The 138,390-nt window shown below is 49.3% G+C and overlaps 7 protein-coding genes across 22 annotated transcripts in view; 6 read left to right on the top strand and 1 right to left on the bottom strand.

The window, feature by feature from the left end:
• The window catches only part of IPO13 (importin 13), a 19,827-nt gene extending 7,835 nt beyond the window's left edge, over window positions 1–11,992 (top strand). The window contains exons 3-20 of the mRNA XM_029230844.1: window positions 642–782; window positions 873–1,014; window positions 1,107–1,273; window positions 1,478–1,598; window positions 1,685–1,832; window positions 2,273–2,454; window positions 2,540–2,566; window positions 2,739–2,873; window positions 3,055–3,198; window positions 4,521–4,601; window positions 5,144–5,281; window positions 5,473–5,569; window positions 8,490–8,542; window positions 10,800–10,866; window positions 10,955–11,013; window positions 11,166–11,255; window positions 11,548–11,729; window positions 11,820–11,992. Coding sequence (XP_029086677.1) covers window positions 642–782; window positions 873–1,014; window positions 1,107–1,273; window positions 1,478–1,598; window positions 1,685–1,832; window positions 2,273–2,454; window positions 2,540–2,566; window positions 2,739–2,873; window positions 3,055–3,198; window positions 4,521–4,601; window positions 5,144–5,281; window positions 5,473–5,569; window positions 8,490–8,542; window positions 10,800–10,866; window positions 10,955–11,013; window positions 11,166–11,255; window positions 11,548–11,729; window positions 11,820–11,916 — 2,071 coding nt within the window. The 3' untranslated portion in view covers window positions 11,917–11,992. The remainder of the gene's footprint in view (window positions 1–641; window positions 783–872; window positions 1,015–1,106; window positions 1,274–1,477; window positions 1,599–1,684; window positions 1,833–2,272; window positions 2,455–2,539; window positions 2,567–2,738; window positions 2,874–3,054; window positions 3,199–4,520; window positions 4,602–5,143; window positions 5,282–5,472; window positions 5,570–8,489; window positions 8,543–10,799; window positions 10,867–10,954; window positions 11,014–11,165; window positions 11,256–11,547; window positions 11,730–11,819) is intronic.
• A 2,181-nt stretch (window positions 11,993–14,173) lies between these two features.
• Window positions 14,174–17,595, top strand: DPH2 (diphthamide biosynthesis 2). Of its 2 annotated transcripts, XM_029229408.1 has the most exons (6): window positions 14,174–14,408; window positions 14,582–14,694; window positions 14,956–15,179; window positions 15,378–16,061; window positions 16,155–16,331; window positions 16,413–16,762. In XM_029229408.1, the coding sequence occupies exons 1-6, from the start codon at window positions 14,262–14,264 to the stop codon at window positions 16,535–16,537; spliced, it is 1,470 nt and encodes a 489-aa protein (XP_029085241.1). In that variant the 5' UTR covers window positions 14,174–14,261; the 3' UTR covers window positions 16,538–16,762. The 2 variants fall into 2 exon arrangements, with proteins under 2 accessions (XP_029085241.1, XP_029085242.1); XM_029229409.1 differs by lacking the exon at window positions 14,956–15,179 and having other exon boundaries at window positions 14,232–14,408; window positions 16,413–17,595.
• A 1,354-nt stretch (window positions 17,596–18,949) lies between these two features.
• ATP6V0B (ATPase H+ transporting V0 subunit b) lies at window positions 18,950–22,232 on the top strand. 2 transcript variants are annotated; one of them, XM_029229049.1, is made up of 8 exons: window positions 18,950–19,110; window positions 19,859–19,907; window positions 20,123–20,206; window positions 20,334–20,411; window positions 20,625–20,694; window positions 20,814–20,865; window positions 21,086–21,276; window positions 21,943–22,232. In XM_029229049.1, the coding sequence occupies exons 1-8, from the start codon at window positions 19,044–19,046 to the stop codon at window positions 21,967–21,969; spliced, it is 618 nt and encodes a 205-aa protein (XP_029084882.1). In that variant the 5' UTR covers window positions 18,950–19,043; the 3' UTR covers window positions 21,970–22,232. The 2 variants fall into 2 exon arrangements, with proteins under 2 accessions (XP_029084882.1, XP_029084881.1); XM_029229048.1 differs by lacking the exon at window positions 21,943–22,232 and having other exon boundaries at window positions 21,086–21,934.
• Window positions 22,233–23,227: 995 nt separating this feature from the next.
• Window positions 23,228–33,279, top strand: B4GALT2 (beta-1,4-galactosyltransferase 2). Of its 5 annotated transcripts, none has more exons than XM_029230810.1 (7): window positions 23,228–23,534; window positions 25,036–25,391; window positions 25,595–25,830; window positions 29,160–29,350; window positions 29,494–29,616; window positions 29,737–29,841; window positions 32,409–33,279. In XM_029230810.1, exons 2-7 carry the CDS (start codon window positions 25,088–25,090, stop codon window positions 32,557–32,559), a joined length of 1,110 nt encoding a protein of 369 aa, XP_029086643.1. In that variant the 5' UTR covers window positions 23,228–23,534; window positions 25,036–25,087; the 3' UTR covers window positions 32,560–33,279. The 5 variants fall into 5 exon arrangements, 3 of the variants coding, with proteins under 3 accessions (XP_029086643.1, XP_029086641.1, XP_029086642.1); XM_029230808.1 differs by lacking the exon at window positions 23,228–23,534 and adding an exon at window positions 23,812–24,557; XR_003794644.1 differs by lacking the exon at window positions 23,228–23,534 and adding an exon at window positions 31,942–32,150 and having other exon boundaries at window positions 24,047–25,391.
• A 716-nt stretch (window positions 33,280–33,995) lies between these two features.
• Window positions 33,996–37,676, top strand: CCDC24 (coiled-coil domain containing 24). Of its 5 annotated transcripts, XR_003794549.1 has the most exons (9): window positions 33,996–34,170; window positions 34,405–34,580; window positions 34,721–34,837; window positions 35,526–35,603; window positions 36,197–36,251; window positions 36,742–36,811; window positions 36,923–37,001; window positions 37,085–37,414; window positions 37,543–37,676. XR_003794549.1 is itself a non-coding variant. In XM_029229907.1 (8 exons), exons 1-8 carry the CDS (start codon window positions 34,045–34,047, stop codon window positions 37,320–37,322), a joined length of 936 nt encoding a protein of 311 aa, XP_029085740.1. In that variant the 5' UTR covers window positions 33,996–34,044; the 3' UTR covers window positions 37,323–37,676. The 5 variants fall into 5 exon arrangements, 4 of the variants coding, with proteins under 4 accessions (XP_029085740.1, XP_029085742.1, XP_029085738.1 ...); XM_029229907.1 differs by having other exon boundaries at window positions 35,529–35,603; window positions 37,085–37,676; XM_029229909.1 differs by having other exon boundaries at window positions 36,923–37,000; window positions 37,088–37,676.
• Window positions 37,632–70,071, bottom strand: SLC6A9 (solute carrier family 6 member 9). 6 transcript variants are annotated; one of them, XM_029229900.1, is made up of 15 exons: window positions 69,772–70,001; window positions 67,579–67,675; window positions 64,083–64,198; window positions 51,095–51,251; window positions 50,380–50,511; window positions 49,729–49,999; window positions 43,898–44,030; window positions 43,568–43,702; window positions 43,368–43,471; window positions 42,725–42,962; window positions 42,500–42,634; window positions 42,294–42,393; window positions 42,104–42,204; window positions 39,036–39,206; window positions 37,632–38,914 (listed from the first exon to the last, which is right to left on the bottom strand). In XM_029229900.1, the coding sequence occupies exons 3-15, from the start codon at window positions 64,110–64,112 to the stop codon at window positions 38,720–38,722; spliced, it is 1,902 nt and encodes a 633-aa protein (XP_029085733.1). In that variant the 5' UTR covers window positions 64,113–64,198; window positions 67,579–67,675; window positions 69,772–70,001; the 3' UTR covers window positions 37,632–38,719. The 6 variants fall into 6 exon arrangements, with proteins under 6 accessions (XP_029085733.1, XP_029085734.1, XP_029085732.1 ...); XM_029229901.1 differs by lacking the exon at window positions 69,772–70,001 and adding an exon at window positions 68,115–68,154; XM_029229899.1 differs by lacking the exon at window positions 67,579–67,675 and having other exon boundaries at window positions 69,772–70,071.
• LOC114897992 (protein TonB-like) lies at window positions 69,309–137,391 on the top strand. The gene is made up of 2 exons (XM_029227018.1): window positions 69,309–69,580; window positions 137,124–137,391. Exons 1-2 carry the CDS (start codon window positions 69,309–69,311, stop codon window positions 137,389–137,391), a joined length of 540 nt encoding a protein of 179 aa, XP_029082851.1.
• The last annotated feature ends 999 nt before the right edge of the window (window positions 137,392–138,390 follow it).

The following is a 138,390-nucleotide window of genomic DNA, read 5'->3' as shown; positions in this document are numbered from 1 at the left end:
TGCTTTGCTGGCAATCTTTGGTGTTCTGCTCGGCTTGCAGCTGCATAATTCCAGCCTCTTCCTTTATCATCATATGTCATTCTCCCTATACGTCTCTGTCTTCACATGAATGTCTTTTAAGAACACCAGTCATATTGTATTAGGGCCACCCCCTACTCTGTGTTCTAATCTACAATGACCCTATTTCCAAATCAGGTCACATTCTGAGGTACTGGAGGTTAGGGCTTTAACACATCTTTCTGGGGGGGACACAGTTCAATTCATAACAGTCTGTTCTCTGGTCCCCCCAAATTTATGTCCTTCCTGCATGCAAAATGCATTCACCTCATCCCAACATCCCCAAAAGTCTTAACCCATTTCAGCATCAACTCTGAGTCTAACTGGAGGACACAAGTCCACCCATAACACTTACCTTCTCGTACTTCCTTCCCAGAATTCTTCTGGAAGTCTCTGACCTAAGGTTCTTCTCAAATTGGGCAGCATCAAACCTGCCGTGTAGGCCCTGACCTCTTTTTCACTTTGGGTTTGATGTGGGAAGGAAGGGGGGCTTTGATGGATGACAGGGAAATTGTGCCTTTCTCTTAAAGCTGGTGGGGGATGGGCAGACAGCTATGATGGGTCTCCTCACCTTATGCCTCCAGGTATGTGAACACACTCCTGAAACTCATCCCACTGGTACTGGGACTGCAGGATCAACTGCGACAGGCAGTGCAGAATGGGGACATGGAGACCTCCCACGGCATCTGTCGCATTGCTGTGGCCCTGGGCGAGAACCACTCCCGGTGAGGAGAGGGGCAGCTGGGGGTGGGATAGTAGGGCCCTCTAAGAAGTGGGGGAGGCGGAATGACCTCCCTATGTCTCCTCCCTCCCAGGGCCTTGCTGGACCAAGTGGAGCACTGGCAGAGCTTTCTGGCCCTTGTCAACATGATCATGTTCTGCACGGGCATCCCTGGCCACTTCCCTGTCAATGAGACCACCAGTTCCCTGACCCTCACCTTCTGGTACACGCTGCAGGTGTGTCATGTGACCTTCAGTAGGACTGGGCCATGATGGAAGAAGGTGGATCAGGGGCTTCTCTGGCTAACTCTCCTCCCTGGCTCTCTCAGGATGACATTCTGTCCTTTGAGGCAGAGAAGCAGGCTGTGTACCAGCAGGTATACCGGCCGGTCTACTTCCAGCTGGTAGATGTGCTTCTGCACAAGGCCCAGTTCCCTTCTGATGAAGAATATGGATTCTGGTCCTCAGATGAGAAGGAGCAGTTCCGAATTTACAGGTGATGGTAGCAGGCCAATCCTAGCTCTAAAGGGAGTCCTGAAATAATGAAGGCAATGAGGGGAGGGGCCCAAGGCCAGGCTCCCTGAATCCTGGGCCTCCTTTCTCTATAGGCACTTTGGCAGGGCTCTGAGGGAACTGGGGTGGGCTCCTGGGCTTGGGGGAAGCAGCCAGGCGGTGTATAAGACCTTTATCTGCTTCTCAGGGTGGACATCTCAGATACACTCATGTATGTCTATGAGATGCTGGGGGCCGAGCTGCTCAGCAACCTCTATGACAAGCTGGGCCGTTTGCTTACCAGCTCAGAGGAGCCCTACTCCTGGCAGGTACCTCCCCCGCCTGATTCCCTCAGCCCTGCCAGACCTGTCGCACCCTCCTCCTGAGCCAAGCCAGTGGCATCCTCTTTTCCCAGCACACAGAGGCCCTGCTCTATGGCTTCCAATCCATCGCGGAGACCATCGATGTCAACTATTCTGATGTGGTGCCCGGGCTTATTGGCCTCATCCCACGGATCAGCATCAGCAATGTGCAGCTGGCGGACACTGTCATGTTCACCATTGGTGAGACCTGGCACACACCCATGAGCACGTTCCTAGAGCCAAGGCACACATCCCCAGCCACAGCCAGCCTGCTGGGTCCTATCCAAAGTGGGAGACATACATGCCCACACACACAATCAGAACTGTAGCCAACTGACTGTCCTGGCATGTCTAGGGGTCCTTTCTACAGTGCACTGAGCTGCAGTTCAGTGAGGCTAGTTCACTGTCACTGAAATAGCAGCACTGGGCCTCTACTGCATAACTCCTTCCTGCTTCTCAGGTGTAAGGCTCATGTTTGAGCATGTGCGTGCGTGTTTGCCCATTCAGCCCTCTGAATGAGCAGCGCTCCATACAGGGGCTGCAACTCCACCCTGCCAGGAGCTCTGCCTGCCTCACAGGGACATGGTACACAGCCAGCCTGGCCTGCCTCAGATGTCTTGCCTTCTCCCTTCTTCCCCCAGGAGCTCTGTCTGAATGGCTGGCTGACCACCCCGTCATGATCAACAGCGTTCTACCCTTAGTACTGCATGCCCTAGGCAATCCCGAGCTCTCTATCTCTTCTGTGTCCACCCTCAAGAAGATCTGCCGAGAATGCAAGTATGACCTGCCGCCCTATGCTGCCAACATCGTGGCTGTCTCCCAGGTACGCGGGGACCCTGGGTGTGTAGCTGGGCCTCAGGGCACACTCTGCCCTGTGCTGACACCATATTCCTTCTTTTTTTCCCCAGGATGTGCTGATGAAACAGATCCATAAGGTGAGTTCAAAAGTTTCTAAGGGGATCCTTGGGGTATTGTGGGGAGCTGTAGAAATCCCATCTTCTGCCTTTGCGCCTTATTCTCTGTTCTCAGAACCTTCCCCAAGAGGTTCATTCTTCCCACCCACAACCAGGTGTGTCTGGGACTGACCCTCGATGTTCTGCCCCACAGACGAGCCAGTGCATGTGGCTGATGCAGGCACTGGGCTTCCTGCTGTCGGCCCTGCAAGTGGAGGAGATCCTTAAAAACCTGCACTCGCTCATCTCACCGTATATCCAGCAGCTGGAGAAGCTGGCAGAGGAGATAGTGAGTGAGCTGGTGTGCGCGCGTGTGCGTGTGCATGCGTGTGTGTGTGCGTGTGTGTGACTGGGGAGCAGCAGTGGGACTATGGGACTTCCCTTCGTGTTGGCTGTGACTGCTGAGGGGTGGGGCTTGAGCTGGCAGTCAGGGCTGGGAGACCCAGAGCTTGGTTCCCTTCTCCCTGTAGCCTAATCCCTCCAACAAGCTGGCCATTGTCCACATCTTGGGGCTTCTCTCCAACCTCTTCACCACGCTGGACGTCAGTCATCATGAAGATGATCATGAAGGCTCTGAGCTCCGGAAGCTGCCAGTGCCGCAGGGACCCAACCCTGTGGGTGATGTTGTCATTGCTATTGCCCCCCCCAACCCTGTGATAATGTCATAGTCACCCCTGAACTCTACGGGTAATATTGTCATTGTGTCCCTGGCCCCATGGGGCATGATGCATTTGGTCCTCTGACCCTGTGAATGACCCTACCATTGCCCCTTACTCTGTAGGGAGTGATGTCATTGTCTCAGTCCTGTGGGTGATGTTGTCTTTGTCCTCCCCACCTGGAGTGGTGGTATAGTGTTTCCTTCTCCCCATGGGGGACACCGACGTTATCCTACAACCCCAAAGTGATGTAATTTTGGACCCCTGTTTAACCTCCAACTCTGTGAGGCCTTCTACTTCAGCATTCGCTGTCCCCTATGGGCACTCCACATGTAATAGTTCTTGCCTTTGAATTGCTCCTAGTCTAGAAGAAATACATGTAAACAGATTGTCACAGAGCAGTGTGATAAGTACTGCAGTAGGCTCGGGCACAAAAGGGATTGGGATGACCACTTACAAGCTGTTTGGTCTGGGGCAAGCCTCAGCTTCCCATTCAAAACTATGAACATCAAGATATCTGGTGCTAAAAAAAAAAAAAGATATCTGGTGCTCATCTCATAGAACTGTGCTGAACAGCCGGGGTGGTCTTGATTGAAAGTACTTTGCATACCATAAAGCTCTGTACAGATGTGAGGGACTGCCTTGGTCATTGTTCCAAGTATCCCCTCCAGGGTTTCTCCTGGAGAAAAGGAAGCCACAGTATCCTGGTCTCTGTACTCAACTCCCCACCCCAGTTTCAGTTACCCTTTTGGCTCCAGACCAAACCGAGGCCACTGTCCTCCCACAGAGCCCCTTCTCCTATGGTAGTCATCATCCTGCCTTCCCTCACCTCCCAGGACCTCAGGCTGCTCTCTGCTCCACCATAAGTTGCCCATATCTGCGCATCCCCTGGGGCTCTCTACCCTAAGCCTATCTGGGTGAGACAGCATCTCTGCTTCTTCAGGGGCTAGCCCATAAGCATTTGGCACTAAAATACTTTTACTGAGCAGAAGTAGATAAGGAGTGACTTTTTTAAAAGGTTATCTTTTGAAGCACTTGTAATATGCCCGCTTTGCAGTTTGAGGCTTCCTCTAAGGTGATCCCCAGAATTCAGGGTATCCTCTTTCATTCATGGGGATTCAGCAAAGCATTCCTGCCCCCAGGGTCCCTTGCACTGAGTCCTCAATGGGCAGTCTGGGGCAATAGATTCGAACTCCTGGCCTACTTCCAGCTACTGAGTAGTCCTTCTTGGGTGGGTAAGAGAGGTAGTGGGGGCACCTCACTTCTTCCTTTGTCTTCAGGTGGTGGTGGTACTGCAACAGGTCTTCCAGCTTATCCAGAAGGTGCTGAGCAAATGGCTGAATGATGCCCAGGTGGTGGAGGTGAGTCCTGACCCTTGCCATCAGCCCCTGTGGTGACTTCTCAGAGGTGGAGCAGGAAGAAGGTGTTGCCGCCCCACCTCGGCTTGAGATGACCTGGAGGAAGTAAAGGAGATGAATCCTGCCCCATAGACACAGGGATTCTCTGGGGAAGACATTCAGAGCTTCCCAGCATCACAAGAAGCGCTCGACCCCAGGACTGTGACGCTGGGGCTGAGTGACAGGGATCCATTTTAGCGTCAGACACCTGCTTTTGTTCTGTTCATTTCAGAAGTTTCTCACCACTGTTGCTCTCTGAAAGGCAATGGTGAGGATGTAAGTAGCAAGAGTTAAGTTACAAATTTCCATCCTCAGCCCCTCTGAGAAGGGTCTTTTAGCCTCCTGCCTTCCAGGGTGAGGGTCAGACTAGCCTACCTTCCTTGGTTCGCAGAGCCAGGCAGGGCTTGTAGGTAAGGGCCCATTTTTAGGCCTCCTCTGTGCAGGGCCTCAGTTCTGCTCCAGCCAATGGTGACCTGCTGACCAAGGCCCCTTTGCTTTCTTCCCAGGCGGTGTGCGCTATCTTCGAGAAGTCAGTTAAGACGCTGCTGGACGACTTTGCCCCTATGGTGCCACAGCTGTGTGAGATGCTGGGTCGGATGTACAGCACCATCCCTCAGGCCTCCGCTCTTGACCTCACTCGACAGGTGGGCCTTCTGGTGGATGCAGCAGTGTTTGGGATGTCATCCCAGGCAGAGATCTGACGCAGGGGTTGGGCGGGTGGGTAGAGTGGGGTGGATGGCTTCTCTGGCAGGGGTTCTCACCTGCATCCCAGGGATGTTGGCCTGTCCTGGTGGGCCAGGGCCTCAGCTGACCGGCATTCCCTGCTTTGTTGTAGCTGGTCCACATCTTTGCTCATGAGCCTGCCCACTTTCCCCCAATCGAGGCCCTCTTCCTGCTCGTCACCTCCGTCACACTCACCCTCTTCCAGCAAGGTAGGTCCTGACCAGGGTCTCTGCTGCTGCCGCCACTGCCACTGCCTCTGCTTCCCCACCTGGGGAGCCAAAGCTGCCCACTCTGTTCTCCTCTCTCCCCTGAGTTGCACCTGGGACTTGATGGGAAACTAACGGGATCAAGCACAGCACAATTGTCACCTTACAGATAGTGGACAAGAGAGTGAATGATGTCTTCTACTGGCCTGCTGGACTCAGGGCCAGTCTGGATGTGGGGGAAGATGGGGCTGGAAGCTCTGAGGGACTTGGGGCACCAGGCTGACTCCATTTCCTTTGGGATAGAATGAAAAGCGGAGAGAGCGTGGCTTCGAAGTCAGATAGACCTAGATTCTAAGCTCATCACCACCAACTAGTTGTGTGACCTTGGGCAAGTCACTTACCTTTTCAGAGCCTTCATTCCCATATCTGTGAAATGGAGATTTTCAGATACTCGATAGGATTGTTACAGGTATTAAAGTAGCATCTTTTGGGCCCTTGGCTTGGGGTTTTTGCACACGATGTACTCAGTGATTGCTGGTTCCTTTCCCTACATTGAGACTTATTCCTTTCTAGGCCAAAATCCTTTGGCTGTGGTCCCAGTGCCCCATTCACTGCGGCCCTCTGCCTGAGAGAAGTTGGGAGCAGGGGGCTCCAGGCTTCTCCTGCTGCCTAACCCAGGCTTCTCACTCAGAAAGGAAACAGTGTTGTTCCTCCAGCCTCCTGAGTTTTGCCTGGATTTGTGGTCACAGGTTTGAGGCTCACCAGGAGTCTCAGCTGGAGCTAGAGCACTCTCTGCTTCTGTCCTCGGTGTCTGGTCCCATGATGCTGGCCTCTGCTCTGGTGGGCCATGGGTAGTTTCCAAAGTGGGGAGAAACCTGAGCCAGAAACCCAGATGTGGTCATCCTCAGCGCCACCTCTCCCCCTCCTCATATCCAGCTGGGGACAGGTCGTGGTGGTCCTTCAGCCTGCCCACTTCTCCGCACCCTCTACGGCCACTGCTCCAGTGTACGGTGCCATCTGGATCAGCTCAGCAATCTTCTAACTGGTTTCCCTGACATCTGCCCTTCTCCAATTCATTCTGCACCATGCAGCTGTAATATTTTTTATAAGACACAAATCTGAGCATTTTCCCTCCCTGGCTTAAAGCCCTTCTGTTGCTCCCCATCACTGTGGGGTCATCGTCCCACTGCCCTCCACATGATATAGCTCCTGCCTACTTCTCAATGTCCATTCCTGAATGGCTCCAGCAGTTCAGCCATCCTGATTTTTCCTCACTGTGTCCCGTTTGATCCCTATGCCTTGCTCCTCTGCCTGGATTGCCCTGTGCCCTTTACTGGGTGAGCTCTCGCCCCTCCCTGCCTTACCCATGCATCAGTCCTCGGAAGCTCCTCTGAGGCAGAGCTGGGTGCTTCTGACCTTGTGCCAAGACTGCATCGGGCATGCACTGCTGATACAGCACTGATCACACTCAGTAAGCAGCTCCCATGTCTCTCTCCCTTCCTGGACTAAGCCCCTCAAGGGCAGGCTTGGCTCTCTTCCCTCTGCGTCCGTCAGAACAAGGCCAGCATAGAGTAGGCACCAGACGCTGTTGAAGAAAGGAGGACGAGGGCTCCTTGCCCTTGGAGCCTTTCTTCCTCACTGTCCGGCCCACCTCTAGCAGGGTGGCTGCTGAACGCCAGACCTGCCGTCTGCAGGGCGACCCAGGCATGGGGCACACCGGGCTTCGTTTTCCAAGACTTGAGTAACTTGGGGCGCAAATGTGGAAGGGATGTGCTTTATCAGTGGCTCCTCACAGCCCGAAGGAAGCAGGGGAGAGATTATTATCAACTTGACAGTCGGGGAAACCGAGCGTCTGTGGCTTGCGCAAGATCACACAGCTGCTTAGTGGTGTCTCAGGCAGGGGTTCCCGCAGCACCTCCTCCTGAGAGTGGAGCGGCGGGCAGGACCTCCAGGTGCACGCCTCGTCCGTGCCGCAGGTGTCCTCAGAACTGGAAGCAGAGTAGTGTCCAACATCCTGTCTGTTGGGCTTGTTGGTTGTCTTACAGGACAGGATGGTCCCCTCACCTGCTATGCTGTCCCAGCCTTGCCGTACTTTCCTCGGGCTCTGCCCTCCCACCACACCGTGGGGTGACTGGTTTCCCTCTTTCCTCGTGCGTCCAGATGGTGGGAGCTGGTGGTCAGCCCTGAGCCTGGCTCTCTGCTGGGTCTGTGTCCATGTGGAGGGGCTTTGTGGGTGGGGTTCTCATTTTTGGCCTCATGATGCAGTTCCCTCCCCTAGGCCTTGCAGTGGCTTGCCTGGCCATCCCCACAGCATATGGGGCACTGCAGTACCCAAGAAGGAGTCTTCTGGTTTAAGAGAACCCAACAGATTCCTTTCTTTGGCTAAACCAAGAGCCCTAAGGCCGTGGAAGGGAGGGGGCGCCTGCTCAGACCATGATACACAGCCCTTTCCAGGGCCTTCAGCCAGGCCTCCAAAGGCGGTACCAAGGACCGACCTCCCACCAGCCCTGCCCTCCTCTTTGATGGCTAGTGATGGGGAGGTATGTGCTAGGAAGCAGTGTAGGGCCACTGCAGCGTGCCAGAGGCCACAGCAAGAGTCTGGGGGCTGTTTGTCCAGCTACATGGTGGCCAGCGTTGCTCGAGCATCGCAGGGTCACTTGGGGACTGACCTGAGGAGGAGCGGGGAGTAGGTGGAAGGCCCCTCGGGAGGGAGCTGGGGCAGACCGTCCTTCACTTTGCCGTCTCTTTCTGTTGGGCTTCTCCCAGTTCATGGTTTTTGTATGTTTTGTTTCTTTATCTTGCTTCCTGCTGCTCATGTGCCCCCACGCTGTCTCCCTGCAGGCTCTCAGTCCCACATAACTATATGAGGTTGAGTTGCTGTTTGTATAATTTTTTCTTAAGTTCCATCTTTATTATATTTTAGGGCCCAGGGATCATCCTGATATTGTTGATTCATTTATGCAACTCCTGGCACAGGTGTGTTTTAGTTTTATTCATTCACGTTCTGTTCTCTCTCTTTCTCTTTCTCTTATGTTGAAATTCAATTTAAGCCTATTTTTAGCTTTCTGTTGACAAATTTTTTTTTTCTGTTCAGTTGAATAGAGTTTCTTCATCTGTTTCCGTGGAAGTTGACAACCCAACATCCTCCTTTAGTGCCCCTTTGCCTCAACTAGCTCAGTCCTCCACAGAGACCAGGGAGAGGCTGATCCCAAAGGGAGGGAGCTGGGCTGGCCTGGCGGGTGGGGAAGGGAGGGGGTGGTAACTGTGCCCAGCAGCTCCTGTGGGGCTGGGGTGGCCGAGGAGTTCAGGGGCAGGACCGGAGTTGAAGGGCCTGGGGTTCATTGTCCCCGTGCTCCTGCCGGGAACTGCCTGCCTCAGTGCCCCCAGCCTGCTCTCGAGAGGTAGGCTGGGAGGAGCTCCGAGGGAGGGGCCGAGCTGAATGTGCTGCGGTGGAGCCCAGAGCTTGGCTGTCGCTGGGCTGTCAGACAGATCCTGCTGCTGCTGGGAGGTGGGGTGCTGGCTTCATTGTGAGATGCATCTGGTGTGTAAGTGTGTCAGACCTTACTTGTATGTTTTGAGTTTGGTTTGGGAAGGGAGCAGAAATCACGTGGCTGCCGTAAGTAGTACGTGTATTGTGTTGAGTGTCGGGATAACTGTGTAGTTGAAGTGTGGGCCTGGGCATTGTTGCGTGTTGTGTGTTGATGTGCGTTAGGCATTGATGGAGTTTGAATATTGATGCGTGTTGGAGGCGTGTGTGTTGGGCTGTGGGAGTGCGTGTTATGGAGGGTAGGCGTAAGTACGGTAGTGGTGTGTCTGTATTAGGGGTTGTATGTTTGAGAAGATATATGTGTCGGGCTGTGGGAATGTGGGGTTAGTATGATGGGGGGTTCTATGTGTCAGAAAGTTCCTGTGAGTTGGGGGTTCCCATGGGTTGTGGTAAATGATGTGTTTCTTTGCTTAATCACTACACAAATATTTTTTGAGTGTTTAATACGTGCTTGGTAGTCTGCTAGGTGCTGAGAATATAATGGTGAGCAAAAGCAGCCACAGTTCTTACTCTCTTAGAACTTACAGTCAGGTGGAGGGGGCACAGGAGGAGTGGGAATGGGCGGTGTGTCCTGGGCCTGGGTGGACGTGTGTGAGGGTATCCATGAGGGTGCATCTTTGGGGTGAGGGCATTTGAGTACGTATTTGTGCCTGTGCGTGGGGAGAGTGCACGTGCTGGGAAACCGGGTGGAACGAGGGTGTGGGCGTGTGGACATGGTTTGGGGACGTGGGGGGGGTGGGATGTGAATATGTAGTGAGGGTGTGTAGCAAATGTGGGAGAGTGGTGTGTACAAGGGATGTGATAGAGGTGTGTGATAGAGGGTCAGTAGGGCGTTTCAAGTGAGGGTGCATGTGGGGCTGTGTGCACAAGAGTAAACATGGGGGAGTGGAAGGTATGTGAGGACTGAAGGGTTAGGGGTCGATGTGGTACGCATTGGGGGGCTACTGGGGAACAGCAGTGCTTGATGACTGTGGGAGCTGTGCAGAGCATCTCCTGTGACCTGAGGATGTACCAGTCATGCCCTGGTACCACTTGGGGTGGGCTCTCGGCCCCTATACTCTGTCCACTCCCCCTGACATGGCAGCCCTGGCTCCTGGGCTGGGTATAGAGGAGAAGGGCCTGGACACAGGGTATCCTGGGTGAAAGGTGGGGCTGTGGCTCCCAGGCTCCTGCCCTGCTTTTCCTCTTCCTAAGCTGGAGAGTGTCTGAGGAATGCAGGCAGGACGTAGGAGGGGGGCTATTAGACTGGGCTCCATGTCCAGCTGCCATCTCTTCTTCCTGCTGCCCTGTTAACAAATCCAGGGGGCCTCAACTGCCTCTGTGAATCAGAGTGAAGTCACTGCTGGCAACCTGGAGCCTGCAGGAGGTCTGGCCCTGATGGTGGGAGGTGGGGAGTGAGGTGTTTGATTAGGGGTGACTTGGGACCCAAACTTTTGCATTATGACTCCCAACCTCTCTCATATACCTGTGCGTTCATGTACACATACATGTACGTAGCATCCCTTGGCTGCTCCCCTCCTGACCTACTGAGCTCTGGAGTGGTCTGGGTACCCCCAGAGACGGCTGGGTGGCTGGTGTTGACAGCCTCTACTTGCGGTGTGTGAACTTGGGGTCTGGGTGGCAGGTGAGTGGGGGGATGGTTCTTGGAGTTGGCTGGGCTGGGCTTACCAGCTCCACCTCCTGCAGGCTCTGAAGCGGAAGCCAGATTTGTTCCTGTGTGAACGATTGGATGTCAAAGCTGTGTTCCAGTGTGGTAAGTGGGGCCAGGTGGACAGGTGGGCCTGGGGCCCCTTCGGGAGGATCCTTGACACCCATCTGATCTGCCTCTGCCTTTCCCACAGCTGTGCTGGCCCTCAAGTTCCCCGAAGCACCTACTGTCAAGGCCTCCTGTGGCTTCTTTGTGAGTCCCATGCTGACCCCTAACCCCCCACCACCCCTATGCCTAGCACACCCTGCCCAGGACTCTAGAGGGTAGGGGTGTGGTGTGCAGGTCTTGTCTCCAGGGGGACAGGAGAAAGAGCTGGGGCTGACGGGCCTCTCCATCCTCTGTAGACAGAGCTGCTGCCTCGGTGTGGGGAAGTAGGACCTGTGGGAAAGGTGGTACAGGAGGATGGCTGTATGCTGCTCATAGCAGTGCTGGAGGTGAGATGGAGCCAGGTGTGGGGGGGTTGATGGGGGTTGGGTGGCCCTCACTGTTGGGGCAGCTGCCTTCCTGGGGAGCTTGAGCCTTGGTTCCCTAAGCTCTTGTTTCTCTGTCAAGTCAGTGGCTGGAAGTTGTTGGGTTTCTGTGAGGATCAGCTGGCTCTTGAAAAGCAGCGCTCACCTGTCATATGCACTTTGGCTGAGGAACTGTCCGGGAGTGGGTGGGTGTGGCTAGGCACCCTTGCTGCAGAAGGGGCAAGGCCCTGGTGTGCTGAGAACCCGTCTCCCTCAGGCCATTGGGGGCCAGGCCTCCCGCAGCCTCATGGACTGCTTTGCCGACATCCTATTTGCTCTGAACAAACACTGCTTCAGCCTCCTGAGCGTGTGGATCAAGGAGGCACTTCAGTCACCTGGTTTTCCCTCTGCCCGCCTCAGCCCTGAACAGAAGGACACCTTCAGCCAACAGATCCTTCGGTGAGCAGAGCTGGCAGGGCCTGGGCTCGGGTCAGGGGGCAGAGGAGGCATGGTGGATGGTGCTAACTTGCTCTCTCTTCTCTTCTTCAGCGAGCGAGTAAACAAGAGGCGGGTGAAGGAGATGGTGAAGGAGTTCACACTGCTGTGCCGGGGGCTACATGGCACAGATTACACAGCTGACTACTGAGGGGCGCCCCCGTCCCACCCACACCTCCTCCTCACCCCTTCCTATCCCCAAAGAGTAAACTTGAACCTTCACTGCACTGCTGTGTCTGCTTCCTTTCCACTGCCACCACCACCTAACTGGGCGACCTCAGAAGACCTGGGGGAAGGATGGGAGGATGCTTGGACCCAGGCCTTGGTAGGGTGTGGTGGGGCCAACCTCTCGCTCCTGGGGTGGAAGGGGCACTGCTATAGCCAAGCCGCCTAGGCTGGAGCCATTCCAGATACTGCGGATGCCCTTGGGGTAGGTGGGGACTGCAGTAGTGTCAGCAACCCCCCCCGATTAAATTAGTCCCAACGTTTATGCATGCATACATTTACTTAATCAGCAGTGCTGAGTACTAGGCCCCTAATGCTGCCATGCCTTGTTCTGTCTGAACGAAAGCTGATCTAGTCCATAGCTACCATGCTAACTAAGCTGGGAGAATGGGACCAGTGAGGAAGGCTGCATGAAGGAAGTTTCATTTCTGAAGGGAACGGGAGGCTTCCTAGGTAGAGGACTTGGGGCCTTGGGCTGGCAGTGAGGTGAGGCTGGGCTCATTTGGGAGGGAAGAAATGGAGAGTGGCTTTGAATTCCAGGGTGTGTTTCTTGTGTGGGGTTATTGAGGCACCCAGACTTGCACTTGGTTGAGAAGAGGTATAGAAAGCGGGGCTGAGTATGTGGGGGAGGAGATATGGTGGACCCCAGAGGAAGAGGAAGGCAGGCCCTAGTGTTGTCTGCAAACCCATAGCTCCCCAACTCTATGGTACCTGACCAGCACGTGATGGTCAGGGTTTGGTCAGGACCAAGGATAGCTCCCGGCCTGCTGTTGCTCTCCTCCCTTAGCAGGGTTCCCTCCCTTTCTGTCTCAGCCATAGTTCCACCCTGGCTGCGTCTCAGGCACCCCAGCCATCTCCTCAGTAAGATCGCAAGAGCAGGATTGGGTTCTCCTGACTCCCAGCCCTGAGCCATGCGTCTCCTTGGAAGTGTTAGGAGAACTGGTTACTCCCATTGTCTCACTTTTTCTCCTGTTCTTTTCCCAACCTCTGCGCAAATTCTGTGTCCTCCATTCTTCATCCTCATTCAATCTCTTCCCACACCAGCCAGCGTCAGCCCCCCTTTCATGTCATCCCCTGAGATCACTCTGTCCCCTTTCCTTTACCCCTCCTCCATCCCATTCTCACCTTACTCTTGATTTTTCACTTCTGGAGTATGTAGAGATGTTTCACATACCTTCTGTCCTTTTCTCCTACGACATAGCACCCAAGTGTCTTCCTCCCTGCTGCCATGATCAAATGTAGCATATATAACCTGGGAAAATGAGGGGTCTAAGGAACAGCTTCTGAAATCAGACCTGGGTACAGATGGTGCCACTGATTTGCTGTATCTTATTAGCAGTTAGCCTCTTTGAGCCTCCGTTTCCTCATCTGCAAAATGCGACAGCTCTTACTCCAAAGACTGAACTCTGTAGTACCTGGTGAACAATTAGTGCTCAGTGTTTGCTTGATTGAGACGGCCGTGAGGATAGTAGTGGATTCTTCCAGTACATGTGCTATGCAAAGGACTACTTTATGAAGTTTTATATCTAAATTAATTTGCCCCAGCAATCCTATTAGAAGTACTATTGTTACAAGCCCCATTCTGCAGATGAGGAAACAGCCATTAAAGACGTTGAGTAACTAAGAGCCTCAGTAATTAGTAAGGGGCAGAGCGCAATATTGAAACCCAGGCAGTTTGGTACCTAATTTAAAAATTACGCAATGCCTAATGCTCTATCACCTCCCAGCTGAGAGTGCAGGGGAAGTGCTTAACAGTGTAGGCGGATAGGAACTGCTCAAACTGGAGTAGTTATTTTCAGGGAGTCGGTGTCTCTGAGGGCGCTTGGCGGCTGAACCGGAAGACCAGCGCCCGGAGAGGTGGGCCAGGAGAACTGCAACACCCACAAGGCTCCGCGCCTTCCTCTGAGCCACTTCCGATTGGCTTCGGGCTGGGAGGCCGACTATTGGTTCTGTGTGGACTGGAGGGCGGGAGCCGTGCTGATTTTTAGGTGGGTGAAGTTGCCATCAGCCCCGCCTCAAGCACCCGGAAGTAATCTCCCTGGGAGGCCCACGTGTAGCGGAGAAACGGGAGTTTGGATGAGTCGGGTCCTGGCCCAACGGCTGCGGGCTGACTGACTCCCCCCCACCACCACCACCACTCCCTCCTCCCCCCCACTCCCTCCCCCCACCCCCTCCCCCGCCCGCCCACCAAGCGACTCCGACACTATGAGGGCCGTTTTTGAGAAGGCGGGGCCTGAAGCTAATTGAGGGAGGTCCCCGCTGCCTCCCGCTATGGAGTCTACATTCAGCAGCCCCGCGGAGGCGGCGCTGCAGCTGGAGGCGGGCGCTGCCGGGCTGCGCACTCCTCTTGGGGACCTGGACCGAGTGTATGAGCTGGAGCGAGTCGTTGGATTTGTCCGCGACCTGGGGTGTCAACGGGTGAGGAGCGGATGGGTCGCCCAGAGGATCGGGATCTTGGGTGATTTTGTGAGGATGGGAATGAGGGAAGATGCTTCTCTGGGAGGAGGGACTTTGAAGGTTAGGTAGGGACTCCCGGAAGGTTTCCCTTGAAGAGGAGAGGCTGTTCCTGACTCCATGGTTTACGCTTACAGGTGGCCTTGCAGTTCCCTGATCAGCTATTGGGAGATGCTGGGGCCGTGGCTGCACGACTGGAGGAGGCCACAGGGTCGAAGGTGTTCATTCTGGGAGACACAGCCTATGGCAGGTGTGAACTTGGAGCTTGCCGATAGAGGGTGGGGTAGGTCTAGGGATCCAGGGCTCATGGCATTTCCCCTCTATGACAGTGTCTGACCCCGATGGTTGTGTTTCTCCCTGATGGTGATGTTTCCTCTCCTGATACTAGCTCTTCTCAGTGACGGTGTCTTCTTTTCATAACGTCATATTCTTCATTGACCACATTTTCCATTGATGACGGCAATGCTTTTCTCGATGAGAACCCCTCTCACTAATGGTGTCTCCTCTGCAGCTGCTGTGTGGATGTACTGGGTGCTGAGCAAGCTGGAGCTCAGGCCCTTGTACATTTTGGCCCTGCCTGCTTAAGCCCTCCTGCCCGCCCACTGCCCATTGCCTTCGTCCTTGGTCAGCGATCTGTGGCCTTGGAGCTCTGCGCTAAGGCCTTCGAGGCCCAGAACCCAGACCCCACAGCGCCTGTGGTGCTGCTGAGTGAGCCGGCCTGTGCCCACGCCCTGGGTGAGGGTTTTGCCTTTGCATGCAGGAAGGGTGGGCTGACCAGTTTGTGCCTTAATTTCCCCATGTCAGTACACTCCCATGGAGTTCTTAATATGGGTTTGACCCCAGCCTCTGCTTTTGGTTCCCATTCAGTCTCCTGGGGATGAGGGGGATCCTGCTTTACCAGACCCCAACCCTGACACCACCTCCTTCTTCCAGAGGCCTTGGCCACCCTTCTGCGCCCATGGTACCTGGACCTGCTTGTCTCCAGCCCAGCTCTTCCCCTGCCAGTGGGCTCCCTCAACCCAGATCCTGAGCCCCTGGAGCGTTTTGGGCGCCGCTTCCCCCTGGCTCCAGGGAGGTGTTTGGAAGAGTATGGTGCCTTCTATGTGGGGGGCTCTGAGGCCATCTCTGACCCTGACCTTGACCCAGACCTGAGCCGACTGCTCTTGGGCTGGGCACCAGGGCGGCCCTTCTCCTCCTGCTGCCCAGACACAGGGCGGACTCAGGATGAAGGTGCCCGGGCTTGGCGGCTAAGAGCACGTAGACGCTATCTGGTAGAGAGGGCCAGAGATGCCCGTGTGGTGGGGCTGCTGGCGGGCACGTTGGGTGTGGCCCGACACCGTGAGGCACTGGCACACTTGCGGAACCTGACACAGGCTGCTGGCAAGCGTAGCTACGTGTTGGCCCTGGGGCGACCCACGCCTGCCAAGCTTGCCAACTTCCCTGAGGTGGATGTCTTTGTGCTGTTGGCCTGTCCTCTGGGTGCCCTAGCCACCCAGCCTTCTGGAAGCTTCTTCCGGCCTGTATTGGCACCGTGTGAGCTGGAGGCTGCCTGCAACCCTGCATGGCCACCTCCAGGCCTGGCTCCCCACCTCACACATTACGCGGACTTACTGCCTGGTGAGTGGTGGGGGCACTGCCTAGGCTAAAAATGCTTGGGGCATGGAGTTGGGGGGCCAGTATGGATCCGCTTTCTCCCTCCCTCCCTTCCAGGCTCTCCTTTCCACGTGCCCCTCCCTCCACCTGACTCGGAGCTGTGGGACACCCCAGATGTGTCACTCATTACTGGCGACCTCCGACCCCCGCCTGCCTGGAAGCCATCAACTGATCCTGGATGCTCAGCCCTAACCCCGAGGCCCCAGCTGGAGCTGGCTGAGAGCAGCCCTGCAGGTGAGTGTGGCAAATCTCCACTCGCATCTGAATTCTTCCCCTATGTTCAGGCCACTCAGCCTCAATCCCCTCCCTCTGCAGCCTCATTCCTTAGTTCCCGGAGCTGGCAGGGACTGCAGCCCTGCCTGGGTCAGACGCCGGTGACGGCAGCCGTGACCGGAAGACGAGGGATTGCCATCGCCTACGAGGATGAGGGAAGCAGCTGATACCATGTGGGGCCAGAGCCACAGGTGGACTTGAAGACCTTTAGTGCTCCCTGCACCAACCCCACTCTTCTGCCAGGATCCTTGAAGGAGCCTGTCACTGAGGCAGCCCCTCACTGGGGATAGGATTCAGCTCTTCCTGTCCTGTCCTGGCGCTGGCACAACCTTAGCACATATTGGCTTGGTAAATATCTGTTGTTTGACTGATGCGGAAACGCTTTGGGTCTTCCCTGAAGCCTTCTGGGCCATCTGTTCTCCTGGGAACAACAGCACAAGACAATTGAGGGTCTGCCTTTGTTAAAGGCAGGTGCTAAATGGTTTAGACCATGGTTTCTCAATCTTGGCACTATTGACACTTTGGGCCAGATAATTATTTGTTGTGAGGGGCTGTCCTGGGCATTGTAGGATATTTAGCATCATCTCTGGTTTCTGCCCAGTAGGTTCCGGTAGCACGCCCCTCCCCAGTTGTGATGACCAGAAATGTCTCCAGATGTTGGCAAATGTCCCCTATGGGGGCAAAAGCGTCCCCAGTTGAGAACCACTCGTCTGCACCTATGCTGTCCAATACAGTGGCCACATGTGGCTGTTCAAACATAAATTTGAATTAAGTAAGATTAAAAACTCAGTTTCTCAATCACACTAATCACATTTCAGTGCTCAGACAGCCACATGAGAGGACAGTGCAGCTATAAGACATTTCCATCATTGCAAAAAGTTCTGTCGGGCAGTGCTGGTCTACACTGACTCCAATTAGTTTCTCAGGGAGATCACAGAAATTTAAATAAACCAGATAATTTTTCTCCTTGTTTCTTTCTATTCATCAAATATCGCAGGTCCTGCACAGGTCCTGTGGGTTGAGATCTGAATTGTATTTGACTGGATTCCTGTCCTCACAGTGTGGCTGGGAAGAGAGGCAGTTAAACAGGCAATTGCCACATGGTGAAGCAATATTCTTTATGAGTAGGGAAGCCCCCAGGGGCAGCTGGAGCCCAGAAGAGGCTTCTCAGAGGGAGTGTTACCTAAGCTGGATCGCTTGGAGGGGGAAAAAATAAAAATCAGAAGTGAGGTGAAAAAGACATTTGGGCAAAGGGTTACACCATGCTAAAACAGGCGTAAACCAGCACTGTGGGTGCTTCAAGCAAAGTGGAGTTGCTGGACCCTAAAGGTTCAGAGGGGTGAAATGAAATGACTCACCTCTTAATTCCCCACATTTGCCGAGGATCTTGGCATATTATGGTTGTCCAGCGTGTTGAAGAAGCAGGTGAACAGGGAGATGTGATTTCTGCCCTCAGGGATTGCCCAGTCTGCTAGTAGAGGCAGTTCTGTAAACCGACCGTGGTAACTGGGACAAGGTGGGCACCAATCATGTATTTTACAGATATGTATTGAGCACCCTCTGTGTGCCAGGCACTGGAGATCCAGCAGTGAGCTCAGGAATCCTTTCACGGTGCTTACATTCTCGTGGTGGGGGCGATAGACACAGAACACTTAGTATGCAGAATGGTGATAAGGGCTATGGTAAAGCTGGGAAGGAGTGCAAGAGAAGGGGCTGCAGTATTAAACAGGATGGTCAGAGAAGGCCTTCTGAAGGTGAGCGAAGGCTGAAAGAAGTTAGGAATGAACCACGCGGATAATTTGGAGAAGCAGAGGGAACAAGTGCAAGTGCAACGCGTTGAGGGTGTGACGGGTGTGTTCAAGGAACAGCCAGGAGGCCAGTGCAGTCAGAGGAGGGAGTTAGTGGGGAAGTATTAGGAGATGAAGTCGGGTAAGAGGCATGGGGAGGCGCAACAGTAGAGGCCTAGTAGGCCATTTTAAGGACTATGGCTTTTATTCCGAGGGAAATGGGGGCCTCCGAGGTATTTCAAAGAGAGTGACATGCTCTTGCTTAAGTTTCATAATGATCGCCAGGGCGGCGGGAGAGCCCAGAGCGGGCGCACTCCCCTGCCTCTGGTTAGGGAACCCTTCCTGGGGGAATGGTATCCCAAGACCAGTAGGTGTTGGCTGGGCCATGGGGTGAGCACGAAGAAGCGTGCTTCAGGCAAAGGAAACAGCATGAGCTCAGTGAGGGACGGAGCGGACACCCTCGCGGAACTGGGTGGGACGGTCGTGGGGAGGCCTGCGAGATCAGCACTGGCTTGGAGACTAAGCTAGGGCGGCGGCGATCAGGAAAGCAGGGCTGGTGGCCGGAGCAGGACGGAGTGTCGGGGCGCAGAGGGAGCGAGCTTGGTCGGACGCGAGACTGACCGGCCAGGTAAGTAAGAGTGGGCATCCGAGGCCCTCAGGGGTGCGAGACTACAACCACCACAATCCTCTGCGTCCGCACTTCCGGCATCACCAAGTTCTAGAACGGCGGCGCTGGGGCGCCAGGCCTGGCGTGTGGTCACGTGGCGCCGGCGCGTCACGTGGGCGAGTCAGGTGACACTGCGGGGCGGACGGCGGACGCCGGGACGAGGTTTGAGCTCCGGCCCCCCACCCCGCCCCCGACCCGAGACCCGCCGTCGTTGCCGCCATGACTGGGCTAGTGCTGCTCTACTCCGGGGTCTTCGTGGCCTTCTGGGCCTGCCTGCTCGTTGTGGGTGAGGCCGGGCCCTGGCGGGCGGGGCCGGCATCGGGCCGAGCTAGCCCGGCTGGAGCCCAGCGGGGAAGCGGAGGCTTGGGAATACTGGGCCCCGGCGCGGGCTTTGCACCCCGGGCTCCTGGACTTGCCTCGCGTCTGTCCGGGCCTCTGACCCCGACAGAGGAGACCCGTATCTCCAGCTGCTTGGGGAGGGGCGCGGGCGGGGCTCGCTGGGGACCGCGAGCGCAGCCCTTGTCCGTTTCTGTCACTGCCGCCCCCTTCCCTCGCTCCCTGCTGTCGTCCCTCTCTTGCTCTTGACCGGCCTGCTTGGGTCACGAGCCGGCTACTCCAGTTCCTCTTTTCCCAGTAGTCTTGCTCTCCCCCCACACGCACAGCGTGTTGGGTAAACAGCGGCTCGGACTGGGCTGGCTGCATCTGGTGGGGCCTGGCCAGAGCTCTTGCTCCCTCCCCTCCTCCAGGGTATTTAGGCCTGCCGGTGGCTCCTCTTGACGGGTCTGGGTCAGGGAGGTGGTGTCACAGAGGGGATATGTTCCTGAAGGAGTGGCAGAAAACGGAGGTCTGAATAGAGGAATTTGTATAGGCAGCTGTGCTTTTACGTGGGGCCAGCCAGAGGACTCTCCCTTGACTTAGGTGTAGGCAGACCTTTTGGGAAGGTGACCCATCAGCTGGGCAGTAGCTTCTTGCCTAAGTTGTGGCGCTTCTCTCTAGAGAGCAGTCCCTAACCCCCGTTTTTCTCACTGCTGCAGGAATCTGCTACACCATTTTTGACTTGGGCTTCCGCTTTGATGTGGCATGGTAAGGGAGAGGTTTGCCCTAGGAGCTTCTTTGCAGCCTGCCCTCTCTGATCTGATCCCTACCCCACCCCACCCCCCAGCTGTCTGGGATGGGGACCTTTGGGAAACATGAAGTGTTTTGTCTCAGCATCGAGGACTAGGGGTGTTGGGGAGGGAGTGGATTTTGTGCGCACTTCTCCACCACGGCTGAATTGTCTTCCCCCGTCTGCACACCAGGTTCCTGACGGAGACTTCCCCCTTCATGTGGTCAAACCTGGGCATTGGCCTAGCTATCTCTCTGTCTGTGGTTGGGGCAGCATGGTAAGTGTTGGGGTCATGGGTCAGGGGAGGGGCTGAATCATAGCAAGTGGTGTCACTGGGTTCTTAGTCATCTTGGGGGCAATGACAGGATTGGGCTCTGCTCATTGGTTTCTTATCCGTCCACCAGGGGCATCTATATCACTGGCTCTTCCATCATTGGGGGAGGGGTGAAGGCCCCCAGGATTAAGACCAAGAACCTGGTCAGGTAAGTGTAGGACCCTTGTAAGGTTGTCAGAACCAGCTGCATTGGTAGCTGCCTGTGTGTTTGACCTGCCTGACGTGCTGCTCCTGACGAGCCTCCTGTTGGGGTCGGATGTCAGTGGGGGAGAGGTGGCTGGAGACTCTTCAGGGAGGAAGGTTGGTTTCTTTCTCAACTCTTTCTCCTCTCCACCCCCTAATCCCCTGCTACCACTACCAGCATCATCTTCTGTGAGGCTGTGGCCATCTACGGCATCATCATGGCGATTGTCATTAGCAACATGGCTGAGGTATGGAGGACTAGGTGGGGTGGGCATCTATTCCAGTGTGTTTATATATTGCTTAGTGATGGTGGAGGAGGGGGAGTGGAGTAGGGGGTGATTTCTGATTATTTCTCTGCTTCCCTCAGCCTTTCAGTGCTACTGACCCCAAGGCCATTGGCCATCGAAACTACCATGCAGGTAGGTGGGTATGTGAAGGCAAAAAGTTGGGGCTTCACAGCTGCTTCCCCCTCCAGTGCGCACCCCAGCTTAGATTCTTCATTTTGATATTCTCTCACCTACTTTGGGCTGCTTTGTAGAGTTGGGGTGGTGGCTGGCCCCATTAGTCCATGTTGAATCCCTTGCCCTCATCTCTCCTTGTGTCTGGCTTGGCCTCAGTGTTGCCCTTCCATCCCTCCAGGTTACTCCATGTTTGGGGCTGGCCTCACAGTGGGCCTGTCTAACCTCTTCTGTGGAGTGTGCGTGGGCATCGTGGGCAGTGGTGCCGCCTTGGCTGACGCACAGAACCCCAGCCTCTTTGTAAAGATTCTCATTGTGGAGATCTTTGGCAGTGCCATCGGCCTCTTTGGGGTCATCGTTGCGATCCTTCAGGTGCTGAATCCCCCTGGGAAGCCTCTATTCTTGTCCCCAATCCAGCCTCACCCTTCTTCTGGAGGAGCCACAGTGCTCCCGTCTACACCTGTAACCATAAAAACCTCTTAAATAGTTTCCACCACCTAGTTCCCATCTTTTGGTTTTCCCCTTTTGAAGTTCTCCGTTTATTTCTGTCTTCAGTGTGGTATCACTGACAACTGTCTTTTTTTGTCTGTTGTGTCTATATACAAAAGATTTAGCTTCTCTTTCCTGTTGTGTTATTTTGTCTCTTCCTCGCTGTCTTTGTAGTCTAGACCAGGTTGGGATGCGTCTGTCTCAGTCCGTCTTGGTGTGTTTGTGATGTCAGTAGGACAGCACATCGGAGGTGTGTGTGATTAAGGATCAGCCTGAGTGTCTGAGTGTGACTGTGGGTGCCTGACTGGGTTGACTTGGTGACTGGCACTGTCCATATGCCACTTCTCTCTGTCTTGTCTGTCCCACAGTTGAACTCTGTAGTTGTCTCTGTGTCCCTGTTCACTGTGTTTGTCACAACATGTGCATTCTGGTCTAGTCATCCATCTGTTGTGGTCTGTCCATCCTGCCATGGGTCTGATCATCTGTCATTTGTCATTGTCTAATCTGTTTCTCTGTCCCTGACTGATTTCTCCTGTTCTTCTTTTGCAGACCTCCAGAGTGAAGATGGGTGATTAGATGATCTGCGTGGACGGGGCCGTGCCCCACTCTTATTTATTTGTGGTTTTCCCGGGACAGCTGGAGCTGTGCCCCTTAGGCTTTCAGGGGGCTTGGTGTTCAGGGCCCTCCCTGCACTCACTTCTGAGGCACTGCCTGGCTGGATCCGCAGTGTGGGGAGTGGGCTGCTGTTGACTGTGTGCAGCTTGGCACCCGTGTCCCACCTCCACCTCCAACCCATCTTCCCAGTGTTTGTGAAATAAACATGGTATTTGTCTGGGTCAGTGCTGCTTCTCTTGCCTTTCTTCGCCACCTCCTTTCACAGAGGAAGGGTAAACTGGCCTGTAGTTCTCAACTTCATGCCAGCTTCTTGCCAACTTTCCGACTCATATACACTGTCTCTGCTGTGGACAACGATGGCTCCTGGGTTGGAAGGAAAGTGTGCTGGGCTGAGGACTCTGTAGCTCTGAACATCTTTATTGAAGGGAAGGGGGGAGTCTAGGTATATGGGCCCATGTGTTTGTGTGGGGAAGGGAGGTGTCCTAGTTCCATGCCTTCAGGGCTCTGGTCAGCCCAGCCCCAGTTAGCCACATCTGCTTACCTGGCTCTACCCTCAGGCATCCATCATCTCTACACCTGGGGCCTTGGAACCCATTCATTTGCCTCTGCCCGTCCCTGCAGCATACCCTGCCAGTAACTAGTTTGATCCCTTGGGGCCATGTCCAGCTCCTCCCACTCCTGTCCAACCTCCTGTTCCCTAGAAGCCCCTGCCACACACTTCTGTCTACGCCTTTCAGTGTCCTGCCCAGTTTTAACTAGCAGCCCCCTCCTCTGGCGGACCCTTAGTCATGCTCCCATCGATGAGCTGACAAATCCCTGACCTCCCTGCACGAGTTGGCCTAACTTCCAGGTGCCCTTCTTTGCCTGAGTTTGCGCTCCAACCCAGACCAGACCCCATTCCTCCGTAATGGGTTTTACCCATCCACACCCTCTCCGGTTCGGACCTCGAATCCATCCCGTTGGATGAGTCTGATTAATTTCTCCCGCCCCTCCCTGGTCCTCCGTCCCCTCGCTCCGTCGCGCTTAGCCGCCGGCAGAGGCGGGCGTCGGAGGCGCGCGGCGGGTACGGGCGCGCTGGAGGCGGGGGGCTGCGGGGGCGCGCGCGCGGGCGCGCGGGCCGGGCCTGCCCCTCCGAGGCGCCGTAGCGCGGGAGGGAGGTGGCGGCGCTGTGGTCTCTCGGTCGGCGGGTCCGTGGGGTCTGCCCGGCCGCCCGGCCCCGCCCTGCCCCCCGGGGTGGCTCGGCTCCATGGCCCGCGGCGGCGGCGGGAGGCGGTCCGGGGGCCGCTGGGGCCGCTGACCGGGGAGGCGGAAGGCGGCGGGGCCGGGCCATGGGGGACGGAGCCATTCGCAGCCGCCGGAGCCCGGAATCCAGCCGGAGCCGGAGCGGCGCCGGCGCCCCCTGCTGAGCCCCGAGAGCCGGGTGAGAGGGGGTCGCGCGCGGCCCCCAGTCCGGGGCCCCGAGATTCTAGACCCGGCCCCGCGAGGGGTGCCCCGAGCGCGGCCCCGAGATCCCCGCCCAGGACCCGGTGAGAGTCTCTAGCGGCCGGACCCCGGCCTGGCGTCACCCCACCCTACCCCCATCCCTCGAGTCTCCTCGCCCCCCTCGGGCTCCTCTGCCCGCTCCCAGCCAGCCTCCCTTATTGTGCTCGCTCACCCTGGCCTCGTGGCGTGGGGAGGCGCTCCTCGCTCCCTTTCCTCGGCCCCTACCCCACATCCTCTCCTCCAAGCCCCCTCCCCGCCAGGCTCCACACCCACCCTATCTTCGCTGCCTCCAGGTCTCGGGGTGCCACGTGTTCAGGCCACTCAGCCTTACAGCCCCGCCCAAACGCACCTCGCAGCCTGGCAGCCTGACCCAGAACTCCTGCCCCGGAGGGAGGGGTGGGAGTATTTGCACGTGGGTCCGGGTGTTGTGAACTGCCCGGGAGCCCGTCTGTGTGACTCTGTAAGTCCAGGAGCAGCGGCTTTGTTTGTGAGTGCGTGACTCGTTGTGTTGCTGTTACTGTCACCCAGGCGTGTCTGTGACTCTGTATGTAGTTCTGTGTGTATCTGAGTGCAGGTGACTGTAGCTGGGACTGCGGGTGTCTGTGTGGTTGTGTGATGCTGTGTATCTGAGTGAGACTCACTCTGCTCTCTGAAGCACTGCCAGGAGTGCCCCCCAGAAGTGTTGCTGCTGTGTCGGACCCACAGTTAGAGCCATGGCCCAGGCAAGACCCTCTCCTAACATGCTGTCTCCAGGGCCCAAGCGTTCCCCTTTCTGGGAATCAGAACCAGCAGTGCTGGGCAGGCCCCAGAGAGTTCATCCCAATCCTTGAGGTCTTATGGGAGGTGTGTCTGATGCCCCACTCTGTATTTTGACCTCTTGCTCCAGAGGGAAGGGATCCCATAAACATCTTGTTCAAATTTGGGCCACCTGGATGCTGAGGGCCACTTCGCAGCCTGGTCCCAGATGGCCTGGCTTGCTTGCCACTGGAACCTGTCCAACCAAACCACTGTCCCCCATGTTCCCCAGAGGACTAAATGAAGTCTTGAGTACAAAGTGCTCTTGCATGGTAAGTACTCAGTAAATGGTCTCTCTCCCCCAGACCAGGAGTCCTGGGTTGAGGATGCTGGCCTGTGGGGCGTTTGTTCTCTGGGGCACAGAGAACACATGTGGGTCTATACGTAAACGTGTTTCCTTGTTCAGGTATGAGCCAGCGTGAACTAGAGGTCACATGTCCACGTTCTTGGGAATCCATAGGGTGTGTGTGAAGTCGGGCAATAAGGGCACGTACCTGAGTGTGAGGGTGGGTGAGGCTGTGCTTATGAGTGTCAATGAGGATGAGGAAGGAAGGCATTGTGTGAAGATGTGGTGGGAGTAGTGAGTTGCCAGGGACTGTGTGTATTTGCAGGTAGAATGTAAGTTGAAGGGTGTGAGCAGGTAAGTGTGAGGATGCGGGTCTAAGAATGTGAGCGGTGCGCAGGAGGGTGGGTGGCCTAGCCCCTCCGGCCCTGACCTCCTGGGTCTGTTTCTCTCCTACCCCTGCTCAGGCCAGCAGCCGGATGCCCGGGCCCATTGGGCGGGCCGGTGGCCGCCTGCGGGATGAGCAGACTGCTCGGGGGGACGCTGGAGCGCGTCTGCAAGGCCGTGCTCCTACTCTGCCTGTTACACTTTCTCGTGGCCGTCATCCTCTACTTTGACGTCTACGCCCAGCACTTGGCCTTCTTCAGCCGCTTCAGTGCACGAGGCCCCGCCCGTGCCCTCCACCCAGCTGCCAGCAGCAGCACCAACTGCTCTCGGCCCAACGCCACTGCCCCCAGCTCCGGGCTCCCCGAGGCTCCCAGCGCCCGGCCAGGCCCCACGGCTCCTGTCCTGCCACCCTGTCCTGACTCGCCGCCTGGTCTTGGTGAGCCTACAGGGTGGGGCTTGTCTCTAGGGGTGGGCAGGGGACTGGGGGAGTGGAGTATTGACCCACGGGGGTGCCAAGGGTCTGGGTGTGTTGTCAGAGGGCTGTTCCTGGGGTTCCCTTGCCCACCCCAGGCGGAGGGAGAGGGCTGGTGTTCCGGGGTTCTGATGAAGACCTGATTCCTGCCACCGTCCTGCCTGCAGTGGGCCGACTGCTGATTGAGTTCACCTCACCCATGCCCCTGGAGCGGGTGCAGAGGGAAAACCCAGGCGTGCTCCTGGGCGGCCGCTATACACCGCCCGACTGCACGCCAGCCCAGACGGTGGCGGTCATCATCCCCTTCCGACACCGGGAGCACCACCTACGCTACTGGCTCCACTACCTGCACCCCATCCTTAGGCGACAGCGGCTGCGCTATGGCATCTATGTCGTCAACCAGGTGTGTCTCCTGCGGCCCCCAGGCTGGCCACCAGCCACCAGGGAACCTAGGAGCACCCGTGGGTGAGGGGCCCACATGCCTGCTGGTGCAGCCACAGTGTTGGGGGCATTCGTGGCTGCTTGTCTGCCAGTGGTTGTGCGGACACGTGTACGTACATGTGGGGGCACGTGTATGTCATTGCGTGTGTAGGCAGGTTTGTATGTGCATTCAGGGGGGTGCACATGTGTTAATGGTGGTGTGCACACTGCCAGGTGTGTGCGTGGCCTCGATAGGGGGTGAGCGCCATTGTCTACCCGTGATAGGCCCCATCCATGGGGGTGGTGGCTTAGGGTATGCTGGTTATGAGATATGGAGGGCCCCGAGCAGAGGGAGAGTTAGACCTGAAAGAGGCATCAAGTCTGCCTTAGGGCCAAGTGCTGAGCACAGCTGAGATCCAGGAATTCAGCTCAGGCTCTGAGCCCTGCCACGGGCCTGGCTGGGGCTGGCTGCCGGAACCTGGAGAGGATCTGATAGAGGCCCTCCTCCCCACAGAGAATTCCCAGACCTGAACTTGGATCCCTTTAGACTCCAGGACAGTGGTGTGGGACTGGAGTTGGAGCAGCAGACAGTGGGGCCACCAAAGGGCCTGGTCCGGCCCTGGGGCGGGAAAGCGACGATTGAGATGGGTCTTGAGGGACGATCAGGCATCCGCTGGCGGAGGGACCGGAGGAGGCAAGCATTTTATGTAGAGGGACCTGGAGGCCCCAGGCCCCAACGAGAGAACTGGTCTCATGTGTTCGGGAACTGTCCACTGCGGGGTGGGGTCCAACGTGTAGGGTGAGTAACAGAGATGAGGTTGGAAGAGCTAGTGGAGGCCAAATCCAGAAGGGTCTTAGGAGGCATCTTAAACAGTTGGATTCTAGTCTGAAAGTGATGGGGCACCATTATGAGGTTTTAATGAGGGAGTAATGTGTATGTGTGCTTATTAAAAAGATTGCTCTGATTGCTTGTGGACAGTGGGATGGAAGGGGAGCCTGGAGGCAGGGGGTCCGGTTGGGAAGACGCTACGATGTTCAGGAAGGAGGTGGTGAACGTGCATACGAGTCGGGCAGGAGTCGTGCGGGTGAGGGGAGAGATGTGACACAAGTAGCAGAGAGTATGGAAAGGGAGGCCGGGACATCTCGAGGGTCTCTGTCTTGACTGTTGGCAGTGTGGATGCCTGCGCCTCTGAATGAGATGGGAACATAGGATCTAGGCCAGGTCTGGGGGAGAGTGCGACTCTGAATCCTATTTTGCATGTGATGAATTTAAGCGCCTGGGGGAAGTATAAGAGGACTGTTCAGCAGGCAGTTGGACAAATGAATCGACCTGGGAGTGAGGTCTGAGGTGGAGAGGGATCCGTGAGCCACCAGTACACAGAGGATGGTCCCTAAAACCAGCAATGTCAGCCTGCCCAGGGGGCCTGGGAGCTGAGAGGAGAAAGCCAGAACATAAGGGAATGGGTGGAGAAAGAGAGAACACACAGGCCACGCGGGTTGGCCGGAAAGGTTTGAGGAGACCCAGGAGAGCTTGGTGTCCCAGGAGCCCAGGAATAAGCGCCAAGAAGGGAGCGTGGGGCTTCCTGGTGGCGCAGTGGTTGAGAGTCTGCCTGCCGATGCCGGGGGTTATGTGTTCGTGCCCTGGTCCGGGAAGATCCCACATGCCACGGAGCGGCTGGGCCCGTGAGCCACGGCCGCTGAGCCTGCACGTCCGGAGCCTGTGCTCCGCAACGGGAGAGGCCGCAACAGTGAGAGGCCCTGCGTACCACAAAAAAAAAAAAAAAAAAAAAAAAAGAAGGGAGCGTGGCAGCTGCATGAGCGCTGCTGGGGGAGTAAGGAAGGATGTAGACCAAGAAGCGTCCAGTGGATTTAGCAACAAGGTGGGCCCAGCGAGAGCCATTTCAGGGGCCTGGTGGGGGCGGAAGCAGATTGCAGTGGGTTGCAGAAGGAATCAGATTTGACAAAATGCAAGTAGCCAATTGGAGACAACTCTCGATCAAAAAAAAAACCCCTTTGCTGAGAAGGGAAGGCAAAAGGTAGGGTGGTGGCTAGAGGGAGGGCTTTCTTTGGATGGGAGAGAAATGAGCATGTTTATGAGCCCTGTGGGAGAAACCTAGGGCTCTGGGGTGGTGAGTGAGGTTAGAAAGGAGTGCCAATGAGCCAGGAGAAAATGGACAGTTGCTCCAAGGGCTGGTGGGAAGGTTCAGGGCAAGGAGAAAAGAGAGCAGGTGGGGCTGGGCCGTTCAGGGTCCAGGGGAGCAGCTCCCACCCCCTCGGGCCCAGGCTGGCTGGTGAAGAGGAGGGGCTACTCCTCCTCTCCTTCCAGAAGGTCCCACTTGGAGACCAGGAGCCTCTCTGGCTCCAGCCTGGAGATCATGGGTTAGATCAGGGGGCTCAGGGGCCAGCCAGCTCCTTCCATGGAACCCTCCTTGCTCTGGCCAGAATTTGGAACTTGGGGCTACATGGCCAGGAGGCTGGCCTCAAGGAGACCTCGTCCCGCAGCTCATTTCTCGGGGGATCCCAGGCTCACTGTGCTTATCATTTTGTTGGGGAGACAAGTGAATTGAGCCTGGTCCCGTCCTGGTCCCAGAGGCTGCCTAGGGAGTTAGATGAGGATCTACATGAGCCAGAGGGGACAGGTGGCTGAGGCTCAGTGGCTCAGTCCTCGTGGTCCCTGCATCTTAGATGCTGGTCATTTGGGGGCATTTTTTGTTCATCTCACTCTGTGACGTGCTCAGTAGGGAAACTGTGTTCAGGGCCAGTCATCTCTAGGATCTGCACCAGCAGAGAGAAGACGCCTGGCACCAAGGACAGGGCCACGTGGCATGTTTGAAGGAATGAATGAAAGGAGAGCTCTAAATTCTAACAGTTGGAATGGACCCTGGCATAAGTGAAGCGCACAGGAGGAAATGAGTAATTATACTGGGGCGGGGAGGCTTGGTGACAGAGGCCTTTCCAGACATGAGTTTGATAAGCAGAGAAGGAGAGCATTCCAGGCAGAGGGAACTGCTAACACCGAGGCCTGGAGGCAAGAAAGAGTCTGGCATGTTCTGGGGTCGTGGAGGAATGTAGTACAGCTGGGCCTCAGCATCTGAGGGCAGTGGCCAGAGAGCAGGTGGAGTCAATTCCTGAAAGGCCTTGCAAGGCCAGGTCCAGGGTAAAGAGCTGGCCTTGATCCCTACAGTCTGAGGGCCCCAGTGGGGGCAGGTGGGGTAGTACTAGGCCCACAGGGACCACTCTGGACGGTGGTAAGGTGGCAGGTGTCTCCAAGTCTCAGGCCCAGAGCTGACCTGTCCCCTCCGCCAACCCCAGCATGGTGAGGACACCTTCAACCGGGCCAAGCTGCTCAATGTGGGTTTCCTAGAGGCGCTGAAGGAGGACGCCACCTACAACTGCTTCATCTTCAGTGACGTGGACCTGGTGCCCATGGACGACCGCAACCTGTACCGCTGTGGCGACCAGCCTCGCCACTTCGCCATTGCCATGGACAAGTTCGGCTTTCGGTGAGGGCTCCCTTCTCAGGTGGACCCTAGGCCTCCCCACCCCACTCAGGCCATCGTTCCCAGCCCCAGTGGCCCCCTAGCTGCCGGGCCTCCGTCTGGAATCCCCGGGGGCCCCTCACTGATGCCTGCCTTCCGTGCCCTAGGCTGCCCTATGCCGGCTACTTTGGAGGTGTGTCGGGCCTGAATAAATCCCAGTTCCTGAGAATCAATGGCTTCCCCAACGAGTACTGGGGTTGGGGTGGTGAGGATGACGACATCTTCAACCGGTGAGTGGGGACAGGGTGGGGAGTAGACTGGGTGCTTGAGGTTGGGGGGGTGGGCGCAGACCGGGCGGGGCTCTTCGCCCTTCCTGGCGCTTGCTCCAGCCCGGCTGTGTCCGTCCCCAGGATCTCCCTGGCTGGGATGAAGATCTCGCGCCCAGACATCCGCATAGGCCGCTACCGCATGATCAAGCACGACCGGGACAAGCATAATGAGCCCAACCCTCAAAGGTGACCCCCAGCGCCCTCGACCCCAACCGCCCCGGCCCCTTCCTCTGTAGAAGTGACGTCCCAGTGCCACTGATCCCCAGAGGTGATCCCAAGGTCCCCGACCCTTGACTTCTAGAGATGACTCCCACCACCCCGATCCCTGTTCCCCAGTCCCCAGCTCAGCCTCTCCCCATCTGGCTCTCGCCCCTGGCCTGATTCCTAGAAGTGACTGAAGTTTAAAGGCAGGGCTCAGATCGTCACTGAGTAGCTCGCATTCCTCTCGGTGCCCTCGCAGACCTCACTTGTGCCAGAACAGATAGGACGAGAGATAGCGGGCCCAGGGTACAGCTCCAGGGCCTGCGGACCTAACAGAGGTGGCCCGAGCAATGTGGGGTGGTAGTGGAAATCATTGCTGAGCCCTCTGAGATTGGAGTAGGCGGCTGGTCTCTGAGGAGGAAGCAACATTGGTGTCTGATGCTGGGTGGGAGAAGTGCCTGAGGGCATGTGAAATGTAGGGGCGGGGGCGAGAGGGTGCAGAGCAGTCAGACCCAGTCCCAGCTGGATGGCCCGTGTTAGGTTCTTTCTAGGCAGGGAGGCCGGCAGAGGCAGCACAGGGCGATCAGGGCAAGGTGCTGTCCTGGCAGAAGAGGGAGTGATGGTGGGAGGCTTCCTGGAGGAGGTGATGGTAAACTGGAGTTTGAAAAGAGTTATTCATTCTACAAATATGTGTCACACACCTACCCTAGGCACAGTGCTATATTCACCAGGCTGATGGAGGAGGCCAGTCTGGATAAAAGGAATAATATGTGTAGGAGTCTGGAATGTGAACGTCCATTGTATACGCTGAGAGTCTGAAACTCTTCAGTCTGAAGGCTGGGAGTGACAGGAGAGGAGGTCTGCTGATCCCAGGTTGGGAGTTTCACTTTTGTCCCAGAGGCACTGGCGAGTCATGGAAGGGTTTCCAGCGGGGAGGCGGCAGGACCAGATTTGGGTTTGGAAGGATCACCCTTTGAGTTTGAAGAAGGTGAAGGGCTGGCAGAGCTGCCGGGTGGAGCAGGAGGAAGCAGACTAGGCCCAAAGGAGTTGACGGAGCCCCGGGTGCATGTGGTGTGACACTGCCGTGCCCACACGGGACCAGTAGGGATGTTCTGCTCTGAAGCCAGTGTGTCAGAGTGGGGAGGGAGGCGGCAGCACTGATGGAGGGTTGATCTTTGGCAGAAGCGTGACGCACCAGGCGTCCAGGGAGCTGATGAAAAAGCAGTTCAGATAAAAACCATGGTGAGCAGGGAAAGGACGAGAGGCTGGGAGAAGAGGTGCTTTGGGGCATCTGAGGGAGAGCACTCAGTGTTGGGATGGCTCTGGAGAGCTCAGAAGGACTGGGAGGATCAAAACAGTTGGGATGAGGGTGGGAGGAGCTCTGGAAGCACATGCCAGGGGCCATGGTCCTGTTTCAGGAATAGCGTGTCTAGGTGCCATCCTCAGTTGTGATGTCTGCCTTGGGGGGGGAGTGGCATGATAGCGAGATGTTTCTGGCTTAAGGAACTCTGTGAATGCTGGTTTCATCTACCTAGTTGCTTTTGCCTCAGATCTAGGAGTTCTGGATTCTTCTTTCCCTCACCCTACATGTCCGGACCATCAGCCGGTCACATCAGTGCAACCCCCCAAACATATCTGAGCTGGTCCACTTTTCCCTTTACCTCTGCCCTAGTGAGGCCTCCATCCTCTTGCCCGGCCGGTTTTCTGTCTTCCCTCTTCTAGAGTTCATGTTCCCTGGCCCTCCCTCCCCCAAACTGGGCGAAAAATCCCTCAGTGTCTTCTCACCCACAGAATAAAAAACTGCTTCCTCTGACTTACAGAGGCCTGCCCGTACATGCTCTAACCTCCCAGCTAATCTTACTCTGGTTTTTCCCCTTGGCCCATTAAGCTCGAGCCACTTAGCTGTGCAAATTCCCATTTCCAGTGTAGGGTCAGCACGTGCTGTTACCTCTGCCTGGAATGCTCTTCCTCTGCTGTCAGCTTGATGGCCCGCACGCACCCCTTCCACGGCAGTCATCCTGGTCTCCCTCTCCTGTCTCCCTTAGCGCACTGATGTCTTCCTTGTCTGTTACTTGTCTCCCTCAGTGGAATAGACTTGCCACGAGAGGAAGGACCTTGCTGTCCTGTTCATGGCTGTGACCCTGGTGCTTAGAGCGCGCCTAGCACACGGGGACTGCTCAATAAATAGATGGTGAAGGAGTGACTAAAGGATGAGGAACAGAGAAGATGGCACAGAGATGCTGGGTGTGAGGAGTAAAGATGATGCATACAATACAGGACACGTTGCATTTGAGGTACCTGTGGGGTGCCCTGTGTCTAGGTCTGAGATGAGAGAAAGATTTGTGAGGGTGTTGTGATTCTGGACTCAAGGGGGTGAGATCTCTTTTTTGAGGGTAGTTCCAAGAGCCAAAGGGCTCCAGGCAGGTGGAGGGGGCGACGAAGAGAACCGAGTCACCCCAGGAAGAAGCCAGGATGGCGTGCCCCTTGGCCCCAGTGATCTCTGTTGGGTTTGGTGGTGAGCCCTGATCTGGACCCACTTCCATCCTATCTAGGTTTACCAAGATTCAAAACACGAAGCTGACCATGAAGCGGGACGGCATCGGGTCAGTGCGGTACCAGGTCTTGGAAGTGTCTCGGCAACCGCTCTTCACTAATATCACAGTGGACATTGGGCGGCCCCCATCATGGCCCCCTCGGGGCTGACACCAATGGACAAAGGCTACCAGTGCCAAGGATTGCCTGCCAGAGGACTGACCTACAGCCTGGCTGGTGGCTGCTCTGTGACAGATCCCCCAGGACAGAGACTGTGGGCTCTGTTTTCTGAGGGTCTTCAGTAGGCCCCCCAGCTGCACCTGGAAGTTTCAGAACTTACTTCGGGGAGCTTCTGTCCTGGGCAGACCCCTCAAGTGTGGCCCTCTCTGGGGTCAACCCTTCTTCCTGCTCCTCCCTCCCCAGTTCAGCCCACCTCACTGTCAGGGTTGGGCCAGCCCCTGCACTGCCTCGCCGAGTGGCCTGGGCCAGGTCACTCCACCTCTCTGTGCCTCAGTTTCCCCCCCTTGAGTCCCCTAGGGCCTGGAAGAGTGGGAGGTATGACTAGGGGGCAATGTCACTTCCAGGAGGAATTCTCAGACCTGGGGATCCCCCATGCTCCCAGGGGAGGGGAAACCTTTTTCACTCAACATTGTAGGGGGCAAACTCCGGTGCACCCCCTGCTGAGGAGCAGCGCCAGGAGGGGACCAGAGGGGGTGCTGTGTCGCTGCCTGGGATCTTGGGGTTGGGCTTTGCATGGGGGCGGATGGGGCTCGGATCAGTTGGGTTCCTGCCCCGCCCCCCTCAGAGAGAAGGCAGTAGCCCCAGGGCCGGCTCGTGTTTGTACATTGCACAGAAACTTGTGTGGGTGCTTTAGTAAAAAACGTGAATGGAGGAGCCCCTTTGTCTGTTTGGGGATGGGGATCTGGATCCCTAAACCCAGACCCGGTGTGTGTTATGGGACGGCCAGGGGGAACCAGGACAGCCTATCGGCCTGGCCCAGGCTGTCCTGGTTCCCCAGGCCCCTCGAAACGCAGTGGTTCGCTAGACTTCCGCCGGCTGGAAGGAGAAATGTTTACCCTGCCGCTGCCTCCCGGCCAGAAGAGACAAAGAAGTAATAAACCCATTGGGCTCAGATTTCTCCGTTCTTTCACCTGCCCTGAAGCCGAAAGGTGCTTGGAATCAGGGCGGGGTGGATGGTTCGCACTCCAAAACCACCTACCACGGCTGTGGGTTGGGCTTCGCGAGCCGGCACCGCCCTGGAATGGGCGGGGCGGGGCCTTATGGGGGCGGGGCTTGGGGTAGCGGGCCCCGTTTCCCGGGTGACGGTCGCGCGGAAGAGGCGGGGCTAGGGTCCCAGTCCCGCGGCCTGGCTCCTGGGTACCCGGCCACGGAGAGTCGGCCAGTAGAAGAGAAGGCGCCAGAGATCGGCGGCTCTGGACCGGGCAGCTCTAGTCGTAGGGACGGGCGGCAGAACGGGTGGGGCTGGGGAGAGGATGGCCCGAGCGACAGGCTGGGGGCGTGGCATGTGAGACCAGGAAGGGGTGGGGCGTGTGTGGGCGTGCCCGGCCCTGGGAGACCCGCTGTCTCCCAGTAACCCAGCTCTCCGACCTGCTGTCCGGCAGTCCGCCCGTTGTGGGGTGGCGGTGCGGGCAGGCCATGCCTGGGGACTCTCCGCCGCTGTGGGAGCTGGTGGAAGAGCACGTTCCGCTCCTGGAGCGGCCCGAAGTGAAGAGGATTCTAGGGGAGACGACGGTGGACCTGAGCCTGGAGCTGCGGGCAGAGGTGGGGCGTGGGAATGTGGGCCCCACTCCAGGCCTATCCCACGACTTGGGTGATTTCCTCACCTCCTCCGGGTCCCTGGCTCTGCCCGGTAACTTTCGAGCTCTTGTCGGATCTCACTGTCCGCCCAGCCCTCTGGCTACCAGTTTAACTCTGCACTGCCCCTCACTCCCCTAGCTCCCCTTCCTCCCCTTACTTCTCCCCCGCAGTCGCAAGGGGTCCCAGCTCTCCTTGCAGGTGGTGGTGTTACGATCACTGCTCCGAGAGGCTCGATCCTTCCAAGCCCCTGGTTCGCGCCCCACCTCTGACCTCTCCTCCCTTCTGGCACCACCGCCCCACCTAAGAGACCTCGTGCGCCAGGAACTGCGGCAGCTGCTCCAAGGTCTCCGTGGGAAGGCCATCTGTGAGGGCAGGTTGGAGCCTCAGACCTGGGGCAGGGCCCTGTCTCCAGAACTCAGATGGGCTAGCCCTGAAATTGACAAGGGGCCAGGGTCGCCTTTCCTGTGGTTCCCTGGAAGGAGCCCCTGAGTGTCCCCGTGTGCACCTTCTGCAGGGACCAGACCCAGGCTTGGGTCCAGTATAGCCCCGGGGTCCTGCGCTTTGCCTTGGAGGAGCCCAGGCGTGATTTGCCAGAGCAGGGGATATTCCGCCTGAGAGCTGGTGAGCCCAGGTATAGTGGTAGGAAAGGAGGGGTCTGTTCCCGCTTGGCAGAGACCCCAGCCAACTGGCGGGTCCCACCTGCCGGTATGGAGGAGCTCCTGGTCTGGGACTGGATTCTTCTACAGCCACTTGTTGTAGGGATCAGCACATGAGGGCAGCAGGCCCAGGAGACATGTACCAAGCCTGGAAGCTTGGTTTGATCTGGGTCTTAGAGCATGAGGAACAGACTTCCAGACAGATGAAAAGAGAAGAGCTTTGCAGGAAGCGGGAGCACTACACGCAGACATGGGTGGAAGGAAAGGCTTCATCCAGTGGTCAGTTGTTCCTCTGACCTGGAGAACAGCTGCAAGGGCTGAGCTAGAGAGGGCTGGGGACTGCACGAGATAAATGAGCAGCAGCGTGTTCATCACTGAATGGCAGCACTTATTTGTCACACATCCTTAGGAAGTGGGTGATGTCCCCATTTTGCAGATGAGGAAACTAAAGCTCAGAACAAATTATTGATTTGCCCAAGCTCACACACAGTGAAGGGTGGCAGAGCCCATTTGCAAACCCAGGCTCCAGAACTCCTCCTCTTAGTACCATCTTATGTTGCCTTTGTGAGAAAACACACAAAATTGTCTAGGAGAAATGGCATTTGTGTCCTGAAGGCCTGGGGTGAAGCAACATGGGAGAGTGATGTTGACTTCATCTGCCAGCAGCTGTCACAGGGACCTCAGCATCATCAAGGACCAACTGAACGTGTCCCACGTTGACCAGGTTGCCAGATACCTGCGGTGAGGCCCCTGAGTGTGTGCAGTGGGGGTCGAGACAAGGAGGGTGGGACGGGGGATGGATCCTAACGTACTGGGACTATGAGGAAGGAGGAGGGAGGCAGCATACCTGATGGGGAGACCCAGGAGAGTAGGGCTGAGAGGTGGAAGGGGCAGGGTGCTGGTGAGGTTGCTGCCAGGAAGTAGCCAAGTAGGGATGCCAGCAGGGGCCTTGGCCTGAGGACTTTTATCCTGGGGTGTGGGAGAGAGATGGACCACAGAAGAGTCTTTTAAACAGGGGAAGGGCTGTGATCTGGGGGAGAATGGAGGCAGGAGGACTTGCAGGCCCAATACTGTCGTGAAGAAGAGAGAATGGGGCCCCCCAGCGTGGGCGCTGGGAGGCGGGCAAGGAGAGGACACGTCCTGCCCAGGAAGAGGCCGGCGGGGCTGCAAGGCCATGCTGGGATTGCACTTGGGCAGCAGAGGGAGAGGTGGGCTGAGAAAGGAGGGCCTAGAGGGAACTCCTGGTAAGGCTGGAGGCTGGGTCTGTGTGGCGGGCTCTGCTGTGACCCGGGCCTGCAGCACTGCTGCCGGTGCCGCACTCCCCCATGTCCCAGGGCCCTCCTGGAGGAGGAGTGTCGCAAGTTGAAGAGGGAGATTGCCATCCTGCAGGTGAGCGGCAGCCCTGGGCCTCCCCACCCCCAGAGCCTTTCTGCTGAACCTAGACACACCCGTCTCTCACCTGGTGTGTGAGATCCACATACGTGTGTGTGTGTGTGTGTGTGTGTGTATGTGTGTGCAAAGATTGTGTGATTCCTCTGTCCATTTCTCCTGTATGCACACTTCCCGTACGTGTGAATCCAGATTCTGGTTGAGTCCCTAAGTCCAAGGTCGGCACTTTTAGATTAACCTGCTGGATTTGCCCCTGGTCTTTTGCCTCCTTCTCTTCCCCATGTCTGAGTTCGGGCCTGCCACTACCTTGCCAAGCTCAGCTTTTCAGGGAGGCTGGTGTTCCTCTCAGGAGTGTCCTCAGGTGGCTGGGATAAGGAGGCTGCATGGGGTGGTTCCTGGGCCCCACCATGGATATCTTGGCCTCTGCATCCTGCCCCGCCCCACCCTGCCCCTGCCGTAAGGCTGGGCACTGAGCCAGCTCTCCCTGCAGCGCCGCCTGGAAGAGGAGTATACAGGGGCCCCTTTGCCCACTGAGGCAACCCTAGAGCCCACCCTGGCAGGTGAGGACCCTGAGCAGGCCCCAGAGCACCCAGCCTCCTGTCCCTGTCCCGCTCTTGTACACACACCCTGGAATTGCCGAGTGCTGCGTCTCAGCTAGACCTCTCCTCCAGAGCTACAGGAACAGAAGGCAGCCATGCAACAGGAGCTGCAGGCACCTCTGAGGCCTTCCTGTGTCTCCCCCGGTCACAGGTAAACCAGAGCAGGTGGACAGCTGGACGGGGTGGGCTAAGCGTCAGGCCATGGCCCCCTCACAGCTACTCCCTCCTGTTCAGGCTGCGGCCCTTGGAGTCCTCCAGCCAGGGCCTCGGACCACTGCCTTGCTTCCGTGGGGCTGCTGGAGTTTGGGCCAGGCCTCTCCAGTGCCACCTGCCCTCTCCTCCTCTGGAGCGCTGCCCCAAACCTCAAGGCCTGGCCACCACCTGCCGCTGGGGACGGAAGCTTCAGTGCAGCCCCAGAAAAAGGCCAGCTTCCACTCGGATGTCCAGTGTGGCGCCCCAGGCCCCAACCTGAAGGGCTGGGCAGGAAGGAGACTTCCACTTCTGCTGGAACTCGCCCTGTCTGCTGCTGACACCTCTCAGCTGCCATGGCCCAGCCCACTTTAGGTCTAGTCTTGGATGAGCCCTCACCGGGATTCCAAGGCTGCCTGTCTGTCTGGTCCTCACCCTACCACCTCGCCTGGTCCTTGGTGTCTGGTCCTGACCATCACAGCCTCTGGCCTTTCTCTTCCCAGGCATCCCTCAAAGGCCTGGCAGGAAGAGGTCTCATCCCAGCCCTGACTCTCGTCCCCATGGGGGACCCAGACAAAGCACAGCAGCGGCTCAGAGACAGGAATAGAAATTTCATTAAAATCTATGGACTTTAAAATCCTAGTGGTGCACGGATGGGCAGGGGTGGGCGGCGCACCGTTATTGCTACAGAGGATTAGAGGCGGCTCTTCCGGGGTTGTCACTGCACAGAGGGGTACAGAGGATGGACAAACGGATACTGCAGGGCTTGGGGGAAGGAGCTCTGGCTCCAGAGAGGGGGTGGGGCACGCCGGCTGGGGCCATTTGGCACGTGAACAAGGGCAGCCCATTTTGGGAAGACTGGGCCTTTAGCCTGGCAGAGGGAGGGCAAGGGGGTGTCACGTAGGGTCCCCTTCTCCAGGGCTCTGGGCTCAAGCCTCCTGCTGAACATCACCCTACCCCTTTCCCCAGAAACGAGTTCTTTGGGCAGGCTGTTGGGTCATGGGCCTCTGCTGGCTGGCCCTACAGCCAGTGCTGGGAGGCGGCGCAGAGACCCCAGAGCAGCTGAGTGAGGTGCAGGCAGGCCTGGAAGACAGATTGGGCCCGAGGCCAAGGGCAAGGGGGTGGCAACCACAGATAATACAATTTTTACAAAAATAATTACACAGACAAACAGGGCTGGGGTTACAGCCTGACATGTAACACTGCACAGCCCCCTAGCCCCTTACCCTGCTTCCAGGTAGGAAGATCCAAACCTGCCTGGGCAGAGGCTGGGGTCTGCTCCTGGGGGCAGGAACACTGGTCAGGAGGCTGAAGGCTCAGAGAGGGGGACAGGTAGGGGGCCCACCCGGAACCTTAGCTCAGGGCAACGTGTGGGGGCATCAGAGGCCACATAATGTCCAGCTGCCTCCGGGGACCTGGCCTGAGACCCCTCCAAAGTGCTTTGGGCCCCCCAGCAACCCTCCCATCACTCACGCCCCCCAGCTGCCATCTTGGCATCCAAAGGACCTGTAAACACTAGGGACACGAGCACGAATGACCACGCTAGCAGTGGTGGCCAAGGTGACAGGAGCCGCCCTGGTCCGGGCGTGGAGGGGCAGGCGGTGACACCTGTCCACCGCCTCCCCAGTCTCTGTGGCGGGAGCACGGGGCGGGGGCGGGGCACTCCCCCGGCAGTTGTGCTCATATCCGGGAGTCCTGCAGACGGCTGGAGCCATTACTGCCCACCGTGGGGATCTGGGCCTTGTCTGGGTGCAGCGGCTGGACCTCAAGCCCGTCTTCAGGAGAGGGTGGAATGGTGCGGGCATAGCGCCCCGTTCGGTGCTCCAGGAGGGCGGGCCCCCAGTCTCTGCTTGGCTTGGTTGCATTTTTCAGACGCTGCAGGAGAGGTAGGCATGGTTGGGGGCGGGGTGGGCACGGTCATCAGAAGGGAGCCCTGAAGCCCCATACATCCACCCCCTCCTGTTTCACCTGGCTGCCCCCTGCCCCCACCCCTCACCTGGAGGAGGGTATCCCCATCTGTGCGGCAGAGCTGGTACAGGGCGTAGAGTGGAATGCAAATGACAGAGGACAGAGCCATGAGGAAGCCGATGGCCACAGCCCAGCCTGGATACTGGTAGTGGTTGTAGGTAATTGGCTGGTACTGGATCACCGTGAAGATGAGAATGAACTGCAGAGAGTGGGGGACGGGAGTGGGCGTGAGTCCTGCCCAGCCCCACCCAGGCCTCAGGCCTCCTATCTGCACCCCCTCCCTCCCTCTCCAGTTTCCCAAACTAGAAAGAGGCATTTTGGGGAGGGCGGGGGTGACGTCAACGTTTGGGTAGTGGAAGAAGCTGATGGAACCAGGGGTCCAGGGTATGATGGGCAGGTGGCCACGGTGGAAGGGGAGAGGTCTGTCTTCTGCATAATCCTGAACCAGCCAGGGAGCCACTCAGCTGCCGTGGCCCTTGGAAGTCAGTTCTGCTCAAAGACTCGCAATGGCCCTGCATTGCCTGCTGAAGCAAGGCCAAATCCCTGGCCTTTAGGGCCTTCTCCGCCTCACATCAAGACCTCGGCTTATCTTTCTGGACTTACTGTCTCAGTGTCTCTGCTACACCCAGCGTTTCCCACCCTTCTTACTGTGGAGGATCCTCTTTTGCATCTTCCTCTGTCAAACCCTATGCAAATGCCACCTCCTTCAAGAAGCCTCCACTGATTTCCAGCCTTCTCTTCCTGAAAGGGCTTTAGTGGCATTTTCCATCTACTAAGCATTTTATGGGTGTTTCCCCCAGACCTGGGAGCTCCTGGGATTGCATCAGCTCTGGGTCTCCAGTGCCCAGCACAGTGCCTGGCACAATCTCATGTGCTGATCTGAACTGACTTATGCAAGGAGGTGGGAGTAATGGGGGAGAGGAAAGGGCAAAGTCCTGCCAGTCTGTGGCTGTGGAGACAGTGACAGACAGCCTGGGGAGGCTCCAAAGGCTAGAAATCATGAGTGTCAGGCTGGGGATGCTCTCGGGAACCGCTTTGGAAAGAGATGAGGGACATGGGAAATAAAGCCTGGGGTTCCAGTAACGAAAAAACTAAAGTTAGCAGAAAGATGGGCAGGTGGCTCATGGGCCACCCAGAGGAGCCGGGGCAGTGGATGCCACTTGCCAGGAGGGCTCAGCATCCACCCTGAGCCCTCAGTTGTGTCCTGGAGCTCAGGCCCCTCCAGCCTTCTGGGTGACCAAATTCTAGAAGGCAAGACCCATATCCATTCAGGGGTGGGTGGGCCATCCTAGGACGCTGCACACAGAGGAGCTTAGAGCAAGTTTTCTGAATGGAATTAGATCCTGATCTAAGGTGTGGATAAATTCTTTAAAAAAAATTTTTTTTTAGGTTTTTGGCCACACCCCACAGCATGTGGGATCTTAGTTCCCCGACCAGGGATCAAACCCACGCCTCCTGCATTGGAAGGCAGAGTCTTAACCACTGGACCGCTGGGGAAGTCCCGATAAATTCTTTATTTGAGCTGATAGAAGGATGGAGTTTGTCAAAAAAAGACCTTTTCAGCAATATAAAGAAGTAAAGCCCCCAAAGAAAACCAACAGCTCAGAAACACGTGTCCACAGAGCCTGGCATCCTCACCTGAAGGTGACTCCAGCCTGGCTTTCTGGGCACAGAGAGGGCGCTGCCGGCTTTGACTCAATCTCGTGGAGACACTGGACCCAGGGCCCTTCCTGCCTCCTGCCCTGCCTGGGCGGTGCCCTGGGTCTCCGAGTAGGGCAGCAGCCTCCCGGGAGCCGTGGAGGATGAGCTCCCCTGGGGCAGGCCCTGGGCCAAAGCCACAACCCTCAAGGGCACGACGCTTGGCTGGCATCTACCCTCCCCTCCTCCCACCCCTTACAGGAGACTTCCGTTGCTCCTGTTTCAAAGCTGGGCCGGTGGCCAGAGCTGGTGCCTGCGCCAGGCTCGGGAAGATCCCACACACCATGTGACGGAGGCCTCAGCCCTCAGGGGCCTTTTATTCAGAAACATGAGCCAAAGTGGAAATCCGGTGCTGACCTCTGTGGCACACAGGAACTGGCATGATGGGGGCATGACTCCGGACCCTGCCCTGGCCACTTGGCTGACCCCTCCGTCACTCAGAGATGGCTCTGCCTCTTCTCTGTGGAGGGACCATTACACTAGCAAATCCCTTTTGCCCCCCATTTCTCACCCTGAGCATAAAGGAGCAAAATCAGAGGGTTTTTAGTCCATAGACCACCCCTCCTCCTGCACTTGTTTCTAGTGTAGCACGGGCCCAGCACACAGGCTCCAGATCAGACTACCTGCTTTGCATGAGGGCTCTGCCTCTTAGAAGCTGTGTAGCCTTGGATCAATTACTTAACATTTCGGTGCCTCAGTTTCCTCATCTGTAAAGTGGAGATCATAACGATACCTTGGAGAGTTGTATCACATGACTTACTATATGGTTCCCGGCCACGGTGGGAGTTCCCTCCACCATTTCAGCTCCCTGATGGGAGTTTCCCAGGTGTTGAATACTGGTGGAAACCCAGAATTCCCCCTCCCAAGCCGGCCCACTCCAGTGCCTGGAAGGCTTACGAGGGTGTCCCGGATCCTGAGCTGACATCTGACTTGTACAACCTGCTTCTGCAACATGCATTCACACCACATACCCTGAGTACTCTGAGCACCTCGGCTATCAGGGACTGGAGACAGGAGCTCAGCGAGGCTGACGACACCACTGTCAATCATGGTTCCCGAGGCTCCTCTGGGAATGCCAGGCGGGAACACCAGGGAGGGAGGGCCGGCTCTCAGCTGCTGCCAGCCTGCTTAACCCTTCCAAAGCTGGGCACTGTCTTCAAATAAACGGCCCTGTACTCCCTTCCTAAGCCAAGGCCAGGGCCTGGGTGGTTCTGAGTCTCCACACACCTGTCTGACTCTACGCAACCTTGCTCGGACCCCCAGTGGTCAGATTTGTGGGTGTGGAGCCTCCATGGGGAGCTCTGGCCAGATGGATGGGCTCTTGCTCTCCCTTTGCCGGTTCCCAAGAGAAGGACGCTTGCCACAGGGCAGCAGGGGAGGGACCACTGAGGAACTTACAAAGATGATAGCTGGAGAGACGAAGCGCCAGCAGATCTGGAAGAAGAGGGGCGGTGGGAATCCCAGCATCATCTGGATGTCCTGGAAGTAGTTGTGGTGCCCTGGAGAGAGGGAGGTCAGCAGGCCCGCAGGACAGCGTGGGCAGGCCAAGGGCCGGGACACGGGAGGCCACGTAAGCTTGGGCACTTACCGTAAATGTACATGATGGACACACACATGATGCAGGAGATGACGACCAAAGAGAAGCTGGCCGCGTAGTTGTCCATCAGCAGCAACCAGTAGATGCCTGCCTGCGGGCCAGTGGGCAGCTGAGTCCAGGGTGCCCGATGCTACGCTCCCCCCTTGTTAAGCCCCATACCCTGGCAACTCTGGCCTAGCCTTTCCCTCGGTTCTTACCTGGCTGGTGAGGGGGATGCCCAGCAGGAAGCCAGCCACAGCCACGCCCAAGGTCACATAAGTCTTTTTCTGCAGGATCCACTCATTCCCTACCTCATCCACAATGGCCGTGACCAGCGTCTCTAGGAGGCAGAACTGCAGGATACAGCCATCAGAGCAGGGGCCCGACCTCCGCCCCTGCCTCCTCCCTCCCCAAGCCACAGGCCCATGTCCTGCACCTCGTACCTGAGTGCCCAGCCCCAGCAAGATGAGCATGAAGAAGAAGAGCAGGGACCAGAGCGGGGAGATGGGTAGCAGGGTGAGGGCCTCAGGGTATGCTACGAAGGCCAGGCCAGGGCCGTGGTCTGCCACGCGCGACACGTCCACGCCCAGGTGACTGGCCATGAAGCCCAGGATGGAGAAGATGACAAAGCCGGCGTAGACGCTGGTGGCACAGTTAGTGATGGTGATGATGACGCTGTCCCTGATGGGGGGGAACCAGGCAGAGTCAGGACACGCAGCTTAGTTCCCCCTGCCCCCTTTGGGCCAAGAGACTTGGAGACAGAGAAAGTTCTAGGAACAAAGGTGCCCCCGATCTCTTTTCTGGTCTGCTCTGGGCCTCTTTAAGTGGGCCTGAGGCTCCTGAGTCCTCACAGAGCCCTGGGGCATCACCGCCTTCACCTCTCCTCTCTTCTGCCAAAGCTCTCTCCGTTCTGCAATGACTGGACCCGGACCCCGCGTTGCCAGGCTCTCAAGGCCGTGAGTGGAAGGGAGGGCCCTGGTGGGCCAGGAGGCTGCACTGGACCTGGTGGGTCTGGGGGAGCCGGGGTCAGGCTGCAGAGAGGGTAGGAACTGGGGGCAGCCCCAGGGCTGGAAGGGAGAGTCTCACCGGTAACAGTTGTTGTGGAACTTGTTGTAGGAAGCCATGGTGATGAGGCCGCCCCACGCGCAGCCCAGCGAGTAGAAGATCTGGGAGGCGGCATCCCCCCAGACCTGCGGGAGGGATGGGCCGGTGAGGAGCTGTGGTCAGAGGCTGGCACCTCCCTGCCTCTCCCCGGCCCTCTAGGTCCCCCTCCGTCCACAGCCCACCTTGGCCTCCAGGATCTTGTCCCACTGTGGGGTCAGGTAGTACATGATGCCCGTGAAGGCTCCTTCCAGGGTCACGCCACGGATGAACAGGATGGTCAGCACCACATAGGGAAATGTGGCCGTAAAGTATACCACCTGGGTGCGAGAGGGGCCCCGCTGGACTCCTCTGGGCTCTTCCTGCCCCCTCAACCACCACTGGTCCTCTGGTCCCTCTTCCCCTCCCATATCCTTTCATCACTCCCCCACCCACCCCTCCACACACAAAACCCAGGTAGGGGAGGCAGGATATCTCTGGGTGGGCACAGACCCTGCTGGGGGAGGGGTACTTACTTTCCCTGAAGACTTGACCCCTCGGATGAGGCAGAGGAAGACGACCACCCAGGAGACACCCAGGCAGCCAAGGAGCGGCAGTCGCACCTCCCCGAAGTTTCCGATGTCATCTGACAGCTTCAGCACATAGAGCCTGGAAAGGGGATACTTTGTCACTGATGGCCAGCCCCGCCACCCAGCAACAAACTCCCAAGGCCAGGGCCCAGTCTGGCAGCTCCCTCCTTTCTCACGAAGTCCCAGCAGCCAGCTGATGTGAGATGGGAGCGTCTGTGAGGCGCCAGCCCCGGCAGGCCCAGCCCCCTCTGCCTGCTTCCTCTCCTAGGACCCTCAAGGGCACCTGCAGGCCACACCCTGGTCCTGGGCCAGCCTCTTCAGCCCCTGGGTGTGAAGGTCTCCCTGTCCCTGCTCAGACCCAGCCCAGGCCCTTGCTTGTGTGTTTCTCCCTTCAGGAATGCCCTCTCCTCCAGACTAGACACACCCTATCTGGCGTCACCTCCTCCAGGAAGCCTTCTGTGATCTTTTCACTCACACTAGTCCTCCAGCTCTGATGAACAGAGGGAGGCAGTGGAGGACTGAGTAAAGATGGGGGCTCCGGAGCACGCAGGCCCAGACTTGAACCTACGTATGTGTGGCTCTTCCTGGCGCCCTGTGCCATGCCAGCTGTGCTCTTTCAATCAACTGGACGTTTATGTGCCAGGCCCTTGCTAGATGCTGGGCATATCGACCTGGATCAGGCATTGTGGGTACTGCCAGGAGGAGTGCCTCAACCCCATGGGGAGGAGCACACTGGAAGTCTTCCTGGAAGAGGTGAAGCTTGAGCCAAAGTTCGAGGGATGGGGAGGAGGTGGGTGAAGAGGAGTGGAAGTGTATGCCAGGCTGAGGGAATAGCACGCAGCAGGACAGGGGTCAGGAACCAGCACAGCCCCGCCTGGGCATGTCAGTAGCTCAGGAAGGCTGGAGGAGAAGAGGGAAGGGAATAAAGAAGGATGAAGATAGGAAGGGACCAGACCAAGAGAAGCTGCGAAGTCAAGGCTGAGAAGTTTGGATTTTATTCTGAGAACAATGAGAAGCTTCTGGAGGGTTTTTAGAAGAGCACTCTCAGGGTCTCTCCTTGGCTCAAAGCCTTGCAGCAGCTCCCATCTCTCGCCATGGAAAAACCAAAGTCCTTACGGTGGCTACAGAGCCCTACATGATCCATTACCTCCTGCCATCTCTCGGATCTCCTCTCCTCCTGCTCTTCCCCTTGCTCACTGGCTCCAGCTGCACTGGGCTCCTTGCTGTTCTTTAAATGTGCTGGGCATGCTCCCACCTTTGCACATGCTATTCCCTATTTGGAGTACCCTTTCCCCAAATCTCCACATGTCCACATGGGTGTGAGACCTGTGCAGGCACACAGGACCCCATGCTTAGAAGGGCCCTGTGCTTGGTTTAATGCCCTGCCATTGTCATCTTGAAATTCTTAATTCATTTGAACTAGGGGCCCCATCTTTTCATTTTGCAGTGGGCCCCACAAATTATGCAGCTGGGCTTGTCCACGTGGCTCCCGCCCTCTTTACTTCCTTCAGGGCTTCACTCAGGTGTCCTCTTTGCAAAGGAGCCTACTCTGGCACACCTGATTAAACCTGCCACCCTGGCCCCAGCCTGGCACACCTTACCCCCTTCTCTGCTATATTTTCCTCCACAGCACATCTCTTTCTATCACACTGTACATTCTACTATTTAGTTTGTCATCTGCCCTCTGAAGGCTGGGGTTTTTGTCTGTTTTGTTCACTGTTGTATCCCCCAGTGCTTAGCACAGTGCCTGGCACAGAGCAGTGCCCAATAAATATTTGTTGAATGCATGAATGAATGCACGTGATGGAAAATGGACTGAGAAGTATAAAGGGGAGAACCTGGAGGGGAACTGGCTTGGTTGTTGGAGTTGTCCAGGCTAGAAGTGATGAGCAAGAGACAAACTCTTGAGCCTCAGTTTCCTCATCTGTAAAATGGGCATCATAACACCAACCTAGGATAATTTGTAGAGAAATTTAGGTAAATACAGTCTCCTTTCTTTCCCTTCTTTCAGCAAGGGTCTCTCAGCGTAGCTCATAGGCTGTCCTCTAGTCTTAGCTATTTTTACTTTTTTTTTTTCCAAATCAGTTCTCAAACCTCATGACAACATGTTTAATACCTTGCGAGGGGTTGTCACTCCGGCCCCTCGTGGGACAATGTTGCCAGGCCTGGGACTTGGTGTTTGCTTGGTCAGCCTGCCTGGCTGTTAAGACTTGCAAGCACCTTGTCCTCCCTCCTCGGCCTCAAATCTTCCCCCAGGCCGCCGTACACATTGTGACCTGCAGAGGGCGGTGTCCAACACGCCCCTCTCCTGTCCAACTCCCGCCATAGCGCTGGTTCATTCAACGGGCCACGCCCTGGGCTGGAACCTTTCCAGGCTCTTAGTCCATGGGGGAGCTAAAGACAAAGGGATGGAGAGGTTCCCCCAAAGGAGAGGCTCCTGGACCCCTGCAGCTGTGCTTTCCAGTCCTTTTCCCTTCGTGGCATACAGAAAAAATATTTTGGGCCCGTAAGGGCAAATCGACAAGGTCACTCAAAGTAAGGCAGCAGGGCTGGGGACTCTGGGCTGCCCAAGCGCCACTGGACTGGCACACTATTTAGGGTGCATCGTGTTGGGAGGCTCTGCCTTCCAGAATAGCCATCGGGTCCTACTGCTACAGCCGAGAGTCGCTTTACTTTAAGCAACAGCGTTCAAAGTAAAGAAACCATTTCTTGTTCAAAAGACTTTTTAAAAACTTTGCTAATTATACCTGTTAAGCTGGTAGTGCTTTATATTATCTTTTATTGCAAGAGTCCAGCATATAATACGAGGGCTTAAAGAGTTTATAAGGCTAGCCTGGGAACTAAATAATGAACTCTACCTATCTTTTTATAGTACCATATTTAGTGTTTTGCTTTGGTTTTGGACTATGTGCTTTTGAGATCAAACAGCTAACCTTAAAAGTTTTGGAACCCCACATATTTACAAGTTGGCTCTCGCATAACATCTCTGGAATTATTCTGCATTATTTTTAAATTTCCCCAACCAGGTGGTAAATGCCTTGAGAACAGGACACCCTAATCTATTTCACTGCATCTCCAGCAGTGGCTATCACTGTGCTTACTGAGCACCCATCACTGTTCCTAGTGATTTATGTTGCATCTTTATAACAACAAGAATGATGTTGTAACCACGCCCGCTTAACGGATGAACAGCTGAGACTTAGAGAGTTTTGGTGACCTCCCAAGTCCACGCAGCTGGTAAGTGGCAGAGCCAGGATTTGAGTGAGGTCTGTGTGGCTCCGGGGCTGCCATGAAGACACCAGGAGAGGGGTGCTGGGATCCAAGTCCCACTGGGTGTCAGGTAGTCTGCTGGGGAGATGAGAGGGCATGTCCTGAGCTTAGGGCCTGCCTAGCAGGCGTTAGACCAGCACACAGAGGACTGTAAGACAAGGTTGTGAAGGGGTGGTGAAGGAGGGGAAGACTGTGGGCCAAAGGGTGAGCAAGAGGCAGACGTGGGCTCAGAAATCTGCCCTGGGAGCTTCTCTTGCTTTAGAGGAGTCACTTAATCTTTCTTTTGACTTGTTTGTTCACCTGTAAAATGGGAATATTTTATAAAACCTGCACCCACTACCTAACAGCGTTGCTGTGGGGCTCAAATGAGATTGTGCAGCTTTCCAGAGGGGCGCTGGAGAGTGTGGACCAAGAATGCCTGTAGAATATCATTGGCCTAATTCACACTAGGCACCAGGCACAGAGAGGCATGTATATCCTGACACAGCATTGCTGCCTAGTTCGTTAACCTCTGAGCATGTCTCTGAATCTGAAAAACAGGGATAATATCATGTAAGAGAATATGCCTGGCACGTAGTAGCTGCCCGAGAAATGGGGGTGCTTGCTCGCCTCACCTCCTTGCTGATGCCATCTGGGGCAGCCCTCTCAAGGGTCATTTCCCCAGGCTCTCCAGGAGGGGGCGGCAGGGAGCCATCCTTCAAGGAACGAGTACTGCCTGGGACAAGCAGCTCCTTAGGGATGCCCGGCTCCAGCCCCGGCTGAGAAGTAGAGTTGAGCTGGCCACCCTGTGGACCTCCTGACCCATGGCTAGTTTTCTTTGAGGGAAATCCCCCTCTAATTGCACTGGATAAAATCTTGTGAGCTTTGCCCTGCAGTGGACCCACCCGTCGGGGAATCCCTGGCAGACGGCCCCTGGGGTGAGAGCTTCTGGAGCATCTCTGGCGTATGGGCGGAGCACTGTGCTTCTGGGAACTTCCAGAAGGTTCACCCCCAGTCTAGATCAAATTGCCCAGTCCACACCATGCCTCAAATATAGCAGAATACCTAAATGGGCAGAGTCTGTTTCTTACTCCCTGCTCTGTCCCCACTCTGAGTGCTGTGCCTGGTACCTACTAGGAGCTCAGGAAATGACCTGTCCTATGACTGAATGACTGAGGCTGCCCAGAGGTAAATTTTCCCGCCCCTTACTGGGAGGCAACAGCTCTGTTGTCTCTACCACGAGCCCCAAGGGCAGTGACCACATCTTAACCATCTTTGAATGTCTATAGCCCAGCACAGAGGCTGGCACAGGGGAGCAGGGTTTGAGCACTGGGCTTGGGCTTCGAGGATACTGACCTGCTAGGACTTCAAGTATCACTGAGGCCTCGGCCACTCACCCACGACTCTCCATCACATTGTGGAGAAATCCTCCAACCCTCAGCCTGGCATGAAAAGCTCCGCACCTTATAATGTCTCTGGCCTCTTCTGTCCCAATACTCAGTGTCTCACCTGCCCCCGACCCCAGCTCCAGTTTGCAGCCTCCTGGCCTCGGCTCACCTGCTCACGTCTCTCCCAGTCCCTCCTATGTCTCCCTCCCTCCTCTGGGAAGCCTTCTTGATCAGCTCCTCCTGTACCCACCACATCCCTGAACATACCTGCACTGAGGCACCTGCCCCTAAGAGAGGTAACTACCCATCTCCCACCCTGGACTGTGAACTTCTGAGGGCAGGGGCTCAGGGCCATTCATACCCCATGGGCACACAGGGCCCGGCAGGGTGGACGCCATAAATGTTTGCGGAATGAATGAACGACGCCTACCCACCAGTCCACCAAGCCCTCTTCCCATGAGTTCCCCAACAGGACATGGGGAATTTCCTCCAGGATGTCCTGCTGTGCCCTCACACCCACCCAGCTGGGACAAGATCTTCCAAACATCTCCAGCAGCAGCTTTCCCTTCAGCCAGCCCCGTGACTCCGTTCTCTGTCACCACGGAGCACAGTGGTGCCAGGCTATCTTTCCTAAGCACAGCCTGATGAGGACAGCCCTGGGCTCAGGAAACTTTCACAGCTTCTTCTGTTCCGCAGCATTAGGTCTGTGATTCATTCTTGTAAGTTCTCCAAGAGGGCTGGTGTTCCCTCCTAGGCTACCTCACGGCCCGTGAGCTCCCCACACACCTGTCACTCTCATCACAACAGGTTCCCCTCAGGCTCAGGACCAGCCCCTGCTCAGCTGGGACCCAGGGCCTCCACTCGTGCTGTTCTCTCCAGGAAGCCACCCCCCTTTTCCCTGACTCTCCTCTGCAGACTTGTCTGACTGCTGGAGCCCTCTCTCCCTCGCTGCCACTGTGTGAGCGTCAGCCTCTCCTGAACCAGGCTGTGAACTCCTTGTACCTCTTCCCGCACCTCTGGCCCCCTCCATTCCTGGTACCCTCCCGAGGCTGCAGACGGTTGCCTGATGGCCAAGGCGAGGGCTGAGTGTTGGCGCCAGGGGTCCCCCCCCCAGAAGCCCAGGTCCCTTGGGGGCCTCACCTCCAGTACTCCTCGCTGGGGCTGGTCCTCTGGAGGGTGTGGTTGAGCGCGTGGGAGAGGTTGCCAGGCAGGGCGGGAGGCCGGGAGCCATTGGTGATGTTGGAGGCATCCAGCACGCCGGCGCAGTCGGGCGTGTTCCAGGGGTTACTGCAGTAGGCCCAGGGCAGCACGGGCGTCATGGACGAGAAGAAGTAGTAGAAGGCGATGCAGATGACCACGTTGTAGTAGATGCCGATATATGTGGACACCACCATCATGCCGTAGCCCACACCTGGGGGAGGAGAGGGGCAGGAGCAGCCTCACACGTCTAGCTGAAGGAGGCAAGGCTAATTCTGAAGGGCGTAAGAGGCAGGCTTTCATGGAGTGCCACAAAAGAGGCAGCTCAAGGCCTTGGCAGGGGCAAGCTGGGGGGCGAAGGGCCTTTGTGTATGAATGTGGTAGGAAGAGAGCGTGGAGGCCAAGTAAACATGGATCCCAGCATGTGTCCATGGCCTTGGCCATTGATGTGGGCCTCAGGTTAACACCAGTGTCCCATAGGGGTTGGCAGTGTTTATACAGATGGGTGAGTCAGCATGGTCCCCAGAGGCCCGTGTGTGTGTGTGTGTGTGTGTGTGTGTGTGTGTGTGCGTGCACACCCCACCCAGGCCTCACCTTTGAACATGGGGCTGATCCTCCACACCCCCAGGCAGCCCTGACTTGCAAACTGGCCGAAGGAGAGCTCCATGAAGAACAGTGGGATCCCACAGAAGGTGAGCATGATGAAGTAGGGGAACATGAAGGCGCCTGGTGGGCGGGGAGAGGGCTGGCTCAGGACGGCTTTGGGGAAATCCCACCCTCTTCCTGCTCAGAACTGACAGCAAAACCTTTGCAACTGGCTGGGCCCCCAGGAGGTTGTGCCATGCACTGGGCCGGAGCCTAAGTCTGAGGCACACTGCTCACCACCTGTCTTTGAACCTGACAGAGGCTCCCAGGAAGTCTGCTCTGAGTCAAACCCAGGGCCCAGAGCCGCCATGTTTGGGTGGGATTTGATGGCTTAACCAAGCAATTTCACACACATTAGTCAATGAGATCCTCAAATATCCCTGAATCATTTGGGTGCGGGGCTGCTGAAACACAGGCAGTATAAAACAGGGAGCCTTGGGAGGTTGGGTTGCTTTTCTCTACCTCTCCTCCCCTCGAGGGAGCAGGCTGCCAGGGTCTGGGGTGCTGCGCCTTAGGTAAAGGGTACCTAAGCCAGGGATGGGGGCAAAGGAGATCAGGGCCAGAGGCCAGCCTGTCTGGAGTGTGTGCCGCGGAGGGGGCGGCTGGGCCCCGGGGGGTGGGCTCTATCCACGTGGGTGGACCCTGCCCTGTGCCCGCTGGCTACCTCCCCCGTTGCGATAGCAGAGGTACGGGAAGCGCCAGACATTGCCCAGGCCCACGGCATAGCCCACGCTCGTCAGTACAAACTCGATCTGGTTGCCCCAGTTGCCTCGTTTGAGGTTCTGGTCCTTCTTGGTGGCCTCACTGGGCACAGCACCATTCTGCGGGGACAGGAGAGAAGCTACCATCAGCAAGGCATTTGCACGTGTGGTGACTGACCCTTTGGGCCTCCCCCAGTGGGGACACCATGGACCCTCCAGGCCCCCACCCCACCCTGGGCTTCCCCTCTGCTGGCAGCCGCTGCAGGCAGGCCTGGCAGAGGACGGGAGAGGGAGCAGCGGCCACCGGAGGGTGCTAAGCCGGCCTCCCTCACCAGCCCCCCAGCACACTGTGCCAGGGGCACCAGCCCACCTGAGCAGCTGCTACCGACATCTGAGAGGTGGGACACTGAGAGGGGGCTCGAGTTGAGGGCCCCCCAGCGCCAGCCCCTCCCAAGCCTCCCCTCTCCCCTTTGGGTGAGGATCTGGGAGCAGCTGAGCCTCATACCAAGCAGCCAAGCTGGGCTGGGCACAAAGGGGCCTGTGTCCAGACAGCCCCCCCAGCCGCGGCCACCACATCGCCAGGCTGAGCACGCTGCCCATGGCAGGCGGCTGCGGGGGAGGGGACCTGGACCCCTCCCCCAGCTGAAGGCTTTTTCCGGGGGGCACACGGTGGGCAGGGCTGTAGGGTGGGGGAAGGGGGAAGCAACTGAGCTGGGCCAGACCTGGGGAGGGCATTCTGGGGCTCAGGATGGGAGGGCCAGGGGAGCCATGTATATTGCCCATGACGGGGCGGGGGCCCTGGGGAAGCTGACCTGGGCTGGGGGATGCTGGCCATGAGTTGGGGGGAGGAGACCAGAGTTGTAGGCACCACGCCAGACTTGGAGGACAGACTCTGCTAGGGGAAACAGAGGGAGTGACTCTAGAAAAGGGTCTCTGAGCTGAGAAGAGGTGGGCTGCAGAAGACGGGCTGGTCAGGAGGGGCTGATGAGGGAGTTTGCCCCAAGGGAAGGATGCTGGGCTGGCCTGGAGGAGCTGCTAGGCTGGACTGGGTGGCCTGAAGCCCCACTGAGGACCCTAACCCCACAGTTGGAACTAACCCAGTAAGTTCCTTTATAAGTGAGTGCACCCCTCCCCCATGCCCTGGCCTTTCCACCCCCTACCAGGTGAGCTGGAAACCGAGCCACCCTGAGCCAGAGCCTGAGGGGTCAGAGGTGTCTCATTAAGAGACAGGGACCCTGAGAGTCACCAACAGAGAAGCCCAGAGAGTCCTTGAGTGATGGAGACAGTCTCCCAGAGATGGGCTGTTCTCCTGAGAGAAATGGCCAGGCGTCCCTGGAGGACACCCAGGATCAGAGACACAGCCGCATGGCCTCTGAGGGACGGCACTGCAGTGACGCTGACCCTCAGCTTGAAAGAGACATATTCAAGGACAATAGGCACGCTGGCCAGTAAACAAACGGGCCTGGTGCTTTGACACGCTGTCGGACCCTGACACTGACCAACAGATGCAGAGGGGAGGAGTGGCCTCCCCAGGCCTGCGCCCTCCGGAAAGGCCCATTTAGGAAGGCAGGCACAGGAGGCCCTGGCACCTGGTGGTGGCCCCCCAGCCGTGCATCCCTTGCTCCCGCAATGGGTACATCTGGGGGGGTGCTCTAGGCTTGCACACCACGTGGGCACTACAGCACAGACACCCTTGTCCTGCACACCCAATTAATCATTGCCCGGAGAAGACACTGAGCCTTATACCATCCCAGAAGGTTTGGGGGCACAGTACCAGAAACCGTGGTGCTTCCTTCAAGGAGCACGCAGAGCCAACCGGCAGAGCCTGTGTACTTTCATTCATGCAGCCACGGAGGTTTACGAGCTCCTACTATGTGCCAGGCCCTGCACCAGGCTCAGGGAATTCAGCAGTGAACAAAACACACCCCTACCCACTCAGAGCTAGAAGTCCAGGAGGAAGTAAGCCATCAATGAGATAAACACATAATTTTTATATGCAACTTCAATGTGCCCACAAAGGGGAATTTCTCAAGTCACAAGAGCATAGAAGGATGACAAGGGGTGGGGCTGGGGGCTGGGTGCGGTCGCAGAAGGCCTCCCTGATGAAGGGGCTTGAAGGCCACCTTGTCTCTGGGAGTGGGCGGCTCCCAGTCCCAGTGTGACAGGTCCTTACAGAATCCTGCTTAAGCCTGTCACCACCTCCTAGGGCCTTTTTTTGGGACAGGCCTAGAAATACCTCAGGGTCAGGGGAGCATTTTTTCAGAGGGTGTGAGGCCTGCTTGGGGTAGTTTATCCATTCCCAAACAAATCCCAGCCAAATAGGGCTCCTATATGTTGATCCTACAATAACAGTTTTATTCTGTCCAAGGCTTGTTTACTTAGGGGCACAATGGGGGATTGTGGCAGCTGTGGAGTACATGGGTGGGGTCACGAAGCAGCGGTTACAGCTGTAAAAGAGACAACTGAGGGTCCAGGATGGCCTCATGGGCTGGGCAAGGGCAAAGCCTCTTGCAGAGACCGAGGTCCCCAAGGCCTGAAGTTCAAGGCCTCTCTCCTGGCCCCAGCCCCCTGACCAAGTGCAGCGGGACCAGACTTGGACCTCTGAGGTCTGCTCCTTCCCTGGCATGGAGGGGGCAGGGAGGGTGATGATGCCCCCAGCCGAGTGCCATAGGCGGTAGCTTGACTGAGCCCTCAAGAGCCAGTGGTCACTCCATTCAAGAGCAGCACACCGCTAAGCCTTGTGCTAACCAGTTCAGCCCTACCGGCTGTGACCTGGGGAGGCCAGAGCCTGGGGTACAGGGGCTTGGAACTGGGGATTGGGCTGTGGTGGGAAGTAACAGGCAACACTAGGGGTCTGCTGTGCAGAAGGAGCTGAAATGATGCCCTGCAAGTGGTACGAGGAGCTCGCGGCAGAAGCAGCACCACCTGCTGCTCCCCAGCCCCGCGGTGCCCCATTCAGGGACGGTGGATGGGATGCTGCTGCGGGAGCCTGGTCCGCAGCTAGGCCTCTGACTTTTTTTTTTTTTTAACATCTTTATTGGAGTATAATTGCTTTACAATGGTGTGTTAGTTTCTGCTTTATAACAAAGTGAATCACTTATACATATACATATGTTCCCATATCTCTTCCCTCTTGCATCTCCCTCCCTCCCCCCCTCCCTATCCCCCCCCTCCAGGCGGTCACAAAGCACGGAGCTGATCTCCCTGTGCTGTGCGGCTGCTTCCCACTAGCTATCTACCTTACGTTTGGTAGTGTATATATGTCCATGCCTCTCTCTCGCTCTGTCACAGCTTACCATTCCCTCTCCCCATATCCTCAAGTCCATTCTCTAGTAGGTCTGTGGCTTTATTCCTGTCTTACCCCTAGGTTCTTCATGACATTTTTTTTTCTTAAATTCCATATATATGTGTTAGCATATGGTATTTGTCTTTCTCTTTCTGACTTACTTCACTCTGTATGGCAGACTCTAGGTCCATCCACCTCACTACAAATAGCTCAATTCCAGCGCGGGCTATGTGCAGGCAGCCTGGCTGGTGAGGGCATAACGCTCAGCAAGGACAGAAGAAGCCAACCTTCCTCCAAGTACACTGGAGGGAAGGGTCCCTCTGTGGGGGGGGGGGGGTCCTAGGGGCTCTAGTTCCCTTCCTCCCCCAGCCCTCTTCTGGGGACGCCCCTCCACTTCCTTCCCTGGCAGCGACGCCCAAGGCTGGTGAGCCTTTTTCAATGCTGCACAACTTCTTTTCTCCTTGCATAATTTTCCCCATTCTAAGCCTCCCATTTTCTTGATCTGCTAGGTGGACGGCGTGTCACTGATATTAACTGTCCCTGCAGAGGTTGTTGGCTCTGAGGTGCCCACGAAAGTCTTTGTGCTCCTGGTCTGCCCAGACTGGTGGCCTGTCTGCCTAACCCAGCTCGGCCCCGCCCACTGGCCGGGCTCCAGGCTGGTCCTGCCCATCACCCACCTCCCCCTGTCAGCCCCTTGCTGCTCTCCCAACCTCCCTCAGTCAGTCGCTCACACCTGGGTGGTGAATTAAACCATAGTGGCCTGGTGCCCCTCTGGGCTGCTCCCCTCCTCCTTGGGCTCCCTGGAGGGGCTCCCCCACCTCACCTCTGACTCGCCCGGTGAGTGATCTCCAGGGCAGGGAATGCCCTGCCCTGCCCTGTGCCTGAGCTTCCCCAGGCCCGGCAGGATGCAGGCTACTGGGCGTGCCTTCCATGGTTGTGTGGGTGGGCTGGCTGATCATCCTCCATGACGCCTGCCATGCACAGACATACACGTATAAAACCCTCCATGCCCCTTACCCTTAGAAGCAGTCGTTGACCTGTCTTGGGTTCACAACTTCCCACCCCTGTTCCTGCCTAGAGGGGTGAGCCACACCGAGCAGTCACTTACATAAGTCCTTTCCATAGCCCTCTGCCCTCTACTTATTCACTGGTCCGGATGAACTCCTGGAATTAAGGGAGTTCAGCTCTGAGGGCAGAATCCAGATCTCCCTCTATACCTTGGGCTTGGCAGGGCGGGACCCTGCGCTGGGGGTTAGAAGCCTAGCATTCTAAACCTGCTCCCTCAGCAGCCCTGGGCAAGCCACTTCCACTCTGAGCATTCAGCGTCTTTACCTATAAAATCAGGGGATAGACAGACAACCTCAATGGATCTCCTAATATTCTGTAGCTCTGCCCTGCCTGGAATTTGCTATTTCTGACTCTCTCCTGTATTTTCCATTAGTTCCCACTGGCTTTCTAAACAACTTAAAAAAAAGAAGGTGTTATTGCTTTCTTTCTGATTATAAAAGCATTATAAGCTTATCATTAAAAAAAAATTGGAAACTACAGCAACGTGTAAAGAAACAATGCTGCAGAGCCCGCTCCCAGTGGCGGCCACCAGCACCACCGCAGGGGTGGCCCTTCCTTCATGCTCAGACCCAGAGGCAGGCCAGGATTCTACCCTGGGCGATGGTTGTGCTCTGGCTCCCGACTCCTGCCCTCCGAGAGCGGTGTCCACGGGATATTTCTGTGAATTGTGAGCTCTGCTCTTGGTGGGCACTGAGGAATCCTGCAGCAGCCCGGGCAGGGCGGGCCCCACTAGGATCCAGCAGGCTTCTTGTCCAGGACTCTGCAGCCCCAGGGTTTGCTCAAGGGATGAAGCCCCATCCAAGACAAACTTTGTGGAGGAGAACGGGCAAGACCCTACATCCCAGACTGACCTTGCGCCAAATCCAGATCACTGGCAACTCTCTCTGAGTCCCAGTGGGGAATTCAGGCAGAACAGCCAGGACAGTAAACTGTGGCTGCCTCAGGAGACCCTGTGACCCCCTCACACCCCTTGGTTCTTGTTTCCCCAACTTCTCTCCCGTCGGTCCAATCAATCCAGGAGCCAGGCTGGCCCTCAGGCAACATCTGCACCGCAGTGACAGAGCCTTCCATCTTTCATCTGGCTTCGCTCATCCAGACACGGGAGAGTCAAGAGCCCGGGCTGGAGCAGCGGGACCATGGGAAAATCTACCCCAGACCCGAGCAGTACGCAGGGACTATTAGTGCCTCTCGCTTCAAGGAAAACCTCCGAGCACCTGTCCGGAGATCAGGCCCTCACACAGGAGGTGAGAGAGGCAAGGACATGCCCGGGCTGTTTCGTCCCAGAGCCCTGATTGGCAGAGAGTGATCTGCCAGTATTGTGGACAGCAGACAGAAGATGTACCCCAGGCATGCCAGGCTCCACTCCGGGCCCTGGGAGAAGTGATAGGGCCATTGGGTGGGCTCTGCTTCTGCCCTGAAGACCAGCAGTCATGCCCTGCACTGTGGCAGCCGTGAGCAGTCTCTGCCCCGCTCGGTTGGCAGCGGGCTCGCATTCTGGAAAGTGGCTTTGGCTTCTGACCCTGGCAGTCCTGAAGGTGGAGGGCAGCCCTGCATAATGTTTCTCCCAAATGCAGCCCACATCTCCCCAGAGGACATTCCTTCTCTTGCCTTCCGAAGGTCAAGTCAGGATGCCCTCCGGGCACTTGTCCTAGACACTGGCGAACACCGCGTGGGGTCTCCCTCCTCGCAGCCGAGACTGTTGCCCCATCCCGTTCCCCCATGCTCACCACTGAGTCCATGTAACAAGTCCCCCTGCCCCCTCACCACTCTCCCCATAGGAGTAGCTGCCGTGGCACAGACAATGGGGCTGTATTGATTAGTACAATTCCTGGGCACCTCCGGCCCGTCTCCCTGGGAGCTAGGACAATGCAGCTTTGATACACAGAGCAGATTCTCAGCAGGTCCCTGGGCTGGGGGAGCCCTAGTAGCCCCACTCTCCTCCGCTGTGCCGCCTCCGCATAGCTAACTCTTCCCGCTCCTTTGCACAGTTGCAACTTTCTGGGTCACTTTTGCTGCTGTCTGTCTCTCTGGCTGGCTGTGCCTGCCCCTCCCTGGCACAGACCACTCAGTCCCTCTCCCCACCCCCAGCCCTGCCTCCCAGTCTTCCTGGCACCAGAGAGGGGGCTCGACCTCCTGGAAGGTGACTGACCTGTTCTGGGGAGGAGGGGGCCACAGGTCCCTGAGCCGCGGCCATCCCAGGGTGAGCACTTGGCGGGCGTGTGCGTGTCCCCTCTCATTCACACCTCTGCCGGCTCCGGGCGACACTGACGCATCCCCTGCCTCCTCCACTGCTGGCTGGGCAGCATCAATTACTTTCACCTCATCTCCTCCTGAAGCTCTGCCTACCCCCTCCCCGGCCCTCCCCCTCCAGCCAGTCCCCATGCAGCCCAGCGCGGGTGCTCCACAGTTAGAGTGAAGCGCAGGGTTTGTTGTGTTTCTCCCTTGTTCCCAGCAAGTTATTGGAACAAAACACACACACACACACACACACACACTCACAGCCACAGGGTGAGGCAGAGCAGGCGTGGAAGAGAGAGAGAGGGCAGCTCAGTCCCATTCCAGAATGAGGTCTGGGGCCCAGATGCTTCTGAGCGCATAGGCCTGGCACTTGGTGGGCTCCTGGTAAGGTGGTTGGGTACCACTGGGCACTAGAGATGGTGAAGGAGAAGGGGGAAGGGGGCACAACCCACAGGGCACTACCAGAGCATCTCAGACTTCTTAGAATGCTGTGGGCTGGGGGGTGATGGGTCCTGAAGCAGTCCTCCCAGGAGTTGGGGACTCCCAACCAGCCAAGACGATGGAGTGTCCTCATTAGAGAATATGACTGACCATGTAAAAAAGCTCTGGCTTAGTGAACGGTGCTGTCACCTGTCTGAAGAAAGATGGCATTAGCCAAGAGGGTGGCTGCAGAATAAGGACCTTTGAGGATTAGTACTGCATCACCCAGAACCTGAGGTATTCCCTCTGGGAGTGTGTACCGAGTGGGCTGGGCACAGTCTAGCAGGTGTCACCATGGCTGGGGTGGAATGTCACTCAGACCCATCCAATCCCTCTTCTCTGAGGCCACACTCACTGGTCAGTCTCCAGTGGATGCTGAGACACCACAAACCCATGGCCAGGAAGGTGGGCACGAGTGTTCTGGTGCTGGGAAGGCATAGCTCTTTTTGGAAACTGGTAGGTTGGCAAAGGGTCTGGTACATGGTAGGATCTTAGTAAACATCGGTCAAATGGAAGCATGCATGAATTCTGATGTAAAGGAGAGCTTCCTTGTGAGTTTGGTAAGTGAGGTGACCCCAGCGGGAACGTGGCAGGATGACATTTTTTTTTTAAGGGCAAAGGCTTTAGAGTCAGACAAGCCTGGGTTCAAACCCCAGCTCTGGCAGTTCTCACTATATATATCTCCTTAGGCAAGTCACTTAACATGTCTGGTCTTAGTTTTTTCATCTCTAAGATGGGGATAATACCCATCCATCTTTGAAGCTATTAGCATTATTAATAATAGTAACAGATAATACATATTAAGTGCTTACTATGAGCCAGACACTGTCCTAAACACTTTATATATATATTAACTCATTTAATCCTTCCGACAGCCCCTTGAGGTAGGTATGTTGTTATGCCCATTTTGGGGAGGAAGATGGGGACTGACCTCGGCTCAAGCAAGTCTCCTAAGAATGGCCTCAGACTCCACTGACTGAGCTGTTCCCCGGGCCAGCCTCACGCAGCCGAGTCCCCAGACACGCTCCGCGGACTTCCTGTGAGCCCAAACTGAGGGCCAAGGCCCTGGCTGGGCCACTGGCTCCAGGAAGGCCCAGTCACCCATGATGCCCAACTGCTCACTTCCATCCAGGGTGGGCTCTGGGCTTTGGCTGCCCTGGCCTGGGCTGGGTGCCCAGAACAGGCAGCCCTGGCTGGACAGCTTTCTCTGGCTCTGGCCATGGGGACAGGAGGCGGCAGTGGCCCAGCTGGGTCCTGGCAGTAATGAGGCCTCATTAGCGGGATCCAGCTGCTCCAGCCCCACTCAGGGAGGCCGACTCCCCCAACCCCGCCTCTGACTTTTCTTAATAAGAGTGGGCATGCCTCCAGAGGGCCAAGGAGTCTAGGGGCTTTGTTGTACCCTGTGACTCAGAGGGAAGGTCCTACTGAGCCAGGACTGGAAAGTGCTGGGGGTGGAGGGGCTGCAGGGAAGCCGTGTGAGGGGAGGGGAGGCCGCAGGACTGAGTAGGTGGCCTCCAGGGAGGCTGGGGAGGGGAGGGAGACCAAGGGGAACAGAGGGCAGGTCCTAGGTCCGGAGAGGAAGCCTGGGGAGGTTGGGCCTTTTCCTCTGGATCTAGATATTGTCCATTTCACTGGGGAGGGGGTAGTTGTGTATTTAGGATCATCTAGTTGATTATCTAAGTCATTGCTCAGGCTGTCCTGGCTAGGAGAGCACCTTCTCTGTGCTAGGCCTTATAGAAGGAGAGTGCCCACTGTGTGTCGGTGCCTGAGGTAGGAGAAGACCTACTGTGTGTCAAGCCCGTGCTAGGAAGGCACACAGTGTGTGCAAAATCCAATGCTGGGAGAGCTCCCACTGTGTGCTAGGCTCTGTAAGAGAGCACCCACTGTGTGTCCACCCCACAGGGAGCCCTTGTGGTGTGCTGGGTCCTGCACTACACGAGTGCCCCATGCATGCCAAATTCTGTGCCATGTGAGGACCCAGTATATGTCCAGCCCTGAGCAGGGTGAGCACCCACTGTGCCCCTTGCACTGTGTTAAGTGAGTGCCCAATGTTTGCCATGTCTGTACTAGCTGAGCACTTGTTACATGCTGGGACTCATGCTAAGTGAGTGGCTGGTAAGTGACAGGCCCTCTACCAAGGGAGGGCCAGGTGGGTGTCAAGCCTGTGCTTGCTCAGATCCCAATGTGTGTCAAGCCCATACTAGTTGAGCACCTGCTACATGCCAGGACTTGGGCTGGGTGAGCACCCACTGTTCACAAGGCCCTGTGATGGCTGCTGCAGACAAGAAGTATCCAAACCCTCTTGTCAAAGCATAACAGAACAGGTCGGGGTGGGGCAGCCCCAGGTGGCCTGTGGTGCTTTCAAAGCCTTTTAGGGGGTCTTCCCTGGTGGCGCAGTGGTTAAGAATCCGCCTGCCAATGCAGGGGACATGGGTTCAAGCCCTGGTCCGGGAAGATCCCACATGCCGCGGAGCAACTAAGCCCGTGCGCCACAACTACTGAGCTCTGCCCTAGAGCCCACGAGCCACAACTACTGAGCCCGTGTGCCACAACTACTGAAGCTCGCATGCCTAGAGCCCGTGCTCTACAACAAGGGAAGCCACCGCAGTGAGAAGCCTGCCTCCACTCACTGCAACTAGAGAAAGCCTGCGTGCAGCAACAAAGACCCAACGCAGCCAAAATAACAAACAAACAAACAAACAAATAAAATAAATTAAAAAAAAAAAGCCTTCTAGGACGATTCAGATGTTCTGGCACCCAGGGCTCTAGCCCGGGTGACACTGCTCTTATTCATCATGAGGCTTCCAGCAACCAGTGAACTCAAAGATGTTGGGGCTTCCCTGGTGGTGCAGTGGTTGGGAGTCCGCCTGCCGATGCAGGGGACGCAGGTTCGTGCCCCGGTCCGGGGGGGATCCCGCGTGCCGCGGAGCGGCTGGGCCCGTGAGCCGTGGCCGCTGGGCCTGCGCGTCCGGAGCCTGTGCTCCGCGACGGGAGGGGCCGCAACGGTGAGAGGCCCGCGTACCGCAAAAAAAAAAAAAAAAAAAAAAAAAAAGATGTTGGGAGAGGCCAGTGAGGCTCACCAAGGCCTTTCTGCCCAAGATGCTGTATGAGTGGGGAGCGGACACAGGGGAGGGGGCTGAGTTGGCCAGCTTGTGGACTTGGTGTGCAGCTGTGGGGTTAAAGCTGACCCAGTAGGGCTCTCCTGTCCTGGGCTCCTCTCCTCCAGCTCTCTGTCCTCCGAGCCCCAGGCAGCCCGGCCCCACATGTGTATAGAAGCACTAGGTCTCCACAAAAGGACCACCGCCATCCCCCACCCCCAGTGCCCCCAAGCATCCCAGCTGCTCCCAGGCTTGGAGGCACCCCAGCCAGCTGGGTTCCTGCACGGCCCTGTCCTAGGAGCTGCTGAGGCGTGAGGGAGGCAGCTGAGCTGGCCTGGCAGAGACCATCTGGGCTGGGAGAGGGGGGAGGGACACGTGGGGGAGGGACACGTGCGGCAGGCATGTGGGTCTGGGCACCTGCTGGGAAGTGGCTCACCCTCCACGGGGCACCTGCCACATGAAGAGCCCAGCAGAAGGTCCAAGGATGACATAGGGTGGACACTGAAGAGACCCAGGGGACACCTGTCCTCATACCCAAACCTGGGGCAAAGGGGGATGGAAGTGAGGACCCCATGGCAGGGGCCAGCTGCCTACTCCCAGCCTACCAGGGCACAAACGGTAACAGAAACCACAGACCTGGGACAGTCCAAGTGCCACTGGCTTACATGCATGGCCCTCAAGACACTCTGTTTTGCCCCACCATGGCATCCAGAGGAACATCCTCAGTCACCTGCCCTTAGGGGACCACAGGCACCTAACAAAGTCCAGGCGCAGCTGCCTAGGTTAGCTAGGAGAGATGGCGCTCCTCAGAGGCTGTATCCTAGAGACAAGCACTGAATGGAGGCGGAACTGGTTCCAAACTGGGTCCCGAGAATAGCGGAGCCCAAGGTCATAAGCAGAACTGAGAAAGAAGCAGGAATAGAATCTCGAGCAACCACTGGGGGTGCCCAGGGGACATGCTATGGAGCCTCAGACTCAGCAGCGGCGGGCAGAAGTCAAAGGTCAGAGGGCACGGAGGAAATCGAGCCCCAGCTATCTTTAGGCACATCCTGGTGCTGGGAACAGGCGTCCCAAGGCAACATTCCCTTCCACAGACGGGCTGGCCTGCTGGCCGGCAGAGCCCAGGGTCCGGGAAACTCAGCTCCGGCAGGGATTCTGGGACCTTGTGATTCATGCTCCCTATGCTGCCCACGTGGGTTCCACATCTCTCCTGCCTCCCTGCCCCAGTCCTCTGAGGGTCGCTCCAGAGAGTGTAGAGCAGCCAGGACTGAGTAGTGCAGAGTACTCGGAGGGTTTCTTAAGTTTCATGGGACACAGAATCTCCATGTAGGGCGGGGCAGAGCCACTTCCTGTAACAGGCCCATGGCAATTCCGACACTTCCGGGAAGCGTGAGGCCATTTTTGATTCTATCACAGCATCCACCCCCTAGCAAGTATTCAGGTCAGGAGACCTCCAGCTCTGCCCACATCTGAGCACTCAGAGTTCAGGTTGGCTGAGGAATACTTTGAGAAGCTTAGCGCATTCGGACATGTTCCAGTCAGGAGTGGGCCAGACCAGAGCAGGTCTGAGGGGCTGGATGCTGGAAGTTCAGAACGGGATAGAGGATAGAGGGTCCTGAGCCTGGAGCATGACTGTCCAGCTCCCTCCCCCAGACCATTCCTTTGGACCAAGTACTTCGAGTCCCAGAAATCAAATCCCTGGTGAGGGACAGGGCTTGTTTTGGGGGGGCTCGGCAGAGACCCTGGGCCAATCAGTCTTTCACTGAATGTGAACAGCAACAGGAGAATCCATGTGGAGAAGGGAGGAGCCACGGGAGGGGCCGTGCTCAATCACTGGCTTCCTCCCCTGACAGCTGCCCAGTGTCACTGGCTCCTGAGGCAAGATCCCAAGTGAAGGAATACACCCACTGCCCTTGGGGTATCTTCCTGGTTCCTGATTCCAGTGCTGGCCTGTTCCATCCATCAGTGAGCCGGCCCTTGCCCACTGCTTCTCACCACCTCTCCTGTGCTCTGAGGCAGTGAGCAGTGAAGAGCTGTGGCTTGGGGAAGGGGGAGAGGGAGGTTTTCTGAGGAAAGGATTCAAAATGAAACGCTCTGGGCTTCCCTGGTGGCACAGTGGTTGAGAGTCCGCCTGCCGATGCAGAGGACGCGGGTTCGTGCCCCGGTCCGGGAAGGTCCCACATGCCGCGGAGCGGCTGGGCCTGTGAGCCATGGCCGCTGAGCCTGCGCTCCGCAACGGGAGAGGCCGCAACAGTGAGAGGCCCACGTACCGCAAAAAAACCAAACAAACAAACAAAACCAAAATGAAACGCTCTATGTTACTTTTCAGAGTGGAAGAAGAAAAAAATCAGACAGGCTCTGAGGACCCCTTGATCAGCACATGCTGAATGCTCCCCACGGCAGGCAGAGCACAGCGTTGGGGGTGCCTGGGTGTCAGCCACAGGACAGCCCTCCCAGCAGGACTGACTGCAGCCTTCTCTCCAGGGTATCTTGTGATGAGGGTGGGAAGTGTGCCTCGTGCCTCCTAGCATGCCTTTCGGGCTCTGTGGTGGGATCAGCACTGCTATGGGCTCGGAGCCATGGCAGCATCTAACCTGCTGGGTGAGGGGCTGCCCACCTGGGCCTGGGACAGCCCTAGCACTCAGGAGCCCTGGCAGTGCCAGACTCGGGGCCCCACGGAGCCTCCTAGGCCCTCCTGTCAGGGCCAGCAGCTGACAGCAGGCCCCAGCGGGGATGGTGTTCATGACCCCCTCCTCCCTGCAGTCTGGTCCCTGTACTCACCAGCATCGCTTTGGCACCTTTTCCTACCATAGTGGCGGTGGGTTAGGGGCTCTGGAGTCCCGGACCACACTCACAGGCTCTGTTTCTAGCACCTTTCAGAGCACAGGCCTCAAGAGCTGTGGAGAGAGCAGAGAATGCACTGAGGATTTGGCCCAGGAAGGCAGGGCAGGACATGTGCGGCCCTCAGGGCTCTTCAGAACAGGTAGTGCAGGGCCCAGACCACCAGCTGGCAGGCCCCCTCTTCCCTCCCGCCCTGGCACAACCCCTGCCAGACCATTTCCTGTCCTGCTCATTTCTGGATGACCCTCAATCCAGTTCCTACCTCACTCTTCTCCCAAACCTTCCCCTGGATCCCTTGGTCTCCAGACTTCCTGTCCCAATGGGCAAAGGTCTATTTTTGACTCTCCAGATGCCCAATTCTATAAAAGATAAAAAATGAACACAGAACTGGGACAGGGTCCAATACCTTCCTCATCTGTGTGACTGGCTCCAACCTCTCCCCTGACGGGGAATCAACTTGGCTCAGCACATGCTCCCCAACCTCGCCCCAGCCAGGCGTCCGGGATGGTCCTTCCCTATCCTGGTGCCACTCAGCTTGGGCTCCAGGCAGTGGGCTCGTTGTTATGTCACTAACTTGGACCAGAAGCTCTAGGCACACCAAACACAGCATGAGTAGGCACAACGCTGCCATGCCCGTGCTCAGGCTGGCCCCTGCCGAACACCTTCCCTCCTGTTCACCAGGTGAAATTCTACAAATCCTTTAGGAGCCTGCTTAAGTGTCACCTCTCCTCTGTAGCTTTTCCTGACACTGCCCCCACTCCACCCCAGAGTGAACAAACTGTCTCCTCTTTTGTGTTTTGTGCAGACTTCTACCAGTGTCCCTATCAACTCATTTGTTTACGTCTGTCAACCATGGGTTGGTTGGCCAGTTCCCTGAGGGGTTGGATGTGTTTCATCTACCCCTCTGTGCCCAGCACCTGGCGCGGTGCTCAGCTTGTAGGGAGGGTTGGTGGAATTGAGTTGAAGGGAAATGGGTAAGGCTGAGGCCTTGGAATGAGGGGCCAGGTCAGCCGGAGATCGCGAGGTGGGGCTGGTGAGCGGGAGGGGCAGACAGACGGGAGGGGCGGCCACGCAGCTGCTGGTGTCTGCAGGTTCAATGCTGGATGGACGCAGACGGAAGAGCGGGGAGTTTTTGACAGCTCATAGGAGTGGAATCAACCTTCAGGGAGCCTCAAAGAATTCTCTTATGGGAGGAAAACCCGGGGTCAGATGCACAAGGACATTCATGTTCCATAGGGCCTGGTCCTAGGAAGGACTGGGGCCTTCTCTGGGTCCTCTCAAGGAGTCTCTCTACTCCAAAGGCTGTTTTGTGCCACTCTGCCCTGCCTACAGCCACATTCAAGGGCCACCTCCCACCCACAGGCCCAGGAAGCCTTTGGAAGGCTAGAAAAGAGGAGGAAGAAGCTCTTCTTTGCCTATGCAAATCAGCCCTTGGCTACCTTAGGCCTTTGTCCTGGCCACCAGGTGTCCTGCATAACCTTCCCCCCAGGGTGGAGCCAGGTAGGGATGTGACTTGCGACCATTTCCCTTTGGTTAGTCACCGAGGCCGGCTTTCCTGCCTCTCACTGTTCCCTAAAGAGGTCCCTGCTTGTGGCTTTGGTCTTCTGGGGGCAGTCAGAACAGGGGGTGTGCTCCCTTAGAAGATCATACCCTTGTCTTCGCTTACCACACCCCTCCCTCCAAGCTGTACACTCTAGATTTGCTGTCCTCAAAGCTGTCCCTCTTCAGCTAACAGATAATAATGACAATGATGATAATAATGACAACGATGATAGTAATGACAGCAGATGGCATTATTAAGAGCCACCTCACTGGTTGGGCATTATGCCCTCTGGTCAGGTGAGTAAACTGAGGACACTCCATCCTGGAACCTAAGTTCCAGGGTGTTATCCCTAAGCACTGCAAATACAGCCCTTGTGGTCAGGGTGCTGACAGATTAGTGGAGAAAAGGTTGCTTGGGGGCTGCTTCCAGGACAATGAGTTGGGTGTAAAGCTTTGCTGCTTCTCCCGCTTCTGCCATTTCTGTTAAACGGCCCCATCCATCCATTCAAAAAGTACCACCTGAATGCCTACAATAGGCCAGGCCCTCTTCTAGGGGCTGGGCATCCACATTACCCAGGCACCAGGCCTGCCCCTAACCCATATATGGACCACTATTGACAAGCTCTCCATCTGTGCCACATGGGTCAGAGTCAGGTTAGCTTGTGATAAAAAGCTTGGACTCTGGGACCTGGAAGGAGGAACTGGCTCTGCCACTCACTAGGTATGTGACTTCAAGCAAGTTACTTAACCTCTCTGAGCCTCAGTTTTCTCAATCTGGAAGACGGGGCTAATCATACTTCCTTTGTACATTCTGAAGTTTGTGCTTAATTTTTGACTCTACAAGTCCTCCACTTTTTCCTCCCCTCCAATCCATTAATCTTCCCAAAGTCCTAAAGCCCTGATTCCCTCCAACAGTTTTCCACAGCCAACAGGATATGGCCTAAATTGTTCAGCAGGCATTTAGGGCTGGCCACAATTCAATTCATTTACTCCGCAAGTATTTATTTCGGGCTTGCTCTGGGCCAGATCTGTGCTGGGCACCAAGAACTCTTCAGTCTCTGCCCTCCTGCAGCTTGCAGGCTGGTGGGGAAATGAATGAAACTGGTGACTCAAATGTGTATAATTAAAGCCTACAATAAAGGGTGCGAAAGTGAAAGATCTTCTTTACGAAAATCTACACCAGGGGGGGCCTGGTCTTGTCTGAGATTTACAGAGGACTTTCCTGAGGAAGTGATGTTTAAGAGTCAGAGGGGGATGATTCGGCAACAGTGAGCAGAGAAGAGGAAGGGAGATTCAAGCAAATGAAATACTATGTGCAAAGACTGTGAGGCTGAGGCTCAGAGAGTGAGGGAGAAAGTGGCCAAAGACAGAGGTGGAGAGATAAGCAGGTTCGGGGTCTTTGGGGCCTCGGTTTTGGTCTTTATCCTGAGGGCAATGGCAGCTATTGAAGTCTTTAAAGTAGAGTTGTAACTGCCAGGAGGAGCAATTGGTGGAAGGTGCATTTTGAAAACATCACCCTAGATTAGTGTGGAGAAAGGACTGGAGGGAGGGAAGAGGGGAAGAGAGGAAATCAATTAGGAATAGGCCAGGCCAGGGATGAGGGGACTTGGCTCAGGAAGGTGACGCTGGGGTGGGGAGAGGTACAGAGATTTGAGAAAAATAAAGAACGTAACTTTGGTAGGAGACTTGGTGATGAATTGGACTTAGGGGGTGAGGGATAAGGAGGGGTCTCTGGTTTCTGTTGGTATAATAGGAAGAAGACTGTGCTAGTCCCAGAGACAGGAATGCTGGGGATGCTGCAGGTTTGGAGTGGGGAGAGGATGAGCTGGGTTCGAGTTGCCTGTCAGCCACCCAAGGGAAGATGGGGAGAGGGTAGTCATAAGACCCATCTCACCTTTACTGTCTCATTGCTCAGTCTTCCTCTCCTCCAAACAGGACTGTCAGGTCAATCAATTTTAAGGGTCCATCTGGGCCAAGCCCTGGAGTCCTCGCTGGGGATGGAAAGGTGACAGGTTCTTTCCTGGCCTTCAAGGACCTCACAGTTTAGGAGAGAGATAGAGGAGGAAACATAATCTCCATTCACTGTGACGGAGGGAGTGGAGGGGCTGTGAGAGTAGGGGAGGGCCCTAGATCTGCCTAGATTCAAGGTCGGCTACCTGCAGCCACTTGCGGCCACCTGCGGCCACGTGGGACTATTCAGCGTCCCCAGAGGGTTCTTGTCTTCATGCCTTTGCTTAGGCAGTTCCCTCTTCCTTGAGAACCCTTGTCCCCATATCTATCTGTATATACCCCACCCGTCTTCAAAACCTGTCCCAATGCCATTATCGTCAAGAAGCCTTCCTTTCTCCTCCCATTTGCAGTCAATCTTTAAATGCTACTCCCGGTTACCCCCAAAGCACGCTGTGTACATCTGATTAATATGCTCCTCACACGTAGCCGTTGCGGCATGGTTACTTGTGTCCCAATCTGCCTTCCCCACCAGCTGGAGAGATCATCCAGGGCAGAGGTGTGATTCTTCTGTGTCCCCAGAGCTGGGCACTGAGCCTCAGTCGCAGTGTAGGCCGAGTAAGGGGGCGTTTTCTCTGCGGTCCTTGGAAACATTTGGGCATGCTCAGTGTCGCTGTTTAGTCCCTTCCTAGAACCAGTCCCCTCACCCACTATCCTCCAATCTTCTGACGCTCCCTCACTTTGGGGTTCTTTAACCTCTCAGGTCCTTCTCTCCTTCTCCACTCCTCGCTCCCCAGCCTTTATCTTCTAGCGGCCGCAGCATCAGGCTTGTTTCGGCAAAGAAACAGACCTAGGCTTTGTGAGGGAGCTGTCAGAGAGCTGGGGACGCGGCTCCTTTAAGAGTGACCAGCGAGGGGGCGTGGCCTACGGAGTACAGGCCCGAAAGGGGGCGCGGTTCCTTTAAGAAACAGCCGGCAGGCCGAGAAGAGGCCCTGGAATGGCAGGAAGAGGCGAGGTCGCTCTCGGAGCTGTAGCACCGCCTGGAGCGCCCAGATTCCTCGAAGCGGGGCGCGTCCGTCTTAATCGGGGTGCGAGGTGTCGGGGGCGGGCGTTACATCAGCCGCCACGTGTGGGCCTCTCAGCTGGTGTGGAGGCAGCAGCCCCGCCCCCGGTCCCTGCCGTGGAAAAGTACCCGGGCGCCCAGGTCCCCGCCCCCTTGCCCCGCCCCCGAGCCGGCTCAGGCCCCTCCCGGCCCTCCGGGAAAGCCCCCTCCCGCCCGGCCCCGGCCCCGGCCCCGCCACCTGCTCCCGCGGGCCGTGGCTGCGGGGTGCGGGGCGCCGGCTGGGAGTGGGCGCCCCGGGCTGCTAGGCCCCTGCCCTCACCTGCGGCCGCCTGGGCCCGCCCTACGCGCACCGGGAATGAAGGTTGGGCTGGGGAGGGCGCGGGTTACAACCCCCAAAGAACAACGCGGCCGTAGCCCCTTCCCAAAGCCGTGGCCGGGAACCGAGGACAACAGCCCGAGGGCACCGAGACTCCCCGGCGCGGCTTCCCGGGACCTGCTGGCGCGCGGGAACCCTCAACCGGCCGCCGAGTGGGCGGGCAGATAGCGAGGCAGGCCGGCTGGAGGGGCCAGATAGGCAGCTTGGCCGGCCAGGGAGATGGAGAGCGGGAGCCCGCATGAGGGGCGCAGACACCCGGCCCACCGGTTCCGGGCGCCCGCAGGCCCCAGGCGCGCAGACCCGCTGGCGCCTCAGACAGAAGCTCTGGTTCCGGGCACATCCCCGCTCCCGCAGCCCCGGACAGAACCGGCGTCAGCACGCAGCTCCCCCTCCTCCAGGAGCGCCCCCCGCCCCGCGCCACCGTTCCCTCCCGCTTCAGCTCCTTGGTGACAGCGGTGACACCCAGACGCGCGCACCTACCCCGACCTTTCCGACGAGACAGACATCCCTGTACGTGCACCCACACTCTTACCCCCAGATGCCCGCATGCATGCGCGATCTCACACACACACACACACACACACACGCTCGCCCGCCCGCTGGTCCTGGGGCTCAGCCCCGCGTAGCCACCAAACACCCAGACCGACGGCGGGACAGACAGAGGCGCGGGCCGCAGCGCCCCCTTCCCCCAGGCTCCTTACCATGCTGCAGCCCCCGGGCCAGGCTTGCCGGGTCCGCACCGCGGTGCGCCCAGGTGGCTTTCTTAAAGGGAAAGTTGCATCAGCCTCCTGAGGCTCAGTGCCGCCGCGAGTCCGCCCGCCCCGCCGCACCGCTCGCCGCTCCTCCTGAGCTTGTTGTGTTTTGGTTTCAGAGAGGCGGGGGCCAAGAGTTTGGTGAAAGTTTGGAGAGTGGAGAAGGCTTGGGAGATCTAGCCAAGTCCCTCCCCTCTCTGAACAGCTCCCCTGGCCTCCCTGCGCCCCCCCCATCTCATCCCCACCCCCGGAAGACTTCTCAGGCTCCTCCTCCCAGGGAATAAAATTACAAGTTGCTCCTGCTTTCAGATGATTGATCCCCACGAACCCCTGGGAGTGGGCTCCGCAAAGGAGCCCCCTTCTCCGCCCCTGCCTTGCTGCCCTTCAGCTGGGGCCCTTGGAGGAAGCAGATGTCCCCTTCGGGCTAGGCTGGAATGAAGCCAGAACGCCTGGGGCACTTGGGGGGCTGGAGCTGGAGTTAGCTTGCCAGGCCCCCGGCCTTCTGCGCCTGCGTTCCCCCTAGAGAGAAGTCAGAGCAAATTCCATTCCCTTTGAGCGGTGCCGCTAGGGACTGTGGGCACAGCTGGGTAAGGCCTGGGTCCTACTCCTTGGAACTGGAGGGCTGGGGATCCTTTCTCCATGGACCCTCCTTTGACCACTGGTTTGGTCAACCCTACATTGGCCATTGTGTTACAAGTGCTGCAGTCACCAACCTGGGCCCCCTCTTCTCTCCCTGGGGAGACATACCTGGGTTCCAATTCCAGCTAATGGAGACTTTGCCAAAGGGAGCTTTGCTGAGCCTCAGTTTCCTTCTTGCAAAACAGACAAAACACATTGCTCCAGGCTGCGCCCGAGCAGCAAGTCTTGGCAGTTGTCAGAAAGGGGCTCCCACAATTGCTTACCTGGAGAGCCACCAGCTTTCAAGGAGAAGGGCCGGTTAGTACTGGCTGTCAGGGAACAGTTGTTGCCCCCAGCATCTGCTCAGGAAGGGGACAAGTCTCTTCTCGGCGCCCTGAGTCTGTCCTCACTGTTGTCTGGCCAGGAAACCAGTTTTATTTGTTCCCTGGGGATAGTCAGCCTCCAAGAAGCTGATTCACATATGCCAAACTCGCACAAGATCAATTGACAAGTGAGATTCCACTTTATTAATTTACAATCAGAGGCACTGAACAAGATAGCAGGTATCAGGCACAGATACTTCCTGCCAAGGAGTGCTCTCAGGCCACACACAGTCCGTTCCACCAGGCTTCTCCAGGGCCCTACCAACTCGGAACTTATAACCTATTCACAGTAGAGACTTGATCAGATAGATCTGGGAAGATCTGGAGACATTATTCTTGTCAGCAAGATTATTTTCATTTTTACTCTGTCCCCAAACCTAGCAGGTACAGCACGTTTGTGATTTATATTCTCCTGTGAACGAATTACAGGTGTCTTATGTGTATGTGTGGCCTCTTCCTGAGCAGCCCGTTGCTCCTGTGCCCCCCTGCCCCTGTGGATTTGAGTAGGTGGGTCTGTGTTTGTGAGTGACTGTGTGCACTGCAGCAGCTCTGTGTAGTGGTGTGTGTTTGTGTGTGCAACTCTGGGGGCTGGGCTCCTGTGATCCAGGCCCCACCCCCTCGCCTGTCCTGCTGGGACATAAAGTCTGTGGCTGGTCTCTCCCTCCCACCCTCCCCCTGGGGCTTGTCAAAAAGGGCCACCACACAGGGAAGGCAGGATGGAGGCTGTTGGAAGATCCCCCATGGAGTGGAGTGGGGACAAGGAAGAGTGGGAGGGTGGGACAGTGGCCTCCTTTCCCCTTGAAGCAGTAGACTGGGGGTCAAGGGGCCCTGAGAAGAGGGCACTGAGGGTCAGTGAAGCTTCTGGGATCGACCTGGCCACCTCACCCTAAGGACTCCATATGAAGGGAGGGAGGCTCAGGATGCTCACAGCCAGACCCTGGGGAGGCTCTCAGAACCTGGGGCTGGTGGTGGGGTGGGGTGGGGTGGAAGAAAAAAGGGGGAGGGGTGCTCAGGGTTCAGCCCTCTGAGGCTCTATCAGGGAGAAAGAGCATTTGGGATTAATCTGGGGCAGGGAGACAGCCTCACACTTTAGCCCATGGGGTGGGGGAAAGCTTTTCCCTGGGGGTGTTTGGGAAAGTTGGAGATATTGCTCACATGGGTTTTGCTAGACAGATGACATAACACAAATCATATTTGCATACATTAGAGAGATTTATAGATGTGTGTATTTTACACATCTTGATCTAGAAAGGGCTTCAGGCAGCTACACAGTGAGTTGAGTCCTGAGGAAAAGCTTGTGAGAAAGATTCTGGTTTGAAAAACCGTCTGCACGAGTCAGGGACTGAAGCGGCTGTTTTTTTCCAACCAGAATGAGGCCCCAAGGGAGGCAGGTTTGGACCTAGTCCAGGTCAGAGCTGGGATGGCCTTCATCCCCTCCTGTGAGCTTCCCGCCCTGGGCCACTGGCCCACAGGTTGGGAAGGGCATGGCCAGCCTGGGCCACTGTGAGGAGAGTAGGGGGCTCAGGCCAGAGGACAGAGAGAAGGACTGATGGATGGGGTCAGACATCTCGCTGGCTTGCTTCTTCCTGGGGCAGGGCAGTAAGAGGACTGGCAGCAGCCGGGCCCCACCCACTGCGGGCTAAGGCGTGTCTCAGGAGACTCTAGTTGCAGTGCAACTTCCTGGGAGTGCTGGGCCCAGCGTCAGATCCCCTGGTGCTGACTGGTGTCACTTGTCATCATCAGCCTGCAGGAGCAAGGCCTCTGTTGAGCCACAGGGAGTGTGCTCAGGTGTATGTCTGGTGGGATTAGGGATAAGGGCAGACGTGGGCCACTTCTAGAAGGCACTGTAAGAGCTGGCAGCGCTGGCCACCTGGGTGGAGGGGTGCTGAGGGACCCTGCTGAGAAGTTGGTGGAAGGTGGACATTGCTTTGAGTTACAGCCTGGCCTGACCAGGCTTGGAGCCCCAGCCTCAGGAGCTGCAGAAGCCCACCTGGGCTCTGCTCTCAGATTCTTCCTCCCTTGAGCTTGGAGCCTAGTGGTCAGTGCCTGGCACCTTCCCTGCCCTGTCCCAATGCAAGGGACAAGCTAGGTTGGTTCCAGATCCAAGAGCTGTCTCTGGGGCTTCATGTGCCCCTCAGGCCATCCTGTTGTGCTTTCTCTGGCCCTGGTCCAGTGGGGGGCAGCATGAGCCAATTACGGGAATCAGAGCAGGGTTCCAGGCTGGACCTCAGCAGCTGCAGGTAAAATTAGGCATACAGACTGGAAACATTGACTTCGGCCTGTCTGGGGTACAGCCCTGATGTCCACAGCATTCAATGTCCAGATTCCTAAATGCCTTAGACCTCCCTGAATCCAGAATTCCCAATGCCAAGGGTGCCAGAGCTCCCAACACTGCAGAGAACCCCAAACCCAGAGTTCCCAGCACCCAGAGCCCCCTAATGCCCAGGGCACCTAACGTCTAGACCATTGATGTTCCTAACATCCAACGCTCAAAGTGCCAGTGTCCCAATTCACTGGAAAGGAATCTGGAGGGGAGGGAGCAGTGGACCTGATGACCCAGGTCCCTTCAGTGACTGACATTGCCTTAGGAGTGGCCATCATGGAAGCTGGGGCCTGGGGTGGTGCTGGAAGCAGCTTGATGATCCCATCCTGTCCTGAGGAGGGATGGAGGCTGGCGGCTTTTCCTCCAGTCCCTCCCCACCCTGGTCACATGACCTGTGTAATTGCATGTCCACTTACTCACCACGTATGAATGTACATCTACACTGTGCTGGGAACTGTGCTGATTTCTAGGAACTCAGCCCTGAGAGAAAAGGAGTTCCTGCTCTCCTGTATGGGATGTGCGACCATGTGCCTATGTCACCTGCCAATGTGGGGCAACACGTCTCTGTCTGTGACCCGTGTGCGGCCACAGGCTCGGCTGTGGGAATGAATGGCTGCTGGCGTGTGATAATGTGGATGTGAGGCCGTGAGCACAGACTGTCAGCAAGTTGACATATCTGACTGTCACAGCGGGTCTGACTCTGTCCATCCGTCTGGCCATCCTTATGATCCCTCCCTGCCTCACTGCTGAGGAGATGTAAGGCCCCCTCTTCCCCAGGATCGGGCCTCCCTGTGGGGAGCAGGGGGCTGATTCAGAGCTAGAGGCTGACACCCAGAGCCGCCCTGTAGAGGGATGGGAGATTCCTCCCACTGCCCCTGCCCCCGCTGGACCCAGAGCCTCTTTAGATTGGGAGGAGTGGCTATAAGTGGAGCAGCTAACACCAAAAATAGCCACAGCCACCCTGGGGAGGATCTTGTGACACCACCCCGTCTTCCCGGTCCAGCCCAGCCCGGCTTGCTGACCTGGAGCCTGGGTAAGGCTCCCGTCTGACTCCACTCCTCCTGTCTGAGTAACCCCTTCAGACTTGAAGGAGGGACAAAACCATGCTGTGACCACAAATGATGACATCATAGGGAGTTATGACAGTATGGGGCGTGACACAGGGCCCCTCATGCCTGGGTGGTGTGTGGCAGCCTGAGTGGGTGGGGCTCCACCTGCTGGCAGCACCCCACAACTCCCAGCAGCTGAGAATGGATAAGGCTGTACTGGGGGCCCTGGCTTATCGGTCTCCCCCATGTGTCTGATAAGCCTCTGACCGTGGGCTAGCTCAGGGAGCAGGCTGGAAGAGGGAAAAGGGTCAGTTGGGGCTGGCTGAGCTCCAGGGCAGACAGCCGGGGTCAGGGAGCCCTGGCAGAGTCCCAGGAAGGGGGTGGGAGGGGTCCCTGGGAGGGCGATGGCTGCCTGCATCCTTATCCCAGGTCTTCCACTTAATAGCCAGGTAAAGTGGAACCTCGGTTTCCTCAATATTCCTCAACAGGAAGACTCTCAGTGTGACTATCAATCATAGCATTGTTGTGAGGATTAAATATGGGTGAAGTGGGCACAGAAGAGGGCCTGGTACATAGTAAGTGCTTATCCTCCTTCCTAGGTGAGATCAGGGTCCTACCTACGAGGTACCCATTTGGCCCAGCAGCACACCTGGCTGGCCGAGGCCTTGCTGGGGTTTCCAGAATCTGTGCAGGCCCATGCCCGTCCCCATCCATCCCCACACCTTCCCAGTCTGCGCTTGCCTCCAGACTCCCCGGGAATCCTGGACCTTCTGGCAGGGTTTCTTCCGGCGCCCCCCACTGACATCTTGGAACCCTGGTGCCCTCTGGTGACAAAAGCCATACATGGCAGTTACAGCCCTATCCCTAGGGCACATCTGGCCAGACAAGGTGCTGTCCCTTGTCTGGTTATTTTATGTCTTCCCCACATCATGTTTACAAGGTAGAGATTATCTCCATTTTCTAGAACTAAGGCTCAGGCAGGTTAAATAATTTTCCCAAAGGGAAAGAACTAATAAGTGGTAGAACCTGAACTTGAACCCAGGTTGGCTGGTCTCTACAACCTATGCTCTCACCTGGCAAACAGTATGCACACAAGGTCACATGGTGACCCAGTCAGTGTTTTATGTGCCGTACTGACAATTTGAGTGCAACTATGATTGGGTGTGTGCTCACTGAAATTCTTCAACTGTGAATACAAAATCATGTGACTTAGTTTTGAGCACAATGAGGTTGGATGTTTGACTATGGGGACTTTTTGTGTGGCTTTAGTGTGGCTGTATGATCTTATTGTGTGAGCGTAACCATGGTTAGGCTCGTCATTTATGCTGTGTGAGATTAGCCATGGCAAAGTCTAGCTCTGTGTGTGTGTGTGTGAGTGTGTGTGTGTGTGTGTGAGAGAGAGAGAGAGAGAGAGAGAGTGTGTTGTGGACGGGTGTGTGGCTAGCTAGAGAGACTGTGTGGGGGAAGGTGACCGAGGGCCCTGAGTTCCCAGCACCACTTGCCTTGGCGGTCCCAGGATTGTATCTGCTCACCATGACACACATGATGGATGGCTTCACATGCTTGATACACTCCCATGGGCCTCCCGGTTCTTAATCCTCCCCTTTCCCTGACTTTTTTTGGAGGAAGTAAAGCAAATAGTACCACAAATGGAATCGGCTTTCATTTTTTCCATAGGATATTTGTGAGAGCATTTTATAAACCTTTGAGTGATAACTCCAAAAAAATCATTTAAAAAGAAAAGTAAATATGGCTATTCTAATTCTTTAATTTGAATTTGAGTGTCAGTTCTTATTCATTCTCCGGGTCTTGTTCACAAATCCCTGGGGGTCTCCAAGGCCCTTCCAGGGGATCCACAGGGCAAAAACGATGTTCATAGTACTACTAAATTGTTCTTTGCCGTTTTCACTTGGTTGATCTTTGTGTTGATGATGCAAGAACAGCAGTGAGTAGAATTGGTGGCCCCCAAGTAGGAATCAAGGCGTGGCTCCCAACTGTACCGGCAGTCTCTGTATTTTTCTCTGCCACTATGCATGCACAGTACAAAAAAAAAAAAAGAGAGAGAGAAAAAGGGCTGGTTTCACTGTTGATAAAGCAACAAAATTATTAATTTCATTAAATCTCAACTCTTTTTAAAAAATTAGTTATTTTTATTTTATATTTATTTTTGGCTGCATTGGATCTTTTTTGCTGAGTGCAGGCTTTCTCTAGTTGCAGTGAGCGGGGGCTACTCTTCATTGTGCTGCGCGGGCTTCTCACTGTGGTGGCTTCTCTTGTTGCAGAGCATGGGCGCTAGGCGTGCGGGCTTCAGTAGTTGTGGCTCATGGACTCTAGAGCGCAGGCTCAGTAGTTGTGGCACGTGGGCTCAGTAGTTGTGGCTCGCAGGCTCTAGAGCGCAGGCTCAGTAGTTGTGGTGCACAGGCTTAGTTGCTCCGCAGCACGTGAGATCTTCCCGGACAAGGGCTTGAACCCGTGTCCCCTGCATTGGCAGGCGGATTCTTAACCACTGCGCCACCAGGGAAGCCCTAAATCTCAACTCTTGAGTATGTCTTTTTAATATTTTGTGTGGCAAAGGGGAAGTATGCATACTGAAGTATGATAGTTATCTCCAGGAAAAGCACTCAAATAGATTTTGAGTTGTGAGCCAAAAGTCACTTTTCTCACTGAATGACTACTTTCACTTAAAAGAACACATGACAAAAAAAGTTATTCAGACTTGGGTATTTGGCATGATTTTCTCAAAAGTGAATGAAGTGAGCCTGTCACTTCAAGGGAAGAAAACTATTAGTGTTTGTGGCCAGTGATACAATTAGAGCTTTCTAGTGAAAATTAGAATTTCGAAAACTTCCGTCTGCTACAGTGAGTTTGAAAGCTGCCCAAGTTTGATGAGATTGGTAATGACATTAATGAATGTATGGGCTTTTTTGTTTCTTGGATTTTTGTTTTGTTGATTGGTTGGTTGCTGGTTGGTGTGTATAATGAAATGTGTCAACATTTGGAAGACCTGATAACTCAGTGAACCAATATTTTCCGAATGACCAGGGTATGATGTTACAGAATCATGCATGGATGAAAGAGCCATTCAAAATGCAAGACAGACCAATGGACTTTAATATAACAGAGTATAAACAGTTCATTGATATAGTTTCAGATTCCACACTGTCACTAACCTTTAAGAAATGACACCTGTCGAGTTTTGGTGTAGTATCAAAGAGGAGAGCCACAGTAAACTGAAAAGGCTATTAAACAACTTCTCCCTTTTCCAACTACATACATGGTGAGGCTGAGTTTCCTTCACATCTTTCAACCAAAGCCATTTAATGCAACAGATTGAAAGCAGAAGCAGATATGAGAATCAATATGAATCAGTATGAATGTCAATAGATAAAACTCAAACAAAACTTTTGGGTCCTCAATTATTTTTAAGTGTAAAGGGTCCTGAGACCAAAAAGTTTGAGAACCATTAAATTAAAGTTTTACTTAAAAAAAAAAGGACAAAACTGTATGTAAAAACCTGCTAAGAGGGCTTCCCTGGTGGCGCAGTGGTTGAGAGTCCGCCTGCCGATGCAGGGGACACAGGTTTGTGCCCCGGTCCGGAATGATCCCACATGCCGCGGAGCGGCTGGGCCCGTGGGCCATGGCTGCTAAGCCTGCGCGTCCGGAGCCTGTGCTCCGCAGCGGGAGAGGCCACAACAGTGAGAGGCCCGCGTACCGCAAAAAAAAAAAAAACCTGCTAAGAAACTAGATCTTAATTGTCCCTAGAAGAAATAATAATTATGGGACATGATAGAAGTGTTAGCTAACGCTGCAATAGCAATCACATTGCAATATATAAATGTATTGAATTAATATGCGGTTCATCTTAAACTTACACAATGTTATATGTTAATTATATCAGCTTTTTAAAAGGAGACTTTTTAATTGTTATTATTAATGTGTTATACTATTGGAGAATAAGCTTATTTTACTGCTTCCATCACAATGCATATAAGCCACAGATTTTCAGCATATTCACAGTGTGATTGGTGACATTTTCTCTCCCTTGTGGGATGTGCACCTTGTCATCTTCTCCCCACACAGCCTGATCTTCCTTCGTGAGAAGAAAAATTGATCCCTCAGTAGCTACTGCTTCCAGGAGCAGTGACGCAGGCAGCAGGCTGGCTGGGCTCTTTGTAATTACTCCTGCTCCTGCTCATCCTGTCTCTCCTGTTTCTAAGCACACTTTTTTTTTTTTTTGCGGTACGCGGGCCTCTCACTGTTGTGGCCTCTCCCATTGCGGAGCACAGGCTCCGGACGCGCAGGCTCATGGCTCACGGGCCCAGCCGCTCCGCAGCATGTGGGATCTTCCCGGAACCGGGGCACGAACCCATGTCCCCTGCATGGGCAGGCGGACTCTCAACCACTGTGCCACCAGGGAAGCCCTCTAAGCACACTTTTAAAAAAGCCATTATTTGTTGAGTACTGTGTTAACAACTTTATATTCATTTTCTCATTTAATCCTCACAATGATTCTACAGGCTAGAAACTATGATTCTCATTTTATAGGTAAGAAAACTCAGCCTCAGAAAGGTTAGGAGAAGGCTTTAGGAATGTAAGTGACCTTAAACTCCTTTTAATCTATACATTCAAAAAGTTATTCATCTAAAATTTAGTACTTTAATAATTGTTCTTAGTAACAAATTACCACTGAAGGGAGACACCAGCACAGATCCATACCTAAGCCTCACCTGAGCCTCCACCTTTGGGTCCTTGCCCCTGAGATCCCACTGAAGCCCATGTCATGTTGAGGGCACGTCTGAGCCCTAGTACTGATGTCTTGTCTGGATTGTTCCCAGGAGATTTGTGCACAGCCTTCACATCCCCATCTCCACCCCCACCCCCCATTCTCTCCACTGGCATCTCTCTGAGCCCTTACCTGGGGCAACATGATCCTCACCTGATCCTACATACCTGAGCCCTTTGATCAGCCATCACACCAAAACCCCTCTCCTGGTGTTGAGATATGGGTGGATTCAGACTCCAGGGCCACCCCTTTCAGGGAGCAGCAGAGGAAGTGGAAGCTGGAGGGTGAGGGCAGTGGGTAGATACAGGGTGTGAGCTGAGAGAAGCAGGAATGGAGAGGAACCCTGGGCTCTCAGCCCCCAGCCACGGTCAGGAACGTTCCCAGACAGTGCTGACCTCTCAGCCCAACCTGCTTCAGCTCAGGATCCACTGCCCCCACCGCCCCCACTTCAAGGACCAGCAGCTGCCTCTGGAGCTACTGGGGCATCACCATAGCAACCAGGCCAGGCCAGGATCGGGGTGGGGTGGGGCTGCTTTAAAGTCTTTTGTGGCTTCCAAACATAGGCCTGATCCTCTCATCCTGGTCATATTCAGGGGCCCTGTGGATTGGGGGATCCAGGCAAGTAGGGACCATCTGCTCCCCACCATGTCTCTCAGCTCAGGGAAGGATGTTTCTCTGGTCTCAACCAGATCCTTCCTGACACAATCCGGTGGGAAATTCAAGCTCTCTGTCCCCCCCACCCCCACCCCCGCCCCAACACTCTAGGTGCTGGCGAACGTCTCCTCCTGGCATTCTGGTGGCAGAGCTGGAAGGGAGGCAGGGAGGGTCTGACCTCTTGCCTCTGCCCCCCTGGGCTGTGATGTATTAGGGATGAGATCTTGTCAACTGAGTACCTGACGGGAAGAGTAGAGGAGTGACTGTGGGGATGAGGGCTGCTCAGGGCTTGGTGACCTAGACAGAGGCCTTGTGTGATGATTAGCTGTCACGCTGGGTCTAAGCTCCTTACCCTCAGACTCTAGCCTCCCCCGCCCCAGGTCTAATCCAGAGGTGGGGGGAAGGGCCCTGATGGGTCTCCAGAGACACATTCAGCATAACCAGCTGTGGCCCTGTGGGGATGGGCCTCTTTCTGTCCCTGTCTCTGTGAGTCTCTCTGCTTCTGTGGGCTTCTCTGCCCCTCCCTGCCTCTGTGTCTCGGTCTCCCCTTCTCCACGTGTATTTTGTGCCTTGTCTCTGTGAAGAGCTCTGCGGCCCTGACTCCGTGAATCTCTGGTTGGTGACACAGGGCATGGACACCGCTAGGTAATGGGCTACACAGATCTCCGTGACAGGACTGTGGGTGACAGGAAGTCTTGGGGACACAAACTGATAGGTGACATGAGGTCTTAGACAACACGGTCTCAGTGGCAATGCATTGTGGGTGACCCAGGTTTGGGGGACGTTGGGTTGTTTGTATTTGACACACAGATTGGGTGACCCTGAGTTATGGCTAACACAGGATCTGGGAGACTCAACGATAGCAATGCAAAATGAATTTGGAGGCAGTAGAGCGACAGCAGTGGTTCTCAACTGGGACAATTTGCCCCTTCCCTCCCGGGACATTTGGCTGTGCCTAGAGACACTTTTGATGGTCACAAGTGAGGGAAGATATGCTACTGGCATGTAGCGTGTAGAGGCCGGTGATGCTGCTCCATATTCCATGTGCACAGGCTGGTCCCCCACAATAAAGAACCGCCAGGCCCAAATGCAGTGAACAAACTCTGAAGCCCAACTGCCCAGGCTGAAATCCCAGCTCTTGCCCTCTGCGACCTTGCGCAAATTTTCTCAGGTCTAACATGGAGTACCCAGGCAGTATCCTTCTGAGGTTACTGGGGCTGCTGAGTGACACTTGTAAAGTGTTTAGAATAGTGCCTGGCACAGAGTAGGTGCTGTTTACTGACTCAGGCCTGGAGAGAACAAGAGTAGGTTTAGATTCAGGGACTCAAACGTTCTCTCCCTTTCTCATTACAGCTTCTGCTTCAGACAGGCTTCTTCCATTTCGGGACAACACATGGCCAAAAGCAGCTCCCGTAATACTGTTACCCACCAGGGTTCTTGGCCTTCCTTAATCAACAGAAATTAAGAGGCCAGACAAGAAATTCAGGCAAGGCTTTATCGGGGCCCCTGCTGCAGCAAGGGAGAGAGAAAATAAGTGACATGTTCCCTTGCTCACTCCCCGAGGGGGCAGGGAGCTGGTTTCTTATGTGGGCTGAGGGTAGGGGTGTGTCCAGGACTCCAGCTGGAGTGGTGACTTAAGTTGTTTAACCACCCCTTTGGTATTGTTGAGTGCAGGGGGCATGTGTAGTACCCTGCTTTTGCTCCTGACACCCTGCTTTTGCTCTGGGCTCTTCAGAAGTGGCAGTTGAGTTTTTGGTCTTTTTGTATCTTGTTGTCCATAATTTGCCCCAACTGCACATGCATGCAGTTATTTTTCATCCCTTATAGTTTCTTTGTATTTTGTTGCTCCAGGAGACGTTTTTCCAGGTGCAAGCACTGCAGCAAAGGGTCCCAGGTCCCACGTCCCGGCCTGTCTCATTATGTCATGTGGGCTCATCGATTTCAGAGGAAGAGACAAGTACATATAAATCCCGAACAATGGCTCTAATTGGCTAAGTCTGGGTCACATGATCATCTGTGTTTTGCAGGACACCACATAAATAGATTAACTCTTCTATCCTTCATGGCAACTCTTTGGAGTAGAATTTTTACTTTCCTCATTTAACAGGTAAGGAAACTGGTGCACAGAGGTTCAGTAACTTACTGGTACCTTGCAAACCCAGGATTTGATCCAAGGCAGTCTGGTTTAAAAACATGCACCTTCCATAGCCACCATCTTGAATGACATATAGATATGTCGGGTTTTATTTTAAAATGTGCAATAAGAAGCAATGTTGTATTTATTAGCAAGACGCAGTCACAGAAACGTTTTCATTACAAAAAGTTGCTCAGTTTTGTTTTTCTAAGATAAAGCAGTTGTGCTAATAGCATTAAGCCATCCATTTTCTTGGGTGGGCTGATGAGACATTGGTTGTGACTTTCTTGGGGAGAGAAAACAATAAGAGCTGGTCCTGGGCTGAAGGGTGGGGTAGGAGGGAGGAAGGGACCTTGGTGGTGAGCAGAAGAACTAGGTCTAGATAGGACCTAGCCTGGTGCTGAGATGGGGCTGCCATTGTTGACAAATCCTTTACGTTTGGATGATGACCCAAGACCAGACTCAACCTTTTGACTTTTCCTGGAGCACTGACAGGGATCCAGCACAGTCGAATCAACTTTACTGATACATCTGCCATCAGTCACATACATCTTAAGGGAAAGAATGCCTGGATTGTGAGAGTATCTTGCCCTGGGGCCAGGGGCGAGAGACTAGGGGGCATGGATAGGGGTGCTACTTATGTCCTTATTCATATCACCTAATCATTCTTAGGTGCTTAGTATAAGAAATAGGTGGAAACATGAGTGGTTTCTGCAACAAATTGGTGTCGGGGTGGGGTTATAGTCCCCTCTAGTGGACACTTTGTGAATTTACACAATATCAGATTTTGGAGGTGGCACATTAACGTAGGCTAAATCCACCCAAGGCAAGGCAAACTTTTTTACCAGGGGGTTGGCCTCCAGAGTGTTTGGAAAACAGGCCCATAAGAAACACTGTGTGTGTGTGTGTGTGTGTGTGTGTGTGTGTGTGTGTGTGTGTTGTGAGCTGTGTAGCTTCTCCTAACTTCACCATGCAGAAGTAAGGAAATGGTTAGAGAGGCAAGATGTGGGAGTAGCTGATGGCAATATCCCAAGGATTTTATTTAAAATGTGAGAAAACCAAAGGCTGTGGAGATAGGAACTTTTTCCCTCTCTTGATGTAGACTAAGTAAGGTGATTTAAATATGAAGGCACAGCCAGTAACTTTCCAAACGGAATTGGATGTGTGCCTGGGGGGATTCTGGATGTCAGTTAAACTGAGAAGTACTCCAATTCCACTGATTCCCTTGATTCACCCCGAACAAGAAAATAAAATGTGCTGTGGTGCTGTGCCATTATTAAAAAATTAAAAAAAAAAATAAGTAAAGGACCAAGAGATAGTATACCCACAGTAAATAAAGGGATGTTTTTGCCAGGATGGGGAAATAGAAGGGTTTGGGGGGAAGGGCATATAAGAGGAGATGAGTTAGACGTTTCTTCCTAATGATGAATGTTTTTGTCTTTAAAAGTGTATTTAATTTTTTCTCCTTCTGAGAAGGTACCACACTCTTTGTTTCCGGCCAGAAACTGTCTTTGATATGATTGGATTTAGAGCTAGTTGGTTAAAAATTAGTATCTGGGGATTTAGAAAACATTTTGTTTGCTTGAATGGCTTCTCTTAAGCAAGTGGATGAATTGCTTTATTATGAGCCTAAATTGTTCTTGGCAAAATTGTCTTTATGTGTTTAACTGACCAAGGTATAATTTGTTTCATTTATGAACACAGTAAGATTTATCTATGAAGTAGAGACATTGAAAAAGTTGATTTGTTCTGATAATGTTGTTAAGATTTTTTGGTTTTGTGTGTGCAAATAATCCATTAGTTTGATAAAATTTAATTGAAATCACTCATTAATGCATTATTATAACTTGAACACATCTGTGCAAACATAACGTTTTAGTCTGTTCAGGTTGCTCTAACAAAATACCATACACAGGGAGGCTCAAACTTCAGACATTTATTTCTTACATTTCTGGAGGCTGAGATGTCCAAGATCAAGGTGCTGGCAGATTCAGTTCTTGGTGAGAGCCTTCTTCCTGGCTTCCTGGCTTGCAGAAAGTCACCTTTTTGCTGTGTCTGCACATGGTGGGGAGGAAGGAAGGAAGGGAGGGAGGAAGGGGGAGGGAAGGAGGGAGGGAGGGAAAGAGAGAGATGGAGAGGTTAAGCTTTTTGGTTCCTGCTCATTGAGTGACTAATCCCATTATGGGGGCCTCACCCTCATGACCTCATCTAAACCCAATTACCTCCCCCAAGCCCCACCTCATAGTGTAACAGAGAACAAACCTGACTCCATATTGGACCTATTCCTTTAGCTCTAACCTTTGTGCTCTGTTTCCTGTGCTTAGTCATGCTGGCTCTGCACCTTGGAAAGGAATGTTGCCTATAGCCTGAAATACACATAATAGCCCCTTTTCAAGGCTCTGCCTCCCAGGCTTGACTATTAAAGGTATAACAATTTTCATTCATATAGAGATAAAAAGTTGCAGATCAGAATACCATTTGTCTTGTTGGAGATTTACAGGAATATGGTGACCAGACCTAGAGTGGACAGCTACAAGAACAAAGGATTATCACATTCCCTCTGGGGTCTGGCCAGCACCAAGAAGTATGCAACAACCAGCCACATCCCCTACTTTTTTAGTATAAAAGAAGCCTGAATTCTAACTGGGGTAAGATGGTTCTTTGGAACATCTGTCATGTGGCGAGCAGTATGAGCTTGGACTTGGTAACAATAATATCATCATATTGGGGGTTAGGGCTTTGACATATGAATTTTGGGGGACACAAACATTCAGTCTGTATAATAACTATCCAGTAAAGATGCCTCCCAGTCACTACCTTCTCTGTCCTCCCCAAAACAACAACTAACCTGACTTCTAGTCGTTTTGCCTGTTTTTGAATGCTATATAGTTAGAATTATACAGTAAATACTCTTTTTTTTTTTTGGCCACACCTTGTGGCTTGTAGGATCTTAGTTCCCCGACCAGGGATAGGATCTGGGCCGCCGGCAGTGGAAGCGCAGAGTCCTAACCACTGGACTGCCAGGGAATTCCCAGTACACACTCTTTTTGTATTTGTGAGATTCATCCATGTTGTTATGTGTAGTAGCAGCTTTTTCATTTTTATTGCTGTATTAGTATCCCATTGCATGAATACACAACAATTTACCAACTCTAGTTTTTCAGTCTTTGACTATTAAAAATAATACAAATATTTTGGTGCACATACCTAGGATTGGGATTGCTATCTCCCAGCATATGCATATATTCAACTTTAGCAGATATCATCAAATGATTTTATAAAGTGGTTGTACCAATTACACTCCTACCAATAATGTGTGAGAGTTCAGCCGTGGTAAAAGTATTTACCCCACAGAAAATGGCAACTTCTACAAATCAGGGTTTCTTTCTCAGTGAGCCAGTTGTTAAATAGTTATCAGCACACCACTGCCAATACCCATTGTCACAAAAACTTCATATGCTTTTCTTTTTCTTTTTCTTTTTTTGGCTGTGCTGCATCTTAGTTGCGGCATGAAGGAACTTTTTTTTTGTTGCAGCGTGCGGGCTTCTCTCTAGTTGTGGCATGCGGGTCTTTTCTTCTCTAGTTGTGGCTCGCGGGCTCCAGAGCGGTGGACTCTGTAGTTGTGGCACGTGGGCTCTCTCGTTGAGGCGTGCGAGCCCAGTAGTTGTGGCTCTCGGGCTTAGTAGTTGTGGCGCGTGGGCTTAGTTGCCCCGCTGCATGTGGGATCTTAGTTCCCCGACCAGGAATCGAACCTGCGTCCCCTGTGTTGGAAGGCAGATTCTTTACCACCAAACCAGCAGGGAAGTCCCTTCATATGTTTTTCAATTCTTGGTATTGTCAGTCTTTTTCTCCACCAAAAAGAAATAATAAAATAATTTTTTGTTCAAAATTTTAATTGAATATATTTTTAACTCTAACATAAGACAAAATTTAGAGATATTATTTTTATTTTATTAAGATCAAAACTAACGCAACATTGTAAATCAACTATACTCCAATAAAAATTTTTTAAAAAGATCAAATATACAAGCAGTCAGACATCTTTTACTTTCTACACACAAATACCTATCAAATTTAAAAATGATAACCTTATTTTTTAGTCCTTTCAAAATCACATATCTTAATGTCAAGGATGAGGAAAACCAGGACAAACTTACATTGTTTTGTGAAACTGTTAACTGGTACAACGACTTTGGAAAACTCCCACAGTATTTCCTAAAACTAAACATACATATACTCCAGACCAGCAATTCTACTCCTGGGTATATACCCAATAGAAATGAGTGCTTCTGTCCACCAGAAGGCATGGATGAGTTTATTCATAGCCACTTTCTTCATGATAATCCACTCTGGAAACAACCAAAATGTCCATCAGCAGTAGAAAGGATAAATACATTGTAACGTGTCCATACAACGGAATATTGCGCAGCAATAAAAAAGGAACACAATATGGACAGTATCGCCACAGGGGTGAGTCTCACATAATTTTGACCAAAAACTGGCACAACTAATCAACACTGGTAGAGGCCAGGTAGACGTCACCCATGGGAGTGGTACTAACTTGCAGGAGACAAGAGAGAGTCTTCTGGAAGTCTGGATTTATTCTATTCTTGATATGGGTGGAGATTACATGGGCTATACGTATTTAAAATTGATTTGTACACATTACTGTACCTAAATTATATGCCAATAAAATGGGAAACATCATATAGCTGCCTGTTATTAAGAGTGATGTTACTGAGTCAGATCCTTATGCCAGATGCACCCTAAGTCTTATGCTATATTTAGCTGACATTGCCGTGTAGCATGAAAATACCATTTTTTGTAAGCATGTTGTAAGATAGGGGAGAATCAAGATGCTTCTTCTGTAATAGTTGGGAGTGCTCTTCATTTTGGCTGTTCCAGAAATCATTAATCATAGGATTTGGCAGCTGCCATCTGACTTATTTTTAATTAAAAAAAATTTTTTTAGAAGTCATTTGGCTGTATTCTCTCTGCTTATGGGGTTTAGACACAGCTTGAGGATAATAATACTCTGCTTTTAATTTGCAGCTTTCTTTTCTTCAGCCATAGATTCAGGGGGAATGAATTTGTGAAGTATGTCAAAATCTATCAGCAAAAGATCGCCAGGAACACACCTGTAGTTAACCAAAGCTAGGTGTATTTGGCTTGCTGCAAATACACCCCAAGGAAAATGCTCCCCAAGGGAACCTGAGGGTCATCTCAATTAGGGAGACTTGGGTTTGGGCTCTTGTTGAGAAGGGATTAGGGAAGCAACCCTGCATTGGATACTGTTAGGAAGCAGGAACAGTTGATGCAATTCTGAAAGATCAGCCTTTGGGGTGGGATAGGGGGCCACACAGATCAAGGGGTAAAAAGGTGGGAAGTGGACCAAAAGGGAAAATGCTGCCCATGTATCCTCTCCAAAATAACTATTAGAGAAAGTCTTTCAGCCAAATAAAAAAATGAATGAAAAAAGTTAGCTGAAATACAAGGAAGGCATAATATGCTGAACACAGACAGCATCAAGCCAACAAAACCAGAAAAATTTATGGTTAAATATAATTCTTGATCTTGTGATTGTGGAAAGATTCTTACATAAATGATCATAGAAAGACATACGCTCCTCATAAGAATTAATACAGAAAGTACTAAAAAGCTGCTGATTGTGTGTACAGAAACATTGACTAAGAACTTTCAAATAATTAAATATGAAAATAGATTGATAGTTAATGCAATTTTTAAGAGAAAGTATGTTAACTAGGTATTTTTAGGAAGAAATTTGTGTTGTTTAAAAGTCAAGAGCTGTTATATACTGGCAGAAAAACAGACATGATAGATCAATAGAACAGGATAGAGAGCTCAGAAATAAACCCGTGCACTTATGGTCAATTAATCTACGACAAAGGAGGAAAGAATACACAATAGAGAAAAGACAGTCTCTTTAATACGAGGTGCTGGGAACTGGACAGCTACATTTAAAACAATGAAATTTGAACATTCTTTAACACCATATACAAGAATAAACTCAAAGTGCTTTAAAAATCCAAATGTAAGACAGGATACCATAAAACTCCTAGAGGAAAACATAGGCAGAATACTTCCTTGACATAAATTGCAGCGATATATATTTTTTGATCCACCTCCTAAAGTAAAGGAAATAAAAGCAAAAATAAACAAATAGGACCTAATGAAACTTAAAAGCTTTTGCATAGCAAAGGAAACCATTGACAAAATGAAGACAACCTACTGAATGTGAGAAAATATTTGCAAATTATTTGATCGATAAGGGATTAATATTCAACACACATAAACAGCTCATAAACACAACATCAGAAAAACAAACAACCAGATTAAAAAGTGGGCAGAAGACCTGAATAGACATTTTTCCAAAAGGAAATGCAGATGGCCAACGGGCACATGAAAAGATGCTCAACATCACTAAACATCAGGGAAATGCAAATCAAAACCACAATGAGATATCACCTCATATCTGTCAGAATGGCTATCATCAAAAAGTACACAGATAACAAATGTTGGCAAGGATGTGGATAAAAGGGAACACTTGTACACAGTTGGCGGTAATGTAAATTGGTGCAGTCACTGTGGAACACAGTATGGAGGTTCCAGGAATTCCACTCCTGGGTATATATCCGAAAAAAAACAGAAACACTAACTCGAAAAGGTACATGCACCCCAATGTTCATAGCAGCATTATTTACAATTGCCAAGATATGGAAGCAATGTAAGTGTCCATCAACAGATGAATGTATATACACCACATCTCAGCCATAAAAAAGAATGAAATTTTGCCATTTGCAGCAACATGGATAGACTTGGAAGGCATTATACTAAGTGAAATTCGACAGAGAAGGACAAATACTGTATGATATCACTTATGTGTGGGATCTAAAAAATACAACAAAATAGTGAATATAACAGAAAAGAAGCAGACTCACAGATATAGAGAACAAACTAGTGGTTACCAGTGGGGAGAGAGAGTCAACACAGGAGTAGGGGAATAAGGCTACAAGGATGTATTGTACAACATGGGGAATATAGTCTATATTTTGTAATAACTGTAAATGGAGTGTAACCTTTAAAATTATATAAAAAATAAAAATTAAAAAAGTCAAGAACCCTCTTAGATAGCCTCATCCACCAGAGAGCAGACAGCAGAAGCAAGAAGAGCTACAATCCTGCAGCCTGTGGAACAAAAACCACATTCACAGAAAGATAGACAAGATGAAAAGGCAGAGGGCTATGTACCAGATGAAGGAACAAGATAAAACCCCAGAAAAACAACTAAATGAAGTGGAGATAGGCAACCTTCCAGAAAAAGAATTCAGAATAATGATAGTGAAGATGATCCAGGACCTCAGAAAAAGAATGGAGGCAAAGATCGAGAAGATGCAAAAAATGTTTAACAAAGACCTAGAAGAATTAAAGAACAAACAAAGGGATGAACAATACAATAACTGAAATGAAAACTACTCTAGAAGGAACCAATAGCAGAATAACTGAGGCAGAAGAATGGATAAGTGACCTGGATGACAGAATGGTGGAATTCACTGCTGCTGAACAGAATAAAGATAAAAGAATGAAAAGAAATGAAGGCAGCCTAAGAGACCTCTGGGACAACATTAAACACAACAACATTCGCATTATAGGGGTCCCAGAAGGAGAAGAGAGAGAGAAAGGACTCAAGAAAATATTTGAAGAGATTATAGTCGAAAACTTCCCTAAAATGGGAGAGGAAATAGCCACCCAAGTCCAGGAAGTGCAGAGAGTGCCATATAGGATAAACCCAAGGAGAAACATGCCAAGACACACAATAATCAAATTGGCAAAAATTAGAGACAAAGAAAGATTATTGAAAGCAGCAAGGGAAAAACGACAACATACAAGGGAACTCGCATAAGGTTAACAGCTGATTTCTCAGCAGAAACTCTACAAGCCAGAAGGGAGTGGCATGATATACTTAAAGTGATGAAAGGGAAGAACCTACAACCAAGATTACTCTACTCAGCAAGGATCTCATTCAGATTCGATGGAGAAATCAAAAGCTTTACAGACAAGCAAAAGCTAAGAGAACTCAGCACCACCAAACCAGTTGTACAACTGATGCAAAAGGAACTTCTCTAAGTGGGAAACACAAGAGAAGAAAAGGACCTACAACACCAAACTCAAAACAATTAAGAAAATGGTCATAGGAACATACATATATATAATTACCTTAAACGTGAATGGATTAAATGCTCCCACCAAACAACACAGACTTGCTGAATGGATACAAAAACAAGACCCATCTATATGCTGTCTACAAGAGACCCACTTCAGACCTAGGGACACATACAGACTGAAAGTGAAGGGATGGAAAAAGATATTCCATGCAAATGGAAATCAAAAGGAAGCTGGAGTAGCAATGCTCATATCAGATAAAATAGACTTTAAAATAAAGAATGTTACAAGAGACAAGGAAAGACACTACATAGTGATCAAGGGATTAATCCAAGAATAAGATATAACAATTATACATATATATGCATCCAACACAGGAGCACCTCAATACATAAGGCAACTGCTAACAGCTATAAAAGAGGAAATTGACAGTAACACAATAATAGTGGGGGACTTTAACACCTCACTTACACCAATTGACAGATCATCCAAAATGAAAATAAAGAAGGAAACAGAAGCGTTAAATGACACAATAGACCAGATAGATTCAATTGTTATTTATAGGACATTACATCCAAAAACAACAGATTACACTTTTTTTCTGAAGTGTGCATGGAACATTCTCCAAGATAGATCACATTTTGGGTCACAAATCAAGGCCCAGTAAATTTAAGAAAATTGAAATAATATCAGGCATCTTTTCTGACCACAACCCTATGAGATTAGAAATGAATTACAGGGAAAAAAACGTAAAAAACACAAACACATGGAGGCTAAACAATACGTTACTAAATAACCAAGAGATCACAGAAGAAATCAAAGAGGAAATAAAAAAATACCTAGAGACAAATGACAATGAAAACACGATGATCCAAAACCTATGGGATGTAGCAAAAGCAGTTCTAAGAGGGAAGTTTATAGCTATAAAAGCCTACCTCAAGACACAAGAAAAATCTCAAATAAACAATCTAACCCTACACCTAAAGGAGCTAGAGAAAGAAGAACCAAAAAAACCCAAAGTTAGCAGAAGGAAGGAAATCATAAAGATCAGAGCAGAAAGAAATGAAATACAAACAAAGAAAACAATAGCAAAGATCAATAAAGCTAAAAGCTGGTTCTTTGAGAAGATAAATAAAATTGATAAACCATTAGCTAGACTTATCAAGAAAAAGAGGGAGAGGACTCAAATCAATAAAATTAGAAATGAAAAAGGAGAAGTTACAACAGACACTGCAGAAATACAAAGCATCCTAAGAGACTACTACAAGCAACCCTATGCCAATAAAATGGACAACCTGGAAGAGATGGACAAATTCTTAGAAAGGTATGACCTTCCCAGACTGAACCAGGGAGAAATAGAAAATATGAACAGACCAATCACAAGTAATGAAATTGAAACTGTGATTAAAAATCTTCCAACAAACAAAAGTCCAGGACCAGATGGTTAGAGAAGAGCTAACACCCATCCTTCTCAAACTCTTCCAAAAAATTGCAGAGGAAGGAACACTCCCGAACTCATTCTATGAGGCCACCATCACCCTGATACCAAAACCAGACGAAGATACTACAAAAAAAGAAAATTACAGACCAATATCACTGATGAATATAGATGCAAAAATCCTCAAAAAAATACTAGCAAACAGAATCCAACAACACATTAAAAGGATCATACACCATGATCAAGTGGGATTTATCCCAGGGATGCAAGGATTCTTCAATATATGCAAATCAATCAATGTGATACACCATATTAACAAATTGAAGAATAAAAATCATATGATCATCTCAAGAGATGCAGAAAAAGCTTTTGACAAAATTCAACACCGATTTATGATAAAAACTCTCCAGAAAGTGGGCATAGAGGGAACCTACCCCAACATAATAAAGGCCATATATGGCAAACCCACAGCAAACATCATTCTCAATGGTGAAAAACTGAAAGCATTTTCCCTAAGATCAGGAACAAGACAAGGATGTCCACTCTCACCACTCTTATTCAACATAGTTTTGGAAGTCCTAGCCACAGCAATCAGAGAAGAGAAAGAAATAAAAGGAATACAAATTGGAAAAGAAGAAGTAAAACTGTCACTGTTTGCAGATGACATGACACTATACACAGAGAATCCTAAAGATGCCACCAGAAAACTACTAGAGCTAATCAATGAATTTGCTAAAGTTGCAGGATACAAAATGAATGCACAGAAATCTCTTGCATTCCTATACACTAATGATGAAAAATCTGAAAGAGAAATTAAGGAAACACTCCCATTTACCATTGGAACAAAAAGAATAAAATACCTAGGAATAACCTACCTAGGGAGACAAAAGACCTGTATGCAGAAAACTATAAGACACTGATATAAGAAATTAAAGATGATACCAACAGATGGAGAGATATACCATGTTTTTGGATTGGAAAAATTAATATTGTGAAAATGACTATACTACCCAAAGCAATCTACAGATTCAATGCAATCCCTATCAAATTACCAATGGCATTTTTTACAGAACTAGAACAAAAAGTCTTAAAATTTGTATGGAGACCCAAAAGACCCCGAATAGCCAGAGCAGTCTTGAGGGAAAAAAGTGGAGTTGGAGGAATCAGACTCCCTGACTTCAGACTATACTACAAAGCTAAGTAATCAAGACAATATGGTACTGGCACAAAAACAGAAATATAGATCACTGGAACAGGATAGAAAGCCCAGAGATAAACCCACACACCTATGGTCAACTAATCTATGACAATGGAGGTAAGGATATACAATGGAAAAAAGACAGTCTCTTCAATAAGTGGTGCTGGGAAAACTGGACAGCTACATGTAAACGAATGAAATTAGAACACTCCCTAACACCATACACAAAAATAAACTCAAAATGGATTAGAGACCTAAATGTAAGACCGGACACTATAAAACTCTTAGAGGAAAACGTAGGAAGAACACTCTTTGACATAAATCACAGCAAGATCTTTTTTGATCCACGTCCTAGAGTAATGGAAATAAAAACAAAAATAAACAAATGGGATCTAATGAAACTTCAAAGCTTTTGCACAGCAAAGGAAACCATAAACAAGATGAAAAGACAACCCTCAGAACGGGAGAAAATATTTGCAAACGAATCAACAGACAAAGGATTAATCTCCAAAATATATAAACAGCTCATGCAGCTCAATATTAAAAAAACAAACAACCCAATCCAAAAATGGGCAGAAGACCTAAATAGACATTTCTCCAAAGAAGAAATACAGATGGCCAAGAAGCACATGAAAAGCTGCTCAACGGCACTAATTATTAGAGAAATGCAAATCGAAACTACAATGAATTATCACCTCACACCAGTTAGAATGGGCATCATCATAAAATCTACAAACAACAAATGCTGGAGAGGGTGTGGAGAAAAGGGAACCCTCTTGCACTGTTGGTGGGAATATAAATTGATACAGCCACTATGGAGAACAGTATGGAGGTTCCTTAAAAAACTAAAAATAGAATTACCATATGATCCAGCAATCCCACTACTGGGCATATACCCAGATAAAACCATAATTCAAAAAGACACATGCTGGCGGAGCGGGGGGAGAGGCGTGGACATGTATACACTGCCGGGCGTGGGGTAGGTGGCTGGTGGGAGGCAGCCGTGTGGCGCGGGGAGATCAGCTTGGTGCTTTGTGACCGCCTGGAGGGATGGGGTGGGGAGGGGGGAGGGTGGGAGGCATAGGGGGGAAGAGATGTGGGGGCATGTGTGTGTGTATAGCTGATTCACTTTGTTATGGAGCGGAGGCTAGCACACCATTGTAAAGCAATTATACTCCAATAAAAAAATAAAAAAATAAAAAAAAATAAATTCTAAAAAAAAAAAAAAAAAGACACATGCACCCCAATGTTCATTGCAGCACAGTTTACAATAGCCACCTTAGGAAGCAACATAAATGCCCATTGACAGATGAAAGGATAAAGAAAATGTGGTACATATATATAATGGACTATTACTCAGCCATAAAAAGGAATGAAACTGGGTCATTTGTTGAGAAGTGGATGGATCTAGAGACTGTCATACAGAGTGAAGTAAGTCAGAAAGACAAAAACAAATACCGTGTATTAACGCATATATGTGGAACCTAGAAAAATGGTACAGATGAACCGGTTTGCAGGGCAGAAATTGAGACACAGATGTAGAGAACAAACGTATGGACACCAAGGGGGGAAAGCGGTGGGGGTAGGTGGTGTGATGAATTGGACGATTGGGATTGACATGTATACACTAATGTGTATAAAATTGATGACTAATAAGAACCTGCTGTTTAAAAAAATAAATAAAATAAAATTCAAAAATTCAAAAAAAAAAAACCAACAACGGACGAGCCCACTTATATGTGGATTCTTTTCAATTAACATGTACTACAGTGCTACACAACCCACAGTTGGTTGAATCCACAGATGGGGAACTGCAGATATGAAGGTTCGATTGTAAAGTTATCCACAGGTTTTTGGCTGTATGGAAGTCGATGCCCAAAACAAAACAAAACAACAACAAAAAGTCAAGAACTGTTTATAACAACTTAAATAATACAAATCAGAATACTAGTGATCAGATATTACCATGATTCCAATTATAGAGATTTTTTTTGTGTAACAATATTCGTAACATTCATCAAAATAATCTTTAATAACTGTATTACTTTCGTTTATTAAAAGACACCTCAGAAGAAATAAAAATACAAACCACAAGCAAAGGAGAAGATGCCTGTGACAAACATAACCAACAAAGGATTAATATCTAGTATATGTAAATAACTCCTATAAAATAATAATAAAAAAAAGAGAATCAATTCAGTAGAGAAACTGACAAAAGACATGCTCAGAAAAGAAATTGTATGGTCAATAATTGATGGAAAGATGCTTAATTTTATTAATAATTAGGGAAATTTAAATCAAGACCAAAGTGAGATTCCATTTTACATACATTCAATTGGCAAAAATTAAGAAGTATGGCAACATTTTCTTTTTTTTAATTCTTTTTTCTTCCAGTTTATTGAGATATAATTGATATGGAGCACTGTATATGGTGTACACCATAATGATTTGACTTACATACATCACGAAATGATTATCACAGTAAGTTTTTATGTCAAATAGATACAAAACCAAAGAAATAGAAAAAAATGCATGTATAATGAGAACTCTTAGGATCTATTATCTTTCATGGATAACATATGGTAGTGTTAATTATATTTATCGTGTTGTACATTATATTATGGCAATATTTTCTGAAGAGAATATTGATCAGTGGGAATCTCTTATACATTATTGGTGGATGTGAAAATTGAACAACTATTTTGGAAAACAATTTGGCATTATCTTATGTTATTGAATAATCACATGCCTAGAAACTCAACTCTTAGGTATATACCCAAGAGAAATTTTTGCCATGTACACCAGAAGACATGTGACAGGGATGTTGCAACACTATCTGTAAGAACAAAAAAAAAAAACAAAAAAAAAGGACCAATTCAAATGCCCACTGACCACAGAATGGATAGTTTGTGGTATATTGCACATGGAATACTACACAGCAGTAAAAATTAAAATGATATTCCTTTTCGTGCCACAACTTTGAATAAATCTTAGTAATTATAATTTTAAGTGAAAAAGCAAGTCTCAAAAGACTACTCTTTTCATCAAGATCAAAAACAACTAAAACAGGGCTTCCCTGGTGGCGCAGTGGTTGAGAGTCCACCTGCTGATGCAGGGGACATGGGTTCGTGCCCTGGTCCGGGAAGATCCCACATGCCGCGGAGCGGCTGGGCCTGTGAGCCATGGCCGCTGAGCCTGCGCATCCGGAGCCTGTGCTCTGCAACGGGAGAGGCCACAACAGTGAGAGGCCCGCGTACCGCAAAAAACAAACAAACAAACAACTAAAACAAAACAATATCTTATGTAGGCATCAACATATGTGGTAAAACCCTCAGATAGTGGTGACCTCTTGGGGGAGACATGGGTACTGGATAGGAGAGGAGCACGTGGTAGACCTAAGTTACTGATAATATTTTAGCTCTTGGGATGAGTACTGAACTCGTGGGTGCTCATTATATTATTATTTTTTTAAAAACTTCTTTCTTGTGCTTAATTAATTCATTTATGTTTTGGCTGCATCGGGTCTTGGTTGCGGCACGCGGGATCTTCGTTGAGGCAGGCGGGCTTCTCTCTAGTTGTGGAGTGCAGGTTTTCTCTCTCTCGTTGTGGTGCACGGGTTCCAGAGTGCGTGGACTCCGTAGTTTGGGACACTCAGGCTCTCTCCTTGAGGCGCGTGGGCTTAGTTGCCCTGTGGCATGTGGGATCTTAGTTCCCCGACCAGGGATTGAACCCGTGTTCCCTGCATTGGAAGGCAGATTCTTTACCAATGGACCACCAGGGAAGTCCCTCATATTATTAAAAAAAAATAAAAACAAGAAATAAATAAGTAGTCCTCACTATCTCATCCTTTAATACTAATAGGATTTTCAGTGCCTTCAAACTCAGCCAGGTAGGATGACCAATCCCACCCCTAGGATGCCAGACTCCCACTCCCTTGAGTGTTAATTGCTGCAGCTATTTCTGGTGTGAATCATTGTACTGGTCCAAGTTCTTTGGGCAGACCACAGAATCTAATACTCAGTTTAAACAGAAAGAGATTTATTACAAAGTACTAGGTACTGGGTACTGGGTAAAGCTGAATTTTGAGAGGCGATAAATTGTGGCTGACATCGGGTCGTGGAAGATGCTGATTACGAATGACAAGAGGCTTTTGTAGAGTGGGGTCCCTAGAACAGAGGCTGTTATGGAGATTCTTATTCAAGTGATTTATTGGAGGAGTACTCTTGGGAGAAGGTGATTGAGAGGAGCCAGATAGGACAAAGGAAGAAAGTTAAAGGATGTGGAAGTGGTATCATCTGGAGACTGGCCCTCAGGCTGGTTTGCAGGGGAGATCAGAGCATGTACCACAGAACTGGTTCCTGTTTCAGGCAAGTGGGATAGGATAGCCCTTTGTACCTAAGGGAAGGTGCCTAGCGTCTAGGGGAGTTGATCTCCATGTGGCTGAGAAGGGGCCACCAGCTCTCATAGCGACTGGTGTTGGGTGCACTGATCAGGACAGAGCCCTGGAAGTGACTCAGTACCAACCTGACCTCACTGGGAAGGGTGGGGGAGATCTGGGACGAGGTCAGGATCAGGGGTCAGGGATGGAGGAGGGCAGTGAAGTGGGGAGAGCAGAAGGGGGCTGTCTGTGCACCCTGGAAGCACAGCCTAGGTTCCCTGAGACCCTAGGGACTTGGCCTCATGCAGCAGTGACCTCTCTTCCCCTCTGCACATAGAAGGACAGGCCAAGCCCTCCCCTTAGCTTCTCACTCCAGTGGGTGTCAAGCACATGATCACCCCACCCCAGTCATCAGTGTCACCCTTCCTGTTACTCAGGCAGAGAGAACTAGCCTTCTCTCTTAGCAACCTGCTTCCCCCTCCCTCATCACTACGCTCCCCGACCCTGGCCTTGGCCTTGATCTCAGACTCTGAAGGTGCTGGATTCAATGTGATGTCTGATTCATTGGGTGATAGGTAGTTTTTTCCCAAGCTGCCTGCCTCAGTCTGGAGTGGAACATTCTGGCCTCATAGGAGTGCAGCCCAGGAGTCACAATTTAACTCCTGCTCTGCCAGCATGATTCTCCAGGGCCAGAACGTGGGGTTCTGAAAATTGTTTTCTCCAGGGTGGCACCAAAGGGAGCCTTGTGGAGGGCTTGCGACACTCCATATACTTCCTCATTCTCACCCAGGCCACCCAGGAAACAGTTAATCTGAGTAGAAAGAGTGTCCCCTGGCCCGCCGCCCATTCCAACACAGTTGCCACCCTCTGCCCTTCTGTCTGTACTTTCTGGGGCCACCGATGTGCCGTCTCTAACAGAGTGGCCCACCTGTGCCTCCTGCACACCTTCTCCCGTCCGCCTCCTCCCAGGGGCCGGACCCCACCTCCAGCAGAGATTTACACCTTCCCGAGCACCCACACAGGAAGCCAGAGCCAGCACAGGCTAGTGGCAGAAGTTCAGAGGCTGAGACAGGCCTGGGTGGGAGATACTGCAACATTCCAGTCTTCTCATCCTTCCGGATGGCGGCTGGAGGCATCTTGGCAGGGTGGGGTGGGGGCCGAGGAGGGGGCGGGAGCTTTCCGGGAGGGGTCTTGGCCAGAGGAGCCTCAGCGGGCTCGGCCCAGGCTGGTGGTCCCTCTTTCTTCCCTTAATCCTCACCTTGGATGTGCTGAGGGAAAGGCTGTGTCTATTTTTGCCCCTGGCTGCTTTGTGGATGAGGGCCCCACGTTCCAGCCCAAAGGTGCCAACTACCCCCTCTCTCTTTTCCCTGCTCTTGCCCAGCCTTAGCTGCCGCCCCGCCCGCAGTCAATGCCTGTCCCTTCCTTCAGACCCCGTGTCCCACCAGCCCTCACAGCTGTGGTCACTGCGTTAAGAGGGGGCACCTGTGTCTCGGTGGCACACGGGTGGGGACTCCACATCCTCAGCTGTCCCCCCTGTGCTCTGGACCCCCCCATCTTCCACCCTCTTGTTTTATTGATTAGTCCTTCTCACTTGCATTTTTAGCCTCCAAGTCTTTGGGTTTCTATCTATAGCCTATAAACTTGCAAAAACCTCCCTCATTAAGAAAAAAAGAGGCCCAAGTCTCCCTCTGCTGCACGTCCCGCCCGCTGTTCTCCCCTCTCCCCTGTCTCCGTCAGAGCCAGACCCTGCTGGGTTAATGGACAAACCGAGACGCGCTTCCGGCGCCGCCAAGAGGAGCAACACAACAAATAAGTAGTGCGATAGGAACAGGAAAAGTCATTTTCAATGAAAAGTGACAATAAATTAACGTTGTAGTTAGGATAATTTAGCAAGGGCTTATTTGAATTTCAGCATACATGCAAGTTTTACATTATTCTGACAATCGAAAAATTAGTTTGTATCACATATAGGAGGGATGGGAACCCTCATCTTTTAAAGGTGTTAATTCTCTCTTTGTCACCTCTCGCTCTTCAACCCTGTGTGTTTTCAAGACACCATTAAGTTACTAACTGCTCCTGCCAAGGCCGCCAGTGACCTTCACGTTGACAAATTCGATGGATGGGTTTCCTTCTTAGCTGTGACCCTCTCAGCAGAAGTCACCTCTAGCCTTGAAAAGCTCTCAGGTGGGTTCGGTGACAACTGCTCTCCTGGGTTCCCCTCTGCTTCGTAAACCGCTCCCTCTCTGATGTGCTCCTGGTTCTTCTTCCTCCCAGAATGTTTGTGCTCCCCAGAGTCTAGAGCTGGGTTTCGGCTCTTTCTGCAGATCTCTCCTGGGATAGTTCTTCCACTTCTCTGGTTTTAGTTAGCAACTACACTCAGATTGCTTCCTAGCAGCTTTCCCTAGCTCAGCCATAGCTCCTGACCTGTAGATCTGGGTGTCCCACCGTGTACTCTTTCAGGCACCTAAATTCACCAAGTTTGAACGTGAGTTCTCATGTACCCCACAAAACCTTCCTTCCCTAGCATCCCCTGTCTTAGGGAGTAGCGTCATCATCCATTTAGTCCCCAAACTCAAAACCTTTCTCTCCCACATCCTCCATGCGCCGCCCCCCACCTCCACAATCTACCAGGTCTGACCTATTGACTCTGTCTCCTAAATATCTTGAATTTATCCTTTTCTCTTTATTTTCTGGCTACCACCCTAGTCCAAGTCGCCATTATCTCTGGCTTATGCTATTCCAGTAGCCTCTGGACTGGTCTTCCCAGTCTCAACTTGCTCAATCCACTTTCCATACTGAAGCCAGTCTGATGAGGTTTCAGTGATTCCTCTTTGGCTCAGGATAAAGCCAAGCTCCTTAAGGTGGCATTTCAGACTTGCCATTTTCTGGTTCCTGACCTCAGGTGTGCATGTGCTCAGGAGAGCATTAGCTCTCCCTGCAATTTGCCACTCACTCTCTGCTCCGACAATATTTAACTACCTGGAGCTTCCCCTCTGCTGCCTAGGCTGCCTTCTTCCCTCTCCCACTCCTCCCCTATTCTTTTTTGGGACAAAAATACCCTGGCAAGAGATGTTGGAGACTTGAACTAGGGTGGTGACATGGATGTGGTAAGAACTGATGAGTTTCTGCACATACTTTGAAGGGAGATACAGTAGGACTTGTTGGATTTGGAAATGTGGGAAGAGAAAAAGAAAAGAGTCCAGGATAACTCCCAGGTTTTTTTTTTTTTTTTTTTCCTGAGTAACTAGAAAAAAATGAATTCCACTAACAAGAGTTGGGAAGATAGTGGGAATAGTGGGTTTGGGTGGGAAGATAAGGAGTTTAGTTTTGATGTGTTAGTGGCAATGGCTGTTAGAAATCCAGTTAGGTATATGAGTCTGCGTTCAGGGGACAGATCTGAGCTGCAGCTGTGAATGTATGAGTCATCAGTGCAAAGACGGTATTTAAAGCCACAAGACTGGATGAGAGCACTGAGGGTATAAGTTGCATAGAAAATAGAAAGAGGCCCAAGAGCCTTCAGCATTAAGAGGTTGTAGAGATGAGCCTCAGCAGGGAAAGATGCAGGAGGAAAAGCAGGAAAATGTAGCATCCTGAAAGCCTAGTGGGAAAATGATTTGCTGGAGGAGGAAGTGGTCAACCGTGTCAAAGGTCAAGTAAGCTGAGGTCTGAGAATTGACCACTAGAATTAATAACAGGAAGATCACTGATGATGTTGACAAGAGCAGTTCAGGAAATGGTGTGGGCAAAAGCTTGTGGGATTACAACTAAGAGAAAAAGGACAGAGGGGGCTTGGAGTTAGATAGACAATTTTTTAAAAAGAATTTTGCTGAAAGAATGGTACAGTAAAGTGGATGCTAGCTGGAGGGTGAGTTAGGGTCATGAGAGTTTTTTTTTTTTAAGATGGGATAAATAACAGCAGATTATTTCTGTGTATTTATGGGATTGATCCAGTAGAGAGGAAAAGACTGATGAAACAACAGAGACGAAATATTTGAAGGACGAAATTCTTGAGGGGTTGAGAGAGGAAAGAACCTGTTCCCCAGGCAGGGAGGTTGGCTTTAGACAGGAGCTCTTCTGAGCTATTTCTGGGGCTTCCTCTCTGCCTTTACTCTGCTCCAATGTCTGCTCTTTGGAGAGATCTTTCCTGTCCAGCCTTCAAGAATGGTGGTACCCATCACTCTCTATCCTTTTATACTGCTTTACTTTCATTTGTAGTGCTTCTCATAATATTATAGAACAAATATGTTTATTTTCGGTCTTAGTCATTAGAATATAAATTCCATGTGGGGAGAAACTTGGTCTTGTTCACCCTGGATTGCCAGCCCCCGGCATAGTGTCTCACATAGTAGCTGCCCAATAAATATTTGGGAATGAAGGAAGAAGTGTATTTTTCCCCCATGCTCATGGCAACACCTCAATTCTCATTCCATTCTTGTTTTTATTCCACTCTCCTATAACCAGCATCTCTTCCCATTCTCCTTCCCCATTCACCCAAGAAAGCATTCTGTTCCATCTCCATTGGCATCCCCATCATTCCCATACCACCCCCCCATACTACCCTTATCCTGTGAGTATCCATCCTCATCTGTGTCTCATCTCCTCCATCCCCCATCTTAATTCCCCTTCTAACCCCAGTCTCAGCTCTATCCCCAACCACATCCTGTCTGCTCATCCTGATTGCATCATTACGGCTAACCTCACTTCCTGTTTTCGTGGCCAACACGGTCCAGTTCCACCTCTCTCCCATTCCATTCTCCTGCCATCAACATGCAGTCTCCATCTCCATCACCATCACTTTCCCATTCCCTTTTGCCATCACCATCACCACCTAATCTGCTTCAGCACCCTGGGGAAGAAACGTATCTTTGCACTGTGTATTGGTTAGAAATTGCCAGGGCCATGGTTAATACAAGCAGCTGTGGGAAGAAAGAGAGATGGAACTGCTTTTTTTCATAGTGACTTAAGTAAATATTAACAAGCCTATTTTATGGACTAACACTATTCCCTACAATAGACATAATAAATGACGTCCTGAAATTTTATAAAATATGTTTTACATATATTGGCATTATCACAATCCTTGGCACTAGGGGTTCCAAGCCTGCGAGATTTATTTATTTATTTATAAATTTATTTATTTATTTATGGCTGCATTGGGTCTTCGTTGCTGCGCGTGGGCTTTCTCTAGTTGCAGTGAGCAGGGGCTACTCTTCATTGCAGTGAGCGGGCTTCTCATTGCAGTGGCTTCTCTTGTTGCGGAGCACGGGCTGTAGGCACGCCTGCTTCAGTAGTTGTGGCACGTGGGCTCAGTAGTTGTGGATCGCGGGCTCTAGAGCTCAGGCTCAGTAGCTGTGGTGCATGGGCTTAGTTGCTCTGTGGCATGTGGGATCTTCCTGGACCAGGGCTCGAACCTGTGTCCCAGCATTGGCAGGTGGATTCTTAATCACTGCGCCACCAGGGAAGCCCAGCCTGCGAGATTAAGACAATCTTTGTGGAAAAATAATCTGTCTTCTCAGAGGGCCCCTTTTTCTTAATTTCCAATGTCAGGAAACCCTGGGAAAGAGTCTCTAAGTTATGATAGAAAACAAAGCAATTCAAATTGAATCTCCCTTGGAACTCCAGTTTTTGCCCCAGACTGACTAGTCAGCTAACAAGGATTTGGGGGTTATAAGTACTCTGTACCCTTCTTTATCTTATCTTCAAGAGAAATCATCAATCCAGGACCTGAATAAGTAATTTTCATGCCCTCTTTATAAGTTTTTCCCCCCATACCAGTTTGTGACCTAGAATTCACTTTTAGTCAAGGCTGGACAAAAATGTGTATACGTTCTAATCAATGACTGAATGAATTATACAATATATAGATATAATAATTGCATGTTATACTTAACATATATAATTACAGTCACATATTAATAAAGCTATTTTTCCCAATATAACTATGATTCTTTTTTTTTTTTTAACTATGATTCTTTATGTAATTTTATTTTATTCTTAAGTATCTTAGTAAGATGCCAACCCAAGATCATGGGCCTCAATTCTCAATCTGGTGTTTGACACTTTTTCTTTGGAATTTTTTGGAATGTATAGTAGTGTTGTTTAGCAACAAGGGCACAAACTCCTTTTTTTTTTTTTGGCTAGAATAAAGCCAAGAGATGTGATTTTGTGAAAACCATGGTTGAATTTGCCACCATTATTGTCGTATATAAATTTGACTTGTAAGAATGTTTATTTGAATCAGGATCTAATAAATGTTTCTCAAGTAGGGATATATAGTCATCGAGACCAAGCAAGTAGAGACTTTGGCCCAAGTCACTTTGTCTCCTACACAGTGTTTGGGTGAGCATCACCAATTTAACAATCACCTCTGAGAATCCTATCTTGTTCAAGGTCTATACTAATCAAAATCCTTCAGATTGGAAGAGATATGGGAACACATGTATATGTATAACTGATTCACTTTGTTATAAAGCAGAAACTAACACACCATTGTAAAGCAATTATACTCCAGTAAAGATGTTAAAAAAAAAATCCTTCAGATTGACACTTTGTTTTCTATTTTCTTATAAATTATGAAGCAAATTATTTTTGCATCCCAAAGAGTAATATGACAAATAATAATACTATAGGGAATGATGATGTATAAGAACTATAAGGCATAAATGAACACCAGCGTATACCCATCATCCAGCTTGAGAAGTAAAGTCTCACCAGTATTTCTGAAGCCTTTTTAGAAGATCCTTCCCAATGCATTTCTCTCCCTCTTCGGCAAGACTAATGGCTACTCTAAATTGTGGAGTATAATCCCCTTCCTTTTTGTTATCATTTTATTACAAATTATGTACGTGACCTTAAATATATTGTTAAATTCTCTGTATCTTTGTGTATTATATAAAAGGTGTCATAATATATTCTATACTTCATGCTATACTATGTCATAATGTATGCTATACTTCATAAATGTATGCTATTTTCAATTAATATTTGATTCTTGAGTTTATCGATATGTGTAATTGTAGTTTGTTCATTTTCAGCGTGTACAGTATAGCACAGTAAGAGCAAACCACACTTTATTTGTTCATTTTCCTGTTGATGGGCTTTTGGGTTACTTCCAGCTTTTGACTACTACAAATAATGCTGCTGTAAACGTTTTGCTCCTGTGATCTGGTTAACATATGCACAGATTTCCAAAAGGTATGAACCTAGGAGTAGAATTGGTAGGTTGTAGGGTATATACATCTTCAACTTTACCAGATACTGCCAAACTTCTTTTTTGAAGTGGTTGTACCAATTCAGCATTCCATCAGCACCGTATGTGAGTGCCTTTTATTGTGACACAAACCTTGTGTGCCTTCTTAGAGTCCCTCAACCGCCTCCTTTTCTCTCTTTCTTTTTCTGAGCATCTGAACCACACCTGGTCACCTGGCCACTTCCAGATTTGGATAAAATCCACACTGTGGAGATCTGCCAGAGGGCTATAGGTAGCAGTCTGGAAGTGCAGGGGAGTAGCTCAATGTGATGTAAACCTTGACTAATTGAAGCAGGGAAACGGAAGGAGCCAGGAGCTTCCTTTCCTTCTTCTGACATGTAGTTCCTCCTTGCAACCCTTCTCACATGAAGAACGATCATGTTAAATGAACAACTTGCTGTGTCTCTTTGAAGCTTGTTGCAAAGCAATAATCAGAAATCTGTGCAGATGTGAACCAGACCACAGGAACAAAGATTTTTATAATAGCATTATCTGTATTAGTCAATAAGCATTGCATTGCATTCTGTCTTTCCTAGCATTACTTCTCTTCCTCCTTCACTTTACTGCCCACAGCTGGCACATCCCAAATAAAACATTAGCTTCTTAATCCTTACCTCAGGCTCTGCTTTCTAGAGGGTCCAGGCTAAGAAAATTCTCATGACTCCATTTCCTCACCAACTGTTTTTTTTTTTAGAGTTTCAAATTCTTTTTTTAATTTTTATTTTATATTGGAGTGTAGTTGATTTACAATGTTGTGTTAGTTTCAGGTATACAACAAAGTGAATCAGTTATACATACACATCTGTCTCTTCTTTTTCAGATTCTTTTCTCTTATAAGTTATTATAGAATATTGAGTAGAGTTCCCTATGCTATACAGTAGGTCCTTGTTGGTTATCTATCTTATATATATATTAGTGTGTGTATGTTAATCCCAAATTCCTAATTTATCAAATTCTTTTCCTTTTTTATTTTTAATTTAATTTTTAATAGAGCTTTATTGGAGTATAATTGCTTCACAATACTGTGTTAGTTTCTGCTGTACACCAAAGTGAATCAGCCATATGCATACATACATCCCCATATCCCCTCCCTCTTGAGCCTCCCTCCCACCCTCCCTATCCCACCCCTCTAGGTCACCGCAAAACACCGAGCTGATCTCCCTGTGCTATGTCGCTGTTTCCCACTGGCTAACTATTTTACTTTCGGTAGTGTATATATGTCAATGCTACTCTCATTTTGCCCCAGCTTCCCCCTACCACCCCGTGTCCTCAAGTCCATTCTCTATGTCTACATCTTTATTCCTGCCTTGCAACTAGGTTCATCAGTACCATTTTTTTTTTTTTAGATTCCATATATATGTGTTAGCATACAGTATTTTTTTTTTCTCTTTCTGACTTACTTCACTCTGTATGACAGACTCTAGGTCCATCCACCTCACTACAAATAACTCAATTTCGTTTATTTTTATGGCTGAGTAATATTCCATTGTAAATATGTGCCACATCTTCTTTATCCATTCATCTGTTGATGGACATTTAGGTTGGTTCCATGTCCTGGCTATTGTAAATAGTGCTGCAATGAACATTGTGGTACATGTCTCTTTTTGAATTATGGTTTTCTCAGGGTATATGCCCAGTAGTGGATTGCTGGGTCACATGGTAGTTCTATTTTTAGTGTTTTAAGCAACCTTCATACTGTTTTCCATAGTGGTTGTATCAATTTAAATTCCCGCCAACAGTACAGGAGGGTTCCCTTTTCATCATACCCTTTCCAGTATATACTGTTTCTAGATTTTTTGATAATGGCCATTCCTACTGGCATGAGGTGATACCTCATTATAGCTTTGATTTGCATTTGTCTACTAATTAGTGATGTTGAGAATGTTTTCATATGCCTCTTGGCCATCTGCATATCTTCCTTGGTGAAATGTCTATTTAGGTCTTCCACCCATTTTTAATTGGATTGTTTGGGTTTTTTTGATATTGAGCTCATGAGCTGTTTGTATATTTTGGAGATTAATCCTTTGCTTGTTGTCTCATTTGCAAATATTTTCTCCCATTCTGTGGGTTGTTTTTTTAATTTAATTAAATTCCATTTGTTTATTTTTGTTTTTATTTCCGTTACTCTAGGAGGTGGGTCGAAAAAGATCTTGCTGTGGTTTATGTCATAGAGTGTTTTTCCTATGTTTTCCTCTGAGAGTTTTATAGTGTCTGGTCTTACATTTAGATCTTTAATCCATTTGGAGTTTATTTTTGTGTATGGTGTTAGGTAGTGTTCTAATTTCATTCTTTTACATGTAGCTGTCCAGTTTTCCCAGCACCACTTATTGAAGAGGCTGTCTTTTCTCCATTGTATGTTCTTGCCACCTTTGTCATAAATTAGGTGACCATATGTGTGTGGGTTTATCTCTGGGCATTCTATCCTCTACCATTGATCTATATTTCTGTTTTTGTGCCAGTACTATACTGTCTTGATTACTGTAGCTTTGTGGTATAGTTTGAAGTCTGGGAGCCTGATTACTCCAACTCTGTTTTTCATTCTCAAGATTGCTTTGCCTATTCGGGGTCTTTTGTGTTTCCATACGAACTGTAAAATGTTTTGTTCTAATTCTGTAAAGAATGACTTTGGTAGTTTGATAGGGATTGCACTGAATCTGTAGATTGCTTTGGGTAGTATAGTCATTTTCACAATACTGATTCTTCCAGTCCAAGAACAAGGTATATTTCTCCATCTGTTTATGTCACCTTTGATTTCTTTCATCCGTGTCTTATAGTTTTCTGAGTACAAGTCTTTTGCCTCCTTAGACAGGTTTATTCCTAGGTATTTTATTCTTTTTGTTGCAGTGGTAAATGGGAGTGCTTCCTTAATTTCTCTTTCTGATTTTTCGTTGTTGGTGTATAGGAATGCCAGAGATTTCTGTGCACTAATTTTGTATCCTACAACCTTACCAAATTCATTGATTACTTCTAGTAGTTTTCTGATGGCATCTTTAGGATTTTCTATGTATAGTATCATGTCATCTGCAAACAGTGACAGTTTTATTTCTTCTTTTCCAATTTGTATGACTTTTATTTCTTTCTCTTCTCTGATTGCCATGGCTAGGAAGTCCAAAACTATGTTGAATAAGAGTGGTGAGAGTGGACATCCTTGTCTTGTTCCTGATCTTAGTGGAAATGCTGTCAGTTTTTCACCATTGAGTATGATGCTTTCTGTGTGTTTGTCATGTATAGCCTTTATTATTTTGAGGTAGGTTCTCTCTATGCCCATTTTCTGGAGAGTTTTTATCATAAGTGGGTGTTGAATTTTGTCAAAAGCTTTTTCTGCATCTATTGAGATGATCATAGAGTTTTTATTTCTTAATTTGTTAATGTGGTGTATCACATTGAATGACTTGCATATGTTGAAGAATCCTTGCATCCCTGGGATAAATGCCACTTGACCATGGTGTATGATCCTTTTAATGTGTTGTTGGATTCTGTTTGCTAGTATTTTCAGGATTTTTGCATCTATGTTCATCAGTGATATTGGTCTGTAATTTTCTTTTTTTTTGATATCTTTTTCTGGTTTTGGTAGCAGGGTGATGGTGGCTTTGTAGAATGAATTTGGGAGTGTTTCTCCCTCTGCAATTTTTTGGAAGAGTTTGAGAAGAATTGGCGTTAGCTCTTCTCTAAATGTTTGATAGAATTCGCCTGTGAAGCCATCTGGTCCTGGACTTTTGTTTGTTGGAAGATTTTTAATTACAGTTTCAATTCCTTTACTTGTGATAGGTCTGTTTATATTTTCTAATTCTTCCTGGTTCAGTCTTGGAAAATTGTACCTTTCCAAGAATTTGTCCATTTCTTCGTGGTTGTCCATTTTATTGGAATATAGTTGTTTGTAGTAGTCTCTTATAATCCTTTGTATTTCTGCAGTGTCAATTGTGATTTCTTCTTTTTCATTTTCAATTTTATTGATTTGTGTCCTCTCTCTTTTTTTCTTTTTTTTTTTTTTTCTCTTTTTTTCTTGATGAGTCTGGCTAAGGGTTTATCAATTTTGTTATCTTCTCAAAGAACCAGCTTTTAGTTTTATTAATCTTTGTTATTGTTTCCTTCATTTCTATTTCATTTATTTCTGCTCTGATCTTTATGATTTCTTTCCTCCTACTGACTTTGGGTGTTTGTTGTTCTTCTTTCTCTTGTTGTTTTAAGTGTAGTGTTAGATTGTTTATTTGAGATTTTTCCTGTTTCTTGAGGTGAGATTGAATTGCCATAAACTTTTGCTGCGTCCCGTAGGTTTTGGGTTGTCATGTTTTCGTTGTCATTTGTTTCTATGTATTTTTTTAATTTCTTCTTTGATTTCTTCAGTGATCTCTTGGTTACTTAGTAGTGCACTGTTTAGCCTCCATGTATTTGTGTTTTTTACAGTTTTTTTCCTGTAACTGATTTCCAATCTCATAGTGTTGTGGTCAGAAAAGTTGCTTGATACGATTTCAATTTTCTTAAATTTTCTGAGGCTTGATTTGTGACCCAAGATGTGATCTACCCTGGAGAATGTTCTGTGTGCACTTGAGAAGAAAGTGTATTCTGCCACTTTTGGGTGGAATGGTCTATAAATATCAATTAAATCTATCTGTTCTATTATGTCATTTAAAGCTTGTGCTTCCTTATTTATTTTCTGTTTGGATGATCTGTCTATGGGTGTAAATGAGGTGCTAAAGTCCCCTACTATTATTGTGTTACTGTTGATTTCTCCTTTCCTGGTTGTTAGAATTTGCCTTATGTATTGAGATGCTCCTATGTTGGGTAGATAAACATTTATAATTGTTATATCTTCTTCTTGGATTGATCCTTTGATCATTATGTAATGTCCCTCCTTATCTCTTGTAACAATCTTTATTTTAAAGTCTATTTTATCTGATAGGAGTATTGCTACTCCAGCTTTCTTTTGATTTCCATTTGCATGGAATATCTTTTTCCATCCCTTCACTTTCAGTCTGTATGTACCCCTAGATCTGAAGTGGGTCTCTTGTAGATAGCATATATATGGGTCTTGTTTTTGTATCCATTCAGCCAGTCTGTGTCTTTTGGTTGGGGCATTTAACCCACTTACATTCAAAGTTATTATTGATATGTATGTTCCTATTACCATTTTCTTAATTGTTTCGGGTTGGTTTTTGTGGGTCTTTTTCTTCTATTGTGTTTCCCACTTGGAGAAGTTTCTTTAGCATTTGTTGTAAAGCTGGTTTGGTGGTGCTGAATTCTCTTAGCTTTTGCTTGTCTGAAAAGCTTTTGATTTCTCCATCGAATCAGAATGAGATTTTTGCTGGGTAGAGTAATCTTGGTTGTAGGATTTTCTCTTTCATCACTTTAAGTATATCCTGCCACTCCCTCTGGCCTGCAGAGTTTCTGCTGAAAAATCAGCTGATAACCGTATAGGGATTCCTTTGTATGTTATTTTTTGTTTTTCCCTTGCTGCTTTTAATATTTTTTCTTTGAATTTAATTTTGTTAGTTTGATTAATATGTGTCTTGGTGTCTTTTTCCTAGGGTTTATCCTGTATGGGACTCTCTGTGCTTCCTGGACTTGGGTGACTATTTCCTCTCTCATGTTAGGGAAGTTTTTGACTATAATCTCTTCAAATATTTTCTCAAACCTTTCTTTTTCTCTTCTTCTGGGACCTCTGTAATTCGAATGTTGGTGCATTTAGTGTTGTCCCAGAGGTCTCTGAGATTGTCTTCAAATCTTTTCATTCTTTTTTCCTTATTCTGCTCCTCAGCAGTTATTTCCACCATTTTGTCTTCCAACTCGTTCTTCTGCCTCAGTTATTCTGTTATTGATTCCTTCTAGTGTATTTTTCATTTCAGTTATTGTGGTGTTCATCTCTCTTTGTTTGTTCTTTAGTTCTTCTGATCTTTGTTAAACATTTCTTGTATTTTCTCAATCCATGCCCGCATTCTATTTCCGAGATTCTGAATCATCTTTACTATCATTACTCTGAATTCTTTTTCAGGTAGATTGCCTATTTCCTCTTCATTTATTTGGTCTTATAGGTTTTTACCTTGCTCCTTCATCTGTGACATATATTTTTGCCGTCTTACTTTTTTTTTTTTTAATGAGTGGGATTATGTTCCTTTTTTACTGGTTGTTTGGCCTGAGGCTTCTAACACTGGAGTTTGTAGGCTGTTGGGTAGAGCTGGGTCTTTGTGCTGAGATGAGGACCTCTAGGAGACCTCACTCTGATGAATATTCCCTGGGGTCTGAGGTTCTCTGTTAGTCCAGTGGTTTGTACCCAGAGTTCCCACCACAGGAGCTTCGCCTGACCCCCAGCTCATGAACCAAGATCCCACAAGCCACATGGGGTAGCAAAAAAAAAAAAAGAAGAGAGAGAACAATAACAAAGTAAAAAATAAAATTAGACCAGGAAACTAACAGGTATTTTAGAAAGAAAATAAAAATAAAAATATAGATGAATCACAACTGGAAGGTACAACAGTACCACAATAGTAAAAAAGAGGAGGAGAGAAAAGAAAAAAAAGGTGGGGGAAGGCCTTTACTGTGGAGGATGGGGCCTAAGCAAGGCAAGGTTTGGGTGGTGGTCAGGGCCTATGCTTAGGACCCAGAGGGCTGGAAAAGGCCCTGGGAGCTGTGGGGGGTGGGGCTTAGGCTCTAACAGAAGGGGCCCTGGCGTGCCCCCCACCCCTGGTCTCAGAGGGCAGGGGACCTCACCTGGGAGCCAGCAGGCTTCCTAGGCTCGAGTGGGTGGGACAAATGCCCCCCTCTCCTCTCCCACTCCTCCCAGAGGACCCCTCCTACCTGCCTCTTCTGACCTCCCTGGCCTCCCTCCTATGCCCCCAGGACCCATGCTGCCTGGAGGGGGTTTGGAGGGGGGGTACCAGCCTGGGAGCTCAGCAGGCTCCCCAGGCCCGAGTGAGCCGGGTGATCACCCTCTGCTCCTCTTCCACTCCTCCCGGAGGGCCTTCATAGATTATGTATGCTGCAGATATCTTCTGCCACTAGAAGGATTAGTGTTTCACTGTTTTAATGATATCTTTTGTTGAATAGAAGTTTATTTTAATTTAGTCAAATGATCAATCTTTTCCTTTATGGTTGGTACCGTAGATGTCTTAGGAACACCAGCTATTCTTTTATAGTATCTTCCAAAAGCATTATGGTTTGCCTTTCACATTTAAGTATTTATTCAGTTATCAATTTTTACCACTCAGCTCCAAATCCACCTTTCTTTGTCCTGCTTTGTAATACTGGAGCTGGATCTTGTAAGCTGTTCTCCTTGTCAATGGACACAATGCTAGGTCTTGCCAGAAGAGGGCGCTAGAGGGACACTGCAAGAGGAGGGTACTTTTCCTGGTTTGGTGCTTTTCCTTCTTGTTTCAGTGGTGTGGCAGCCAGTAAGTGGCTTCCTTGCCAATGGGTGGCTTCCCGGGGAGTTTTGCCGACACTGGACGATGGGTGGTTTCCTAGCGAGTTTTACCAGCACCCCAGTGGGCAGTTTCCTGCCCAGCAGGTCTGTGGCATCTTCTGTCTCATCCAGTGGAGTCCAACAGGTCTGCCTCTCAGCCTTGGGTGGGGGGCTCTCTTCCAAGTTTGTTCCTTCCTTGGGCACTCTGCCTTAGCCATTGAGGTGGTGGCTGCTCCTTGTAACTGCGACACCTGTGTCGTTGGTAGTTGTCTGCTCCTCTAAGTAGTTAATCCCTTTGTAACTAGTTAGTAATTCTTTATTTTAAGTTTTCCCAGTTCAGATTACTTGTGTGGTTTCTTTTGCCTGACTGGACCCTGATTGACAAAGGATTTAATCTACCTGGAAAGGCTTTTGTATGTGGTATGAAACAGGAGCCCAACTTCACTTTTTCTATACAGATAGCTGATTGGGCACCATTTAGTGAAAAGACCATCATTCCCCGCTGTCCTGCAGTGACAGCTCTGTCATATACCAAGCTCTGTCCACATGTGCTTGAGTCTGTTTCTAGGATGTATACCTTATCTCGTTTCTCTTCTTATCTGTGCCTGCACTAACGCCTCCATGTCTTATTATATTTTATAATAAGTTTTGTTATCTAGTAAAGCATACATCCCGTCACCATTTTCATTTTCTTCAAAATTATGTTGAATTTTTATCAAATGCTTTTTCTACTTTTTAGGAGATGATCTTATAGATCTTATATTTTCTTCTTTAATCTACGGTGAATCACATTGATTGCTTTTTTTAAAGATTTTTTAAAAGATTTATTTTATTATTTATTTCATTTATTTTTGGCTGTGTCAGGTCTTAGTTGCAGCACACGGGATCTACGTTGAGGCACGCGGGACCATTCGTTGCAGGGTGTGGGCTTCTCTCTAGTTGTGGCGTGCAGGTTTTCTCTTATCTAGTTGTGGTGTGCAGGCTCCAGGGCACATGGGCCCCGTAGTTTGAGGCATGCGAGCTCTCTAGTTGAGGGGCATGAGCTCAGTACTTGTGACGGGCGGGCTTAGCTGCCCCATGGCATGTGGGATCTTAGTTCCCTGACCAGGGATTGAACCCACATCCCCTGCGTTGTAAGGTGGAATCTTTACCACTGGTGGACCACCAGGGAAGTCCCAAGTTTTTTTTTTTTTTTTTTTTGATGTGGACCCTTTTTAAAGTCTTTATTGAATTTGCTACAATATTGTTCTGTTTTGGTGTTTTGGCCGTGAGGCATGTGGGATCTTAGCTCCCCGGCCAGGGATTGAACCCACACCCCCTGCATTGGAAGCTGAAGTCTTAACCACTGGACCGCCAGGGAAGTCCCACACTGATTTCTTTTTAAATGCTAAACTAAATCTGTTTTGTTGCTGTCTCTGTCTGATAGTGGTTTATTTCCCATGTGGCAGATTTTCTTTTTTATTGCTTGCTCACCTTTGGCTAAACAATCTGTAAGATTAAGATTATATAAATTTGAACCCCAGACTCATGAGAGGGCAAGTTCATAGTTAAAATTTCTCTGGGGAGGTTACTATTATTATTTTCACTCAAGTTGCATCAGAGACAGGCAGGTTTTTCTTGTTATTGCCCTGCCTTTTATAGGCCCAAGACTTACCTTATGTTTCCCATAATGTCTATTTACCCCAAAAGCTCTAGGTTTCTGGCATTGTCATTGCCCCTAATGATAACTTAGCTTCCATGTTAACATATCCCTAATTCTAGCAATTTGCATCTGTTTTCAGCCCCTGGAGATTTTCCTTAGTGTCTTGAAGTCCTAACGAAGTGTGTGAATATATATTTGTTGAAATTTATCCAGTATCAATATGTTTTTAAGCAGGAGGGCTTTTTCCAGTGGGCTATATGCTGCTGGCGGCAGAAGCCTTTTTGTTGTAATATCTTCTGGAGTGTTATTATATGTAACATCACCAACTTGTTCTAAAATGTTAGGTAATTTTTATTAATGGACCTGGCAACACCATATATCAGGGAAGTTAATGTCCAAAGACCTTCTGTTTCACTTATTTATCTGAGACCCTATAATTGTGCTTAGGGGAGAGACTGGAAGTGGGGAATAACCAGGATAATATCCTCATAATCACAGAGGCTAGACCAATTCCCTGGGTGCCAAAAGTCAGCTCACGTACCACAGATGGAATAAGTCTTAAGAAATAATCACCAACAGTCTAACCGGGCAATTGAGCAACTGAATAGCAAAAGATTAAGACACAGAGATGTACTGAATTCAGGGAAATACCATAAGGATTAATATAACATTTACTGTAATTACATTGGCTACTGGCCACAGGAATTAATCCATTTTGAATGAAACATTAAAACCCTTTAATGGTGACGGCTATTTGTGGAAAGGGTATGGAAGTATTGGAAACTACACTGGGCAAAGTCTGCATTTGGAGGTTTTTATTGGTCCTCTTCCAGCAGCAACCGGAACAACTTTTTTTTTTTTTCATCCTCAGGCTTCAAAAATCTTCCTAGAGGAGTAACACGGGTGTCCCGTGAGAAATGATCCAACCACTTGGAGATATGAAGTTTCTTTATGAACGGAAGGAATAGTTTAAGGGAAGAGTTATATTTTTATCCCTGAATTTTTGACACTCAAAAGTTATACAACAGTAATCAGACAAATGCTCATCAATCATCTTGGAATTTTTTTCAAACTTTTGGTTAGTCCTTTTGTTTCCAGAGTGGAAAATCCTTTTCGCTTTAGAATGGCATGTTTTCTGTACCTCAGAAGCAAGACCTAAGACCAAACCAGCACATTTGGAAGGGACAGTGGGACCACTGCCTTGGTGACTGCCTGGTGGAGCTGACCTCATCATTTGGTCTCTTTGCCAGAGGAGAGGGGACCAGCACACTCACTGTGTCTGTAAATTTTTATTTATCTATTTATTTATTTATGGATGCATTGGGTCTTCGTTGCTGCGCACGTGGGCTTTCTCTAGTTGCAGTGAGCGGGGCTACTCTTTGTTGCGGTGCACGGGCTTCTCATCGCGGTGGCTTCTCTTGTTGCAGAGCACGGGCTCTAGAACGCAGGCTCAGTAGTTGTGGCTCACCGGCTCTAGGGCACAAGCTCAGTAGTTGTGGTGCACGGGCTTAGTTGCTCTGTGGCATGTGGGATCTTCCCAGACCAGGCATCGAACCCGTGTCCCCTGCATTGGCAGGCGGGTTCTTAACTGCCGCACCACCAGGGAAGTCCCTGTGTCTTTAAATTTTTGAAATAAGAACTAAGGCCTTTTTTTTTTTTTCCAACGAAAAGGTAGCTAATTTGCTTAAGTTTTTTCCTCGCAGAAAAGAGGTTAGTGACAGAATTGTTCTCTTTAAAGTTGCAACCTCTTACGTTGCTCACAAACTGGTCCACTTCCAGCCTCTTGTGATAGGATAAGTATCACTAGGCACCCAGAGAGCAACTAATGAGCCAATAAAAAGCATCCACTAAGTGTTCTTAAGGTTAAAAGTCCATGAAATAGGTAAGAGAAGCTGCCATGCCCCAGAGGGCACACGTCCTCTTGAGGTGGAAAGCCTAGACCACGGTATGTAGGTGGTAAGTACAAGCTGGGATGGTCCCCTCCAGTGAAGTTCAAGTGATGCTTCTTTCTTCTGATTAATCTTAATGTATATTCAATCTTCAGTTAGTAGATTATAGCTCAGTTTTACCAGGGTGGTTGTTTAGGCTTCTTGTTACTGTGAATAGAAAGTTCCAACACATTTCAGTAAAGTTTTGTAATCAAGTATCAAAATACCATTTAATACATGAATATTTTCCAAGAGAATGGCCACTGAAAGGTTAGCAGAAATTTCATGAGCCTACCCAGTCCTTCTGTTGGCTACACATCTCATAGGCTTGGGAATTATGGGCAGGACAGCTAACCATTTTGGTCTATACATTTTGGCCAATTTACTTTTTAAAATCTCCTTTTGGTTTTCTACCATTCTGAATTAATTGTGGGTGAGATGTGAACAGTGAAAGCATTAGTATTGGTAGGCTTTACACATTTCCTTTACAATTTGGCCTGAAACCTGAGGGCCCTGATCACTGTTGAAGCATAAAGTTGCCTAAACCTGGAAGTGGAGCTCTTTAGAAGTCTTTGATGAATGGTAACTCTGTAAGCCTTTGCTCATTGCTAAAATTCTCTCTGTTCTAAATACATACATGAGTACCAAGTTCATAACCAAATGAACAGCATTTCTTTGCCTGGGTAGAAAAAAATCTAAATATTTACAAATTTCTTTGTGGTAGAGGATGAGCTACTCATATTTATGGGAAGTTGGTGTTACTGTTTTTAAAAAAAATTACTTTATTGACATATAGTTGATTTACAATGTGTTAATTTCTTCTGTATAGCAAAGTGATTCAGTTATACATACACATATATATATATTCTTTTTCATATTCTTTTCCATTATGGTTTATCATAGGATATTGAATATAGTTTCCTGTGCTATATAGTAGGACCTTGTTGTTTAACCATTCTGTATATAATAGTTTGCATCTCCTAATCCCATGCTCCCAATCCATCCCTCCCCCATCCCCCACTTGGCAACCACAAGTCTGTTCTCTATGTCTGTGAGTCTGTTTCTGTTTCGTAGATAAGTACATTTGCGTCATATTTTAGATTCCACATATAAGTGATATCATTGATATTTGTCTTTCTCTTTCTGACTTACTTCACTTAGCATGATAATCTCTAGGTCCATCCATGTTTCTGCAAATGGCATTATTTAATTCTTTTTTATGGCTGAGTAGTATTCCATTGCATGAAACCAGAGTGGTGTTACTGTTTATTCATTCAATGAATATTTATTGAGCACCTACTATATGCCAGGCACTGTTCTGTATGCTGGGGATAAAGTGGTGACCAAAGAAGGCAAAGATTCCTTCCCTCAAAGAGCTCACATTCTAATGGGAAGACAGAAAACAAGGTAGGGAAGTAACGTGTACATTATGTTGGTAGTACTTAGTGCTAATGAGAAAAATAAAGTGAGGAAAGGGAATAGAAAGTACATATGTGGTCAGTGGTAAGAGGATTGCAATTTTAGTTAAGGTGGCCAGGGCAAGGCTTCCCTGGGAAGGGGACATTTGAATAAAGCCAGAAGGAAGTAAAAGGAAGCCATGTGGCTATCTGAGGGATGGAAACTCCAAGATTATGAGGAGTAATACTATACACCTAAGTTCTGCTTGAAAAGAGAAATGGTTGGGTGCATTCTTGTTACTGGAGGTCTGGGAGATGAGGAGGAACCAGTAAAAATTTCACTGAGGTAGAAGGATAAATAGGAGATTATGTCGTTCTGGAAGCCCAACGAAAAAAATGCTTTCAAGAAGGAGAGGGTGACCAAGTCTGTCTCTCCTCATCTTGGGTAAGATGAGGAGAGAGAGTGGGCCAGCTCTGGAGGAGCAACAGGGGTGAGAACCCAATTGAAGTGGCTTCAGATGACGAGAAACTGGAGATGGTGAGCACAGACAATTATCTTGAGGGATTTTGCTTTAAAGGGGAGCAGAGAAACAGTACAATAGCTGGAAGGGGACTTAGGTAAAGGGAAGTCTTTGCCTTTTTGTTTTCTGGTTTTGGGGGTTGGGAGATCATATAGCATCTTTGAATGTTGGTGGCGATTATCCACCGGAGAGAGGCTATATACATGCTAGAGGAGAGCTAAGAAAATTACAGGAGCAAAGTGAGGGCACAGACAGCCCAGGAGAGAAGGCAGAGGCCTGTGGAGAGATGCTGGTAGACTGCGGGATTTGATAGTGGGAGCTGTGGAAATTCCCTCGCGATGGCCTCTGTTAGTGAAATAAGAAGCAGGTCATCAGCAGGGAGTGAGAATGAACCTGTATGAAGAGGGAGGAAAGGTTGTGAAATAATTAACTGAGAGAGTTAATGGACAAGAAAAATGTAGCATAATTGCTAGGAAGTTAAGTGCCCACTGGAGGTAAGTGGTCATGATTTTAAAGTAGTCTAGTCAACAGAATTGCTTTTCTTCAGCCATATTTGGCAGCATTGACGCAGACAAGGAGTAGCTGGGAGAACTGGATTTCATCAAGGTTTGGGTTTTGCTAAGCAAGGGATACAAATTTAGATCTGGCCAAGGGAGTTGAGGGTGTTTGCAGTGGTTGATTTTGATTGATCATGGAACTTAAACCAGGTAAGGAAGTGTCTTAGCTCAGGCTGCCATAACAAGATACCATAGACCAAGGGGCTTAAACAACAGACATTTATTTTCTCACAGTTCTGGAGGCTGAAAGGTCAAGATCAAGGTGTGGGCAGATCTGGTTTATGGTGAAGCCTCTCTTCTTGGCTTGTAGGCAGTTGCCTTCTTGCTGTGTTCTCACATTGCTTTTCTTATGCTTGTGGAGAGAGAGAGAGAGACCTCTGGTGTCTCTTCCTTTTCTGATAAAGACACAAACCTCATGACCTCATTTTTTAACAATTGAAGTCTAGCTGATTTACAATGTTGTGTTTGTTTCCGATGTACAGCAAAGTGATTTGGATATATAGATATAGATATATATTCTTTTCATATTCTTTTCCATTATGGTTTATTGAATATAACTATATATTCAATATAACTATTGAATATAGTTCCCTGTGCTATATAGTAGGACCTTGTTGTTTATCCATTCTATACATAATAGTTTGCATCTGCTAGTCTCAAACTCCCAATCCAACCCTCCCCCCATCCCCCTTGGCAACCACAAGTCTGTTCTCTATGTCTGTGAGTCTGTTTCTGTTTCATAGATAAGTTCATCTGTGTCATTCTAGATTCCACATATAAGTGATATCATATGGTACTTGCCAAGGGGTACTATTTCTGACTTACTTCACTTAGTATGATAATCTCTAGGTCCATCCATATTGCTGCAAATGGCATCATTTCATTCTTTTTCTAGGGCTGAGTAATATTGCATTGTATATATGTACCAGCGCTGAGTAATATTCCATTGTATATACGTACCAATCTTCTTTATCCATTCATCTGTTGATGGACATTTATGTTGTTCCCATGTCTTGGCTATTGTAAATAGTGCTGCTATGAACATAGGTGTGCATGTATCTTTTTGAATTATAGTCTTGTCTAGATATATGCCTAGGAGTGGGAGTGCTGGATCATATGGCAGCTCTATTTTTAGTTTTTTGAGGAACCTCCATACTGTTCTCCATAGTGGCTGTATCAATTTACGTTCCCACCAACAGTGCAAGAGGGCTCCCTTTTCTCCACACCCTCTCCAGCATTTGTTGTTTGTAGACTTTTTAATGATGACCATTTTGACCAGTGTGAGGTGTTACCTCATTGTAGTTTTGACTTGCATTTCTCTAATAATTAGCAATGTTGAGCATCTTTTCATGTGCCTATTGGCCATCTCTATGTCTTCTCTGGAAAAATGTCTATTTAGGTCTTCTACCCATTTTTTGATTGGGTTGTTTTCTCAATATTGAGTTGTCTGAGCTGTTTGTATATTTTGGATGTTAACCCTTTTTCGGTTGCATTGTTTGCAAATATTTTCTCCCATTCTGTAGGTTGTCTTTTCATTTTGTTGATGGTTTCTTTTGCTGTGCAAAAACTTTTAAGTTTGATTAGTCCCATTTGTTTATTTTTGCTTTTATTTCTTCTGCCTTGGGAGACTGATCTAAGAAAATATTGCTACAATTTATGTCAGAGAATGTTTTACCAATGTTCTCTTCTAGGAGTTTTATGGTGTCAGGTCTTAACATTTAGGTCTTTAGACCATTTTGTGTTTATTTTTGTACATGGTGTGAGGAAATGTTCTAATTTCATTGTTTTACATGTAGTTGCCCAGCTTTCCCAACACCACTTGAAGAGACTGTCTTTTCTCCATATTCTTGCCTCCTTTGTTTTAGATTAATTGACTGTAGGTATGTGGGTTTATTTCTGGGCTTTCTATTCTGTTCCATTGATCTATGTGTCTGCTTTTGTGCCAATAACATAGGAGTGGTGAGAGAGGAATCATTGTCTTGTTCTTGACTTTAGAAGGAAAACTTTCAGCTTTTCACCATTATGTTGGCTGTGGATTTGTCTTAAATGGCCTTTGTTATGTTGAGATATGTTCCCCCTAAACCCACTTTGATGAGAGTTTTTATCGTGGATGGATGTGGAATTTTGTCAAATGCTTTTTCTGTATCTATTGAATGATTATGTGTTTTTTGTCTTTGCTTTTGTTAATGTGGTGTATCACATTGATTGATTTGTGTATGTTGAACCATCCTTGTGACCCTGAAATGAATTCAACTTGATCATGGTGAATGATCCTTTTTATGTACTGTTGGATTCAGTTTGCTAAGATTTTTTTGAAGATTTTTGCATCTATATTCATCAAAAGTATTGGCCCAAAATTTCCTTTTTTGGTAGTGTCTTTTTCTTGTTTTGGTATCAGGGTAATGGTGGCCTCCATAGAATGAATTTGGGAGTGTTCCCACTTAAATTTGGGGGAATAATTTGTGAAGGATAGGTATAAGTTCTTTATATGTTTGGTAGAATTTCCCCAGTGAAGCTGTCTGGTCCTGGACTTTTGCTTGCTGGGTTTTTTTTTTGTTTTTTTTTTAATTACAGATTTTAAGTGTTTCACTTCTAGTAATTGGTCTGTTCAAATTATCTGTTTCTTCTTTTTTTGTTGTTCTTTTTGTTTTGTGGTATGCGGGCCTCTCACTGTTGTGGCCTTCTCCCGTTGTGGAGCACAGGCTCCAGACATGCAGGCTCAGCGACCATGGTTCACAGGCCTAGCTGCTCCGCGGCATGTGGGATCTTCCCGGACCAGAGCACGAACCCATGTCCCCTGCATCGGCAGGCGGACTCTCAACCACTGCGCAACCAGGGAAGCTCATCCCTTTATCATTATGTACATGATCCCTTCTTTGTCTTTCTATATGGCCTTTGTTTTAAAGTCAATTTTGTCTCATGTGGGTATTGCTTTCCTTGCTTTCTTATTGTTCCCATTTGCATGAAATATCTTTTTCCATCCTCCAACTTTCAGTCTGTGTGTGTATTTTGCCCTGAACTGAGTCTCCTGTAGGTGATATATTGTAGGTTCTTGGGGTTTTTTGATCCAATCAGCCACTCTATGTCTTTTGATTGGAGCATTTAGACCATCGACACTTAAAGTAATTATTGATAGGTATGTACATCTTGCCATTTTAATTCTTGTTTTCCCATTGTTTTTGTAGTTTTTTGTTCTTCTTTTTGTTTTTCCTTTTGTGTTTCAATGATTTTCTTTTGTAATATGCTTGAGTTCCTTTCTTTTTGGTTTTTGTGAATTTTTTGTATGTTTTTGATTTGCAGTTACCATGGAGTTCAAGTATGTTGACCCATAACTATATCTACTTGCTTTAAACTGACAGTCATTCAAGTTCAAACACATTCTAAAAGATCTACTTTTTTATACTCCACTCCCCACATTTTGTAATTTTGATGTCCTATTTTAGATCTTCATGCTGATCTTTTTACTGTTTATTGTAGTTATAATTGCTTTTACAATTTTTGATTGTTTTTTAAACTATGTACAGACTGATTTAAGTGATCTTCAATCCTTTTATATATCTGCCTTTCCTATTGTGACTTTCTCTTTCATACAGATTCTTGCTTCTTTTCTACTTAGAAAAGATCCTTCAGTGTTTCTTTTAGGGTAAGTTTAGTATTGCTGAATTCTTTTTTGCTTGTCTGAGAAATTTTTTCTCTCTCCTTTTATTCTAAATGATAATCTTGCTGGGTTATCTATTGTGGTCTTCAAAGGCTGTTTCTATGTGGGAACATCTCTGTGTAGACTGTGTTCATCCAACGTCTTTGGTGCAAGGGTTGGTTTTGATATGGACACCAGCCACATATTTTCTCAGGGTATGCTGGCCACTATCACCTTGATGGGGACTGTGGTTGCTGTTGGAGGGTCTAAACCCTGTGTAGGGTGTGAGGCAGGACTTTCTCTCTGCTCCATGGCTGTTGCCATGCCGTGGGGAGTAAACTACAGCTGTTGGAGTAGAAGCCCTGAGGGTTGGACTCAATCAGGCTCCATTCCCCTCAAGTGCACGCTCTGCCTCCAAAGAGGGGAGTGCTGAAGACATGAGGCCTGTGTGCTCACAGAGGACTGATGTGTTGCTTGTGTAGGTGTTCGAGGCTCTACTCAGACACAGCCCAAGTTTGAGTCTCTTCACCTGTTGTGTTGTCCCAGATCTAGTGCAAGGCTGTGGCATAGAGTGGGTGGAGCCAGAATATTCGCTAGGCTGGGGCTGGGGTTGGGGCATTGTGTCTGCAGGAATTGACATTGCTGTCCTGCTGCTAGAGATCTGGCCTGCCTCTGTGACAGTCTTCTTCCAGGATTTGTCTGCACCAGATCCAGTGCCAAAGTGTGGTATGACGTGGGTGGGCTGTTTGCTTAGCTGGGAAAAGGGGCGGGGGCAGGGACCTAGTATGCTGGTTCCTAGCACTGCTTGAGTAAGTGCTGACAATGGCTATTGCCTCCCCACCCGGACCACACTCCAGGCCCCTCAGGGCTGTCTCTGTGTAGCTAGTCCAAGTCTTTTCCCAGGGCCCAGTTGGCTCAGATTTTACACCTAGCTGTGGTGTGGAGTGAGTGGGGCCAGGGTGTTTGCCCCACTTGGACTGGGGAGTGTGGCAAGGCAGCAGCCGCCAATGTAAAACTCGCTCTGCCCTGATTGTTAGCAAGCCAGCACCTGTGCCCTCTTTGTGGTTAGAGTCTAGGCTTCTCCAACCCTTCTATCTGTCCCAGTTATTCTCCCAGCAGCCAAAGGGGTTTGCCTCCTTTGTCTAGGACCCCAGGACTGGGACGTCCTGCTCCCAGGGTGAGGGTCCACCTGTGTGGACCCTCTCTTCCTTTCAGGGGTGGAGGTCCCAACCTTATGCCTTTTTCCTGTCCTACCTGGTTACATGGAAATATTTCTTGCAGCTTTGGTTGTATAAGAGTTCTTCTGCCAGTTTCCAGTTAGTTCTCCATGAGACTTGTTTCATGTGAAGATGTATTTTTTAAGTATTTGTGGGGGGAGGTGAGCTCCACATCCTCCTACTCCACCATCTTGATCTCATTCTGATGCTTTCTTAACATGATAAATTGTATGTACCTTAATTCTAAAATCAGCATCTTACTTAAGGGAGAAACACCAAAGACATTTCCACTAAGTTCAGGAATAAGGCAAGGAAGATCGTTATTTTCATTACTGTTAACATTGGCTAACGCCAAAGCATCAGCCTATGCAATTAGACAAGAGAAATCAATTGGAGGTATGAAAATTGGGAAAACAGTAAAACTATCTTTATTTGCAGATAATATGATATTATTCCTGAAAAACTCTAGATAATAAACAATAAAACCAACTCATTTAGTAAAAGAATTAAGTAAGATAGCAGCATAAAAAATTAACAGGAAGATATGAGAAATCCAAGAAGAGATGGTAAGAATGAAACTGAAACACTAGACTTTTTAGTCTCCAGCAAGATGGCACATACTTGGCATGTTTGGCACCACTCCTTAATAAATCCGAAGTTATCCTCAGAAATCTTTTCAAAATAGTTTTCCCTGTAACAATCATGAAGTGAAGGAAGTTAGCATTGGAGAATAAACTTATTTTCTATCTTAAAAAAAATTAAGGGGAATTCCCTGGCAGTCTGGTGGTTAGAACTCTGTGCATCCACCACAGGGGAAATGGGTTTGATCCCTGGTCAGGAAAGTAAGATCCCATATGCTGCATGGCTTGTCCCCCCCAACCCAAAAAAAAAGAAAAAAAAGAAAAAAATTAACAGGCATAGATGAATAGCCATCAGGTATATAAACAATAATCAGTTAGCAGATATGATGGTAGAGAAAAAAACCCATTTATAATAGTAACAAAGAAAATGACACTTAGGAATAAACTTAGTAAGAAATATACAAAGTCTATATGAGGAAAACTTGAGAACTCTCCTGAAGCATATAAAAGTAGACATAAGCAAATGGAAAGATGTCCCTTACTTTCAGATAGGCTGATTCAACACAATAAAATGTCAGGAATTCCCTGGCGGTCCAGTGGTTAGGACTCTGCACTTTCACTGCTGATGGCCTGGGTTCAATTCCTGGTTGGGGAACTAAGATCCCACAAGCCACGTGGCATGGCCTAAACAAAACAAACAAGCACAGTAAAATGTCAGTTCTCCTTAAGTTAGTTTATAAATTTAATAGTGATCCCCCCAAATGTCAACAGGTTGGTACTAACTTCATATGGGAAAATAAACATGCAAAAACAGACTGAAAAACACTGAAACAGGAAAGGTATGAGGAGGCACTAGCTCTGTCAGTAATTAAAACATAGTCTAAAACCTCTCTAATTAACATAGTGCTGGATTACTTTTGCAGAAAATAAGTGATTTTTTAACAGCTTGGTACTTTATTATTTTTTGATTGACATAATTGACATACAGCATTGTATAATTTAAAGGTGTACATGTTGGTTTGCTGTATTTATGTATTGCAATATGATTACTATAGTAGCATTAGCTAACACCTTTATCATGTCTCATATTTATTATTTCTTTTTTGTGTTGAGGATAGTTAAGATTTAGTATCTTAGCAACTTTGAAGTTCATAATACAGTTTTGTTGACTGTAATCACTATGTTCTGTATTAGATCTCCAGAACTTATTTATCTGTTCACCGTAAATTTGTACCCTTAAACAACATCTCGCTAATTCCCCCAGCCCCTGCTAGCCACTATTCCATTCCCTGTTTTTACAAGTTCTGTTTTTTAAGATTCCACATATAACTGAGATCTTACAGTATTTGTCTTTCACTGTCTGACTTATTTCACTCAGCATAATGCCATCAAGGTCTATCCATTTTGTCCCAAATGGTAGGATTTCCTTCTTTCTCATGGCTGAATAATGTTCCATTGTATATCTATACCACATCTTCTTTATCTATTCATTTGTTGACAGACATTTAGACTATTTCCATGTTTTGACTACTGTGAATAATGCTGTAGAAAACATGGGTGTATAGATATCCCTTCAAGATACTGATTTCAATTCCTTCAGATATATACCCAGGAGTGGGATTGCTGGACCATTTGGTAGTTCAATTTTTAATTTCTTGAGGAACCTCCATACTGTTATCCATAAGGGCTGTACCAATGTACATGCCCACCAACAGTGTATAAATGTTCCCTTTCCTCCATGTCCTCACCAACTTTTGTTATCTCTGGTCTTTTTGATAAAAGGCTTCCTAACAGGTGTGAGGAGATGTCTCGGTGATTTGATTTGATGATTATTAGCGATGCTGGTGATTAATCCCAGATGAGTAGTGATGCTGAGCTCCTTTTCATACACCTATTGGCCATTTGTATGTCCTCTTTGAAAAAATGTCTATTCAGATCCTTTGCCCATTTAAAAAATGGATTGTTTTCTTTTTTTGCTATTGAGCTGTATGTGTTCTTTACATATAGTTTTATATATATATATATATATAGTATAGTTCTAATATTTTGGATATTAGTCCCTTATGAGATATATGATTTGCAAATATTTTCTCCCATTCTATAGGTTTTTTCAATTTACTGATTGTTTCCTTTGCTGTGCAGAAACTCTGTAATGTAGTCTCACCTGTTTATTTTAGTTTTTGTTGCCTGTGCTGTTGGTGACTTATCCAAGAAATCAGCAATGAGTACTTTTAAAATCAATAAGATATGTAATTCTTTGACTTATTTTGTATGTGTCTTTCCTAGTGACATTCCTGTGATTTCAAAATATGGGTTTAAGAACCTGACAAGATAGCTTTAGCTTATGTAGTTTATTTGCTTGAGCAAATCATTTCTGAATTTTAGTTGTGATAGATAAACCAGAGTTTTATGTGAAATGTCATAGCATCTGGAGATGTTGAAGTACCACATATAGATGAAATTAATGCAGAGCAACTCCAGTAGATTATTGAGGTAGTCACAGTTTTACCTGTGTGTGCCAAGTATAATTCTTTAAAAGAACAGGCAAAAATCATGTTATCAAAATTTCCAGCTGCCTTGGTAGCCATGTGCAGGTCCTTGTATTAAGTCATTTATACTATTCTTTGAAAGTATCAAAACACTTAAAAACCATAGCCCGCCCATGAGTGACAGTAGGGCACTCACAATATTGGGAGAAGTTAGCAAGTCCAGTTGTAAAGAAGACATAAAAGACATTGGCAAACAGGACTGGTTAAGTCTACGAGTTTTCTTTTGAAACCTTTTGTAATCAAAATGAAGAATAAAAAATTGTTATTAAGGCAGTGTATATGTATGTATGTGTATTCTTTTTTTATTTTATTTTCTAACATTTCTCTCTTTCTAATATGTATATATATATGTTAGATATGATGTTATTTGAAAGAATGACTAGTTTGCACTAAAGAACTCTGTCACTGCATTGAATGAGTCTTTCAGTGGTCACTACTTTCCAACCGTTTTCCTCCAATCATTTTTAAATGTTTTCTTTTTTTTTGGTCACGCGGCTACCACGGATTGAACCTGGGTCTCCTGCAGTGGAAACGCAGAATCCTAACCACTGCACTACCAGGGAATTTCCTTAAAATGGTTTTTTAATAATGAAATGTTTGAGGGAATTTCCTGGCATTCCAGTGGTTAGGACTCCGAGCTTTCACTGCCAAGGGTGTGGGTACGATCCCTGGTTGGGGAACTAAGATCCCGCAAGCCACAGGTTGCGACCAAAAAATTTTTTTTAAATGAAATGTTTGATAGATTTAAGTTGGAAATTGCTATTTTAATTTTGTAAAAACAATTTACTAAATATGAAATTTTATATACACTTTCATCTAAAGTGAAATGAAAATGAATCAGAGAAGAAATATTGGTTTAAGTGATAGTTATTGTTAACATCTTTTAAAGAAGTATATACATTTTTTTCTGAAAAAGAATTGAAGAAAATAAGACCAAAATCTGTTAGAAATACGAGCAAAACACACAAAAAATATTAACATGCCCTTAAACATACGAAAAGATATTCAACCTTACTCATAATAACAGAAAATGCAAAGTAAACCTACTCTGAGATACCATTTCTCACCCATCAGACTGGTAAAAATTAAAACTCATGACACGTTTCTGTTGGTGAGGCTGTAGGGGAACAGACATCCTTATACACTGCTGACGGAAATGCAAATTGGTACAGCCCTACAGAGGGGAATTTGGCAATATCTATCAAAACTGCATATGCATTTATCTCTTGACCCATTTATCTCACTTACAGAAGATATCCCTCAAACAATACAAAGATACTTATGGACTAGTTTATTCATTGCAGGATTGTTTGTAATTGCAAAATATTGAAAGCACCATAAATGCCATACAGGAAAGTGATTGAATAAATTATGGTACATCCACACACACGAGTACTATGCTACTGTAAGAAAGAATGTATATGAACAGATACAGAATAATTTCCAGAATATACTGTTAAGAGGAAAAAGCAAAGTGCAAAAGAGTATCTACAGTATACTACCTTTTGTGTAAGAAAGAATGAAAACAAGAAAATGTGCATGCATCTGTTTATTTGTGTGAAAGAAGCATAGCATGGAAGGAACAGAAATAAATGAGACTGGTGACCGACACTGGGTGGGTAGGATGGGGTGGAAAGAATGTGGGGAAGGAAGTAGGGTATAGAGAATGGGAAAGGGGAGAGATGCTTTGCTGAGTGGGCCTGTTAGTACAGTTCTGAGTTTTGGAATCATCCTAATGTTTTATACACTAAAAACAGAAACAAACAAACAAAAAACCAAAAATAGGGGAAACCTACAATGGAATACAAAGAAACAAATGAAACTAAATGCATTTTAAATGAAAAACATAACCACACTGAAGAAGAAAAATAGAGCTAATTCAGATGGCTTTTGAACACAGAATTATATGTACAAACTCTCCAGTCAAAGAAAAACAGAAATATGGAGTTCTGTTTAATATTGAGATCTGGTTTGGTTTTTTGCAATGGGATGGGCTAGAGTTTTTGAAACTTCTCTTTCTGTGTATTCCAGGATTGAATATATAAGCCAGGTTTCTCACTGTTGGAGAAGGAAGTTACAAATGTGAAAAGAAGAAAGGCTAGAATGAACCCTGTGTTATTGGATTAAAGTTGGAAGTGTTGATATGAATTCATGGTTTGGACATGTGTGTGTATGTGTATATGTATATACATATTTCTTAGCTTGGTCCACTAAGAGTGTCTAAAAACAGTAACACCGTAGTAGCAAGGAGCTCCTCTAGTGTTTAGATCTTGCTTTAGATCCACACTAAGAGAAACCAACACTTGAAGGCTGGGGTTGGGAAAACACACATGAACTTGGGCAATCTTTTTGTGGTAGAAATTAAGAAAGTACTTAAGGAAGGACGGTGACATGTCAAAAGGACACAGGAGCTAGATTAAAGTGGCTCCCTCTGGCCAAATATGGGACATTTCAAGCATCAAAATAAGTGAGAATATGGATTAGAATGCATTGAGTAAAACAGGAATCCATGAGTTGATACTGTTATACATAAATAAATAAACAAAGGAGAAGGAGAAACTATTCCTTTCAGTAGAATGCCAACTAATAAATGTAGAAGGATGGTTTAATTAGGAATTACTATCTGGCAACCATAATAGTAATAATTGATTCAGGCAAGAATGCTCAAAAGATACTAAAACTAATGGGTAAACTTAACAGAGTCTCAAAGATTCTCCCCACAAAGTACTGATTGATCGTGAAAGGAAAAACTGTAACTTTAACCTCCAAGTATTTTGGAATTCTCCAGCTATCTTTCTGTTATTGATTTCTAGTTTAAATCCATTGTTGTCTGAGAGCAGACATTGTATGATCTCTAGTCTCTTACATTTGTTAGGGTGTGTTTTATGGCCCAGAATGTAGTCTGTCTTGTTCCATGTGAGCTTATGAAAAATGTGTTTTGTGTTATTGTTGGATGAAATAGTCTATAGATGTCAATTACATGCAGTTGATTGATGGTGCTATAGAGTTCACCTATGTCCTTACTGATTTGCCCGATGGATCTGTCCATTTCTAATGGAGGAGTATTGAAGTCTCCAACTATAAAAGTGGATTCATTTATTTCAAACATTGTAGTTCTATCAGTTTTGACTCACATTTTTCTTTTTTTTTGCGGTACGCGGGCCTCTCACTGTTGTGGCCTCTCCCGCTGCGGAGCACAGGCTCCGGACGCGCAGGCTCAGCGGCCATGGCTCACGGGCCCAGCCACTCCGCGGCATGTGGGATCTTCCCGGACCGGGGCACGAAATCATGTCCCCTGCATCAGCAGGCGGACTCTCAACCACTGCGCCACCAGGGAAGCCCCTGACTCACATATTTTGATGCTCTGTTGTTAGGTGCATACGCAAGAAGGACTGTTACGTCTTCATGGAGAACTGACCCTTTTATCGTTATGTAATGCCCCTCTTTATGCCTGATAATTTTCCTTGCTTGGAAGTTTGCTATGTCTTAAATTAATACAACTACTCCAGCTTCCTTTTGATTAGTGTTAGCATGGTATATCTTCCTCTACACCTTTACTTTTAATCTGTATGTGTCTTTATATTTAGAGTGGGTTTCTTAATCCCATCCAGTTGGGAAAATCAAGTTGGAGTATGGAACATAACTTCTGATCTCCTTCAAGTGTCTTCATACTCCTTCTCTCTTGCTAAAATGAAAGTATTTTATACCAAGAAAAATTAAAGTGGGTTTCTCGTAGAAACATATAATTATGTTCTTTTATCTATGCTGACAATCTCTGTCTCTTAATTGGTGTATTTAGACCATTGAAATTTAAAATGATTATTGATATAGTTGGATTAATATCTACCATATTTATTACTATTTTCTATTGTTGCCCTTGTTCTTTGTTCCTGTTTTTGCCTTCTCCTCTTTTTCTGCCTTTTGTGGTTTTATTGAGCATTTAATATGATTTCATTTTCTCTTTCTTAGCATATCAATAAAAATATTTTTAGCATATCAATAAAATTATATTTTTTATCTTTATAGTGAAGAAATTTGTGGTGAAAGTTAATATCATCAGTAAAAGGACACCAGATATCATACATCTTCTGATACAATGCACTGAGAAGGGCACATCACTTACCCTGTTTTCCTGCCAAAAAATGCATAACCTTAATTAGTCATGAGGAAACATCATAACAAACCCAAATTAAAAGACATTTCAAAATGTACTCTTCAAAAATGTCAAGATCATAAAAGACAAGGAACGACTGAGGAATTGTTCCAGAATAAAGAAGAATTGAGACATGACAACTGAATGTAACTCATGGTCCTAGATTGTCTGTGCTTATAATGAATGTTATTAGTATAATTGGCAAAGAATAATGCTTATAATGAATGTTATTAGTATAATTGGCAAAGAATAAAGCCATTTAGTATTGTATCAGTATTAATTTCCTGATTATGATACTTATATTGCAATTATAAAATGAATGAACTACAACACCACAAATGAATCTTGTCCCCTGAGTGCATGAAGCAAGATACAAATGATATCATTTGTATAAAGTTCAAAAAAACAAGCCAAAATAACTATATTGTTTAGAGACATATATATGTGATAAAACTACAAAGAAAAATAAACAAGTAATTAACATAAAGTTCAGGATCATAGTTACCTCTAGGGATAGAAAGGGGCATGTGATCTGGAGGGAAGTCTTGTATGGGTGAGAGGCTGCCTTTGGGGTGCTAGCTAAGTTCTATTTTTTGATCTGGGTGGTGGTTAAATGGATGTTCACATTAGAATTAGTCATTGTACATCAAAAAGACAACAAATAAGAGAAAAGGGAACCCTCATGCACTGTTTGTGGGAAAGTAAATTGGTGGTTGCCCTAGGGAAAACAGTATGGAGGTTCCTCAAAAAATTAAGAATAGAATTACCATATGATCCAGCAATTCCACTTCTGAGTATTTACCCAAAGAAAACAAAAACACTAATTCAAAAAGATACATACAGGGCTTCCCTGGTGGCGCAGTGGTTGAGAGACCGCCTGCCGATGCAGGGGACAAGGGTTCGTACCCCGGTCCGGGAAGATCCCACGTGCCGCGGAGCGGCTGGGCCCGTGAACCATGGCCGCTGAGCCTGCACGTCTGGAGCCTGTGCTCCGCAACGGGAGAGGCCACAACAGTGAGAGGCCCGCGAGCTGCAAAAAACAAACAAAAAAAGATACATACAAACCAATGTTCATTGCACCATTATTTACAATAGCCAAGATGTGGAAGCAACCTAAGTGCCCATCAATAGATGAATGGCTAAAGAAGATGTGGTATATATATACAATGGAATATTAGCCATAAAAAATGAAATCTTGCCATTTGTGACAACATGGATGTATCTAGAGGGTATTATGCTAAGTGAAATAAGTCAGACAGAGAAGGAGAAATAACACATGATCTCACTTATATGTGGAATCTAAAAAACAAGCAAACAAAACAAAACGAAAGCAGACTCATAGATACAAAGAACAAATGGCTGGTTGCCAGAGGGGAGGGGTGGAGTGGGGGAGAAATAGATGAAGGGGATTAAGAAATACAAACCTTCAGTTAGAAAATAAATAAGCCACAGGGATGTAATAAACAGCATAAGGAATATGGTCAATAATATTGTAATAACTTTGTATGGGGACAGATGGTAACTAGACTTATCCTGGTGACCATTTAATAATGTACAAAAATGTCAAATCACTATGTAGTACATCTGAAACAAATATAATATTGTATGTCAACAATATCTCTATTTTAAAACATGCTGAAAGACTACAAAAATGCATTTTGATTACAAAAAAGAATTAGTTGTACTTTACATTTATATTTTATGCACTTTAACATGTGTTATATTTCACAATGAAAGAGTTCTTAAAATAAATAGTGCTTTTATAAGGGATTAAAAAAAACCCCACAAAGCACAATGTCAAATTTTCATGAGAGCAGTCTCCTGGTGTCCTTTCCTGAATTTGGCAGACAGGATTGCCAGAGGAAAGGCATTGATAGGGGGTGGGGGGACAAAAGCAGTAGTGTGACCTGGCAAAGGTAAAGGGCCATGGCATCAGCTAGAGCAGTGGTCCACAACATTTTGGCACCAGGGACTGGTTTCGTGGAAGACAATTTTTCCATGGACGGGGGTGGGAGTGGGGGTGGTTCACGCAGTAGTGCGAGCGATGGGGAGCGATGGGGAGCGGCAGATGAATCTTCGCTCGCTCATCCGCCTCTCACCTCCTCCAGTGTGGCTGGTGGAGGGGGGGAGCAGTTGCGGACCCCTGAGCTAGAGCACTTAAACTTTAGTGTGCTCACAGACCCCTGGGCATCTTGCTAAAATGCAGACTCTGAATCCGTCGGTCCGGGGATTCTGCATTTCTTAGTTATATATTTATTTATTTTTGGCTGCGTTGGATCTTGGTGCTGTGCATGGGCTTTCTCTAGTTACGGTGAGCGGTGGCTACTCTTCGTTATGGTGCGCGGGCTTCTCACTGCAATGGCTTCTCTTGTTGTGGAGCACGGGCTCTAGGTGCACAGGCTTCTGTAGTTGTGGCACATGGGCTCAGTAGTTGTGGCGTACAGGCTTAGTTGCTCCACAGCATGTGGGATCTTACCCGGGCTCGAACCCTTGTCTGCTGCATTGGCAGGCGGATTCTTAACCACCGTGCCACCAGGGAAGTCCATGGGATTCTGCATTTCTAAGAAGCTCCCGGGTAACACCCATGCTGCTGGGTTCACAAACCACGTTCTGAGTAGCATTTCTACACGGAAAATCAGTATAAGATTTTTAAAGAACAGTACATTTTTGGGGTGGGGGCAGAGCCGGTGGCTACAGCAAAAGGTAAGGCATATACAGAGCATAAAGGACCACAGAAAATTTTACTCCTCCAGAGGTGAAAAATTCCTGTTTTTCCACAATGGTCTACAATTATGCATCACACCAAGTAGAATAAGGAATAAATATAACAGATTCATGAGCAGCAAAGGAATAAGCTGGGAAAAAAGCAATAAGTTCATCCTCTTGTGTGCAGTATGTGAAAGGCAGAGGGACCCTCTTTACATCCTCCTGCTGAAACCGGAACTTCCTGAGGGGAACTTTCCTTGAGAATCTCACGAATCTGTTGGTATTTTAGGAGGGGTTAACATAGAGTGGTGTTAGCTTTAATAACTGCAAAGCCATCATGAGCTTCTCTCTTTGTTGGAATTGGAAATAGGCTGGATTTAACAACGGCAATAATCTTATGACCAGAAGAAGTGACATTTCATATCCGTTTTGCTGGGTGCTAGTGAATATCACTGTTTGTTTTCACAGGATGTGAAAGAGCTGCTGTAGGAGGAATGCTCCATCAGTGCTAACCAAACAGAAGTCAGATGGCAGATTGACTGCCACTGGTGAGTTCCATCCCACATGCAAGGAAGACACGATTCTAATCTTATACAAATGTTTCCAGAGAACTAATGAAGAGGGAACACTTTCCATGTGATTTTATGAGGCCATCATAACCTTGATGCCAAAACCTGACAAGGACCCTTCCCAATTTTAGTATATGTGCTGCTGAAGCGAGCACGACAAGGACACTTTGAGGAAGGAAGATTATAGGCTGGCCAATCTCACCCCTAAATATAAATACAAAAATCTTAAACATAGCATTAGCACACTATGTCATTGGTCTCAATTATTTGTTGCCCCATCCTATGGGAGAATTATACTTCTAATTCTCTATGGGCATCAGGCATGGTCAAAGGACTTGCTTAAGCCAATAAAATGTGAGCAAAAGTGGCCCACGCCCTTTTCAAGCAGAAGCTTTAGGAGCCATTGTGTGGTTCTACCATTGATCCTTCTGTGATACGAGTAGGGTGTCCAAGATAAGGACTGCTCTACCCTTTCGGGTTCCAGAATGAAGAAAATGTGAATACCGCAGCCAAAATTTAACCTGAGCATGAAACAAACGCTGTTGCTCCAAACCACTAAGATCTGCGCATTGTTTGTTACTGCAGAAATGGCGAAAGTGTAAGAAGATCAACTGCTTAGCCTGGCGGTCATTGGTCTGGTTGATGATGTCATTGATGGGCCATTTGCTGCTTCTGGGTAATATAAACAAAAGAACTATGCACAGGTATAAATGGCAGTCTAAAAAGCCTGGCAAATCTTTGTTCACATATGCGCAGTCTCAGATGACACAAGCAAAGACAGGGAAAAGGAAGTAGGGATCGATATTGACGTGACAAAGTAGGAAATCAAATTATGACTTTAGTGAACACTCCAGGCCATAAGGATTTCACCCCAGATATAATTAGAGGAGCTGTCCAGGCTGAGGTAGCTGAGATGTGGATACTGGCAGGAAAGGAGTCTGAAAATGGATCGTGACCTCCCGATTCATCCCTTAAAGAAACACAGATCCATCTACCCCAAAGAATCTGTTCGAGCTTGCACTCAGCAAAGGGCTCAACTCATCTTTAGTAATGAGACTCCGACCCCAATGGATTTCCTGTGCTGTTATAGTGTTAAGCTGTAAGTGCAGCTGTCATTGTTTAAAGATTGAGAAACGTCTTTAAAAGAAATACTGATGATGCCACAGAGGAAAAAGAAAACTGATTTGTTAACTAATAGCCAGATGCTACAGATACAGACTCTATGTCTTTTGTTTTGTTTTTAATTAGGGTAAAACATAACATAAAATTTACCATCTTCGTTTTTTTTTTTTTTTTTTTTGTGGTACGCGGGCTTCTCCCTGTTGTGGCCTCTCCCGTTGAGGAGCACAGACTCCGGACGTGCAGGCTCAGCGGCCATGGCCCATGGGCCCAGCCGCTCCACGACATGTGGGATCCTCCCAGACTGGGGCACGAACCCGCGTCCCTTGCATCGGCAGGCGGACTCTCAACCACTGCGCCACCAGGGAAGCCCCATCTTCATTATTTTTAAGTGTACAGTTCAGTAGTGTTAAGTATATTCACATTGTTGTGCAACCAGAACTTTTTCATCTTGCAAAACTGAAACTCTATACTCATAAAACAACAACTCCCCGTTTCTTCTTCCCATCCAGCCCCTGGCAACCAGCATTCTACTTTCTGTCTCTATGGATTTGACTACTATGGGTGCCTCATAGAAGTGAAATCATGTACTCTTTGTCTATTTGCGACTAGTTTATTTCACTAGAATAATGTCTTCAAGTTTTGCCCATGTTACAGCACATGTCAGACTTTCCTTCCTTTTAAAATTTAGTTTAATATTTTCCCCTTTATTGAGGTATAATGGACATATAGCACTGAATAAGTTTAAGGTGTACAGCATAATGACTTGACATACATATACTGTGAAATGATTACCACAATAAGTTAACATCCACTACCTCATATAGTTACCAAAAAAATTTTTTTCCTTGTGATGAGAACTTTTAGGATCTAGTTTCTTAGCAACTTTCAAATATGCCATACAACAGCATTAACTATAGTCACCATGTTGTACATTACATGCACAGTACTCATTTAACTTATAACTGGAATTTGTACCTTTTGACCACCTTCATTCAATTCTCCCACCCTTTTCCTTCCTTTCTAAGGCTGAACAATAGTCCACGCTATGTATATACCACATTTTATTTATCCCTTCACAGACTCAAAACTTTTGAGATATACAAAGTCTTTCAAAAGCTAGAGAGATACAGGCTGTTTCAGTGTCTGTGTAACAGCTGCTGGGTGTGGTTGCTGGTATAAGAATGAGAGGTCAGGATTTCTGCCAATTCACCTAAACGCCCAGAAGGTTTAATCTCTGCTTTCAAAAATTCTGTTTACTTAAGCTAAAGAAACAATGTGCACTTGAGATTTTTTTTTAATTAGAGAGGAAAAAAGCTATGAGAATTGCTAGAAATTATTAATAACTATTCTTTTAGAAAATTAAAAAGTGCTAACAGATAAAGGAGACGTAAGATTGCCCTTTCTGCTCAAAAATTGGATTTTCCTATGAAATTTTAGTAAGTGGGATTAAGTTGTTGAGATTTATGGAAACTCTGCTAAATATGTATTAAAAGACACTGCATCAAGGTGAAATAAGCTCTATTTCCAACCAAACTGTAAATGGTTCCAGTTTTCTCTTTTGATTTGCAATTTTACTACATACTTTTAAAGGAAACAACTAAAGTGGATTTAATTGTTAAAGCAGTGGAACATTGACCTGTACCCTTTTGTTCAGGTAACTGTAGGAGAAGACTGGCTGGAGGTTTCAGAAAAGAGATTTTGGTGTTGAATGTAAGAGAGTTCCTCCTCTAACATGTACATTAAAAAAAATTAATCTGAAATTTGTGGAAGCTGTTCCAGTAGTAACCAAGATTTAGAATTTCAGATGTGTAAATCCAACTAATAAAATACCTTTAGTTTGAACATTCAAAATATCAATCAACTTGATTCACCACATTCACAAATCATAAGAGAAAAATCATATGACTGTTTCAATAGACATAGAAAAAGCATTTGATAACATTTAATATCTATTCCCCAAAACTCCTAACAAACTAAGAATAGAATGACATTTCCTTAGTCTGATAAAAGCTGTTTACAAAAACCCTGGAGCAAGCAACAAAGCTTTCCTTTTGAGATTGGAACAAGACACGAATGCCTGCAATCATCGCTTCTATTCAATGTTGTCCTTGAGGTCAAAGCCTGTGATGTATGAAAAGGAAAAAAATTAAAATATAAAGGACTGGAAAGGAAGAAACAAAACTGGCATTATTTGCTGATCCTATGATTATATGTATTTAAAAACCTTAAGTAATGTAAAGATAAATAATTAAAACTTAGCACAGTTGCTAGATATAAAACCAACACTAAAAAATCAGTTGTAGGGCTTCCCTGGTGGCGCAGTGGTTGAGAGTCCACCTGCCGATGCAGGGGACACGGGTTCATGCCCTGGTCCGGGAAGATCCCACATGCCGCAGAGCGGCTAGGCCTGTGAGCCATGGCCGCTGAGCCTGCGCGTCCGGAGCCTGTGCTCTGCAACGGGAGAGGCCACAACAGTGAGAGGCCCCGCGTACAGCAAAAAAAAAAAAAAATCAATTGTATTTCTATATACATTCCTGTAAGAAAGCAAAAATTGAAATTAAAAAAAAATTCACAATGGCATAAAAAAAAATGAAGTCCTAGGAACAAGTCTACCAAAATATGTGCAAGACGTCTTCAGGGAAAATGATAAAACTTTAATGAGAGACATTATAGAAGATCTAAATAGATGGAAAGATATGTTTATGTATTGGAAGAGTAACATATTTAGTTTCTTCAAATAGATTTATAGATTCAATGCAATACCAAAGAAAATGCCAGCATGACAATAATGTCATAAAATATTTGTGGGAATGTAAATGGATAAGAATTACCAATTACCGGAGCAGTGAAGAAGAGAGGCGAAAGTGACCCCTGGACTGACCAGAGCTGGTGCACCACTGCATCCCTGTGTCCAGAGCCTATGTCCTGTCTCAACCAGGCCCAAGAGAAAGTCTGAAGCGGATGCTAGAGGTAAAGCCAAGGTGAAGGACAAACCACAGAGAAGATCTGCAAGGTTATCTGCTAAACCTGTTCCTCCAAAGCCAGAGTCCAAGCCTAAAAAGGCCCCTGCAAAGAAGAGAGAGAAGGTACCCAAAGGGGAAAAAGGGAAAGCTGATATTGGTAAGGATGGGAATAACCCTGCAGAAAATGGAGATCCCAAAACAGACCAGGCACAGAAAGCTGAAGGTGCTGGAGATACCAAGTAAAGTGAGTGCATTTTTGATAACTGTGTACTTCTGGTGAGTGTACACTTTGAAATACTATTTTTTAAAATCAAGTTTTATAAAAATGAAAAAAAAAAAGAATTACCAATTACTTCCTGAAAAAAACTGAGACAGTAGGACCCACACTACTAGGGAGTAGTATTTATTACAAACTATCATAATTAAAATAGTGTGGTATTACCAATGTTCATAGCAGCATTATTTACAATTGCCAAGATATGGAAGCAATCTAAGTCTCCATCAGTAGATGAATGGATAAAGAAGATGTGGTATATATATATACAATGGAATACTACTCAGCCATAAAAAAGAAAGAAATTTTTGCCATTTGCAGCAACATGGATGGACTTGGAGGGCATTATGCTAAGTGAAATAAGTCAGACAGAGAAAGACAAATACTGTATGATATCACTTATATGCAGAATCTAAAAATACAGCAAACTAGTAAATATAACAAAAAAGAGGCAGACTCACAGATGTAGAGGACAAACTGGTGATTACCAACGGGGAGACAGCGAGGGGCAATATAGTGGTGGCAGAGTGGGAGGTACGAATTATTGGGTGTAAGATAGGCTACAAGAATGTATTGTACAACACAGGGAATATAGCCAAAATTTTGTAATAATTGTAAATGGGGTGTAACCTTTCAAAATTGTATAAAAAATAAAAAGTACTTTTAAAAAAGATAGTGTGGTATTAGTGCAGAAACTGGCCAATGGAAAAGTATGGGTTTGGACAAAGGAAGCCCATACCTACCTGTTATCCAACAGGACTATCCAGCCCTGGGTACCTCCTCATATAGGCCACTACCTTCCATGGAAATGTTATTCTTTAAAGTCTGGAGCCGAAGTCTCCTTCAAGAAGTATGGCAAGGGCTGGAATAAATGCCCATAATGAGAGCAGGAAGACTGCCTCAGGCTACAAGCATCTGGGGACATTCTCCTAGGAGATTTTGTAACTTAGTTTATACAAGGAGCACAT

The sequence above is a fragment of the Monodon monoceros genome, unplaced genomic scaffold (assembly GCF_005190385.1).
Source record: "Monodon monoceros isolate NGI ecotype Baffin Bay Population unplaced genomic scaffold, NGI_Narwhal_1 Super_Scaffold_18, whole genome shotgun sequence".
In the NCBI taxonomy this organism is placed as follows: Eukaryota; Metazoa; Chordata; class Mammalia; order Artiodactyla; family Monodontidae; genus Monodon; species Monodon monoceros.
The sequence above is the reverse complement of the archived record's forward strand: the minus strand, read 5'-3'. Positions and strand labels throughout refer to the sequence as shown.

Coding starts and splice junctions, on each gene's coding strand:
- DPH2 (XM_029229408.1), top strand. CDS start 14,262: ATGGAGTCTACATTCAGCAGCCCCGCGGAGGCGGCGCTGCAGCTGGAG. Junction 16,062..16,154: donor TTACGCGGACTTACTGCCTG/GTGAGTGGTGGG, acceptor CCTCCCTTCCAG/GCTCTCCTTTCCACGTGCCC. Junction 16,332..16,412: donor GGCTGAGAGCAGCCCTGCAG/GTGAGTGTGGCA, acceptor CTCCCTCTGCAG/CCTCATTCCTTAGTTCCCGG.
- ATP6V0B (XM_029229048.1), top strand. CDS start 19,044: ATGACTGGGCTAGTGCTGCTCTACTCCGGGGTCTTCGTGGCCTTCTGG. Junction 19,111..19,858: donor GGCCTGCCTGCTCGTTGTGG/GTGAGGCCGGGC, acceptor TCACTGCTGCAG/GAATCTGCTACACCATTTTT. Junction 20,866..21,085: donor CCATCGAAACTACCATGCAG/GTAGGTGGGTAT, acceptor CCATCCCTCCAG/GTTACTCCATGTTTGGGGCT.
- B4GALT2 (XM_029230810.1), top strand. CDS start 25,088: ATGAGCAGACTGCTCGGGGGGACGCTGGAGCGCGTCTGCAAGGCCGTG. Junction 25,392..25,594: donor TGACTCGCCGCCTGGTCTTG/GTGAGCCTACAG, acceptor TCCTGCCTGCAG/TGGGCCGACTGCTGATTGAG. Junction 29,351..29,493: donor ATGGACAAGTTCGGCTTTCG/GTGAGGGCTCCC, acceptor TCCGTGCCCTAG/GCTGCCCTATGCCGGCTACT.
- CCDC24 (XM_029229909.1), top strand. CDS start 34,045: ATGCCTGGGGACTCTCCGCCGCTGTGGGAGCTGGTGGAAGAGCACGTT. Junction 34,171..34,404: donor GCCTGGAGCTGCGGGCAGAG/GTGGGGCGTGGG, acceptor CTCTCCTTGCAG/GTGGTGGTGTTACGATCACT. Junction 36,812..36,922: donor CCTAGAGCCCACCCTGGCAG/GTGAGGACCCTG, acceptor CCTCTCCTCCAG/AGCTACAGGAACAGAAGGCA.
- SLC6A9 (XM_029229899.1), bottom strand. CDS start 64,112: ATGGTAGGAAAAGGTGCCAAAGCGATGCTG. Junction 42,963..43,367: donor TTCCACAACAACTGTTACCG/GTGAGACTCTCC, acceptor CCCCCCCATCAG/GGACAGCGTCATCATCACCA. Junction 38,915..39,035: donor ATGGGGATACCCTCCTCCAG/GTGAGGGGTGGG, acceptor CCTCTCCTGCAG/CGTCTGAAAAATGCAACCAA.
- LOC114897992 (XM_029227018.1), top strand. CDS start 69,309: ATGAGGGGCGCAGACACCCGGCCCACCGGTTCCGGGCGCCCGCAGGCC. Junction 69,581..137,123: donor CCGACGAGACAGACATCCCT/GTACGTGCACCC, acceptor TGTCTCAACCAG/GCCCAAGAGAAAGTCTGAAG.